This window comes from Mesoplodon densirostris, chromosome 3, assembly GCF_025265405.1.
Source record: "Mesoplodon densirostris isolate mMesDen1 chromosome 3, mMesDen1 primary haplotype, whole genome shotgun sequence".
Taxonomy (NCBI): Eukaryota; Metazoa; Chordata; class Mammalia; order Artiodactyla; family Ziphiidae; genus Mesoplodon; species Mesoplodon densirostris.
The window spans coordinates 147,995,176-148,135,276 of record NC_082663.1 but is presented as its reverse complement, the minus strand read 5'-3'; the positions used below and the strand labels follow the sequence as shown (position 1 = coordinate 148,135,276).

The following is a 140,101-nucleotide window of genomic DNA, read 5'->3' as shown; positions in this document are numbered from 1 at the left end:
CAATAGTGTATGAGAGTTCCAGTTCTTCCACACCCTCAGCGATCCTTGGTATGGTTTGTAACGTTAGTTTTAGTCATTCTTGTAGTGAGTTATTGTATTTTAATTTGTAATTCCCTGATGACTAGTGATATTGAACATCTTTTCATGTGTTCATTTACCATCTGTATATCTTTTTTTGGGACATATCTATCCAATTTTTGGACAGTTTTTTTCACTGAGGTTTTGTCATCTAATTACTGAGTTGTAAGAATTTGTAAAATATATTCTGGGTACAAATCCATCTCTAGATGCATGACATAAAAATACATAAATATTTTCTCCCTCTCTATGATTGAGTTTTCATTTTCTAATTGTGTATTTAGAAGAGCAAACAATTTTAATTGTTGTGAAGTCTGTTATATCACTCTTTTACGGTTCATGTTTTTAGTGTCCTGGTTAAGAAGTCTTTTTTTTTTTTTTGGCCACACCACGCAGCTTGTGGGATCTTAGTTCCCTGAGCAGGGATTGAACCTGGGACCTCAGCAGTGAAAGTGCGGGAGTCCTAACCACTGGACCGCCAGGGAATCCCTGTGGTTAAGAAGTCTTTACTTAATCCCCCTTTGTTTATCTCTTCTCAGGGATCATTGTCCTGTGATGCCTGTTGTTCAATGTCTTAAAATAATCTTTTCATATATTTTGGACAGTGTTTTAGTTGTTTAAGGCAAGAGGGTAAATCGGATCCCTGTTACTCTATCATGGCCAAAAAGTTCCAACTTTTAGCCATCTAAACTAATCAAACTCAGAAATAGAGAGTAGAATGGAAGTTGCCAGGGGCTGAGAGGTGGGGGAAATGAAAAGATGTTGGTCAAACGAAACAAACATCCGGTTATGAGTAAGTGGTGGGGATCTAATGTACAGTGTGGTGACAGCTGTTAACAATGCTATAATTACATACTTGAAAGTTGCTCACTGAGTAAGTCTTAGATATTCTCTCCACACAGACAAAAATTGTAATTATGTGAGGTGATAGATGTGTTAACTAACCTTATTGCAATATATATGTGTATCAAATCATCACCTTGTCCACCTTAAGCTTATGCAGTGTTATATGCCAATTATATCTCAATGAAGTTGGAAAAAGCTTTTATTGAAGCATAACACACATACAGAAAAGTGCATCTATCATAAGTATGCAGATTTGATTAATTTTCACAAACTGAGCACACTTATGACACCAACACCTAGGGCAAGAAGCTGAAGATCATCAGCACCTCAGAAGACTCCTCATAACCCCTTTCCATTGCTTCCAAACCTTGGACAACTCCCATGGATTCACAAATATAATTTCAAGTCAGCTCCGTACTGATCTGTGAACAAGAAGCCACAACTGTATCAAAATTGTCCCTAAATGTGTGGAATCTCACTCTGCCAGAAGTCACAGATACTGCTGAAGATTTGGAAAGTCTTGAGCTGTAAACTGCCATTTAGAAGGGAAAAGGGGGTTACCCTGTGGCGTTGAAGACTAACCAAGGAAAGAACCTGACAGGGAAACAAATAACCTCAGCCATGGTGAATTAGAATACCACTGGCCCAATCTGATGGTGAGACGCATAACCCTCTTCTTTTTTTTCTCTTTTGGTTGCACTGCACGGCTTGTGGGATCTTAGTTGTCCAACCAGGGATTGAACCCGGGCCCTTGGCAGTGAAATCAGGGAATTCCCCATAACCATCTGTATAGTGCTCACTATGATTCATCATTCCTCACCTTGTCTACCTCCTTCAAGAGTCTCCTAAATTGATGGTGACTATAATAGATTGAATTATGTCCCTTTAAAAGATATGTTCAAGTCTTAACTCCTGGTACTTGTGAATATGACTTTACTTGGAAATAGAGTCCTCGTAGATATAATAAAAATGTAAGATAAGGTCATTAGAATGGGCTCTCAATCCAACCAGGATGCTATTCTTATAAGAAGAGAAGAGAAACAGATTGTGATTCATAATAAAAATATATATAATTTGGTTTTCATCCCCGTTCCTGGCGCAAAACTCCTAAAATCCCTTGGAATTTCCTAAGTGAGGTGTGCGATGTAGGTGTCCTTAGTTATTAATGAGGTGACTTTTGGAAAGCACCAAGTGAAGGGGGCTTGTTGCCAGGGAATCCAACTATGTAATTAGAATGTTGGAATTTTCAATCCCACCTCCTGATCTTTGGGAAGGAGAGAGGGACTGGAGGTTGAATCAATCACCAATGGCCAGTGATTTAATCAATCATGCTTATTTATTTATCTGGCTGTGTCGTGTCTCAGTCGTGGCATGAGGGATCTTTATTGCGGCATGTGGGATCTTTTGTTGCAGCACGTGGACTCTGTTGCGGTGCGTGGGCTTCTCTCTAGTTGTGGTGCGCAGGCTCTAGAGCACGCGGGCTCAGTAGTTGCAGTGCGTGGGCTTAGTTGCCCTGCAGCATGTTGGATCTTAGTTCCCCGACCAGGGATAGAACCCATGTCCCTTGCGTCGAAAGGCGGATTCTTAACCACTGGACCACCAGGGAAGTCCCTAGTCAATCATGCTTGGTTAACGCAGCCCCCATAAAACCCAAAAGGCTGGAGTTCAAAGAGCTTCTGGGTTGGTGAACACGTGGAGATTTGGGGAGAGTGGTGTGCATGGAGAGGGCTCCATGCTCTTTCCCCATACCTTGCCCTGTGCATCCCTTCCTTCTGGCTCTTCCTGAGTTATATCACTTTATAATAAACTGATCATCTGGTAAGTAAAATATTCTTCCAAGTTCTGTGAGCCACTCTAGCAAATTAATCAAAACCAAGGAGGAGGCTGTCGGGATGTCTGATCTATAGCCATGCAGTCAGAAGCACAAATGACAACCCGGACTTAAGACTGGCACCTGAAATTGGGGGTGGGGTTCTTGTGGGCTGAGCCCTTAACCTGTGGGGTCTGACCCTATCTCTGGGTAGAGAGTGTCAGAATTGAGTTGAATTGTAGGACAGCCAGCTGGTGTCCGAGAATCTCTTGGTGTGGGGAAAACCCACACATCCGGCATCAGAAATGTCGTTGAGTGTGATAGTAGTGTGAGAGTACAGGAGCAACACAGGAGGAAGGCTGAGTTTTCCCCAAATACACACACACACACACACACACACACACACACACACACACACAGGTAAAGAAAGCCAGAGATTGGAGTGATACAGCTACAAGTGAAAGAATGCCAACGAAGACCACCAGAAGCTAGAACAAACTAGAAAACAATGTCTTCTACAGTCTTTACAGGCCCTGCCAACATGTTGATCTTGGACTTCTAGACCATAGAACTGTGAGAGGACAAATCTCTGCTGTTTTAAGCCACTGAGTTTGTGGTACTTTGTGACAACAGCCCTGGGAAACATTACAGTAACCAACGGTTGCAAAGGCATATTTACAGCCCAGTCAGTATGCAGCTATGATCGTATGAATTTCCATAACCACAGGGTGGGTACAATGACATAATTAGTCTTTCCACGATCAATAAAATTTCATGTTACAAGTCTCAAACTTAAAAGTTTCAAGTCACAGAGGTATCGTTAATATGTTACTCTGGGGGCCTCCCTGGTGGCGCAGTGGTTGAGAGTCCGCCTGCCGATGCAGGGGATACGGGTTCGTGCCCCGGTCTGGGAGGATCCCATATGCCGCGGAGTGGCTGGGCCCGTGAGCCATGGCCGCTGGGCCTGCGCGTCCGGAGCCTGTGCTCCGCAGCGGGAGAGGCCACAGCAGTGAGAGGCCCGCATACCGCAAAAAAAAAAAAAAAAAAAAAAATATGTTACTCTGTTGATATAATATAATTTCACGACCCATCATTGCATCTTCCTTGTCACATACCCCTTGGTTTTTCTGAATGGACACTGAGCCTTCCCTTCTTGCCCCCAAAATGTAAACTTCAATCCTTTTCAAATGTAATAGTCTTTTGAAGTTGACTTGTGAGTATAAGGCTCTCCCCTCCCTGTGGACCCCAAAGCAAATATGAAAAATAATTTTGAGGCGGAATATTGAGCCTCTAGTTTTCGGAATTAAAATACTGAGGTATGGGGTTCCCTCCTTTCTTCCTGTGGCTCTTTTATATTTTTTAAAATTTATTTTATTGAAGTATAATTGATTTATAATGTTGTGTTCCTGTGGCTCTTTTAAATGGCACATTCTGGTTTCAAAGTTTGGAGCCTGTGGTCTTTTTTTCCCCCCATCAGAGCAGCTAGAAAATCTGGACAACATATATCAAAATAATCTGTTTGGAGACATTGGGAAGACTAGCAAGACTGGGAAAATTTGCAGAATCAGGATGTGGCACGAGGTTCAGAGGTCTGCAGCTGCTTTTCACACAGGGGTCAATCGATAAGTTCCGCCAGGGATGACTCAGAGGTGGAGGAAGCAAGCAGAATTTTCAACATTCTTATGAAGCTGGAAGGACGAAAAATGGAGTTGAGGTCCACCGAGGAGAAGGGGGCCTGGGGAACACCCGCGGCATTTGGTAGAATGAGCAAAACCCAGAAATAGACTAGTTCTCACAGAGTTTAACGCCCAGTGTCAGATCATCTCAATCCCAGGGTGAATTAAAGAGATCTGGGGCTTCCCTGGTGGCACAGTGGTTGAGAGTCCGCCTGCCGATGCAGGGGACACGGGTTCGTGCCCCGGTCCGGGAAGATCCGACATGCCACGGAGTGGCTGGGCCCGTGAGCCATGGCTGCTGAGCCTTTGCGTCCGGAGCCTGTGCTCCACAATGGGAGAGGCCACAGCACTGAGAGGCCTGCGTACCGGGGGAAAAAAAAAAAAAAAAAAAAAAAAGAGATCTGGAAGGGCTAGGGGCTCCAGCTTAGCTGCCTAAACAAAGGAGAAGATGGTCCTCTCTGGAGATGGATGATTACATCTCCCACGACCTCACATTTCCTCTAATATTTTATATGTGACCTTTGGCATTCAACCAGTTACAAGAAGGCAAGATGGTGATTGCAAAGCATGAGCCATTCAGCAGTTTAAATGACCTGGAGAGAGCTGAGCTTCTAGGTGTCCAAGTAGGCCATTAAGATGAGTTAAAATGAAAGTAACAGTTAATGCTCTAATCACTGACTGTGATATGAGAAAGAAGCTAAGAAGCAGCAAGTACTGACCTTCCCCTGTTCTACGTTCCCCAGGAATGGCATGCTGGTGGAGAGTCAGCTGGAAGAGCACAGATATGGGGGTCATCTCACAACTACGGGAACCCTAAACAAAAGGTCTGTGCCTTTTATGGACCCAAGGTCTGGGGGAGGGAAAGGGGAAGAGACAGAAGTAGAAAAGTACGATTACTGAACCAGAGTGGAGACGTGTCTTCAAGATTTCCCCTGTCCCCTGATACATGGATGACTATGCTTATATCAGGAACCATTATCAGACCTCTTTACAAGGAAGGTACCTGGGCTAGGAAGGCAGCCATGCAAAAGAGCACGGGCCAGCGATGCATTAGCTGTGCAGCAAGCACGCTGTGAGAAGGGCAACCTCGACCCCGATACTTTTGCTCAGCTTAGGTTTCTCTGAAATCTGTCCACACTGGTGTGGGGAGCTATGATTCCTTCTTTTGCATGCTCTCTAGGTGTAGATTCCTTCATGTTCTTTTTTTTTTTTTCTTTCTTTCTTTTTTTTTTTTGCGGTACGCGGGGCTCTCACTGCTGTGGCCTCTCCCGTTGCGGAGCACAGGCTCAGCAGCCACGACTCACGGGCCCAGCCGCTCCGCGGCATGTGGGATCTTCCGGGACCGGGGCACGAACCCACGTCCCCTGCATCGGCAGGCGGACTCTCAACCACTGCGCCACCAGGGAAGCCCTCCTTCATGTTCTTGATGCTTCAGTTTCCTTCCAAATTTCGTGTAAACCAAAAATAACCGAACCACTGCAGCTTGACTAAGACATGTGACCCCCCCCTGAATAGCTAGTGTGGACTTTAAAAGTATGCACAACCTAAAAGTTGAGAGTTATGTTTTATTCCGCAGGAAGTTTTAGGACTTCAAGCCCAGGAGGCAGCATCTCAAGGAACCCTGGAGAACTGCTCCAAGGAGACGAGGGGGAGAGAGGGGAGAGCCAAGTTATACATAAGTTTTGCAACAAAGGGCAGGTAGTCTGAATGTCAAAAGATTATTGTTAATGAAAAGAAAACCGGATATTTCAAGTTAAGGAGTTTAGCGATTTTCTATGTACGGGAAGATGCAAGAGGGCTCGCTGAAATCATTCCTCTGATACGCACCTCAGCTATCTGGGGCCAGAGTCCCATGTCTCCACACCCTGAGTTTCCCCAGGGCTCAACATAGGGAGTGGCTGCAGTCTGATGGCTGCTAGATGGCAGGTATTCTTTCCTTCCCGAGTTCCCTCAAGGTTCACCAGCTCACTTTAGGCTGTGGCTACAACGCTGATGACTGTGACATCCTTTGCTTACTGATATGGCAGGAAATAGTCCATTTCTCAGATCCCCCTCTTGGTCAGGAATTCAACCCATATTTGGGAGACATTTCATGACTAAATTTTGTCCCATGGCCCTGGGAGGCTCATCCCAGATCAGGTAAAAATTCCTGTGGATATGCCACTCCAGGGGCTAATTTCTGGTTTAGGCCCTGTTGATAATTAAAGATTCTCTGGGTCCTCTGTCTTTCTAGACTATTATGATCCCGGAGATATTTTCCCCTATTGCTTCTTCCTATACCTAGAATTGATCTTGGGTGGCCTCAGTCTTGCAGCAGCTTGAAGCAGGGTTTCAGTTCCCGGCCAGTGATTGAGGTCAGGTCATGGTGGTGAGAGCACCAAATCCTAGCCACTAACCACGGATCAGGGACAAGGCCCTGGCTCTTTGGCTTTGCAGAAAAAGAATTCCCATAGGGCTTCCCTGGTGGCACAGTGGTTGAGAGTCTGCCTGCCGATGCAGGGGACACGGGTTCGTGCCCCGGTCCGGGAAATTCCCACATGCCGCGGAGCGGCTGGGCCCGTGAGCCATGGCCGCTGGGCCTGCACGTCCGGAGCCTGTGCTCTGCAACAGGAGAGACCACAACAGTGAGAGGCCCGCGTACCGCAAAAAAGAATTCCCATAAAGACGAAAAGTAGTGAAACAGGTAAAGTGTTTATTAGGAGGAAAAAAGAGTACAGTATGTGTGGATAGACACGTGGGCGGGCTCAGAGAGAGAGTCGCACCCTCGTAGTAGTTTGAATCACTTTTATGGGGCATTTCTTCCGGGTTTCCTTTGGCTAATCATTTTGATTTTTCTGGTTCAGAGTCCGTAGTTGGTATATCTCAGTATCCTCCCATGTGTGCGTGTGCATCCTTTAGCCAATATGGATTCTAACGAAGAGGGTAGTTGGCATCACTTACTATGGGGTGGTGCCCCCTCCCTTTTTGACCTCCAAGGAGCTTTTCTGTGCATGTATAGTCATGGAGGTGCCCTGACTTTAAGAATGAGAAATATGTGGTCTCTTATCTTCTATCTGGGCAGGGCCCAGCCTCCTCCCTCGATTGTCCTACTATTTTCTTTTCTTTTTTTAATATTTATTTTATATATATATATATATATATATATATATATTTTTTTTTTTTTGCAGTACAAGGGCCTCTCACTGTTGTGGCCTCTCCCGTTGCGGAGCACAGGCTCCGGACGCACAGGCTCAGTGGCCATGGCTCACAGGCCCAGCCGCTCCGCGGCATGTGGGATCTTCCCGGACCGGGGCACAAACCCGTGTCCCCTGCATCGGCAGGCGGACTCTCAACCACTGCGCCGCCAGGGAAGCCCTAATATATATATTTTAATATTCATTTATTTGGCTGCGTCGGGTCTTTTTTGTGGTGCACGGGCTCAGTAGTTGCAGCGCATGGGCTCAGTCACCCCACGGCATGTGGGATCTCAGTTCCCCAACCAGTGATTGAACCCACGTCCCCTGCATTGGAAGGCGTATTGTTAACCACTGGACCACCAGGGAAGTCCCTGTCCTGCTATTTTCATCTTGGAGTATCGGTCCACAGAGAACAAACTCCAACTGTTTGCCCCGGGGACCCATCTATCTCCTGCCTTAAATTCCCCCTGAGAGACGTGAACCCCAAGAAATCTTTATTGGGAAGATGAAGGGCGAAGGTCTGTCTTCTGTAGCTTTTTCAGGCTGGCAAAGGGCTCTACCTAGTTAGGGTCACGAAGCTCTCACCCTGTCTCATAAAGGGGCCCCAGGGTGGCTTCTGTTGTTATTTCAGCAGGATCTGCTGTAGGGAGTGGCTAGAGTTCCTGCCTCACCATTGTCCTGTCATGCCCTAGAGAAAACAAACTAAATAATTCAATTAGAGAAGCAGGGACTAAAGATTAGTAAAAGACTATTAGAATCAGAGATTCAAGCAAGGATAGGAATCTGGTTATACAAGGTTGGCAGACCAGGGATCAAACCCATGTCCCCTGCACTGGCAGGTGGATTCTTAACCACTGTGCCACCAGGGAAGTCCCAAGACTTCTGTAAATTAGTGAGAGAGTTAGCAGTACTGTTAGCTATGGCAGTAAGAGTATGAGACAAGTTTCTAAGGACATGATGGTGGCCAGCTACTCCCCACCATGGTTACAAGGTGTACCTAAAGAAATAGGTGTCTCCGTCTGGGATGCCACCAAGTAAATCTTGAGTTAATTGAGCAAACAGTTTTAATGAACTAGCCCAGTGCTTGAATTCGTTTAAGGAGTGGATCGAGAAAGGAGTAATCAAGATTCCCAGCATACACTGTGTGGGCATGGAGTTACTGCGTAGGCAATTAGTGGCCCATGGTTTCTTATCTACCTGGCATACGAAAATGTATCCTGGTGGGGCACAGTAGACTAGCAGGCTTAAGGTTTTAAGGCCCAGCCATTCAATTCTATTGTTATGAAAATGTTCTCCAACCTTATACCCAACACGTTCCATCCACGTCAGTCCTGATACTTGTTCCTTTAATGTGGATCCTTCTTCCTTTGGGTAGTGAATTAGAGTTTGAGCACAGATAGGTAACTGGAATTCTGGCTTAGGAGGGTCCACTATAAAGCGCTGGGGTGCTTTATGCCAATTCTTCATCCTCCCAGCTTGACTTCATTTTCTCCTTTTGTTGCTAAGGGGAGGGTTAAGCAAGAGACGTTAGAATTTTCTTCAGAGGAAAATGAGCAATTCTGACTTTGTACATTACAGTTCTGAGCCTTGGGTCTCTGGTAGAAGACCATTTTCCATTAGGAACTTGGCTAAAATTCCTTACGGGATGGACAAGGGGGTCGCTCTGGTCCATGATAGACTTAGCTCGGGGTAAAGAAATCCAGCCTTCTGTCAACTGAGAGAAGGAAGCAAGAGTTTGTGCAGTGCAAACCAGAGAGTTGTCTGTCCATCCTGTGGATAAGTAAAAGAGGCATAGAAAAGCTAAAGCAACTAGTCGCTTCATAGGGGCACCAGTCAGGGTTATATTTAAATCACCCAGCACGGGCAGAGAAGTTCAGTGAATTCTGAAAGCAAGGGTGAGGAAGACAATAGTTATGTAAATCTACCAGAGCATATTAATTATGCTGCAAGTGGATTGGAATGCCGGAAGGGAAAAAGGAAGATAGTGACTCTGGGTACTTAGCCTGGGGTCTAAGAAATCTTTTGTCCTTTTTTGAATAAAAGTTTCAGGTCTTTGAATGGCTCACTCATCCACCAGGAATTTTCAGGCTCTCTTGGGTCCTCTGGATCTTGTATAGACTCGGAGGATGGGGTGGATTCACAGGGATGGTTGGAATGTGGATCTTCAGGTTCCTGTAACATATCAGTGGAGACGAGTTTAATCCTGGACAGATGAACCCAGCTGGTGACCCCCTGGAGTTTAACTGACGTAGGAGTGCTCAGCAGGACCCTTCCATTTTGGGAGTAGTTGGTCACCAGGGGACTCATTTTTCCAGGTCTTTAAAAGTACTCAGTCTCGGGCTTCCCTGGTGGCGCAGTGGTTGAGAGTCCGCCTGCCGATGCAGGGGACAGGGGTTCGTGCCTCGGTCCGGGAGGATCCACATGCTGCCGAGCAACTAAGCCCGTGAGCAATGGCCGCTGAGCCTGCGCGTCCGGAGCCTGCGCGTCCCCGGAGCCTGTGCTCCGCAGCAAGAGAGGCCGCGATAGTGAGAGGACCGCGCACCGCGATGAAGAGTGGCCCCCGCCTGCCGCAACTGGAGAAAGCCCTCGCGCGGAAACGTGGACCCAATGCAGCCATAATTAAATTAAAAAAAAAAAAAAAAAGTACCCAGTCTCCAGGGTTTACAACAGGGTGTCTGTGATTGTCATCTGGAAAGGGCTATACTCTGTTACCGTGCTGTTGGGTAGCCTTCTGGACCTGGCCTAGGTTTATAATGTATCTAAGATGAGCCCGGGTTTCTGGGTCAGTTAGCATGTCCAGAGGAAGGAATGGCCTTCGTATGTCATTTCGAAAGGACTTAACTTAGTGGTTGTTTTAGGAGTTGCTCTGACCCGTAAAAGGGCTATTCACAGAGTTTGCCCAAGGTTTTCTTTAGAGTATGATTAGCCTGTTCTACTTTTCCTGAGGACTGAGGTCTTCAGGACGAATGGAGGTGGTATTTACTTCCTAAATCCTGCGAAAGCGGTAGCGTGCCCTTTGCTACCAATGAAGGTCCACTGTCACCCTGAAGGTGACGGAGCAACCCGAATCTAGGAATAATTTCCTTTAGGAGAGGTTTAGCCACTTTGGTTGCCTTCTCTGTTCTAGTAAGGAAGGCCTCTATCCATCCAGTAAAAGTATCTATAAAGACTAAGTAAGTATTGGAAGCCCTGGAAAGAGGGCCTCTGAGTGAAATCTATTTGCCAGTCCTCTCCTGGATAAGTTCCACATTGCTGGACTAATGAGAGGGGGAGGCTTGAGATTGTCCCCTGGATTATGTATGGCGCAAAGGGCACAGGCTCGAGCAACTCTTTTAATTGTCTCCAGGGGCCCTTTCCCTGTAAAAAGTCGGAAAACACTTGTAGACTTTGCATCTCTCCCCAGATGGAGAGAATCATGTAGCCCTTTAATAATTTTCCATTGGTCAGAGAGAGGTATGAGCAATTTCTGATCTATGTGCCACCAGGCACCCGCTCCCTTAGTTCCCCCTCTGTCTCATGCCCAGTTCTCTTCGGAAGCTGAGTACATTAAAAGGGGTAAGGGATGGGATTAATGCCATTTCAGTTATGGGCATCAGGGCTGCTCTCTTTGCTTCCTGATCTGCCCTGTTGCTTCCTTGGGACATTTGAGAAGTTCCCTTTTGGTGCCCACGGCAGTGTATGACTGCTGCCTGTTTTGGTTTTTTTTTTTTTGCGGCACGCAGGCCTCTCACCGCTGTGGCCTCTCCCGTTGCGGAGCACAGGCTCCAGACGCGCAGGCCCAGCGGCCATGGCTCACGGGCCCAGCCGCTCCACGGCACGTGGGATCCTCCCGGACCGGGGCACGAACCCGCGTCCCCTGCATCGGCAGGCGGACTCTCAACCACTGCGCCACCAAGGAAGCCCCTGTTTTGGTTTTTGAACCACTTCTATGAGATGTGAAATCCCAGCCCCATATTTTATAGGGGAATTTCTTGCATTTAGAAGTCCTCTCTCTTTCCAGATAGCTGCATGGGCATGTAAAACAAGGGAGGCATATTTTGTGTCGTTGCATATATTTACAATCTTTCCTTCCCCTAGGGTTAAGGGTTGGGTTAGAGCTATCAGTTCAGCCTTTTGGGCTGAGGTGTTAGGTGGCAAAGGTTTTGCTTCTATGATGCTATGAGCAGTCATGATAGCATATCCTGCCCTCCTGACTCCATCTTTAATGAAACTAACGTTATCAGTAAACGACTCTTCCTCAGAGTTTTCTATGGCCTGGTCTGTCAGGTCAGACCTACAGGCATAGACCTGATCAAGGGTTTTGAGGCAAGAATGTTAGCTCTGGGCTTTTGGTGGGCATTAATGTAGCGGGGTTAAGAGTGTGACAAGTTTTGAGGGCTAGCTCTGGGAAGTTGAGGAACAAAGCCTGGTTCTTAATAAGGCAGCCGCCTCTAGTTAGCCAATGATGGCCTTTTATCTCTAGAATCCCCTGCACTTGATGAGGGGTCTGGACTTCCAGTGGCTGTCCAAAGGTGAGCTGTTAGCTTCTTCTACTAATAAAGCGGTGGCAGTTACTGCCTAGAGACAGCCAGGCCAGCCTCGGGCCACAGAGTCTAGCTGCTTGGAAAAGTAGCCTATAGGCTGAGGAACTTCTCCTAGCTTATGTATAAGGGTCCCCAGTGATGTCCCCTGCTTTTCAGCCATGTACAAATGAATGGGTTTTTCAAACCGTGGAGACCCAGAGCAGGGGCTCTGGTGAGGGTTTGATTGACATCATTACAAGCCTTTTCCTGTTCCAAAATAATGGTTCTGTGTCTGGGTCTTTACTGGCTTCATGTAAGGGCTTAGCCATTAGCCTGAATCCTGGAATCCAAATTCTTCAAAACCCTGCCATGCCCAAAAAGGTATGTTTCTTCATCTTTGGAGGGTTTAGGCCTAATATAGCTTGCTTTCTATCTGGAGATAACTGTCTACTTCTGGGGTTTATAATATATCCCAGATATTTAACTTGTTGCTTTGAGATTTGTGCCTTTGTCTGAGAGACCTGTAACCCAGGGCTCCAAGAAAATTAAGGACTTCAACAATATTTTGATCTGAGGCCTCCATGGTGGGACTGCATATTAAAACATCATCTATGTACTGTAGAATAGCACTTTCTTTTAGATGTATTTCCCTTAGTTCCCTTCCTAGGGCCTGGATGAACAAGTGTGGGCTATCCGAAACCCCTGAGGCAATACCGTCCAGGTATATTGTTGAATTTGGCCTGAGTCGGGGTTAGTCCACTCGAAGGCAAACAGATATTGTGATGAGGAATGAACTGGGATGCAAAAAAAGGCATCATTGAGATCGAATATAGTAAACCATTTGGCGTCCTCAGGGATTAGGGTTAATATAATATAAGGACTGGCCACGAGGGGATGTATGGGGACCACTATGTCAATTACTGCTCTAAGGTCTTGTACCATCCTGTATGCCCCATTTAGCTTAACAACTGGTAGAATAGGAGCATTGCATGGAGACTGGCAGGGCACCAAGAGGCCATGCCTTAAACATTTATCTACGAGGGGTTGTAAGCCCTTCTTCACTTCCAGCTTTATGGGATATTGTCTCTTGTTAGGGTAGGCAGCTTCTGGACTAAGGCTAATTCTTACAGGTTGGGCTTTTATGGCCCTTCCAGAGATTCCTTTGTCCCATACTGAAGGGTCCACTGCCTGTAGAATATGACTAGGAATAGGACCTTGCTCTTCTGGCTGGTCCGTCTTAGTCAGAGTCAAGATAAGGGGCTGCTCGGGGCCTCCTAACTGTAGTATGTCCCCGAGGGAGTTCAGAAGGTCTCTCCCCAGTAGTGGGGTGGGACATTCAGGTACAACTAAAAAGGCATGCGTAATCAACCATTGCTCAAATTGGCAAGTGAGAGGCCCAGTAAAGCAATGGGTGCGAGGCTTTCCATCAACACCAATCACAGTACAGCTTTTGGTGGAAAGAGGTCCAGCGTGAGAAATTAAGACAGAGTAAGTGGCTCCCACATCAATTTAAAAATCGATTTTCTTACCTGCCAAGTCAAGGTCTACCCGGGGCTCCTCAAGGGAGATAGACATCTCATTGTGAGGAGCCGCCAGAATCCCCGGGCTGCCTCAGTTGTCCAGCATGGCCATCTCGGGAGCAGGCATCCCCCATTCCCCTTCGGGACAGAGGGCAGTCTCTCTTCCAATGACCTGTTTGTCTGCAGGCTGGGCATGGCCTGGGAGGCCTTTTCCGGCAGTCTAGGGCCCAGTGGCCAGTTGACTTGCATATGTAGCATTCCCTCTTGTTGGTCTTACCTCCAGATGGAGAGTTCAACTTTCTTGGCCCCTTTGGGTTGTCCTGAGGTCGCAAGGCATGGCTGACAGCAACGGCTATCAGTTTTGTATGAGCCCTGGCCTGTCTTTTCTCATGTTGGGTTCTTTCTTCCTCCTCAGCTTGATCTCGATTATTAAATATTCCAAAGGCCACATCTAGGAGTTGGGGCATGGGGTTTGTGGGCCAAATAGTAATTTTGGGGGTTTCTGACTCATATCAGGGGTGGGCTGGCTGCTGGAGTGCTGTCCCAGCAGAGACTGACCTTCAGAAGTGGAGAGATCTATGTTGGTATACTTTCTAAAATCCTCCACAAGCTGCCCGTGAAAGAGGGCTGGATTTTCTTTTACTTCTTGGGTCACTCCTTTAACCTTTTCATAGTTAACTGACTTTTTGAGACACTTTCTCATCCCTTCTAATACACATTGGATCGTGTGCTTCCTGGCTTCTGTTCCTGCCCGGGAATTATAATTCCAAGGGGGTTCCTGATTCAGGACTGCATCTCCACCCGTAGCAAAATGTTTGGGTTGGTCTCTGGCCAGCTGGTCAGCATGCTCCTGGGCTGCTGTCCAGAATCTCTGTTTTTCCTCAGGGTTACAGCAGGTAGATAGAACTACTTGGACATCCTTCCAAGTTAAATCATAGATCAGAGTTAGGGCATGAAACACTTCAACAAACTTACTAGAGTCTTCAGAAAATCTGCCCAGTTTCTGTCTGCCTTGGGGTAAGTTGGTTAAAGAGAAGGAAGGGCACATGTACTCTGATTGTGCCTTTGCCATTTGCCACTTCCCTAAGAGGGCATAATTTCCCTGATTCTGGGTGATAGGAAGCTCCACTGAGAGGTACCCCAGAGGGACTAGCCTCTCTTTCTTGGGGTAATGGAGGGTACGGAGGGACATAGTGAGGTAGAGTTTGGGATCGGTCGCAGGGACCAGGAGAAGTAAGTGGCTCTGGAGATGTAGTGATACTGGCAGGAATTGGAGGAGCTGGGTTTCCCTGCTGACAGATGGGAGAGCTGAGAAGGGGATCATCTAAAATGTCGGAAGAGTCTTCTGGTTCCCCAAGTTTTCCATTACAAGAGCTGTATAGGGCATGATTTTCGTAAGGGACCATGAAAGCCTGAATATAGGGAACCTCGCTCCGCTTTCCCATCCTGCGGCAATAAAGATCCAATTGCAGAATGGTATTGTAATTTAGAGACCCGTTTTCAGGCCATTTTTCTCCATTCCCCAACTTACACAAAGGCCAGGCATGGCTACAGTAAAACTCGAGTTCTTCCTTCTCTAGCCCTTCTAGTTAAAAAAATGTCCAGTTCTTAAGGATAAACTCCAGAGGTGTCTCTTCTGGCTTGGAGGGGGACCCTCCCGTGTTAAGTAAACTGTAACCGAGGATGAGGGAGCTCTGCTAGAATGGAATCCAGTGTCCCAGAAACATTTACCAGGAGACTTCAACTTGAAGGGGTTCAGGGCGTCCCCCAAATTCCCTTCAAACCTGATGGGGTTTCAAGCGTCCTCTACTCTCCCATTGATTTCTGACCAGAGGCCTTTGGCTTTCCTTGGAAACTTGTGCAAGGTGTCTCCCCCGACACGGCCAGCGGAGGACATTTGAACCAGTGCAGACCAGTTGCCAGGACTTTCCTTAGGAGGGACCACTTGTCTACAGAGCTTATGTCCTTTGATAAGTCTTCCTACGCTGGGGTGTATTCCTCACGACTGAGCACCTACAAAGTTCATAATTCGAGCTTCTGGGTAGCGGCCAGCCTGATAGGCTGTCTGTCGCAGTGCGTAGGCTGCCAAGGCCAGGAGTGAAGGGGGTCCTATAGACGCAAAGACAAATCCTTAGGGGAATTGGAGTTGGGTGCTATGGAAGATGGCATGGGGTTCAAGGCTCAAGGGCTGGGAGGCGGAGAAATTCTCATAGTAAATCTCTGGCCATTGAGTGAGGTGAGAGACTAGACAACAGAAGAACCCCCAATCCTTTGCCCTATCTGTCTCACAGCTAAGAGAGAATTAGGAATCGTCTGATGATTGTCTGAAACAGGCAGCACCGGGTTTGGGAGCGGTGGGGATGCGGTTTAGGAAAGATGTCCAGGAGATCCTTCCCTAAGGTGGGAAAGAAAGGCGTCGTGGAGGGTTCCACGTGGGGCAGTGAGAGACAGAGCGGGAGCAAGAGACCCCCTGGGCTCCTGCACCGTCAGAAATCATTTTTTCACCATGTCACAAAGGACAGCGTCAGCTGTCATCCAAACGTTCTTTGAATATTCACGGCCTGGGGAATTCCCTCTGCCACCCCCAGTGTTGTTGGCAGGAGCCATAACGCTGTGAGCGGACAGAGCTTATGCCCTGTGGGTCCTGAAAAGAAAGCAAAGCAAGAGAAAGAAAGCAAGAGCGAAACTCAGGGGCCTCAAGCTGCAGCTGGGTGAAGCCCGCGGTTTATCTTGGCTTCCCGAATTCCTGGGTTTTGGCACCAAATATGATCTCAGTGGCCTTGGCCTTACAGTGGCTTGAAGCAGGGTTTCAGCTCCCGGCCAGTGATTGAAGTGGGGTCTCGGCGGTGAGAAGAGCAAATCCTAGCCACTAACCACTGGTCAGGGACAAGGCCCTGGCTCTTTGGCTTTGCAGAAAAAGAATTCCCGCAAAGACAGAAAGTAGGAAAACAGGTAAAGTGTTTATTAGGAAGAAAAAAGAGTACAGTACATGTGGATAGACACACGGGCAGGCTCAGAGAGAGAGAGTTGTGCCCTTGTGGCAGTTTAAATCACTTATATGGGGCGTTTCTTCCAGGTTTCCTTTGGCCAATCATTTTGACTAGCCTGGTGCAGAGTCCATGTTTGGTGTATCTCAGGGTCCTCCCATGTGTGAGCATGCATCTCTTAGCCAAGATGGATTCTAATGAAGAGGCCTATGGGTAGTTAGCATAACTTACTATGGGGTGGTGCCCCCTCCCTTTTTGACCTCCAAGGAGCTTTTCTGTGCATGCTCAGTCATGGAGGCTTCCTGACTTCGAGAATGAGAAATATGTGGTCTCTTATCCTCTATCTGGGCAGGGCCCAGCCTCCTCCCTCAACAGTCCTGCTATGTTTGTCTTGGAGTATCGGTCCACAGAGAATGAAATCCATCTGTCTGCCCCAGGGACCCATCTATTTCCTGTCTCAGAATCACACTACTACAGTTACTCTATGGAGTCATAAATGTGATCTATTTTCTCCAGATGTTTAGCCATCAATTTTGTTGTTACACATTGAGTACTCTAAGAGACAAAATCTGATTAAATAGAAGGGATATAAGTAATGTCAGTAGTAATATTGACAAAGTCATAGTGCAGCAGGAAGACACAAATCATAAACCATTTGGAAACAAAGAACAAATTAAAACAATGATTAGCACTTCCCTGGTGGTGCAGAGGTTAACAATCTGCCGGCCAGGGCTTCCCTGGTGGTGTAGAGGTTGAGAGTCCACCTGCCAGTGCAGGGGATGCAGATTTGAGCCCTGGTCCAGGAAAATCCCACATGCCATGGGGCACCTGGGCCCGTGCACCACAACTACTGAACTCGCATGCCACAACTACTGGAGCCCATGCGCCTAGAGCCTGTGCTCCTCAACAAGAGAAGCCATCACAATGAGAAGCCCATGCACGGCACTGAAGAGTAGCCCCCGCTCGCTGCAATTAGAGAAAGCCCACGTGCAGCAATGGAGACCCAAAGTAGCTAAAAATAAATAAACAAACAAACAAACAAATAAATTTATTAAAATAAAAGAATCCACCTGCCAATACAGGGGATCACGGGTTCAATCCCTGGTCCGGAAAGATCCCACATGCTGCGGAGCAACTAAGCCCGTGCGTCACAACTACTGAGCCTGTGCTCTAGAGCCCGAGAGCCACCACTACTGGAGCCTTCACACCTAGAGCCTATGCTCTGCAACAAGATAAGCCACCACACTGAGAAGCCTGTGCACTGTAACGAAGAGTAGCCCCCGCTTACTGCGACTAGAGAAAGCCTGCGTGCAGCAAACAAGACACAATGCAGCCAAAAATAAATAAATAAATTTATAATAAATAAATAAAATGGTGATTAGTATAACTGTCACCGAGTCCAAGCTTGGTCTGCTCACTGAATGACAGGCCAATAAATTGGGAGGCCAGGTGTTGAGGCAAAGAATAGCAACTTTATTCAGAAACCCAGGTGTCCAAGAAGATGGTGGACTAGTGCCCTAGAGTACCATCTTGTTGGGGTCTGGATGCTAATGTCTTTCATAGAACAGAGAAGGAGAAGAGGTGAGGAAGTAAAGTAAAAAGGCCATAAGTCTCGCAAAATATCTCCTGGTTTGGCCAGCCTCAGAGAGGGGATGTGTTAATTTCTTAAAAAAGGCACTTTGGTTTAACATTCAGGCTGGTGGCAGTGTTCCCTGAGGGAGGCCATTATGTATTCTTATAGCTATAGACAGCATCCTTTTAGTGATTATAGTAAAAAAAGAAATGGGAAGCAAAGGTTAAAGTAAAAGAAACAGATCCAACATAGAGTCAGATTTTGATCTTCCCTGTTACATAACTAGTTGTAATCCAGTTGCAATAAACCATAAAGTCTACAGGAGAGCCAGCTGGAAAAGCCAAATTCTAGCAGGATCAGGTAGAGATAAATGCTTCATCTTCATTTACAAAGGTATGCTTTATCAACTTGTTGGAGGTCATAGCATGAGAAAAGGTTGTTTTTGGAAAACAAAGATTAAACCTAGTATATTTCCCAAAGTCATAAAGTTATAAATCATATTCATCAGTTCATTGAGTCCCATGTAATTAATTCCTGTTGATCTGGATGAAGTAATCAGGTTTTCCACTAGAGTTTTGTCATTTATCATTACCCAGTTCAGTAGTATTATCTGAAGGCTATCAGAAATTTATATTTGTTAAAAAAAGTTATTTTTATGAGTCTTTTTGAAAATCTTCATTTTTTAAAAGCATCAGTGTAAGATAATGATTGTTTATAAAAGACAAAACTTAAAATAGCATGGTTAAAGATTCGGGTACAATGCAATTAGCAGGAAACTTGGATATTTCTGTGACATATAACATTTTAGGATAATAACTAGAATTATGACTGATAAGATTATATCAAGACATATCAGATGTTAAGGATTCCATATAAATTTTGGAATATCTATATTAATGACATTCATCCATACACTATAATTTAAAACTCATCTCCAATCACTTGACAATATTTCTGAAGTAATTTAACATACCAAATAAACTTAATTAGTTTAACATTCCTCTCTGAGATGCCTCAGAGATGTTCCTTCAAAGCATCTCAGAGTCAGCTGGAGGCTAAAAGAGCTTTAGTTAGATTTTGATATTTGGGGACTTTGTTAAAAATATCAAAGCTTTAAAACACAACAGGATTATAGGTCATTGTGAAATGATACTTACTCATTTAACCAAAGTCACAAAACGATTAAAGGAAAAAAACAAATACAGATCACTTGAGGGCACAGAAACTCACACAGTCTGTTATCAAAAAGGAGTACTCTAACAGAGAGAGAAATTTCAGTCTTGTATTAGCTTACTTAACAAAATCCATTTACTTAGTTAACTTCAATCTAAATTTAGTTAATCCTGACCATGCATAAAACATTTTTCTCAGGGTTCCTTTCCACAGTCTTTCATCATTTTTTGTATCCAGATCAGCCTGTCCCTTATTTATTCATCCAAGTAAAACCAACCAGCTCTAAGACATACTGTCTTTCTTTTTCCTCAATAAAATGTAATTTCATTCCTCTTACATTCTTTATTGAAAACACATTGTACACTGAGATGCTTACTATTTCTATTAGCTTTAATTACATGTTTAAATTAGAATTCTCAACTCTTAAGAACCTTAATTTCTAGTGAAAACTAAGAAGTAAGCAATTATGAATTGTCTTTGACATCAGCATTCTGTAAATTGATGAACATAAATATCAGTGATAATTTCTAAAAATATTTGTTTTCTTATAGAGAACATCTCAGTGTGGCACCAAACATTTTCATTAATAGTCCTTAATGCCTTTAGTTTCTCTATTTAGTAATTCATGTCTCAGTATCTTTTTTTTTTTGAAATTATCTATCTATTTAATAAGCTTCCATCACTTTAATTAGCACAACTCTAGAACTTTAAGTTACCAAATATCTGGAAAGATCATTTTAAGTAGACATTTCTAAAATATAATTATTTTTAAAGAGTTTACCCAAAAGCTCTTATCTCATTTACATTTAAAGTCTCATCATATCAAGTTATTTTCCTTGTAACAGATATTATAAGGTCTTATTTGACTTCTATTAAACCTAGGTATAATACGGTATTAGACTTAATGTTGATGACTCTAAAGACATGTCCATATTAATTAGATCAACAAACTTTAATACCAGGTATCAACTAAATATTTAATATTTCCCAGTTCATGTGAGCCTGAAAGTCATTTTGGCTGGTTTCTTTTCTATTTAATTTGTAAGTGCTTACTTTTAAACTAAATAGACCTCTTTATAAATTTAACTTTGATAATACTTTCCAGAGGCAGAGATATCTCATATGTATAATGTGTAGACAGACATATAATATAAATGGGCAAAACTAGAGGTCTCATGGCTTCACTCAAAAAAAACTTAGCTATAAATCAGGTATTACAACATGAATTTACTAGTTTACAAAAAAGACTTGGTTATGAATCAGGTATTACAACATGAACTTACTAGTTTACAAAAGCAGTTGGAATACATTAAAGTTGCTCGCTCAGATGACTAAAGCTTTACTATTTGTAAAGTTTTGCTGAAGGAGCATTCCCAGCGGTTGGAATTTTAAAACTGTCACTTTGTCTCTCTTTTTATTTTCTTGGTTTCAGGTCTTGCCTGATTTAGCTAATTAGGCTCAGTCCCAGGTCCTTGTGGCCTATATTTACATTTCTGGTTTGTAGAGATTTGCAAGAGAAAGACAGTTGCCTTTAGTTCCCCAAAGAACACATCTGTCACCTGAAGGATACTAAAAGATTGATTTGTCCAACTATATATCAGTGAGAAGATTTTTAACTAAACTGAAATTTATGAGTCTATGTTCTAGAACTTTAGAGCTTAATTTATCATGACTTCAAAAGCTTGTATAAGGCATTAGCAAAGATCTTCGTTCTGAGTTTACAAGTTAAACCCAGAGCAAAACGACTATTTTTATCTGTATTAGCTCTTGAATGTTAGTTTCCAGTTTTTATTTATTTGTATGGCTCAGGTAACCCTATTGGTTTTCTTTAGTATGTTCAATTAATATTTCCTGAGGCACAGATTTATATGCCATGCAGGGGAAGCATTCCCCAGTGAAACATGCCTACCCCACATTATAATTAAACAAAAGAGATGTAACCATCTGGTATAAAGCCCATTTAAATATACCAATCTTATACACTTTCATCTCAATTCTGTCAACTTTCATACCTTTTAACTTTAGTTTTCATTAGGATCCAATCAAGCTTTGATCTTACAGGAGGAGTTTTAGAAGATTTTCTTTCCTTTTTTTACTCCCTGTCCATTTGTTCTCAGGTGGCCTTGGCCTGCAGCAGCTTGAAGCAGGGTTTCAGTTCCTGGCCAGAGGTTGAAGTCAGGCCGTGGCAGTGAGAGGGCTGAATCCTAGACACTAGACCACCAGGGACCAGTGCCCAGTGACAAGGCCCTGGCCCATCAGCTGTGTAAGAATGAATTTCCACATAGAGATGGAAAGTAGTGAAGCAAGTAAAGTGTTTATTGGGAGGAAAAGAGTACATGTGGATAGACACACAGGTGGGCTCAGAGAGAGAGCTGAGCCCTCGTGGTAGTTTGAATCACTTATGTGAAGCATTTCTTCCAGGTTTCCTTTGGCCAATCCTCTTGCTTTGCCTGGTTCTGAGTCCGAATTTGGTTTATCTCAGGGTCCTCCCATGTGTGTGGGAGCCAAGATGGATTCTACTGAAGAGGCCTATGGGTAGGTTGACATCAACTACTATGGGGTGGCGCCCCCTCCCTTTTTGACCTTCAAGGAGCCTTTCTGTGCATGTGTAGTCAGAGAGGTCTCCTTGACTTTGAGAATGAGGAATATGTGGTCTTTTATCTCTTATCTGGGCAGGGCTCAGCCTCCTCTCTCCTGCTATTTTGGAGTATCTGTCCATAGGGGAGAAATTTTTCAGTCTGGGGCCCATCTATCTCCTACCTCACATTTATCTATTTTTATATAAAAGACTCTGGGGTCCCCAGAGGTGCATTGAGCCAAGGAACTCAGACCCTTTGGCCTAACTCTTGTTCCAAATAATTGCTGGTCAGGTATCTCAGAGTAAATGTTTTTCTAGCTCCTTAGATATACTTTTTTAAACTGGGGTAAATGGAACAGACTTGTTTGGCTTTTAATGCTGGGGACCAGTAGGGGTCCCTTTTGGCCCATTTAACCTAAGGTAGTGTAGTAATATCAAAACCTTGTGTTTTAATCACATAAATGTCCATTTTATTTATCCCATTTTAAATAATCATCTAAAGATTTCTTTATTCATTTGAGATAATTCCTTTAAAAATTTTTACCTTGTTGGAAATAGTATCTAGACTTTCCTTACAGGATTTTTCCTGTTAACATTAATTATTCTACTGCTTTTATTAGCATCTGAAAGACACATTGAGGGGAAGCCAAGACCACAAATGAAGCTTCCCAAGCCAGGTTTTCTTTGTCTTAAACTAAAGAAGTTCTTAGGTTAATCTTTAGATATATTTCTTTCCACCTTTAATTTGATTTTTGTTTTTATAGGTACTAATAAAACAGCTGTTTATAATGAGAGTTCTCTGGAGTCACCAATTTGTTAGTTTCTCCAATTTTAAAACAATCCATCATTTGGCTATTAATAATATATATATATATATATATATATATATATATATATATATATATATATATAAAATAGTAATTCAAACCAATAAGATGCAAGAGGCTTCTCCATAAGAGGGTGGGGGAGGATGTCACCTAGGTAAAACCTGGAGAGTTCAAATATAGCATGGCAGAGGTCAAGTTTTCAAAACATGTACATACACATTTACACACAGATAATGTCCTAGGGAAGATCAGGTAGAACATTTACATCTGAAAGACACAGGAAGAGAAATGTATGTTCCCCCTAGAAGGCCTTTGTTTAAAGTCAGAATTCTGAAAAGATATTTTTACCGAGCCAGATTTTTAAACTTAACTTAACTTAGCTGCATACTCAATAAAAGAGCCCCCTCATTTTTAGGGCAAGATTTCCTTTACTTTCCATTTAAATAAGTACTTTTATGGCTGGGGTATTAGTTGGAGCCTGGCAATCTATTGTTCCTTTTTCTTTTGTTTTCAAAGCTTTATTTCCCATTCCGAGGTCAGTTTGTCAAAATAAAATTGTTAGTGAGGATCATGAGGTGGGCCAATGTGCTACTTGAGAGCTTAACTCCTCTAAGTTTTGCCCCAGAGTTGTTTCGGCCCCTTCTTACGTGTCTTGGGTTCTCCCGGTGGCCCATAAGACTACCACGTGTGCTCAGGTTGAGGAATGGCCAGTTCTTATTCACGTCCCTGCTCTGTGGTGACCTAAATGGGAAGGAAATCCAAAAAAGAGGGGATATATGTATACTTACAGCTGATTCACTTTGCTGTACAGCAGAAACTAACAGAACATTGTAAAGCAACTATACTCCAATAAAAATGAAAAAAAACAAAAACAAAAAACTTAGGGCTATCTGAAAAAAAAATGTTTGGTAGAATTCACCATTGAAACCACCCTGTCCTGGGCTTTTCTTTGTTGGGAGGTTTTTGATTAATGGTCAGATCTCCTTACTACTTATAGGTTTATTCAGATTTTCTATTTCATCTTGAGTCAGTTTTGGTAGATTATGTATTTCTGAGCATCTGTTCATTTCATCTAGGCTACCAAATTTGAGGTCATAGAACTATTCATAGTATTCTCTTATAATCCTTTTTATTTTTGTAAAATCAATAGTAATGTCCCCAAATCATTTCTGATTTTGGTAATTTGAGTCCCCCCACCTCACCTCTCCCCCAACTTTTATCACTGAATCTAGCTAAATGTCAGTTTTGCTGATATTTTTAAATAATCACTTTTGGTTTTATTAATTTTCTCTGTCATTTTTCTCTTCTCTAGTTTATTTATCTCTGCTCTAACCTTTATTATTTCCTTTCTTTTGATAGCTCTGGTTTTAATTTGCCATTCTTTTTCTAGTTCCTTTAGGTGTGCACTTAGGTTATTGATTTGAGATTTGTTTTTAATGGATGCATATATAGCTATAAATTTCCCTCTCAGGACTTCTGTTGCTGCACCCTATAAGTTTTGGTATGTTGTGTTTTCATTTTCATTATTTCGAGGTATTTTCTAAATTCCCTATTTCTTCTTTGACACATTTGTTGTTTAAGATTTTGTTGCTTAATTTCTACATATTTGTGAAATTTCCAATTTTTCTTCTCTTACTGATTTCTAGTTTCATTCCACTGTGATTGAAAAAAATACTCTATAATTTCAATCTTTTAAAATTTATTAAGCTAAATGAAATAAGTCAGACAGAGAAAGACAAATACTGTATGACATCACTTATGTGTGGAATCTTAAAAATACAACAAACTAGTGAATATAACAAGAAAGAAGCAGGATCACAGATACAGAGAAAAACTTGTGTCTACCAGTGGGGGGGGGAGGGACAATATAGGTGTGGGGGAGTGGTAGGTACAAACTATCATGTGTAAGATAGGCTTAAGATAGCCTCCTAGCTCTCCTCTGGTATTGTACAACATGGGAATATAGCCAATATTTTATATTAACTGTAAATGGGAATTAACCTTTTAAAATTGTATAAAACTTTAAAACAATTATTAAGTTTTGTTTCTATCTTAACATATGGTCGATCCTGGATAATGTTTCACATGTACTTGAGAAGAATGTGTATTCTGCTGATGATAAGGTGGAGTGTTCTGTATATGTGTTAGGTCTAATTGGTTTATATTGTTGTTCAAGTCTTCTACTTTCTTATTGATCTTCTATCTGGTTGTTGTATTATTGAAAGTGGTGTGTTAAAAATCTCCAAATATTATTGTAGAACTGTTTATTCTTTTTTCAATTCCATTTTTGCTTCATATATTTGGGAGCTCCTTTGTTAGGTGTGTATGTGTTTATAATTGTTATATCTTCTTGCTGCATTGAAACTTTACCAATATATAATATTCTTCTTTGTGCTTTGTAATTTTTTTAAATTTAAAGTTTATTTTGTCTGACAATAATATAGTCTCCTAGCTCTCCTCTGGTACTATTTAGATGAAATATCTTTTTCCATCCTTTTACTTTCAACCTCTGTGTGTCTTTGTCGCTAAAGTGAGCCTTCTGTGGACAGATGAACCATGTTTTTTATATCCAATATCCCAACCTCTGCCTTCTCGGAAAGTTTAATCCATTTACTTTTAAAGCAATTACAGTAAGTTCCCTACATTTGAATGAGTTCCGAGAGCCTGTTCTTAAGTCCAATTTGTTCATAAGTCCAACAAAGTTAGCCTAGGTACCCAACTAACACAATTGGCTATATAGTACTGTACTGTAATAGGTTTATAATACTTTTTACACAAATAATACATAACAAACAAACAAACACAAAAAATAAGGAAAACATTTTTAATCTTACAGTACAGTACCTTGAAAAGTACAGTAGCACAGTACAATAGCTGGCATACAGGGACTGGCATCAGGTGAACAGGCAAGAAGAGTTACTGGCTGGAGGAGAAAGAGGAGGTGGGAGATGGTAGAGCTGAAGGATCGTCAGCAATAGGAGACGGAGGGCAAGCTGCAGTTTCCACTCATGACTGACGTTGATGGAATACACATTCACATCTTTGAATTTCACAACTTGAAGGTTCTTATGTAGGGGACTTACTGTATTGATATGGAAGGATTTCCTTCTGCAGTTTGGCTATTTGTTTTCTGTATATGTTTTGTTCCTCGTTTCCTCTATTACTGCCTTTTTTTTTTTGGTATTTAATGGACTTTTTGTAGTGTACCATTTTGGTTGCCCTTCTTCTTCCTCTTTCATTTCCCTTCAAAAATTATTCTCTTAGTCGTTGTCTTGGAGATTACAACCCAACCCCTTAGCAACCTTATAACAACTTAGTTTTAATAATACTAACATTTTCAATAGTATACAAACACTTTGCTCCTATACATCCCTGTCACTCCCCCCATTTTTTGTTAATATGGAAAGATGTGTATTATTATTAAGTGAAAGTAATATACAAAATTACATTTTTGTATAAAATATATATATACACCTGTATATATTTTAAAACATATTGGATGCTAATACACCCAAATGGTAAAAGTGGATAGATATCTCTGAGTGATTTTTACCATTTTTTTCTTATTCTAGATTTCCTTTTCTAAATTTTCTACAATGAACCTACATTTCTTTTGTGAAAAATATAGTAATATATCTTATAAGTTTTACATTATTTTATAATGTTATTAAAGTATAATAAATAAAAATTGTAATAAAAGAAAGGGCAATTTTACTGGCTGTCCCTGTCCCTCTTTCCAACCTTATCTCTCGTCTCAATTCTTGATCACTCCCAATAAACATGGGTTCAGCATTGCTACTCTTCATTTCAGTATTTGCTAGTATTTACTAGCTTCAGAGAACCATACTAGGTAAAGCGATGTAAAGATGAACACTTACATTCTCCAGTTTGTTTGCGTGCACACCAGAATTTGAGGTGGGTGGAAACAGGGAGTTCTTTACCTCTCTCTTTCATTTATTTTTTCCTCTTTTAATTCATCCATTCATTCCTAGCTTGGGGTCGTTTTTTTATTTGACCTATGCATGTGCACTCCTGGGGTATTCCAGTCGGCCCCACCTCCTGAAGCCAACCGTCTATCTGCCACCTCCACCAGCTTGCCCCTGATTGGTGGCTGTGGACAGGGCCTCACCGTCCATCAATGTTGGCAGGAAAGTGGCCGCGGGGCAAAAGAATATACTGTGATCATGGATTGGAAGACAATATTGTGAAAACATTAATTCTACGTCAACATCTATTGATCTATAGGTCCAGTGCAATCCCAATCAATACCATAGTAGGGTGTGTGTGTGTGTGTTGGTGGGAATACAGAATGGTGCAGCCCCTATGGAAAACAGTATGGAAGCTCCTCAAATAGAACTACCTTACCATCTAGCAATTCTACTTCTGGATATAAACTCAAAATAGCTGGAGTCAGGATCTCAAAGAGATACCTGCACTTTTATGTTCATTGAAGTGTTATTTACAATAGCAAAGGTATAGAAACAACCTAAGTGATCACCAATGAATAAATGGACAAAGGAAATATGACATATGCATACAATAGAATATTTTTCAGCCTTAAGAAAGAAGGAAATTCTGCCATTTGCTACAACATGGATGAACTTGGATGTCATCAGGGTACTTGAAAAAAGCCAGACACAAAAGGATACTGTATGATTCCATTCATATGAGGGACTTGCAGTCAAACTTATAGAGAAAGGATGTAGAATGGTGGGTGCCAGGGGCTCGAGGAGGGGGAATGGGGAGTTACTGTTTAACAGGTACACAGTTTCAGTTATGGAAGATGAATAAGTCCTAAGACCTACTACACAGCATAATGCATATAGTTAAAAATACTGTATTGTATGCTTCAAAAATTTTGAAGTGGGCAGATCTTATGTTAAATGTTCTTGTCACAAAAAAAATAGAAAAGAAGCTTTTAGAGGTGATGTTTAAGTTTATAGCATTGTTGATGGTGATGGTTTTAAGGGTGTTTATCTTCAAGCTCATAGAGATATGTACATTAAATATGTACAGCTTTTTTGTATGTCAATCATATCTCAATTAAAAAGTAAATGTAAGTTGTTTATATATATATATTTTTTTCTTTTTGCTGTATGCGGGCCTCTCACTGTTGTGGCCTCTCCCGTTGCGGAGCACAGGCTCCGGATGCGCAGGCCCAGCGGCCATGGCTCACGGGCCCAGCCGCTCCGCGGCATATGGGATCCTCCCAGACCGGGGCACGAACCCGTATCCCCTGCATCGGCAGGCGGACTCTTAACCACTGCGCCACCAGGGAGGCCCTGTTTATGTTTTTTTAAACTTTTTATTTTATATTGGAATATAGTTGATTAACAATGTTGTGTTAGTTTCAGGTGTACAGCAAAATGATTCAGTTATACATATATGTGCATCTATTCTTTTTCAAATTCCTTTCTGAATTAGGTTGTTACAGAATACTGAGCAGAGTTCGCTGTGCTATACAGTAGGTCCTTGTTGGTTATCCATTCTAAATATAGCAGTGTGTACATGTCAATCCCAAACTCCCAGTCTATCCCTCCCTCCCACCCTCCCCCTGGTAACCATAAGTTCCTTCTCTAAGTCTGTGAGTCTGTTTCTGTTTTGTAAATAAATTCATTTGTATCACTTTTTTTAAGATTCTGCAAATAAGCGATATCATATGATATTTGTCTTTCTCTGTCTGACTTACTTCACTCAGTATGACAATCTCTAGGTCCATCCATGTTGTTGCAGATGGCATTATTTCATTGTTTTTAATGGCTGAATGATATTCCATTGTATATGTACCACATCTTCTCTATCCATTCTTCTGTTGATGGACATTTGTTTAAATTTTTAACGACTTTTTTAAAAGTTTAAACAACTTTTTAAAAAAGTGAATTTACAATCCTTGGTTACTCTTTGCTTCTCTGTGATACTTGAATTGGATTTTGTTCCTTTTGATTAGAAATTTTCATTTTTTAAATAGAATAAAAATATTTTTTTATCCTAAAATGTTTTTGGTCAAACAGATGTCTTTACGTGAGATGATGTCTGATTTTGCACATTTTACACATTAAAAAAAAAAGTTTACCAAAAATCTCACTTTAACCGCTGTGTGGAGAATGGCCTGTAGGGGGTGAAAGTGGATACAGGCAGACCATCTCGGAGGCTTTAGGAGATGAAAAAGACTGAATAGCGCTAGATTTTGATAGATTACATTTATAAATTAAAGTGTCTGAAGAAGCTAACACAACATTGTAAATCAACTGTACTCCAATAAAAAATTAATTAAAAATAAAAAATAAAAAAAATAAAACTTCTAAGGAAATGTCCAAAATAGAAATAGGATGTGTAATTTCTGAACTGAGTGTAAGAAAAAATTGGAATGAGAAAAATCCCAAACAAGGCAAGGAAGGAGAGAAAAAAAATACAGAAGTGGAGGGACCATCTGAAAGCACGTAATAAATACAGACATATTAGTAATTGCAATTAATGTAGATGGTCTAAGTCAGCACTAGTCCATACAGTGGCCACAAGCCATATATCACAACAGAACATTTGAAATGTAGATGGTCTGAATTGAGGTGTGCTGTTAGTGTGAAATGTACCCCAGAATTTGGAGACCTGGAATTAAAAAAGGTAAAATATTACTAACTTTATATTGATTCCTTTTTGAGGCAATAATATTTTGGTTATGTTGTTAAAATAAAACATATCACTAAAGTGAATTTCATCATTTTGTTCACCTTTTGATTGTGACTGCTAGAAAAATTTCAATTACAGAGATGGCTCACATTACACCACTATTGGACACCATCAGTAGCATACTCGAATTAAAAGACAAATATTGTCAGACTGGATAAGAAAAATTAAAGTCCAGTAACATGTTGTTTGCATTTAAACTTAAAAAGTATAATAAGTTGCCAGTTTAAGGATGTAAACAGCCAGAAAGAAAGTTGATTTAACCCTGTTATTATTGGACAGCATAGACTTTAATGTAGGAAGCCTTACTAGATATAACTAGCTCTCTGTCATGAAAATATAACAATTCTAAATGTGTATGTGCTTAATAACATAGTCTCACAATAAATAAAGCAAGGATCGACAGAACTACTCAAACATGTGGATGATACGAATTGAGATGTGCTATTGATATAAAAATGCTCTGCAGAATTTGAAGACCTGAAATGGGGGTGGGGGAAGGATCTAAATTACATTACATTAGGTAACTACACAACTAAAGAGGGAGATTTTTAAAGCATCTCTCTTAGCAATCCATAGCTCAAGCAGACAAAAAGTAAGGATATACCAGAAAAGGTGAAAACTAATTTGAAAAGACACATGCACCCCAATGTTCATAGCAGCACTATTTACAATAGCCAAGACATGGAAGCACCCTAAATGTCCATCAACAGAGGAATGTATAAAGAAGATGTGGTACATATATACAATGGAATATTACTCAGCCATAAAAAAGAATGAAATTATCCCATTTGCAGCAACATGGATGGACCTAGAGATTATCATACTAAGTGAAAAGTCAGACAAAGACAAATATCACTTGTATGTGGAATCTTAAAAAATGATACAAATGAACTTATTTACAGAACAGAAATAGACTCACAGACATAGAAAACATAGTTACCAAAGGGGAAAGGGGAAGGAGGGATAAATTAGGAGTTTGGGATTAACAGACACACACTACTATATATATAATAGATAAACAGCAAGGACCTACTCTATAGCACAGGGAACTATATTCAATATCTTGCAATAACTTATAATGGAAAAGAATCTGAAAAAGAATATATATATGTATGTATAACTGAATCACTGCTGTACACCTGAAACATTGTAAATAAACTGTACTTCAATTTTTAAAAAGTAGGATATAGATTTGAACAATACACGAACAACCTTTATCTCGTGGCCACATGTATGAAACATGCACAGAGCCCCCGAAAAATACACAACAAATATTTGGGGAGCTGGTTGGAATGTAAAATGGTGCAGCCACAACAGAAAAACAGTATGGTGATTCCTCAAAAAATTAAAAAGGCCAAGATTTAGTTTTTTTGAAAAGAAGAAAAATGATAAACTTCTGGTGACATTGATCAAGGAAAAACAAAGAAAAAGTGAAAATTAGAAATATTATCGGGACTTCCCTGGTGGTCCAGGGGGTGAGACTCCCAGTGCAGGGGGCCCGGGTTCGATCCCTGGTTGGGGAACTAGATCCCACATGCATGCCGCAACTAAGATGTCCACATGCTGCAATTAAAAATCCTGCGTGCTGCAACTAATGTCTGGCACAGCCGAAACAAACAAACAAATAAATAAATAAATAAATTGTTTGAAAAGTTGGGGAAAGTAAGAAACATAATATTTTAAAAAAAGTATTATTGATAAGAAAGGGGACATAATTACAGAGGCTGCAGAGGTTGAAGAAACATTAAAAAGACATGGAGAATGATTTTATTCACCAATATGGCATCTATTCACCCATGATTGGGAAAATGTAGATAAAATATCCACATTTCTAGAAAAATATAACTTAAAGAATTTGGAATCAAGAAAAACCACAAAGTCTAAAGAATTTAAAACTCATTAAAGAAATTGAATAATAACTTTAAAATCTTCCCATACACACACTCACACACAAACCTTCCCCACAAATAAGGCACCTGATCCAGATGTTTTTACATAAGAGTTCGACTAAATATCTGTGTAGCTAATAATGCTAACAGCATACAAACTAGTTCAGAATACACACACACACACACACACACACACACACACACACACACAGAGTTTCTTTTATGAGGCCAGAATTGCCTTAATACCAAACCCTGACAAGGATAATATGAGTCAGAGAAACCACAGACTGTCTCCCTTCTAAACACAAATGCAAAAATCCTCTATAAAATATCAGTCAATTGACTCCAGTAATGTATTAAAAATATATCATGACCGGGTTTCCCTGGTGGCACAGTGGTTGGGGGTCCGCCTGCCGATGCAGGGGACATGGGTTCGTGCCCCGGTTTGGGAGGATCCCACGTGCCGCGGAGCGGCTGGGCCCGTGAGCCATGGCCGCTGAGCCTGCATGTCTGGAGCCTGTGCTCCGCAACAGGAGAGGCCACAACAGTGAGAGGCCCACATACCGCAAAAAAAAAAAATAAAAAAAAAAAAAATATATATATATATATATATATCATGACCAAATTGGATTTATTCCAGGAATAAAAGTTTGGATTAATGTTAGAACACTGATGAACATAATTCACCACATTGTCAGTGTAAAGGGGAAGAATCATGTGATACTTTAAGAGAGGTAGAGAAAACATTTAATAAAATTCAACATTTATTCATGATTTTAAAAATCTCTTATCAAATTAGGAATAGAGGGGACCTTCCTTAATCTGATAAAGGCCACCTAAAAAAACCCTCCAGCAGGGCTTCCATGGTGGCGCAGTGGTTGAGAGTCCGCCTGCCGATGCAGGGGACACGGGTTCGTGCCCCGATCCCGGAAGATCCCACATGCCGCGGAGCGGCTGGGCCCGCGAGCCATGGCCGCGGAGCCTGTGTGTCCGGAGCCTGTGCTCCGCAATGGGAGAGGCCACAGCAGTGAGAGGCCCGCGTACAGCAAAAACAAACAAACAAACAAACAAAAAAAACCCTCCAGCAGATTCATCATTAATGATAAACCATTAAAAGCATTCACTTAAAGATCAGAATCAAGACAAGGATGTCCATTTTAGGAACTGTTTTTTCAGTGTTATTGTGATGACTGCAAACATCTATTACATTGTATATACCAGCAACAAATGTTAGAAAATATCATTTAAAAAAGAGATGACATTTATTACAGCACGAAAAAGTGTAAAGCACCTAGAAATAAACCTAAAAATGGTACAAAATATTTATGGAGAATATTATGAATCATTATTCAGAAACATTAAAGAAGACCTAAATAAAAGGAGAGTTATACTGTGTTCATTGACTGGATGGGTCAGTGTTATAAAGATATCTGTACTCTCCAGTTTGATCTACAGATTCAATGCAGTTCCAATAAAAATCTCAACTGGGTTTTTCATGGAACTTGACAGAGTAAAGGACCATACACAACCAAGATAATCCTGAAGATGTAGAATAAGAAGGGCTTTGTCCTCCCAGATAGCAGGACTTACTGTATTCATCATATTAGTGAAAGCAGTGTTGGTACAGTATTGGTACTAGTCTTGGTACAGACACATCGGCCAATGGAATAGACTTTATCATCTGCCTGGCTTCCTCTTGGGACATAAAAGATGCTGTCAGAGGACTTTCTTGCCATCAGGATGATGTACCCGTGAAACCTATTGCTTCCTCTAAGCTATATATAAATCTGGCATATATATTAGTCCTGTTTTTTTGTGTGTTTTTGTTTTTATTGCCTCTTAGTTACACAGATTTTACTCTAAGATTGGGGTAAATCCTACAATGGATGCCTACATGATATGAATTAGTGGGTTTTTTTTTTTTTTGCCAAAATAGGCTGTTACTAAGGTTAGAGTTTGATTTAGAATATATGTGTGTATCCATTCATTCAACATCCATTTATTCATTCTTTGTACATCCATCCGTCCATCCATCCAATCCACCCACTCATCTATCCACTGCCCATCCACACATCTATCCACCCATCCATCCATCCATCCATTCATCCATCCACACACCCACCCCCCATACTTTCACTCATTTTCCCATTCATTCATCCATCCCCTTACTTATCTATCCACCCATCGAAACACCCATCTATTTATCCATCTATTTGTCTCTCTGTCTGTCTGCCTGCCTATCTATCTGTATGGTTGTAGAAAAGGGCTTGCACAGTCTATTAGTTACCTACTGATGCATAACAAGTCACCCCAAACTTAGTGGTGCAAAACAACAAGTGTTTAATTTGCTCATAATTCTGTGAGTTGGCCCGGCAGGGCTTGGCGGGGATGGTTAGTTTCAGCTCTATGGATTGGGGCAGCTTATCTGGGGCTGGTGGAACTATACGGATTGCCTCTCTCATCATTTCATCCTCCAGGGCTCTCCGTCCACCCATCCTCTCTCACCGGATAGCTGTACTTCTTCACATGGCCACTTGGGGCTCCGAGAAGACAAACGTTGGAAGCTACTTGGCCTCCTGAGGACTAGATTCTAGAATTCCTGGAATGTCATTTCCGTAACACTCTGTTGGTCAAGGTAAGTCATAGTCAGTTTACTCAACCACGATCATTTGAGAACCTATTGTGCTCTGGTTATGAGATGGAAAAAACAAGACACATTCCCTGACCGCAAGGAGCTTGCCTTCTGCTTCCTGCACTTTCTGTAGAGACTCCAAATGCACTCACACGTGAAGCAGGTCTGAGGTCTCCATCCTTTGTGGGTGACTTTTCTCCCTGCCCATAATAGGTAGACTTTTTCTAGACCCCCTTAATCAGAATGGACTACTTTTCCAAGCTTCAGGTTCTGGGCAGGGGCCCCAGTTCCCTTTCCTTGGCATCCTACAGATCTGAGCCACATCGCTGACCCTAAGGGTTACCACATCCCCATTTCTTTGTCCCCTAGAGTCTGCTTTTGGGACCAATCCCCACCCCCACCCTGATCCATTGGCCAACAGCCTCTCCCCCCGCCCCATTGTCACTCTGGCTTTAATTTCTCTCTTCCAAAAGTATCTAGGGATGTTTCTTTCTTCAAGTTCATCTATATGTTGTAATATTTTATTATACTTTATTCAGCATGTCTATGAGTTTGTAGTAGGAGCAGGGTCTGTCTGTGTCAGCTGAGGCCACTCTCAAAAGATTGGGTTTCCGCAAAACAGGCTCTGCAAGGGAGATTTGCATGGTGGAGGTTAATTGCCAAATGCTGTCCGGTTCAGGACATGTGAGGGTGTGAGGGCAGGAGGACCCGGCAGAGGGAAGAGCTGGGCTCTGACAGCAGGGCCTTCAGTGGGTCTCACGGGGAGTTGTGAGGCCAGGGTGGCTCTTCAGAATTATCCCTACGTATCCCTCCCAATTCTGGGCAAACCTTAAACCTCTCCATTACTTTATGCTTTTGGAGATCGATGCCAGGTGGAGATTCATAGGTTATTCCTGCTTTCCACCATCTCTTTTGTGAAGAAATGAACATACAAAGCCAACTTCTGCCCAAATGGGGAAAGGGATGGGAGAAATAAATAATAATAATATCAACAACGATGGCCAATGTTTACTGAGCACCTAGTATGTGCCAGGAACTGCTCAATTAAGCACTTGGCATATCTTAACTATGCCTAGGTAGTGGGGTGGGGCAGGAGGGTGGTTAGGGTGATACATTAGTTCACTGGAGCTGCCATAACAAAGGACCACAGATTGAGTGACTTAAACAACAGAAATTTGTTTTCTCACAATTCTGGAGGCTGGAAATCCAAGATCAAAGGGCTGTAGAGTTGGTTCCTTCGAAAGCCTCTCTCTTTGGTTTGTATAGATGGCCACCTTCTCCCTGTGTCCTCACATGGTCTTCCCTCTGTGTGCATCTGTGTCCTAATCTCTTCTTATAAGGACGCCAGTCATACTGGATTAGGGCCCACTTGAATCACCTTAATTTTCTCTCTTAAGGTGCTATCTCCAAATATAGTCACATTCTGAGACACTGGGTGTTAGAGCTTCAACATATGAATTCTGGAGAAGACACAGTTCAACAGCCATGACAGGGCAGGAAGTTCCTGTGCTCTGCTTTTTGGAAAAAAAAAAAAAACCTTGGAAACATGGAAGATTCCCCCAGAGAAGTTCTAGGGGGACTGAAAACTAGAAGAGGCTTGAGTCCTGCTCCCTATTGCAGAGAGGCTACAGGTCCCCAAAAAGGAAATGACTCAATGGTGTCTCTGGGCAGCTGAAGCCACAGAGAGCCTCACAGAGTTTCCTGTACCTAAACCTGGCTTAAAAATCAGCTTCACGAACAAGCTTCAGGAGTGGCAGAGAATGTACCACTTTTGATAGGTCACAAGGAGGAAAACAGAGGGTAGGTGGATCAGAAGAGACGGGGCACCAGTGTGCATGTGTAGCTAGAGAACTAGACAGATCCCTGCCTCATCCTTAATGCATTGGCGTTTCCTAAGCTCCCTGGAATTTTGGCAGTCTTGGAACAGGAGCACGTGGGGAGGTATGGTTCCCAGCTGACTAATATCAAGGTCTCAGCATGTCAGTGCAAAAGGATCTTTGCATAAATTAAGTTGCGCTATGAATAAAAGGAAGTTGAATTATTTTTCACTCCTTGTGAGGTGAGATTCATGTTTGCTACACACATGTCTTAGTTTGGGCTCCCACAGAGGCAGAGCCTGAGCAAAGGGCTTGGGGACAAATCTTTCCTCCGGAAGGAATGCGGCCCTCTGATACCTTGATTTGAGTCCCATAAGACTCATTTCTGACTTCTGACTTCCAGAACTGAGGATAACAAATTAGTATTGTATTAAGCAGCAATAGGAAACTAATACAACTAGGAACTCTCATTTTTCTTGAAACTTATGGTCATCTAGGCTGTCATATATTTTCCCACCTTTGATGGAGAAATGACTTAACCTCTCTGTGCTTAGATTTCCCCATCCATAAAATGGGTATTATAACAGTACCCCCACCACCACTGAGAATTCAATGAGTTACTGTGAATTAATGCACTTAGCACAGTGCCTGTCATGCAGTGGGTACATTAGAAGTATGACCTATAATTAAAGATCATTATTATTTTAAGAAAAACAATCAGGCAAACATGATGAAGAAAGACAACTGAGGGGCTTCCCTGGTGGCGCAGTGGTTGAGAGTCCGCCTGCCGATGCAGGGGACACAGGTTTGTGCCCCGGTCTGGGAGGATCCCACATGCTGCGGAGCGGCTGGGCCCGTGAGCCATGGCCGCTGAGCCTGCGCGTCCGGAGCCTGTGCTCCGCAATGGGAGAGGCCAAAACAGTGAGAGGCCCGCGTACCGCAAAGAAAAAAAAAAAAAAAGAAAAGAAAAAAGAGAAAGGCAACTGACATTCAGCCTTCAAGTGGGAAACCACAGGGAGGGGTGGAGACTGTTGTGAGCTGGTGAGCTCATGCCCTGTCCAAAGGGGACAATCACTACCCAGCCTGAGTTGTTGTAACCTCCAACTTGCCATGAAATCTGGATTTGTCCACATGTAAAGTTTTGTAATGTTTAAACGTTGGCTATGAATTCCCATTTGAAAAACACACTCAGTGACTAGACGTGGTCTATGGATGTAAGGTCACCTTATGTAATAACTGAAAAGAACCCGAAAGTTAAATATGCATGTGATTACAACTATGCTCACAAACAAATATCTGCTAAGGACTAAAGAGGCCAAGGATGGATCCCGAGATCACCCAGCTGGGAAATGGCAGAGCAGAGATTTAAACCCAGGTGGTCTGGCTCTGGTGTAAGACCCATTCTGTTTCTCTGAGATGATGCATCTCAGTGTTTGTATGCAGTGATATGTAGCAGGGAAGGGCATCGTGTCATCATAGGAAATTAAGAAACAATTTAATCACCATTATTTTGCCTTCTATTACCTCTGGATCCTGGCAAGAGATGGACAGAAGCAGGAGAGTTTCCTGCCCCTGTGCTGGGAAGGAGGCTGAGGATAGCAGACTTTGGGTCTTGAGAGAGTTGGTGGGGCGGGAGGGTGAAATCTGAAAAGACACCAGAGGTGAAAGCGGAAATCAAGTAGATAGACTTCTAAGAAGTTGTAAAGTAGGTCACTGGCTTGGGCTAGGGCCTTGCTGCTCCTGCGCTTTATCTGAAATCAAGGCCCCACCCAGGAATGATCTTCGGAGGCTAAACTTAGAGGTTCCATCCTCAGGCAGACGCTGGTGGCTGCTGATGGCTTTGATAAGTTCCCCACACCTTGGTCTCCTCATTAAAGCCACAGAAACAGGAAGACCATGATGAGAGTAAAGGAAACTCCAGCATGGGTGGGGTCTGGGCATCTGGGGCTGTCTCATCTCCCACCAGCCCAACACAGGCAAAGAGGCACGAAGCTGTGTGCCTTTGGTGCAGGCAGAGTGGGGGATGAATCCCTGCCTCAGTCTCTACATCTGGAACATGGGGGCAACAACAGCTCCTGCCCAGGGATCTAGATAAAGGTGTGACTTGCACGAGATGCCTGGCGTAGGGGACGTGCCTGACAAATGCTCTCCTTAATGTCTGTAAATAACTTACGGCACTCACACACATATGGATCTCTTACTGTGTACCAGGCACCATACCAAATGGCTTTTTCCTCATCAGATTTAATCTTGACAATAAACCTAGGAGGTAAGGACTCTTGTTACCTAAGAGGTGCTGAGAAGTGATGGGATTTGCTCCAGGTCACACTGCCAGGAAGTGGTAGAGTAGACTTGGAACCCAGGACCATCTGATCACAAAGCCCCCTTCACCCCTGTACCAGGCAACAATGTCAACAACAATGTCAACAATAACAAGAATGGTTCATTCACCTCTGAGGTCTGAGTCTTCATCCTAGGATCCAGAGAAGTCTTACTTCCTGGGTCCATGCTCATTTGCATAAACCATTTGATTTGTATGCATATCATTATCTGTCCCACCCCACACTCTTTCATGCCCCCAGTTACTTCAAGCTTCCGACTGGCTGGGGAGACTGCCAATCTGTGCTGGATGTCTGCAGTAAGGGTACTTGGAAGTGTGTGGCCTCTACTTTCTCAGGAATTGTAGATTTGAGGCTAAGGCAGACCTGGGCATCAGGTCTCTGGTTTCCCTGCTAAGCTTCCTGCATGGAGTTGAGCCAGCTGGGTTCATATTTCTCAGCTGTGGGTCATTCCATCTATCCCTGTGCCTTCACAAGCCACCCTTCCCCTAAGAACTAGACAGATCCAGGTGCAAAGTTCACCATTTATTTCCAAGACCAGTGGTCAAGGGGACCAGGGCTACAGACTAAGTCTGGTCCTTACCTCAGGATGTATATGTCTTGGCTAGGAGGAACTTGAGGCTGTGTGTATATTTGTGTGTTTGCCAGTGTGATGCTCTGTGTGTGATGGGTGTGACTGTGAGACAGCATGTGGAAGTCTGATGTGAGAAGCGTTGTATCCTGTGTGTCACACGTGGTGTGACTGTATGGCCTGTGTGGGTGACTGAGGCTCTGCTGATGACTGTGTGTGACTGTGTCCTATGTGGTTGTAATGCAGTGTTTGTGATTGGGGGCTTGTGATGCTATGACTTGTGTGAGGTTGTATGAGAATCTGATGCTTTGTGTGTACGTGTCTGTGGTTGTGAAGGAGTGATTGAACTTGTGGGGCTGTGATTCTCTGTGATGCTGTAGCTGTGATGGTAGCTTCTTTCTTTTCTCCCTTTCTTCCTTTCTTTCTTCCTTTCTTTCTTTCCTCCCTCCCTCCGTCCCTTCCTTCTCTCACTCTCTCTTTCTTTGTGTTTCTTTCTGCAAACATTTTCCAAGTGCCTCTGTACCAGGCTCTGGCTTGGGTGCTGAAACGGTTTTGCTGTCCTGATGGAATGTGAGCTCTTAGCAGTGCTGGGATACAGCCAACTGGTTGATGATATATATGGGAGACAGAGACCAGCCACAGTGGGAATATTTACACCATGGAAATCAACAGACACTAAAAAGCCTCTCCCTTCCCAGAAAACCTGGTTGTCAAACATCTACCATCACATCCCTATGCCTGCATCTCTGAGTGTAACTTCATGGCCAGGCTGTGGTGTGGCCACAAGCCCGTAGGTGGGACTTGGGTAGGTGACTATGACCATGGGCGGGGCTGGGCTGGGCTCTCCGCTGGTGGGTGAGTCCTGATGATAAATCTGCCCTCCCCCACTCTGCCCACACTTGTGAGAGTGGAGAGGGTGATAAGACGTTTCCTGTTCTCAGCCAACTCCCAACTCTCTGGATCCCCAAGTCCCACTTAGTTCTGAGTCAAAAGTATAAATACCCACCCCTCACCCCTTTTTCCTGAATATCAGGCAGATCAGCTTTACCCCTGCTTGGGGGCTCACAGACCCCCAAGTCTCCAGGTCTGTGTCTTCAGTGTTGTCCATGGCAGGGGCTGCAATCTCCTTTGGTTGTTCAGAGGTGCCTGCTGGGTTTTCACCTTGTGGGATAACTGGGTTCTTGGTCCCAGTGGTCCCCACTTAGCTCTCCACCTGTTGAGTTTGGGGTTCTCCTGGGCACACTCCAAAATCTCTGCTTGTTGGTTTTCCTGTCTCCCGAGGCACCCTCTGAGGTCTCTGTCTGTTGGACTCTGTTCAGTCTACCCTGGCTCCTTCCTTCACACCATGAACGCCCCGAAGTAGGAACGCGTACCATCACGGACTCGGACCAGGCTCCCATCAGGCACGCGCACCACCACCTCCTCCCCGGCATCCAGGTGGACCACTCCGCCCAGGAAGCTGCTGTCCCACCAGACCTGGGGGCTGCTTGCTCGCCCGCAGGGTGACCGCCGGCTGACCAGCAGCTCCAGCTCCTCGGGGTAGCGGGCCGTGCGCTTGTAGAGGCCGTGAGTGATGGGCAGGCCGCCGATCAGCCCCTGGGGGCAGCCCACACCGCCCAGCTGCACCTTGGAGTAGATGTAATAGTAGCCGGTCTGGGCGATGACCAGGGCACCATCCTGGTAGGTGAGGCCCCTCAAGAAGGCCAGGCCCAGTTTCGTCTCCCACAGCAGTGGGCCCCCACTGCCTGTCAGGCTGGAGTTGGCCCCTGTGGAGGGAGACAGAGGGGGAGCTGGTAGGCACAGGTCCCACATTTGCTGTGTGACCCCAGGCCAGTCGCTACCCCTCTCTGAGTGCCACCCCCTCTGTGTTAGGCTGTTCCAGAGATTTAGATAGATGAACTCACTTTATCCTCACTTTACAGCTGGGGAAACGGTGGCCCAGGAGGTGGCAAAATAACGTGCTTATCATACATCTTAACTCGTTTCATCCCCTTCTTGCAGGCGGGGAAACTGAGGCACAGAGCAATTGATTTGCCCAAACTGTCAAAAGTTGGAAGTGGCAGAACACATCCTGGCCCAGCAGGCTTATAACCTCTGAGTGCTTCAGTCTCCCTCTCTGTAAAATGGAGCTCTGAATAGCAACGGCTATGGATTTAATGAATTAATAGGGGGAAAGAACGTCACGGTGCGTGCCACAGAGTAAACACTGGTACAAGGGTTTATTCAATAAATAAAATTAGGAAATTCACAGACCTAGGCAGTGCCTGTGCTCTGGGCAACTCTGAATAGTTAATGAATGAAGGAATACGCTGCCATGTTGGGGTGTCTGTCTGGTCTCCCCAGGACACACTGAACCCCTACCCCCTGCCAGGACTTGGGGGCCCCCTCACCTGTGAGGTGTGCTGCCGGGTTGGCCCGCTGGGGCCTCTGATCTGGGGAGAGAGGGTCAGAGTCAGAGGGGTAAGGGCCAGCCTCCAGAGGGGTCATTCAGTCCGCCTCCTGGTGTCAACCCCACCCTTTCCGGAATGACCCAAACTTCTGCTTCTCCAGCTTGGGGGACGGGCGTCTGTGGGGCTTAGGCCAGTTATGCAAATCACATTGGGCAATGGGCTGAAGGGGTGGGGGCAGCGTGGGAACCATTGCATCCCCTCTCCTGGGACCAGGACACGGACTCACCTTGCACCAGCTGATCCCAGGATCCTGCACCTCTGTCCTAAAAGTGCAGAGCAGCCCATGGTGAGGATCTGCGGGTCCCATGCCCTGGCATCACTCAGACTCGTGGCTGAGAGACACATGCAGACCATGGGCACAGACATCACCCTCAGACATATCCAAGGCCACGTGCACACCCCACCTCACACCCCGCCGCCCAGCAGGCTCTTAACCATCCAGTTCCTCAGTTTCCCCCTCTGTAAATGCATACATGAAAAGTGCCTGCTTCGGATTCAGCAAATTCTCATGTGAAAAGCATATTACAGTGCCTGGCAGAGAGCAGGTACTATATAAGGTTTATTAAATAAGTGCTGTCGAAGACACATGGCCACCTGGATGGCTGGACACTTGGACATAAACGCTATCATGTGGATATGGACACATGGGCACAGACCTGGACACTTGTGTGACACACTGACAAGGCACACGTGGATGCAAGTACATGGATTGCATGGTTTATGGAGCCACGTGGGTCTGGGCACACAGAGATGCAGAAACAAAGACACATGATGTCAACACATGGGCGGTAGACAGGTGAGCACATGGCCGTGTGGGTACATGGGTGCAGGACAGCAGCACAGGTCCCGCCATGAGGAGAAAGGACCTGGAAACACAAAAAGGCTGAGACCATATAGGCGTGGCTTGGGACATACAGACCCACAGGTGTGGCAGACAGATCGACGGAGACAACCAAGGCCAATGGGAAATGGATGCAGAGAGAGATTCTCACAGACTCGGACAAAGTGGATTAGTGACAGTCCCCAAAATGGTGATCAGGTTACGGCTGATGATAACTAGCCATGTCAGGGACTTCCCTGGAGGTCCAGTGGTTAAGACTCTGCACTTCCAATGCAGGGTGTGCGGGTTTGATCCCTGGTCTTGGAACTAAGATCCCACATGCTGCACAGCACGGCCAAAAAATTAAAAATAAAAATAAAAGTGGCTAAATGGAAGAGTCAGATAAATATTAAAAAAATAATAATAACGAGCCATGTCAGAATGTCGGTTTCAGGGGTTACAGACAACACAACTGTGTTATAAACGTTAAACTTCTTAAAGGCTTAGATTTTGTTAGTTCCCACCACTAGAAGAAATGATAATTATGTGATACCAGAGAGGCATTAGCTAATGCTACAATGGCAACCCTATTGCAATATTTATGTAACAAATTAATATGTTGTACACTTAAACTTACACAATGTCCTATGTCAATTATATCTCAATTAAAAAAAATGTCAGTTCCCATTGGTTGAATGCTTGCTGTGGGCCAGCTGGGCACCACACACAAAAAATCATATTTTATTCCCTAGGAAGATGCTTATTATCACGCCCATTTTACAGATGAGGAAACTGAGGTTCCAAGAGGTGAATTAACTTGCCTTGGGCTGCTCTTAGTCTGCGCTCCATTCTGCACATACACACACACACAGATGCTCAGTGACACTGGCTTCGAACCCCCTCACCCCCACCCCAGCACCACTTACCTGCAGGGGGGCGGCCATCACCTCCAGGCGCCAGTGTAGCTGCAGCAGGAACCAGCCCTGGACAGCCACTCCAGTCACCAACAGCAGCAGCAGGAGGCCCAGGCCCAGCCGGGCTGCACTGCAGGGCTGTCTCCTGTGGCTGTGCCCCAGCCTTGTGAAAGGGATGTCCGTCTGTCCATCCACCACGAACACCGAGGGCCTCACCACTGTCTCCTCCATGCCTGAGCGGACGAGGCCCCAAGACGCCTGGGGCTGGGCTGGCACGGCTGGGTCCTGCGGGCTGGGAGGAAACCACGATTGCCCAACACTCCTGGGCTTTTCACGCTGCCAACAGGCGCCCGTGGGTCCCAGGGCTGCCTTTAGAGCCGGGGCTCGGCCCCTCCCCCTTCCCCACTCATCCTCCTCTTCTTCCTGTCCCCCCACCCCTGGCCCGGCCCCATCTCACTCTCACTCAGAGTCTCTCCAGAAGCATCTGAAGATGTGACTCAGGTGGGGATGGGAGAGGCAAGGCCCCAGTTTTCCCTTCTGGCTGTGTCATTCACATGGTTGCCAACTACTTACTGAGCACCTCCTGTGTGCCAGGCATTGTTCTAGGTTTGGGGGCACAGCCATGAACAAGAGAGACAAAAGTCCTTGGTCTTATGGAGCTCCTATTCTAGCAGGCTGAGAAAAACTAATAAGAAAGCCCAATAAGAAAATACTATTTAGTGTTCAAGATGGTGATAAGAGTAGTGGAAAATACGAGTGGTTTGTGTGTGTGCACATGTGTGGGTGTGTATATGCGTGTGTGCGAGTGTGTGCATGCGTGTCTGTGTGTATGCATGTGTGTGCTGTGTATGCATGTATGCATGTGTGTTCATGCATGTATGTGCAGGTGCAGCTGTGTGCTTGCATGTCTGCATGCACACGTGTGTGCATGCATGCAAGTTTTAGTTGAAATTCACAGTCAGAGGGTAGAACCACTGTCTACTCAACTAACTAAACTCAAGGGCTGGGAGTCGTCCTGGACCCCTCCTTCCGTCCTGTCACGACATCCTACCCTCAGCAGGCCCTGTTGATTCAACCTCTAAACCAGATCTCAAATGCGGCCACCTGTTTCCATTTCCACTGCTACCACCCTAAGTGCTATGAACTGGATGTTTATGTGCCATCCAAATTGATGTCGATACCCTAACCCCCAATGTGATGGTATTTGGAGGTGGAGCCTTTGGGAGGTGCTAGGGCATGAGGGTGGGGCCCTCCTGAATGGGATTAGTGTGCTTATAAGATACATGCTCTCTTTCCCTCTCTGCCATGTGAGGATACAGAGAGAAGGAGGCCAGATACAAGCCACGAAGAGGGCCAGGAGAAGGGCTCTCACTGGAACTCAACCACTTAGGCACCCTGATCTCAGACTTCCATCCTCTAGAACTGTGAGAAGTAAATATCTGTTGTTTAAGCCACTCAGTCTAGGGTATCTTGTTATAGCAGCCCAGATGGACTAAGACACTCAATTCTTTCGGGTGTATACCTAGGATTGGAACTGCTGGCATCATTTCTTGCTTGGACTCTTGCAGTAACTTCCCAAATGGATGTACTACTTTACCTCTTGCCACTTTATAATTCATTCTCTACCCTGGAGTTGGCGTGGCCTCGCTTATTTATTTAGTTGAGGTAAATTCACACCACATAAAACAAACCATTTTAAAGCAAACAACTCAGTGTCATTTAGTACATTTACAATGTTGTGCAACACTACCTACTTCCAAAGCATTTCAAAAGTAAACCTTATAACCATTAAGCAGTCACTCCCCAACTCTCCCACCCACAGACCCTGGCAACCACTAGTCTGCTTTCCTGCTCTATGGATTTACCTGTGTTGAACATTTCAAAAAAATGGAAATATACACTACGTGGTCTTTTGTGTCTGGCTTCTTTCACTGAGGATAATATTTTCAAGGTTCATCCACATTGTAGCGAGTGTCAGTGCTTCACTCCTTTTTTTTTTTTTGCGGTACGCGGGCCTCTCACTGTTGTGGCCTCTCCCGTTGTGGAGCACAGGCTCCGGACGCGCAGGCTCAGCGGCCATGGCCCACGGGCCCAGCCGCTCTGCGGCATGCGGGATCCTCCTGGACTGGGGCACGAACCCGTGTCCCCTGCATCGGCAGGCGGACTCCCAACCACTGTGCCACCAGGGAAGCCCGCTTCACTCCTTTTTAAGGCTGAGTAATATTCCAGTGTATGATGAACCACATTTTGCTTATCCATTCCCCCGTTAATGGACATTTAAGTTATTTCCACCTTTTGGTTATTTTGAAAAGTGCTGCTACAAGCATGTGTGTGCATGTATTTGTCTGGGTTCCAGCTCTCTATTCTTTTGGGTGTATACCTAGGATCGGAATTGCTGGCATCAACTTTTAAACACGTAAGTCAGGTCTCACCTCTTCCATGTTTAAAATCTTCCGATGACCTTCCATTGAGCTTATGGGGGTTAGCAAATTATGGCTCATGGACTAAATCAGGCCAGGCTCATGTTTCTGTACAGCCACAGGAGCTGTTCTTGGGGGCTGACACTTTAGTGAGTGGGAGGGTCCCAGATGGGGCATCCTCCTCTGGCCCCTCTTCCCCATTTTGCTTCCAGTACCGGCCTCCTTGGCCAGCAGCCAACGCTCACCCCTGTGCACACTTTGTAGCTGGTCACACTGGCTGCCACCTACGTGTTGGCATGTCCTCTGTCATCAACCGCTGGGTGTTGAATGGATGAATCTCATTCTGGGGGTTGGTGACTCAGCATGTTGTCTCAACTCTGGCCAGCTAATCCACATGAGACAGCTGGGATTTGGGGGAGAGAGGTTGGCTGGGATCTGGTTGTCACTGGAGCAGAGAGAAACTGGCCTCAGTGGTCATCCCACACCCTCTCTACCCACCTGGATCTCCAAGCCTTGGGCCCATCATTCTTCATCCAGAGAATGTTTCCAGTAGCAGAGCACAAATCACGTCCTCGACCCCGGGTGGCCCATCCCAAGCAAACGGGGCATATGGCAGGCTGGAAGCTTCCTCTCGTTTTATAAGTACCTTTATAATATCCTCGATTTTATCTCTCGGTCCTGAAAGGCTAAAATATTTACTATACGGCCCTTTATAGAAGAAGGGCTGTTCCCTGAGGTAAGAATAGACATTAAGAGGACTTCCCTGGCATCCCAGTGGTTAGGACTCTGCGCTTTCACTGCCGAGGGCACGGGCTCAATCCCTTGTCTGGGAACTAAGATTCTGCAAGCCAAGTGGTGGGGCAAAAGAAAAATTGTAAGCCAATTCAATAAAATAATTTTAAAAAAGAGAATAGACACTGAGTGGTCTTCATTATCTTGAAGCCCTTGCACCCGGGCATCTGGGGCTTTTTGCACTTGCTGTTCCCTCTGCATGGAGCAGTCTTTTCCAGATCCCCCATGACTGGTTCCTCCTTGTCATCTATGTCCTGACTCAAGAACCCCCTCCTCACAGAAGCCTTCCCTGACCACCCATATCAGGCAGGGTTAGTCAGATAAATAGAACCAATAATGTATCTCTATACCTAATATCTATCATCTATCTATCAATCAAGAGAGAGATTGATTGATTGATTGTAAGGAATTGGTTCATGTGATTTTGTAGCTTGGTAAATCCGAAATCCGTAGGACAAGCCAGCAGACTGGAGATTCAGTTAAGAGTTGACATTGTGGTCTTGAGTCTGAAGGCAAGAATCTCAGGCAGAATCTGCACACTGCCAGCTGGAATTCTTTCCTCCTCAGGAAACCCACTTTTTCTCCTCAGCCCTTCAATTGATTGGAAGAGGCCCACCCACATTATCAAGGGTAATCTGCTTTAATTTAATTAAATTAATTTATTTATTTGGCCACACTGCACTGCACGTGGGATCTTAGTTCCCCAGCCAGGCATCAAACCCATGGCCCTGCAATGGAAGCGCAGGGTCTCCACTGCTGGACTGCCGGGGAAGTCCCATGGGTAATCTGCTTTTAAAGTCAACTGACCATAGGTGTGAATCACATCTTTAAAAATACCTACGGGGGAGAGTTAGCTGCTGGAAGTCCCGTCCACCCCAGAGCCCCTCCTGCCCATAAATAAGGAAAGCTGGCGTCTCCTGCCCCCTGAGAAGAAACTCCAGGAGAAGCAGGATCTTCCTGCTTTGGGTTTCATCACCTGAAATGGATTTAAATCAACGAAGTGGGAATCTCTTAAAAGGACGGGGGCTTCCCTGGTGGCGCAGTGGTTAAGAATCCTTCTGCCAATGCACGGGACACGGGTTTGAGCCCTGGTCTGGGAAGATCCAACATGCCACAGAGCAACTAAGCCTGTGCACCACAACTATTGAGCCTGCGCACCACAACTACTGAGCCCGCGTGCCTAGAGCCGGTGCTCCACAAGAGAAGCCACCGCAATGAGAAGCCCGCGCACCGCAACGAAGAGTAGCCCCCGCTCGCTGCAGCTAGAGAAAGCCTGCACAAAGCAATGAAGACCCAACACAGCCAAAAATAAATAAATAAATAACATTAATTTTAAAAAAAGAAAAGAAAAGACGGACAGCCCATGACGTGAACTATAGAGTTTGTGGACAAATTTATATTGGGTGCTTAGTGGCATAATGTCCGCAGACTCCTGAGAGGGTCCCAAAGCTCTTAGACGACCACTTGGGCTTTTGAATGAGAGAGGTGCAAAGTTCGATAAATAATGGCCCTTGTATGGTCCAGTGGTTAGGATTCCACACTTCCACTGCAGGAGGCACAGGTTCACTCCCTGGTCGGGAACTAAGATCCGGAATGGTGCACACCCCGCGACCAAAAAAAAAAAGAATGGCCCTTGTGGATAAGCACAAAGTCAAGTGACAGCGATTGGACAGAATCTGTGAATGTATCCTCCCCCAGATCATGAAGGGGACCCTTGCACGCCCCCAGCCCCCCGTGGCGCTCCTGCATGGCCGAGACTGCACAGTGGAGATGCCCATCCTGAAGGACCTGGCCACCGTGGCCTTCTGTGATGCACAGTTCCACTCAGGAGATCCAAGAGAAGGTTTTAAACGAGGCTGTCTGTGCCACGATGTACCACACCGTCACCCTCACCAGGGAGGACCTGGAGGCGTTCAAGGCCCTGAGGTGTGATGGTGTGGATAGGCAGCAGCTTCGACCATGTGGACAGCAAGGCTGCGGGTGAGCTCGGGGTCATCTTGTGCTAACATCCCATGGTGGCAGTGGAAGAGACAGACGACTCCACCATCTGCCACATCCTCAGTCTGTCCTGGGGGAACCCATGGCTGAACCAAGCACTGTGGAAAGCCCGTGGGTACAGAGCATCGAGCTGATCCGGGAGGTTGCCTCAGGGGCAGCCTGCATCCGTGGGGAGATGCTGGGCCTCACGCACTTCTGTCGCACGGGGCAGATGGTTTGGATTCAGCATCATATTTTGTGACCCCTACTTGCAGGATGGGATCGAGCCGTCCCTGGGTGTGCAGAGGATCTACCCCCTACAGGACTTACTGTATCAGAGAGACTGCATCTCCTTGCACTGTAGTCTCAACGGATATAACCACCACCTCATCATTGATTTTACTATAAAGCAGATGAGACAAGGGGCATTCCTAGTGAATGCCACCCGCGGAGGACTGGTGGATGAGAAAGTCTTAGCCTAAGCCGTCAAGGAAGGCAGGGTACGAGGGGACGGCCCTCCAGGTGCACCAATCGGAGCCTTTCGGCTTTGCGCAGTGTCCCTTGAAAGATGCACCACATCTCATTTGTACACCTCACACGGCCTGGTATAGTGAGCAGAGACCAGCCAGGCAATCACATGTGGCATGCCAGAGAGCTTAAGAAACTGTGTGAACAAGGAATTCTTGGCCATAACAGCACCCTGGTCCATAATAGATCAGCGAGCAATTCATCCAGAGTTCAACGGTGCCACCTACAGATGCCCGCCAGGCATCATGGGCGTGGCTCCAGGAGGACTTCCTGCAGCCATGGAAGGGATTATCCCCCCGGGGCATCCTGGTGACCCACAACCTCCCCATGGTGGCACACCCTTCCCAAGCTCCCTCTCCCAACCAGCCCACAAAAACATGGGGACAACCCAGAACCCCCCAACAAGCAATAGCAGAGAGTGAGGAAAGGTAATCATTTGGATACACCTGGCACCAAGAGACAGTGAAAAATAGATGAACTAAGAGAAAAGGAATTTGACAGTCTTTTTAACTGATTCTGGACATTTGCATCATGGACAGTGTTAAAAACCACAAAAGAGCTAGTGACAGGGGCAAACCGAAGAAGATGTCATCTGCTTACAGAAGCACGGAAAAAGACTGGACGTGATTTAGTCACGACCAGCTTCTGTTATTGTGTGTTAAGTTTTTCATCTGTGCATCCAATCACAAAGAGTAAATAGATCTTGGGACTTCCCTGGTGGTCCAGTGGTTAAGATTCCGCACTCCCAATGCAGGGGGCCCAGGTTCGATCCCTGGTCAGGGAACTCGGTCCCACATGCCGAAACTAAGAACCGGCACAGCCAAATAAATAAAAAAAATACTTGAAAAAATTACATTGCCAATTTCTTAAAAAAAAAAAAAAGAATAAATAGAACTTTTTCCTTTATCCGTCCCTTGGGCACAGCAGGTCCTGAACCCCTTGCTCTAGAATGTTGCATCAAGAGTTCCAAACTTCTTAACATTGTAAATCAACTATACTTCAATCAAAAACAAACAAACAAAAAATTTTTTAAAAAATTAAAAAAAACAAAAACCGGGCTTCCCTGGTGGCTCAGTGGTTAAGAATCTTGCTGCCAATGCAGGGGACATGGGTTCCCCTGTCGTCCCGCCCCCCCGCCCCCGGGAAGATCCCACATGCCGCGGAGCAACTAAGCCCGTGCGCCAAAACAACTGAGGTCCCTTCGCCTACAGCCTGTGCTCCTCAACAAAGAGAAGCCGCCGCATTGAGCAGCCCACGCACCGCAACAAAGAGTAGCCCCCTCTCGCGGCAACTAGAGAAAGTCTACGCTCAGCAACAAAGACCCAAAGTAGCCAAAAAAAAAAAAAAAAAAAAAAAAAAAAGTTTAAAAATAAAAACAAAACCCAACAACAAAAAAGAGTTCCAAACATCAAAATAAAAAATAGTAAGAGGAAATCACCATCCTGACTCTAGTTCCTTCAGTCTACGGGGGCTGGCTACCGTTTTTGCTAATAGGAAAGTTAAATTACTACAAAATGGGGAGAAAACTGTTTGTGTTAGACAACCACGAGCATAGGATCGAAGACAGTACAGGCTTCTGTACAGAGAAGCCTCACCCATCTGAACTGCATACAGAGCGGGCAAGTTGGTTGTGAGTTCAGTAATACCTTCTGATGATGCAAAAAGCAAAAAAAAGTATTAAGTTTCACAAGCTGTTTGTACTCAAATATATTTTCTCAGTTTCATATCCTCAGCTGTTTTATTGAGTGGAAAGTCTTGAATTGAAAGTGTTCAAGAAGAATAATATTGCATTATGTCTCAGGAAACATTTTATGGTAACTTGTCAGAGTGTCTATGAACAAACACACTTTTTTAGACATTGATAAAGTCTTCTTTTCTTCATGTGATATTTTATATAAGAATACTTCAGGTGTGTTATTAGATGTGACTGATTTTAACAAATTCTATTAGATTTATATCAGCTAGTTACATGTTGTATTAACAGCCTTTTGTGAATCACCGCCTTTTTGGTTAAAAGATGGCCTATTTTGAGCCTTTGGATAGGGACATACCTGTTTTTTTATTTTTTTTCAAGTTAAAAAAAATAAATTTATTTATTTAACTTATTTTTGGCTGTGCTGGGTCTTCCTTGCTGCGCGTGGGCTTTCTCTAAGTTGCGGCAAGCGGGGTCTACCCTGTTGCAGTGCGCAGGCTTCTCATTGCAGTGGCTTCTCTTGTTGTGGAGCATGGGCTCTAGGTGTGTGGGCTTCAGTAGTTGTGGCTCGTGGGCTCTAGAGCGCAGTCTCAGTAGTTGTGGCGCACGGGCTTAGCTGCTCTGCGTGGCATGTGGGATCTTCCTGGACTGGGGCTCGAAACCGTGTCCCCTGCTTTGGCAGGTGGATTCTTAACCACTGCACCACCAGGGAAGTCCTGACCTTCCTGTTTTGTGACCAAAAAACCTTCAAAACTGTCCCAAACAGAAAAATAATGGCTATCAGAAATATGTTTTGTTTTAGTGTGTTACCATTATTGTATTTGTTTATTGTAAAGGTGGACATTTAGTGTTCAGTGCAGTTTTCAATAAAAAGTAAAAAAATTTCAAAAGAAAAAAAAAACCTTCTGAGAAACATTTAGCCTGGTATTTGACCAAACAACTGGTCACCATAGCCTAACAAAATTGACACATAAACTGAACCATCCTTCAATCTAAATGTCTTTGCTGGTTGGCCCCATTGCAGGCAGGCTTCCCAGGTCACCCGGATCTCCTTTCCTTTTTGGATACCCTCACTGTCTGAAATCAACTCCATGCTATCTTTAGAATGTAAGGTCCTGTCTGTGCTGTTCACAGCCTAGAAACATAGATGCTAAAAAAAAAAGTAAAAAACAAAAAACAAAACAAAAACATCCCACACATTAAAGAAATAGAGCAAGAAAAGAAATGAAAAATTGCACATAAAGGAGGGCAGGGGGGCCTGGCAGATGTCAGCTGTGACACCTAGTGAGTAATGAGGATCTCTGTGTCTCCCCTTGACGGGGGTGTCCAGCAACTGGAGGCTGGAGGGAGTGGGGGGGTAGGCTGTGAGTCAATTTCCCCAACATTCCTGAAGTTGGGAGGTGGGGTTTCCAGGACCCAGGGTCTTAGGGAAAGGGGGCTATGCAGGTGTGACTTCTAGGTTCAGGGGTTTTTCCTGTGATGACCTTAGAGTCGGAGCCTGGATTCCACCCTCAACGGTCCTCAAGGGACCACAGGTGGAGTTAGAAGAGGCACTTGGGGCCCCTTGGCAGCCAGCGGCCTCACTCAACTATGGCTGCTGCCCCACCATGTGTTTCTGGTGAGGCTGTGACCACAACAGCCCCTGCACTGCTTTTTCAACCGCTGAGACACCAGTCACATCTCTGGCTTGGTCCCTCAGGGCTCCAGCTGGAAACATCACCTGCCTGACCTCTACCGCCCCCTCCAGGTCCCGCCGACTCCTCACACAATCTTACCAGTCTGTTCCGGCCCACCTACAAAGTGGTGACCTGGAGGGTGGGGTGAGTCTAGAGGATTGCAGATGGGATGTGTGAGACGGGAAATGGAGTGAAAGTGAGCTGCAGATGAGAGCAAATGGGATGAAGATGAGAACAGGTGAGGATGGCAGGTAAGGATGCAGGTGAGCATGAAGGTGAGAAGGCAGAGGAGGACTGGAGAGTTCTGATGCTGGTGAAGACATAGGTGAAGACGCAGGGGAAGGTGCAAGTGAAAAGGCAGGTAAATATGCAGGTGAGGATGTAGATAAGGATGCTGGTAAGAATATAGGAAGAGATCCAGAGAAGAATGTAGGTAAAGATCTGCATCCTCACGCTGATGAAGATGCAGAGAAAATACAGGTGAAGATGCAAGTGGAAAGACAGGTGAGAGTATAGGTAAGCATGTTTGTAAAGATACAGGTAAGTTTACAGATAAAGATGTAGGTGGGGGGGGGGCTTCCCTGGTGGCGCAGTGGTTGAGAGTCTGCCTGCCGATGCAGGGGACACGGGTTCGTGCCCCGGTCCGGGAAGATCCCACATGCCACGGAGTGGCTGGGCCCGTGAGCCATGGCCGCTGAGCCTATGCGTCCAGAGCCTGTGCTCTGCAACGGGAGAGGCCACAGCAGTGAGAGAACCGCGTACCGAAAAAAAAAAAAAAAAAAAAAAAAAAGATGTAGGTGAGGGAAGCAGGTGAAGATGCAGAAAATACAGGCGAGTGTGCAGGTGAGAGAGCAGGTAAAGATTCAGATGAGATCCTGGTAAGAGTTCAGGTGAGGATGCAATAAAGAGGCAGGTAAGGAAGGTGGTGAGAACTCAGGTGAAGGGGCAGTGAGGTGCTGGTGAGGATGCAAATGAAAATTCAGGTATGGATGGAGCTGAGGTGCAGCTGAGATTCAGGGGAAGATGCAGGTGCACTTCCGGCTAGGTGCAGGTGAGGCAGGCACATGCGCTATAGGTGAGGAAGCCTGCGAACTTGCAGGTAAACTACAGGAAGCTCCTGTAGGATGGAGCTGAGCTGCAAGTGAGGCAGCGGGGGATCACAGCTGCCTCTCTCTCCCTCTCAAAGGGCTCCAGACTTTGGGAGACTTTGTGAAATAGAACTGGAGCTTTATTGGGTGGACAATGGTGGTGGGATCAGTTGGGGCAGCCAAAGACAACCATGTTTTCGGTGAAGTTGGCCAGGTCCTGGCACTGTTTCTGGTTCTCCTCGTCTTGGCATTCATCCTCATCAGGCCACAGCTCCACCCAGGTGTCTTTCCCGATGATGTAGCTGATGCTGGGGTAAGAGAGGCAGGTCAGGAGGGGGAGGGGAAGGGCGGGAGGAGGTGGGCACGCGCAGGCGCAGGGCGGGCACTCACTTGGGTTTCTCTCCCCACAGGTCAGAGGAGATGCCCCACACGAGGTAGTGGGCCCCCTCCTTCAGTTTGAGGGCTTCTCTGCACTTGATGTGGCTGATGAACCTACGCTCCTGTTGAACTTGCACCTCATCGGAGCCTGAAGGGGAGGGAGAGGGAAGCTGAGCTGGGGGGAGGGACGGACACGGGGGAGGGGGATGCAGAAAGACAGCAGACACAGGGCTAACCTGATTTGATGATCTGCTCGATGACCATGATGTAATCGTCAAAGTCATCCGACAGCTCCTTCTTGAGAAGTCTGATCTTGTACACTGTGGGCGGGGGAAAGAAGTCAGCGTGGGTCCTGGGCAGGGTTGTCTGTGGGGCGTCGTCACCCGGCTCCTCCCAAGCCGATACGGGCAGGACCACAGCCAGGCAGGCTCAAGCCCCCTGCCCGCCCCCCCACCGCAGTAACATACCCAGCCACACTCACAGCCATGCACACAATCAGCCGTCCACAACGACAGTCACAGACACAATGACAGCTGCTTCTGTCCACTGACAAACACCTCTCTCACACACGCCCACATACCATCCCACTCATGACCACGGTTCCCCGTGCAATCAGAGCCCCTCACAGCACATCACACACACAACCACAGCCACACGTAGCCATGACCACACGCGCCGTCACACCTCCACTCACACACACACAACCACGCATGCGTGCGCCGCCCCCTCCCCCCCCCCCACCAGACTCACCATAGTCCACGCCCGGCTCGCAGGCCCTGTCCAGCCGGTCCTCCAGGGTGACCTCCTCCGTGTGGTGCATGAAGCAGTTCTCTGTGGTGTGAGTGGGTGGGCGGGGGACACGGTCTAAGTCCCGCTTCTCGTTCAGGGCCTAAAACCCACGAGTATGCCCAGCCCTCCTGGGTCACCGCCCCCACCCTGTGGAATCAGGGGTCCAGTGGGCGTGACCACCCCTCCTGACGCCTGCGCACCCACCCTCAGCACAGCGGCATGTATCTTTGTGGCAGAGTTTGTCCAGCATCCCGTCCTCCTTCTCCGGGTGGTAGAACCGGGTGCAAACTTCATCTGTGGGCAGAGGAGATGGGGAGGGCTAGGGCCTCCACCCCAGAGACCACAGCTGGGGGGGCTCAGTTTCCCAACTCCAGTCCATCAGACCTGCTGAGGCCAGATCCCCAACCCTGGGACCCTCAGACCCCTAACTCCCATATCCCCAGGACCACCAGACTCCTAACTCCTGGATTCCCGGGACCCGCCAGACTCCTAGCTCCTAGATCCTTGGGACCCCCCAGACTCCTAGCTCCTGGATTCCCAGGACCCTCCCAGACTCCTAATTCCTAGATCCCTGGGAACCCCAGACTCCTAACCCCTGGATTCCCGGGACCCCCAGACTCTTAACTCCTGCATTCCTGGGACCCCTAGACTCCTAATTCCCAGATCCCTGGGACCCCAGGCCCTAGGACAGCTGCTCACCCAGGTTGTAATAAGAGTACACCTTGACTGCCCCAGGCTGTATAAGCCCCACATTAAAGTACTGGTGAACTTTGAAGGATAGACAGTCCTCCAGGCTGTGTGAGACCTGGAAAGAAGGAGGAGGTTGGTCAAGGGGGTGACATGTGAGGAAGTCCAGCATGGGGTCTGGAGGTTGGAGCAGTGGTGGAGAAACTGAGAGATCAAGGAAGGATATGGGTGGGGAAGATGGGGGGAGCAGGAATCTTTGCCAAAAGATTAATGAGAAGTTCATCAAATCCATTTTTTTTCCTCCACGGCTCATGGCTAGATTACACTTCTCAGCATGTTTTCAGTTCCATGCAGCCATGTGATTGAGTTCTGGCCAAGGATTGCTATCTATATCCTTAAAAACATTCCATGGTTAACAAGACTGCAATAGACATTTGAAAGTTGCAAAAAGATTAGATCTTAAAAGTGCTTAACACACACACACACACACACACACACACACACTATAACTATGTGAGGGGATGGATGTAACTAACGTTATTGTGGTAATTATTTCCCAATATATATACATATCAAATCATTACATTGTACATCTTAAACCTACACAATGTTATATGTCAATTAAAGCTCAATAAAGTTGCAATAAATAAAGAGAAAGGAAGAAAGAAAAAAGAAAGGGAAGAAGGGAGAGATGAAGGAAGGAGACAGATATACATATATATATATACATATACATAGGCATCATGTATATTTGGAGGAAAATGCTAACAATTAGTGAATTTGGGTAAAGGTTATATGGAACTTCTTCATTGTGCTCTGAAATTTGTCTGTAAGGTTGAAATTATATAAAAATTAAAATACAAAAAACCCCATTAAAAAACCCATCTCAAAAACAAACAAACAAACAAACAAACAACCCATCTCATGCACAACCCTGTTTTCTTCTAGAAAGGAAGGATCCAGCAGAGGAGTCCAGAATCCTAGGGGTTACAGAACCACAAGATGGAAGGTACGTGGATCCCTGCGTGACCACATGGAGCAGAAGTCCCCTTCCTTACCTCCCATACCAGCTGGACTTTACACGAGTGGGACATACAAGTCTCTTGTGTTGAGACCCCCATATTCTTAGGTGTTTTATTATAGTAGCTAGTGATGCTTATGCTGACTAACACGGGGTAAGGGTACAGGGAGTTAGCAGGGAAGATATGCGGATATGAGAAGGGGAAGAAATAAGCAGGAAAGAGAAGGAATCATGTTCAAGATAAAGACAGAAAGAGAAGGCTAGATGGAGAGAAAATAAGAGAAGAGAGAAATGCTAGGGGGTGGGAGCAAGGGAAGTCCTTTTTCTCCACCGAGCACTTTTTTTTTAAAACCAAGGTGGTTTTTTTTCAATGGTTGTTCAAGACTCTGATGAGAAGAGGCTGGAGGGAGCAAGTGAAAAATGAGGTTGGAACATGAGTGGTCAGAAGGTGAAACGCAGGCTTCCCTAGTGGCGCAGTGGTTAGGAATCCGCCTGCCAATGCAGAGGACACAGGTTTGATCCCTGGTCTGGGAAGATCTCACATGCCGCTGAGCAACTAAGCCTGTGTGCCACAACTGCTGAGCCCGTGCACCACAACTACTGAAGCCCATGTGCCTAGAGCCTGTGCTCCACAACGAGAGAAGCCACCATCATGAGAAGCTTGCGCACCAAAACGAAAAGTAGCCCCTGCTCATCGCAACGAGAGAAAGCCCGCGTGCAGCAATGAAGACCCAACGCAGTCAAAAATAAATAAATAAGATAAATAAATTAAAAAAAAAAAGGTGAGATGCTTCTAGAAGGTGGGTTGACCTTGTTTTACATGCCCTTTCCTCCCACACCAGCATCCCAGACCCTGTCTCCCCTAGGATGGGGCTGGCCTGACCTGGAGACAAGGCCAATGGAGAAGGAAAGGCCAGCCACATAGGGGTCAAGATCCCAATGGAAGCCTTACCTTGTCCAGGTAGATGATGAGGGTGTTCTTTGTGGAGTCTTTGTTCAGCTCATACTTAGAGATGTATCTGTCGACACCAGTGCTCAGCTGGGGAAGGGTGAGGCTTGTGAAAATCCCTCCTGCCTCCCCTTCCCTCCCTCCAGCTTCTTCCAGACCCTGGGCTCCTTCCCATGGATACCAGCCCCCGAGCCCAAGACCTTCATACCAGTTTGAGGTCATCAATATCAGGAGAGAAGCCCGTCATCATGGATATATCCAGGATTGACATAGTGGCATCCTGGTCTCCCAGGTACCTGGATGGGGCAGGGGGAGAGGGGTTGGGCCCTAAGGTGGGGTCACTGCCTGAACAAGGGGGTCATATCAGGGACTGAGGCCTCTAGTTCCCACATAGCAGCATAGAGTGAGGTTCGATTTTACGAAACATTCCCCCAAGGGGAATACAGGAAATGTAACATAATGATCAAGGTGATTAATTGCTCAGGTTCTGGAGCCCAACTGCCTGTGTTCAAATCCCAGCCCTTTGTAACATTTGATGAGTTACTTAACCTCTCCCTGCCTTAGTTCTAGAGAATGAAGATATAAGAATGTGGGCATGTCTCACTTTGCATGATTCTGTTACCATGGTCTAGTTCAATGGCACCAGTCCCTCAGCACCATGGTTCAGATTTCAGTACCACGGTATATTAATCGTGAGTAATGGCATAAAGTACAAATCTTGTTGCTAGCTCTTCACTCCACCAATCACTTCATAAATAACAGATGCACCTCACAACCAATGACCAATCACATCCCTTCTTTCAGAGTCTGTTAGGTCACTGAGCATCCATTATTCAGTTCACACACAGACAGCAAGGTGTGAGTTGTGTCACTCCTTCCTCTCACAGTGGAAAAAACCTTTGTGACATTTTACAACAATGGATCATTGAAAGAGGGAATTGGCCAATAAAGATGAAAGCACAGCCATGAAATGAAGAGTGATAACACTGGAAGTAAACTTTGAGTAAAACATAAATGGAGTTAGAGACAAAATAGCAGACCATGGGGAGGTTGGCCCTGCTGCCATTTGCAAGACTAGCTATGTGGCCAGAGAAACTCAGTGAGGCAAACTGATCAACATAAATGAGGAAAGTGGTTGTGACAAAAAGGATGTGGATGTCCCAGAGGAAGGGACACCAGCAAAAACCATCACATTAAAGGGTCTCTTGGATATGTGATGACATTGAAAGCTCAAAGAATGAAATGTTGGAAGTTGACCCAAACTTAGAAGAGAACGTGACAATACACTATGGCACGAAAAGATGCTTGCTTTATCTCATAAGTTATACAAAAAGAAAAAAGGAGACACTGTCCCAACCACAGTGCTTTGGATAAGTGTTTTACAAAGGGCGGGGGGAAGAAACCCAACCAATTGTTGTCTCAGTGTTCTAATGTTTTAAATTACAGTGTACTCAACGAATACTCACCTTACTATACTTCCGTTTCTCCAGACCTTTAAAACTGGCAGTGTGAGAGTTTTTGATGTTGTGACCAAAATTTTTAAAGGTCATGGAAAACCATAATTCGAAAAGAGTCATGTACCAAAATGTTCATTGCAGCTCTATCTACAATAGCCAGGACATGGAAGCAACCTAAGTGTCCATCAACAGATGAATGGATAAAGAAGATGTGGCACATATATATAATGGAATATTACTCAGTCATAAAAAGAAGTGAAGTTGAGTTATTTCTAGTGAGGCGGATGGATCTAGAGTCTGTCATACAGAAAGAAGTAAGTCAGAAAGAGAAAAACAAATACCATATGCTAACACATATATATGGAATCTAAAAAAAAAAAAAAAAAGGTCATGAAGAACCTAGGGGCAAGACGGGAATAAAGACACAGACCTACTAGAGAATGGACTTGAGGATACAGGGAGGGGGAAGGGCAGGCTGGGATGAAGTGAGAGAGTGGAATGGACATATCTACACTACCAAACGTAAAATAGATAGCTAGTGGGAAGCGGCCGCATAGCACAGGGAGATCAGCTCGGTGCTTTGTGACCACCTAGAGGGGTGGGATAGGGAGGGTTGCGGGGAGGGAGATGCAAGAGGGAAGAGATATGGGGACATATGTATATGTATAACTGATTCACTTTGCTATAAAGCAGAAACTACAGAAACTAACACACCACTGTAAAGCAATTATACTCCAATAATGATGTTTAAAAAAAATAAAGGTCATGGAACAATTGTAATTTCATGGATGATTAAGATGTCTTTGTACAGACTCAGCTTACATTGTCATTGCTAGTCTCACACTGTCATGCAAAGTGAGGACTGCTTGCTGTCTCCTTGTGGGTATTTAGCACAGGACTATATGCACAATACGCTCTCAGAAAGCATTAAGCATCACAGTTATTATTTGTAAGAAGTCTTGCTAGAGACAGAGGGATGGCTAAGATGAACCCCAGTGACCCATCTCTTACCTCGTACAGATGTCAAGGATCATGGAGCTTTTGGCATCCTGAGGCTTCTTGACTAGAAACACAGAAGACAGAAGGATGGGGGAGGGGGGTTCCTGGGTTCTGATCCAAGAGGGAGGGAGACATTAGAATGGGGGTGGTGGAAGGGTGACAGATAGGGTCTGGACTCCTTTTACCTGGTTCGGGGGCTGGATGTGTGGAAACCCGGAGGTCAAACTTTTTGCAGGTGACTTTGCCTTTGAGTTTGGCGTGGTACACGGTCACCACCTGGCGAGATGGGAGGGGAGACAAGGTGTCAGCCCTCTTGACTTGGGAAGGAGAGGGTGCCTCTGGGGCAGAGGAACCTAGAGAAAGTGGTGGGCCAAGAAGGTGTGGGTTCCCATTCCTTACCGACAAGGTACCCTGTCCTTTCCCTTGAGCTGTTAATGTGAAATCCTCATTTTCCTTGGTCTGTGGGGAGTGGGGAGAGAGAAGAGAGAGCATTGGGAACCAAGCCTTCCCCTGGCTGTGATGGGCGTCTGCCCTCCCTCCTGCCTCCTGGCAAACTCTGAATGACATGGAGGATGAAAGTGATGAGGGTTTGGCCAGGTGGCTATACCTCTTCTGAGCGCAGGAGGCTAGCAGATTCCCAGAGGATACGATGCCTGATCAGAGAGCTGCGGCTGGGTAGTTGGATGGACACATCCAGGTTCAGTTCCTTGTGATCTGGGACATCCTTCTGGTACTGGGCCAAGGCTTGGAACACCATGAAAGTGGCCTGTTGCCCATGACAGAGAAAGAGGGTGAATCTGGGCGACTGAGAAGGTGGTTAGTATCCACTGAAGGATGAAGAGACTCAGATCAGACTTGGGGCACTGAGGCTGTGACCTAGAACCCACCAGAGAGGGTGAGAATACGACTGGGGGTTGCTGGATACTGGGGACATGTCCTAGAACTCTCTGAGTGAGAGAGGTTCAGACCAGAACTTGGAGACACTGGGAACATGTGTAGAACCCACCAGAAAGTATAGACATAAGACTGAAAGTCTAACCACACTGAGAAGGTGGTCTAGACCCATCCAGAGGAGAGAGTCTAAGACAAGAGTTTAGAGGCGCTGAGAATGTGTCTAGAACCCACTCTTGAAAAAAAGAATAAAATTGGAATCTGGGAACACTAAGCATCTGATCTAGAACCCAGAATTGACACTGAGAATGTGATTGAGAGCCCACTAGAAAGAAAAAGGGTTAAACTGGAATCTGAGGTTGCTGGAGCTTGAGGTTACTGAACCCATGGTCTAGAACCCATTAGGGACTAGAATAACTGAGAACCTGGTCTAAAACTCACAGTAAGATGTGGTAACACTGAGAGCTTGATGTGACTGAGAACATGGCCTAGAGCCCACCAGTGGGAGAGAAAGCCTTGGATAATGGCCTAGAATCATTAAGAACCTGGTCTAGAACCCACCAGTGAGACAGGATAAGATGGGAACGTGGTAGAAATGGGAACATGGTCTAGAACCTACTGGGGGAGAGAGAGGCTCACACCTGAACCTGGGCCCTGAGAACATGATCTGGACACCAGGATGGAAAAGGAGGCTCAGAACACAGCTTGGGGCATCCAGAATGTAGTCTAGAATCCATAGATGGGTTTGCAATTAAAAAAAAATATTTCTCAACTTCATCGCAATCATCCTGGCTCATGGGACAGAAGCACTGCCTCTCTTGGTCTCAGTGTCTTCTCCAGAAAGCTAATGGGAGGCCATAGGAGGTTGGGATGCTGGTGCCTGGGGGTGTGGGGCTACTTGCCTGCGTGGAGCCGTAACCACCTCCGTAGTATCTCTGCTCATTGAGCCAGCGCACAACAGGAGGCACAGAGTCAAAGTCTTTGAGCATCAGCAGAGCCAAGAGGGCGTAGGATGTGGCTTCCACGTTGTAGAGCTTCTGGCCACGCTCCTCCCAGCGGTTCCTTTCTGCAGGGAGAACCCCCACCCCATAATGCTCACTGCTCTGTCCAGCCTGTAAATAGCTCAGAGAAAGCTCAGAAAAAAGACTCATACTAGACCTCTTGGTGTTCAGGTGTCCTGGCCCACATTCAAGGTCCTCAATCTGCTGGCTCCTGCCTCATTCTCTTCCCTCATGAACCTTCACTTCTCCATTTGAATTCTGAACTGCAGCCCCACTGCAGGAGATTCCCTAAACTTGCCATGCTCATTCTTACCTCTGAGCCTTTGCATATTCTGTTCCCTTGACTTGGAGCACCTTTTCTCCATCTACTCCTGGTTAGTTCTTACCCACCCTATACAATTCAGCTTCAATGGCACCCCAAGACTGGGTGAGGTCCTTCTTCCTCCTGTCTCTCAAAGCATCCTGTGCTTCTCCCGTTCCAGCACTATGATGCTCTACAGTAATCTATTAACTCATTTCTTTCTTCAACTGGAGTGTGAGGCCATAATGGCAGGAGCTGTGCTGTATTCACTGTGGTGTCCCAAGTGCCTAAGAAAGTAACAATGGCAGAGACTGTCACTAAGAACAATACCCTCCTCTTCCTGGGTACACAGTTGGACTATATCTCCCAGATGCCTTTGCACGTAGGTATGGCCACGTGACTGAGCTCTGGCCAATGGAATGTGCACGGCCATGATGGGGTCCCTTCCATGTCTGGTCCACCTCCCTTGCAGTCTCCCTTGAAGTCTTCCTACTTCCCCTTCAGCTTGAATTGGATGTGTTCTGAGGCCCCAGAGTGGCAGAGCCTGGAAAAGATAGAGGCCTGGATCCCTGCATCACTGTATGGAGGAGAGCTGTTCACCAACAGCAAACTTTTGTTGTGTTAAGCCACTTTACTATAGGTTACATTATGTTACTTGAGATATGTTATTATCAGTGAGTGCAAACATGATACAGTGTCATCACTGTGCTGAATTCCCTATGGCATTATCTTATCGGATCTTAATTACCCTTGAGATAATGATAATATTATTAACAATATTAAAGGCAACGATGCTATCAGTGATAGAGCTCTTATGCTAGACCCTTTTCTACTTGCATTATTCATTTAATCTTTACAACCACCCTATGACATAGGTATCATTTTAAGATGAGGAAACTAAGGTCCAGAGAGGCTAAGCAACTTGTATAAGGTCAGACAGTGAGAAAGTGGCAGAGTGGGATTTCAGTTTAGATCTGTCTGATGTCAGAGCCCATGTTCTTAATGACAGGTCAATGCTGTGTCATAGCAAGCGCTCAACATACAACATTCAACATTGTTGAATGAATTGTGCAATGAACCTTCTTGTGTGGCTTACGTTGAGAACTTTTCACACCATAGAGTCATCCATCCCAGCTCAGCTTGGAGCTGTCCATCCCAGTGCAGCTTAGAGCCATGCATCCCAGCTCGAGAGGGCCACCCTCCCACCCCAGCCATGCATCCCTCTTTACCCCTCCAGGCTGCCCCTCACCTGTGGCTGTGTTCAGAAATTTGTTGAGGAGGGCATTCTCCAGCTTGCCCAACATAGCCAGGGCGTAGCCAGCAATGGCCACAGTATATGGTCTTTGCAACTCTATGTAGTGGTCTTCAAGGAAGTCTCCTGCCTTAGTGATGCTGCGCCCCAGGCTCTATGAGAAAGAGGATTGGGTACTCCGGTCAGGTGGGCGTTGCTGCCACAGAGAACTGGTAAGGATCACATAAGCATCACTTCTTGGGCACCAGGTGGTTTCTGTCCTTGGGACCTATCTGTCTTGGATCTGTCTATTTTCGAGGGTTTCCCATTGTGAGCTGCTTTGTTGCTGAGTACCTACTCTGTGCTGGGGTGGGGGGGCTGGGGAGTCTATATACCCTGTGGTGTGCTAGTAAATGTTTAACAACCAGCTCTCCAGTGGAGGCACGGGATTGGGGTGGGGGTGGAGGGGTTGCTAGTTTATAGATTGCCAATTACAGTGGTGTAACTAAAAGTCAAACAACCCACTCTCAAAACCCCAGGGCAAAGCAGATGGAGTGATTACAGATTCTCAGGAGCCTGTCTTTCTAAGCTTCTCTGCTTCAGAACCAAAACTAGAGGAAAAGGGGATAGCAGTGAGCCAATATTTTTAATGCTTTTCCTTTTGGGGTCATGGACACCTTTAAAAATCTCCTGAAAGATCCCTCAGACTAAGGTAATAATCTTGAGGACTCCGCCCCCACTCCCCTTTTAGCTCTGTGTCCTGAGTTTTCTTTAGGAAAGCAGCAAGGATACAGATGTAGGAGTGTTGTGGAAAGCAAGCTGAAGGGGCTTTTGTTGAAATTGGCTACAACTCTGACAATGGTAAAGCAGGCAGAAAGGACCCGATCTTTGATTTCTCTGTGCCTCAGTTTTCTCTTCTGTAAACTGGGGATAATAAGAGTAGCCTACCTCTTGGGCTGTTACAAGGATTACAGGACTTAAACTCGTTACACTCTTAGATGAGTTATCTTAGATACTCTTATGGCTGCTGTGGTGGTTGTTACCACACTGGGAGGACTGGAAATGGCCTGAAAGCAACACCTCACCTTCCCAGGTGGATGTGTCCTGGGTGGAGGAGAGGAAGAAGGGAGAGAGCGGGGGACACTTACGTTGACCTGTGCCTCGCAAATGTCTTTAGCCTCCTGCAGCGCAATGAGAACAAACGCCGTGAGGGACACGTCTTTCTCCTCGGGATTCTTGAAGCCACCCTAGAGGAGAAGCAGAAAACAAGGATAGGGTCACCAGTGTGTTCCCACATGCCAACCAACCCCGCTGTAGGATAAGCCGGTCAAGGCAGCGCTGGGTCTCTTCCCAGTTTCTCCCCAGGAGGGTCAAGCTCTTTGGTATTATTCATTCATTCATTCTGCAAATGTTGCTGATGCTGTGGTTGAGGTGTTGGATGAAAACCAGACTCCGGCCCCAGCCCTCATGGAACTCCCCATCTGGTAGGGGAGACAGACAGGAACCAACCAGCTCATCAACAAATATATAATTACAGACTGATGAGTGCTGCACAGGAGAAGTGGATGTGGCATTGAGAATGGACATTGGGAGTGTGACTGAGTCATGGAAAAGTGTTCCTGAGGGATGATAGCTGGAACCACAATCTGAACAGTGAGTTGGAGTAAACTCTCAAAGAGGGCAGGGGTCAGCATGCCAGGCAGCAGGAACAGCATGTGCAAAGGCCCTGTGTCTGTACAGAGCAAGGTTCCCAGCAGTACAGATGGAGTGTGGAAAGAAGGAGGTAAGGCTATGAGGCTGGAAGCCTGAAAGGTCAGGCTAAGGCATCAATTCTCCAACTTAAGCACACCTGGTGGGGGTGGTGGGGGGAGGGTGTTAAAACTCAGATTCCTAGGCGTTGCCCCTAAATTTTCTGATTCAGTGCATCTGGAGTCCAACCTGAGAATTTCTGACATTTTGCATTTCTAACAAGTTTGCAGGTAGTGCTGATGCTGCTGGCCTGGGGAGCACACTTTTAGGACCACAGCTCTGAGTTCTGTGTTTAAGAGCAATGGGGAGCCAGGGGAATTTCGTTTTGCACCAGATCCTGCAGGTCTCTGGTTTTTACAAGGGAGGAAGGACACTTTCAGTTCCCTCATTTCCCTGTTCCCACACACAGTGAATTGGGCAGTGGGTGGATGACGGAATCTTCCTCCAGTGCATCCTGTGATGCTCAGGTGCCCCTCTCTCCCAGCCTGCCCCGAATCTCTGCCTCTTACAATCATTTCTTGGTGTATCACTGGCCCATCCTCCTGGAAGACTCCATCAGGCTTCTGCTTCTCTAGGATCAGCCATTTGACGGCCCCACAGAGGACCTGGGAGTCGATGGCGATGAGGTTGGAGGCCAGTGCGAAGACCTTGACCACGAAGGCTGTCAACCTGGTGGGTGGATACAGAACATGAGCCAATTGTCTCTGGGATCCGGAGACTGGCATCCCAGCCAACCAATGAGCAGAGAGAGGCAGGGCCTAGCCTGCTTGGCCCAGGTTCCCTTCCGTTGCGTGCAGGTTACACAGCGGGCTGGTACCTTGACTCTGGGTGGCGACCGGCCTAGACCACCCCAGGCCGGGATCCAGACCCTGCTCAGGGAGGTGCAAGGCTGAGGATGAGCAAGCTAATCATGGAGACTCACCAGGTGCTGGGTGGCCGGCTCAGGAAGGCGGCGTAAGCCGAGTTGGGTTGTCTGTAGGCCAGCTGCTGGGTGTACCCTGCAGGGAGGAGAGAAGTGTCACTAGAGGCTGAGTGGAGGGGGCGGCTGGGGTGGGTAGGCCAGGGAGGGGAGGGGCTTAGAAAGAGGATAAAGATTCTGTGAGGGGCGGGACAGGGGTCCAGAGAGGAAAGGTGGGGCTCTAGGCATGGGGCGGGCGTATGGGAGGGAGGGGAGCTGAAAGCGGAGAGGGACTCAGAGAAGGTGGGAGGATCAGAGAGAAGGGGAAGGAGTTCTCGGAGGAGAGGGGATTCAGAGAAAGGAGGGTTCTCAAAATGGGTTCTCAGGGGCAAGCGGGCCTCAGTGGGGGAGGGAGCTCAGAGAGGGGCTCAGAGAGGGGTGAGGGGGTGCTCTCAGAGGAGGGGCGGGGCCTCGAGATGGGCGGGGTCTCAGGAGTGGAGGGGGCTCAAAGCGGGCAGGGTCCAGGGGTGGAGAGGTTTCATAGGAGCGGGTCTCAGAGAGGCGGGGTCTCAGGGGCAGAGGGGGCTCAGAGGGTCGAGTGGGGCGCACACCCTTCTTGATGAGCTCCAAGGCCTCCTGCCGCTTCTCTGGGCCGAACTTCTCCCACTGCTCTGTGTTGTCCAGGTAGTGCACCGCGATGACCGTGGGCGTCATGCTGATCATGTTCTGCTCCCCACAGCCCGAGGGGGTTTGGATGAGGTGCTTCAGCCGCTCTCCGTTGATGGCATCCTCCGTCATCTGGGCTACTGGGGTCCCTGCAGCCAGGCGTGAGGATGGCACTCAAGTCCGGGGCTGCCCCCAGCATTTCCAGGCTCTGACCAGCCAGGGCCCAAGGGGTCAGGGACAGCTGGGAGCATGTCAGTGATGGAAATGATGCACGGCTGAGTGGCTAGAGGGGGCTCTGCATTTGTGGGCGGTGGGAGTGGGCTTCTGCTTCACAGGGAGACTCCAGGTCCCTGGGTCCTCTGGTTACACCAGTGGTAAAATACTTCCAGGAACAACAACCATGAATACTTTTATCATGCTTAATGCTATTTGCTAGGCTCTGTTCTAACACCATACAGTATCTCATTTAATCCTCCCAACAACCCTTAGATATCGATACTATTATTCGCCCCTACCACAGACGAGGAAACCAAGGGTCTCCTCCCAAAACCTTACAGCTGTCAAGTTGCAAGGTGCCTTTCCAGCTCCGTCCTGTCCCTTCTTGCCCCAGTTCTCCATCCGAGGCAATTAAATCCAGAATTTCTGCTCTTGAACTCGACTGCTTCTTTATCAGCAAAAGCTATTTTCTGAACTAAGTACTGCCTGGGGCCTTCTATAAAGGAGATTAAGGAGGGGTTCTAGCTGAAGAGGAGGGGGGAGACACAGTGGTTAAATACTCCTGAGATTAGATGGAACTGGGCTCCCTTCTTAGGAGTCATGGCCCCCCAACACCGTTCTGGGTCCCCTGGGATTGGGGCCAGGAGCATCTCACCTTGCAGGAGGATCTTGGTCTCTGACTCCGTGTCTGGGACTTGGTCACTGAGATCGGCAGCTTTGATTTCCTCTCGCTGCACCCCCTCTGCCGGGTGAATGGGAGACACCGATGGCACCAGCCCCCTCCCACCCCACCCTGCATCACCACCCAGGCCTCACCCCCTCTGCCCCGCTGACTCACTTTGGCCCAGATGTTCTGGATCCAGTGTGCGAACGGCCACAGTTTTGTTCACTCTCATTCCTTCTGGCTGGACAGTGTTAGGGGTAGGGGGAGTCGTGTGAATAAAAGGGCAGACAGACAGACAGTCAGCAGGGCACTGTTCTTGGGATTCCTGTAGCATAAGGCATGATGGCCTCCACCTGACCTTAGCAGTATGACTGGAAGTCAGTTACTTAACCTGCCTGTGCCTCAGCTTCCTTCCTTATAAGGAGGTGATATAAACATCTATCTCATACCCACTGTTGTGCAAATTAATAATAAAATTATAAATTAATAAAGAAATAACAAGACCTTTAGAAATCTTCCTATGTGCCTAGAAGATTGCTTTCCTGGGGTTAATTCATGTAATCTTCACAACAACCCACTGGAGTGGGTACTGCTATTATCAATGCCATTTTAAAGATGGGGGAACTGGGGTACAGACAGGTGAAGTAACTTGCCCAAGGTCACACAGCGAGTAGAACAGAATTTGGGCTTGAACCTGGTAGTCTGGCTCCAGAGTCTGTTTTTAAACCAAATGCCTCTCAATGGGCTAAATAAAATTAAAATAAAAATCTAAAAATAAAACAAATAATATAAAAGTAAAACAAAAATTTTAAATAAATAAATAAGAATAAATAATAAAGAAAAGAGAAGAAGAAAAAATCAATGAAAGAATGTACATAAGTACTAACACAGTGCCTGACACATAAGTGCTCAGTTAAAATAGGGGCTATCTTAATTAGAATCAAAGGTCCAATGTGAGCTGTCATGTGTCTACAGATAAACATTTTTATTCTATTTATTTATTTATTTGGCTGCACCATGCGGCTTACGAGATCTTAGTTCCCTAACCAGGGATCAAGCCCGGGGCCACAGCAGTGAAAGTGCCGAGTCCCAATCACTGGACTGCCAGGGAGTTCCCACCAAGATTTTTAAAGTCAAAAGAAAACTCCTATGCTGAAATGTGTTACAGAATGTCATATTTGATATTAAAATATATTTTAATGAAAAAAATATTATTGATCTTTGTTTGAGTTTTCGGGTGCCCCCTAAAATTGTGTGCCCAAGGAGAATACCTCACTTGCCTCACCCTAATCCCGGCCCTGCTTCCAAACCTCCAGGACTCCTGAATTTCCTAAGGTTGGCCTGGGTCTCTAACCTGGGTTGACAGCACAGGGAGAACAGGAGCCTTTCCTGAAGGACAAGCAGCAGCAGGTACCCCAAGGACTCACCACGACCTTCAGGGTCTTCTTGACACCATCACTGATGAAGCGGTTGTAGACAGCAGCCTTGACCTCCACCTCATGGAGGCCGACTTTCAGGGGCACAATGACATAAGGCACGGGCACCGAGGACTTGGGTGGGATGATTAGAGTCTGCTGGTGGTGCTTCTTGGCAGTTGCCAGGCTACAGAAGGCTGGATTGTAGAGCAATTCCACCCTCACCTGCCGGGGAGAGAGAGTATCAAGTCAGAGGAATGTGCCACAGACCCTCTTCTCCAAGCCCCCATCATGCTTCCATTGCACCAGGGGCCCACCTTGAGCTCCTCCGCCTCCCGGTAGTTGTAGAGGACAGCTCGGATCTCCACCTGCTCATTGCGCACAACAGAGTAGGGTAGACGCAGGTCAATGAAGAAATCCTGCATCACCGTGACCTCATAGGGGTCAGCCACACAGATCCCTGCCCGGGTGGAAACAGAACATGAAATGTCAGGGGTGGGGCGGGGGGTGGGCAAGGTGGACTGGATGCAAGTTCAGGTCCAAGTTCTTGCCCCTACCAATGTCTCAGTGCTTACCTCTGACCACTGGAGCTGTCCCAAGGTCAGCCTGTCTTTGCAGAAGCCCATAGACGAACCATCATTAATGGTGATAACTTACAGATGGTGGTGGTGGCTGGGAGTTGCCATGATTTAATGGTCCCCATTTTCTTTGTAATTTTACTCATAGATAGATGTGTAGGAGGGAAGAAGGCAAGCATAAATGAAGGGTCTATATGTACGATCTCCAAAATGGTAGCCCCAAGTTGTCACTGGGCACTTGAAATGTGGTTAGCTGAGTGAGAACTGGATTCCTACTTTTATTTCCTTTTAATTAACTTAGATTTAAACTTAAAAACCAATGCTCATTGTGAATGTAATAAAAACCACTGAGTTGTACACTTTCAAATGGTGACTTTCATGTTTTGTGCATTTCATCTCAATTTTAGAAAGGATGCTTGATTCAGTGATTGGAAAACTTTTAAAGTTTTTAGTTTAAGTATGTTTAGAACAACTTGGATAGGCCAATCTACCTTTTCAACTGTAAATTTTATGGATCCCAAAATACAGATCAGAGTATTTTCAATGAAAAGCTAGCATCCTAATTTAGATGCACTGTCAGTATAAAATACATGGCAGATTTCAAAGGCTTAGTACAAACAAAAATAAAATACATGATTATAAATTTTGAGATATTAATAGGTTATTCTTAAATATTAATAGATTTGCTATTGTAACATGATTAGTGTGGTAGTGATTTTGCAAATTTTTACAAAATGTTGAAATAATAATATTTTGGATATATTTGGATTAAATAAAGTGTATTATTAAAATTGATTTAATCTACTCCTTTTTTGTGGGGCTACCAGAAAATTTTAAATGACATACACAGCTTACATTATATTTCTAATGGACAGTGCTGATCTACATTGTAAAAATTAATGAAAGGACACCTCAACTAAGATTGGAGAAGGGAAGGCCTGTAGAGGGAGCTCTGATGCCCTACCACTCACTTCAGTTATCCCAAACAGGAAGATGTTATCCCAAACAGGAAGATGTCAAGAGATCCCAACAGGAAGAAGCTTCAATTACAGACCCCAACTGGAAGAGATGTTTGCACTCCCAAACAGAAAGTGCAATTAACTTACTTCAGCAGGAGGAAGGAAGATTTTCTTCCTGCCCAGCAACAAGCCCAGCCAATGAAAACACTGCAGCTCAGCCAATGAGAAGCTGTCTTACCTGAACTGTTACTTTCCTCCAATGAGGAAATTTTTCTCTTGCTGATGACTTGTTTGCCCTACGCTTCATTCTATAAAAACCTTTCATTTTGTACAACTCCTCTGAGTATCTCTCTGCTTGCCAGATAAGATGCTGCCCAGCTCATGAATTGTTTAACAAACCCAGTTAGATCTTCAAATTTACTCAGTTGAATTTTGTTAACAACATTGAGCAAAACGATGCTTAAAAACAGTGGTTACTTGTGATACAACAGTTACCAGATTAAATGTAAGCAAAGTGTTGATGCAAGTGAAATTTGTGAAAACATTATCACATTAATAATAATGTTACACCAAGAAATCTATTAAGATTGGAGGGAATTCCCTGGCGGTCCAGTGGTTAGGACTCCCTGTTCTCACTGCTGAGGGCCAATCCCTGATTGGACTAGGGTTCAATCGCTGGTTGGAACTAAGATTCCATAAGCCACGCAGCACCTCCAAAAAAGAAAAAAAAAAAAAAAGATCTGATAATTTTTCTTATTCTTCAATGCCAGAAAAAATAATAATCAGAGGCTTGAACAAAATCCTTATTTCCCAATCTACAGTCATTTACTCATCACCTTCAGGGGGGTCTGCTACAGTCACTGGTTTAATTTACCATTTCTTACGTACTATTTACATTTTTAAACTCAAATTTAATTTACTACGGTGCATGAGATCCCAGGTTCTTGTGCTATAAACAGGAGGTTACCTCAAGGAAAACTGAATGATTTTGTTAAATACTAGTTAGCTTGTGTTGCCCACAGAAAGCTAGACCACTCTCTCTTTGTTTTAAAAAAGGAGTTAAACAAGAATTAGAGACAAGGTAAAGACATCCTTGCACTAGACTTAGCTTTTCTCCTTGAATGAGATGGAAGGAAGAATGGAAAGAGAACCAAGAAAGGAATGACTTCTGATACACAATTCCTGTCACTTCAAGGCAGTGAAACAATTATTCTGTGTGATACTGTGACAGTGGCTACAAGTCATGATGTATTTATCCAAACCCATAGAATGTACAACACCAAGAGTGAATCCTAATGCCAACTATGGACTTCAGTTCATAATAATGTATCGGTATTGGCCCATCCATTATAACAAACGTACCACACTAATGCAAGATGTTAACAATAGGGGAATCTGGGGGAGAGAGGGGTACATGGCACCTCTCTATGCTTTTTGCTCAACTGTTTCTGAAAACCTAGTACATTTTAAAAAATCTCTTAGTTAAAAAGAAATGAGGGACTTCGCTGGTGGTCCAGTGGTTAAGAATCCGCCTTCCAATGCAGGGGGCGTGAGTTCAATCCCTGGTCTGGGAACTAAGATCCCACGTGCCACAGGGCAACTAAGCCCATGACCCACAACTACTGAGCATGCAAGCCACAACTAGAGAGCCCACGTGCTCTGGAGCCAGTACATCGCAACTAGAGAGAAGCCCTCACACCAAAACGAAGAGCCCACGCTGCAACTAAGACCCCACGCAGCCAAAAAGTAAATAAATAAATAAATATTAAAAAGAAAAGACATGACTACACCAGAAGCTAACACAACACTGTAAATCAACTATACTTCAATTAAAAAAAAGAAAGAAATGACTTCTGATGCCTGCTTTGTGTCATTTAAGGGAGCGTCTATGCATCTCCGAAAGACATTTACCCTTTGCTCCCTAAAGTATGTTCGACTCCAATAATAAAAATAATAGCTCACACTCATTGAACATTTACAATGTGTCAGGTACTATTATCACCATTATAAAATCCCAACACTTTGAATAGGTACTATTTCTATTGTGCCCATTTTATGGATGAGCACAGAGAGGGTGGGTAACTTGACGAAGGCCACACAGCTGCCCAGAGGAGGACCTGGGATTTGGACACAGGCATTTGGGCTTGGGAAGCTCCCTGCTTTTAACCTTACTGACTCTTTAATTCCTAATAGCTCACAAATCTAAAACTTTCAAGTTCTATTGGTTATCATGCTACAGTCTTCATTCTGAAGTTTGGATTCCTGAAAGTTTCATTCACTTGTGATCCTGGGCAAGTCACCTTCTTTCCCTGGCTTCAGTGTTCTCATTTGTAGGAGAATCATAGTACCAACCTTATAGGGTAGTTGTGAGCATTAAATGAGATAATATATAGAGAGTTAATGATGTTGAAAAGATATCACAGGCAAGATCTAAAAACCACAGGGATTCTGCCCCCCCAGGGACATTTAGTAATATCTGGGGACATTTTGGATGTCACTACTAGGGAGATGGGATGCTACTGGAATCTAGCAGGTAGAAGCCATGAAGATACCCAACATCTTATATTGCACAGTCCCCTGCCACAAAGAATGACCCAGCCCAGAATGACATCAGTGATGAGACTGAGAAATGCTGGGGCAGGGAAGAACTCTTCCAACATTCATGTCCATACAAATCTCCTGGGGATCATGTAATAAAATGCACATTCTGACTGAGCAGGTCAGGAGTGACTAAGATTCTGAATGTCTAACAAACTCCCTGGTAAACCTGCTTTACCAGATTGCAACTGGTCCAGGGAATAGGCTTTGAGGGGCAAGGATCTAACTGTGGTTTTCAACTTTTTTTTTTTTCGAGCTGCAGGAACCTTTTTTTAGGTAAAGGGAACCTCACACAGAATCTCGATATATGGAAATGTACAACAGGCAAATATGAAGATGCTCTGATTTGAAACAGGGATGGGGGCCCCAAACTAGAACGGTGCTGAGTGGCTTTGGAGTCTCAGGCAGAAGGAAAACTATGTGCTCTGTGTATATGATTTCATCTGCCATCATCATTTGTTCAAGAGAAATTAGCAGAAAATTGCAATTCCTTCCATTAGAAGAAAGATAGGCAAAGAAGTAGATTTTGAAAATCTTGAAGCCAGGAAAGTAAAATGATAATAAAGTATAACTTATGATGAATTACAACTAAACAAACTTATACTAGAGTATATTAAATTCTGAGTTTGGTATAAATAAAATACACTTAATGTTGTGAGTTTTAATACACCTATTTTAAAAATGTTTTAGTGTTTTCAATAGTTTTTCAACTACTTTAAGGCTCTGGAAAAAAATTAACCTTTAAAATATACATAAAACATGCATATGGGACACATCTTTCCTTTTATCTCAAACTCCATTATGGCTCGGCACAGTGCTGGTTTATAGTTAAAATTTGGATATTTTGTACAACATGGTTTTTTTTGCATTCATTTTGATTTTTTTCCAAGAAAACTATTGCATGAAAATATGGTTTATCTTGATGACTGAGTTTTTTGGCACCCACTTAATTTTGCATTCAAAGTCAGTGCCTCACTCTTCTTGCCCCATTCTCAGACCTGCTATAAGTCATCCATATTTGGCTAGGGTGTGTCAGGGTCTCACACCCAGCCCTTGGTGGTGGTGGGTCGGTAGGGCAGGGGGGGTACACATACACCTTTTTGGTCGTGTTTCACAATCTAACCACCAATGTTTCACTCACTCATTTCATCCCGCTTCCTCTTTTATTTTTTCTTTGTCGACTTTTTTTTTTTTTTTTTGCGGTACGCGGGCCTCTCACTGTTGTGGCCTCTTCCATTGTGGAGCACAGACTCCAGACGCGCAGGCTCAACGGCCATGGCTCACGGGCCCGGCCGCTGCGTGGCATGTGGGATCTTCCCGGACCGGGACATGAACCTGCGTTCCCTGCATCGGCAGGCGGACTCTCAACCACTGCGTCGCTAGGGAAGCCCTATTTTTTCTTAATTGCTTTACCCAATATCATGGCAACATCATCCCTGCAAAGTTTTTGTTGCTGTAAATCATTCTGTATGATACTATGATGGTGGATACATGTCATTATACATTTGTCCAAACCCATAGAACGTACAACACCAAGAGTGAACCCTGACCTCCGCTAAGAACTTGCAGTGATCATGATGTACCCACGCATCCTTCGATTGTTACAAATGCACCATGCTGGTGGGGGATGTTGATGGTGAGGGAGACTGTGTCTGTGGTGGGGAAAGGGGTATATGGGAAATCTCTGCACCATCCTCTCAATTTTGCTCTGAACTAAAACTGCACTAAAACTAAAATCTATTTACAAAAAGCACAATGTCGGGCTTCCCTGGTGGCGCAGTGGTTGAGAGTCCGCCTGCCGATGCAGGGGACACGGGTTCGTGCCCCGATCCCGGAAGATCCCACATGCCGCGGAGCGGCTGGGCCCGCGAGCCATGGCCGCGGAGCCTGTGTGTCCGCAGCCTGTGCTCCGCAACGGGAGAGGCCACAGCAGTGAGAGGCCCGCGTACAGCAAAAAAAAAAAAAAAAAAAAAAAGCACAATGTCACTCACATTCTACACTCTAATGCCTCTCCAGGAGCCAGGGGAAAGTGTCAGCCACCAGGAAACAAAGGATCTGTCAGGATTGAATGAGAAAATGCCCGGGGGGTCTGGGGTCCTGGCCTCCTGAGGACCAGGCCACCATCCTCTCTCACCTTTCTTGTCTGACAAGCTCACAGCCAGAATCTCCCAAGTGGTGATGGAGTCTTTCAAAAACACGTTCATGAGCTTCGTGGAGATCCTGAATCGGGGAGGGGAGCCATTAGAAGATACCTAGCAGGGTGGAGGGGGAGAGCTGGTAGGGAGGGGCCCCAAGGGACAGGGTTGGAGGGGGGCTGGCGGGTGGGCATGTGTAGGTAGCCCCAACTCTTCTAGGCTAGGTTGTGTGATTCCACAATGATTCCAGAAAAGAGGGGGCATTGAGGTGCATACAAACTCAGTGTCCAGTCTGGGGTGATGATAGGGGCTGGGGTGGGTTGAAGTGGGAGCATCCCAGCCTTACCCATTTTTGTCTGCGACTTTAAGGTCCTCAACAATGGTCCACAGCCAGCTCTCTGGGAACTGGCTTCGGGAAATGATGTCCTCCTCTGGGATTATTTCATCATCCAGGTCACCTGCGGGGGGTGGGAGTTAAAACAGACTCACTTTCCCCACTGTCCCCTTTTAGATATTTATCTCTATAATACCCTGGAGGGGTTCCTAGCAGTGACACACCCAGGGTCACGTGATCACTTCCGGGGACCCTAGGCACATTTGTCTCTGGGGGCTCCTTTCTCCATAAAAAAAATTAAAAATCATATTTTACAATTCTGTTGGTAGAAAGGTGAAAATAAGCCAGACTGAACTGGATTGATTTTTTTTTCCCGTCTTTGATTTTCAAAGGAATGAAAACATTTGCATGAATGAGCCTCTAAAAGCATCATTGGCCCCCAAGCACCATGCCTGCTGTGTCTGATGGTTAAGTCCATCCTGAAAGCAATGGGGTGAGTTGAGAGATTCCCCAGACTTGATGGAGATTGCTGAAGAGATGGTGGCCTTTAAAAGCCAACTTGACCCCGTCTGCACATAAACGAAGCTGGGCTGGAATAGAGTTCAACCCTGGCTGGGCTTTCCTCAAAAAATGATGAGGAGATTTTAATTTGGCTCTGGGTCTGCCTAACGACAAAGTAGGTGGAATTCCATAGATGCCCAAATCCACCCATACTCTGGAATAATGCATCAAAGTGCCCTTGGGGTACTAACTTTTAATCAACCCTCTGTCTCACCCCAATTGGCTAAAGAAATGAAACAATGCTGGAAAAAAAAAAAAAAAACACCCGTGTGTGTAAATTATACCCCAGTAAATCAGAAGTTTTGTCCAAATTTCCTCTTTGCAAAAGAAAAGTCTTGGGTCACTGGAGCAGAGAGCACCATGTCTAGTTATTGCAATTTGCAAAGAGACTGAAGGTAGAAGTCTTCGTTCATGTGTGTTGGGAATCTTTGTGTCTTTGGGGGGGGGGAGGGTTGGAGGAGTTGATAGCTTTCCAGATAAAGGAATTTAGACCTATTTGACCACTTTGGCAATGGCGGCCATTGAGAGGTGCCTGCAAATATTCAGTTTTGACAAAGCCCATCCTGGCAGAAAAGTCCTTCTCTTAATTAAGACATATTAAAAGATGTTTAAAAAAAGGAGGGATCAGTTCACACCGGGGCCCTCTGCCTCTCAGCAGATGGCAGTGGGGACTCTTGTTAGTTCTGTAAATGCCACTTTGTGGTGGAGACCATTCTGGTTTTGCTTGAAATGGGCTTCTAAGATAATTTTCTCTTGGCTTTGCTTAAGACTGACTTGGCCTGAGATATAAAGTTTCAAGTGTGTACATCCAGAGCTGAATGAATGAATGAATGAACATTGATTAGGCATAAGTTAGGCACCTCTCTTTGTAAGGCAACATGAATTAGTTTTCTTTGGTAAAGGCAAGGCTAGAACCCATCTTAGTCTTCCCATTGGCAACTAGTGTGACCAGCCCTCTCATCTAGAACGTGCCCTCAGACCATGGATGTCTTGGGCACTGCTAAGGTCAAATTTCAGAGTGACAGGGCCAGGGCCAGGATGATCCTCCCAGGCAAGGGAAGAAGGACCTAGTCCCCCACTGGACTGGGTCCTTCTTCCCTCAGACCTGAATCACCTAGCTCCTCATCTGAAGGCTTCTTTCTTCCTCAGACAGGCGCCTCCTCTCTCCTCGGACAAGCACCTCCCACCTTGGACAGGCACTTCCCCCCTTCGACAGGCACCTCCTCCTCCCTTGGACAGGCACCTCCTCCCCCCTTGAACAGGCACCATCCCCCTTGGACAGGCACCTCCCGCCTTGGACAGGCACCTCCCCTCCCTTGGACAGGGGCCTCCTCCCTGCCACCGGACTCACTCCGGGCCAGCTCCAGGGTCCCATCGCGGCTGTGCTGCAGCCGCAACTGGGCGATGTATTCGCAGCAGTCCAGGAAGGCCTTCACGCACGCGTCGCCTTGCAGGATGAACTGGGCCCGGCGCTGGCACGGGAACTTCATGGGGTTGTCCCGCATGCCGTCCTCACAGCACTTGCGCAGCTCCTTGCTGTACTGTCCGGCTGTGGGAGCACAGATCCCCCGCCCCGCGCGCCCTCAGCCTGGGCCTCGAAGCAGGAGGCACTCAGGACAGACCCCAGGGAGAACTTCCTCACGGCTAGGCCCCCTCCCTCTCCGTCTGGGATCCCGTAGGGGCTGGATCTCGGGTGGGAAGCGGTGGGCGAGCGCTGACGGAAGGCTCCCACCTTTATCCATCCTCTTTTCCATGAGCTGCACCGAGCGGCGTCGGCGGGCGGCTGGTTTTGGGCACTGAGGATCTAAAGGCAGGTGGACCGGGAACCAGAGGGATTAGGCATCTACCGTGTGTCCTTGGTTTCCTCCCCACAGTAGTCCCCCTTGAGGTCGGGGTGTTATTGCTCCCATTTGACAAATGTAGAAACTGAGGCTCCGAAAGAAGTAATATGCTAGATGGTGGTGGAGGCGGGACTTCAATACCCCCACCCCCATCCCAGAGAGCTGCCCTTAACCTGTTCTCAGTATCTGGGAGGTGGAGGCCCTGCCCCTCCCTAGCCCTGCTGCTGGCTGCATCCTCACCTGCCCTCTGGGTGGTCTGTGGGCTTTTGCTGGTCTTGAGGGCCAGCCCTGCATCCGTGAAGACGCCGGCATAGTCACTTCCACTGCCTGGGGTGCAGCCAATGTCTGCCTTCTCCACTATGTCCCAGATCTGCAGTGGGGAGTGGAGGCCGAGAGTGTGGCGAGATCGGGTCAGCCGTGCCTCCACCGATTGGCCAACACGTCCATCCAACCCCACACCATCCATCCTCATCCTGGTCCCCAGGCTGGCCAGCCATGGTGGACCATCTGGAGTTAGACCTGGAGCTGTGTCCATCCCCGGGATCATCCCCAGCTTGGACCCTTGTCCATCCACATTCTCATCGTCAACTTGACTTCAACCCATCCCTGTATCTGCGTCCATTCGGACCTCTACACTTAACCCACACTCAAACCCATTTGTTCCCCTCAGCACCATTCCCGCCTCAACCCAACGCCATCTCTAAACCAACCTCAGTGACGCAGGGGTATACCTTACTCTGGGTCAATTTGTTCTTCTTATTCAGCACAAACACGCCCTTGTCCACAGCCACCAGCCCCACTCGGGACCCCTGGTCAGCCTCGATCTTCAGGGTTATCTGTTGCCCAGGCCGATGGTGCTTCTCTTCCTTCCCGCCATTTTTCACCACCAGCTATGGTCAGGGGTGGGGTAGAGGGGGATGATTGGAGGGGAGGGAGGGAGAAGTCAGCCCTGCAAGGCCCTGGTCTCTGGAAGCCAAAGACAAAGGAGGTCCTGGGCTGGACTGAAAGGAGAGAGCGAGGAAGGGAGGCAGGCAGACCGGCATCAGGTAGAAAGTCAAGAAAAGAGAGAAAACCAGGAGCAAGAGAGATACTGAGGGCTTCCCTGGTGGCGCAGTGGTTAAGAGTCTGCCTGCCGATGCAGGGGACACGGGTTCGAGCCCTGGTCTGGGAAGATCCCACATGCTGCAGAGCAACTAAGCCCGTGTGCCACAACTTCTGAGCCCATGTGCCACAACTACTGAAGCCCACGCGCCTAAAGCCCATGCTCTGCAACAAGAGAAGCCACCACAATGAGAAGCCCGTGCACCACAGTGAAGAGTAGCCCCTGCTCGCAAGTAGAGAAAAGCCCGAGCGCAGCAACGAAGACCCAACACAGCCAAAATAAATAAATAATAAAATAAATAAATAATAAAATAAATTTTAAAAATTTAAAAAGGAGTTGGAGAGAGACAGAGTCAGAGGGCCCAAGATGGGGAAAGTGACAGCCAGGTGGAGAGTCCCCAGATGGGCACAAAGAGATGCCACAAAGCTTACCGTGCCCACACATGAGTCCTTGACATCCACCCACACGGAGTCGGCCACCACCTCCCTCTGGTTGTTGCTGGTGATCAGCGTGTAATAGGCCACCAGGCGGAAGGAAGGGATGAAGTCCGCTGTGATGGTTATGGGCAACACCACCAGGTCCTGGCCGGGCTCTCGCACCTGCCGCCCCACCTTCAACAGCTTCCCCTTGTTCATGACCTGGGGAGAACAGGTTGGTATAAGTATCGGAAAGGTAAGAGGGAGGATGGCGGGGGGGACCCAGGATGGCGGAGGGCTCCCGGGGCTGCTGGGTGTTCTAGGAAGCCACAGACCAAGTAAGTGTAGTAGCGGATCTTGGCTTGGTGGCTGGGGTCCGTGCGCAGGTGGAAGTTGACATTGAGAGTCTCCCCAGGCTTGAGCTCCACTCGGGGCACAGAGAGGTGCAGGTAGTTGTTGGAGTTGCCCTGGGTGTTGTAGGGTAGGGCCTGCATGGTCCTTGTTGCCTGTCGCGCCTCTGGGATATTCTCCTTCTGTGTGCGTACCTGGGCAAGGAAAGATGGATGCATGCTGGCCCCCAGAGATGTCCACACCCATATCCCTGGGACCAGGGAATATGGTATTTTATGTGGCAAGAGAGACTTTGCAGATGAGATTAGGTTAAGGATCTTGAGGAAATGGGGAAGAGATGGGATTATCCAGGTGGGTGCAATGCCATTGCAAGGGTCCTTATAAGACGTCTAGGCAGAAGGTAGGACCCTGCTGTGCAGATGAGAACTCATCTATGCATGAAAACTACCATATATATATAGGATGGATAAACACCAAGGTCCTACTGTATAGCACAGGGAACTATATACAATATCCTGTGATAAACCATAATGGAAAAGAATATGAAAAAGAAGGTATATACATATATATAGTTATATATATATATATATTCAGTCATATATATGTATAACTGAATCACTTTGCTGTACAGCAGAAATTAACACAACATTGTAAATCAACTATGCTTCAATAAAATAAAGTAAAAGAAGAGCCCTTCTATGTAAATGAAAACATCTCTCTGTGGATGGCACATCCCTTTATGCAAATGAAAGGACCCCCCTGTATGCCCAGGACAGGATCCCTTTGTGCAAATGTCAGGACCCCGCTCTACAAAATCAAGCCCCCTGTCTCCTGGTGTGGGGTCGCCAGTCTGGCCTGGACTCACAGTGATGGTCAGGGGCTGCCTGTTGTTGAGTGTGTTGATGGTCAGCTTGGCCACACCATCGTCCTGGGTCAAGGACTGCACGTTGGTGCCCTGGGTCACCACCGGGATGTGGCGGGCAGGGGAGCCGTCGGGGTTCGTCACGAACACCTGTGGGTGCAGGCCAGGTGGAGGGGGTTCAGGCAGACCTAGAGGCATGGTCATGCTCAGGAGCAGTGGAGGCGGGTTGCAGCCCCGCCCTGCGTCTCACCATGAGGTCGAAGGGCATGGCGGGTTTGAAGAACTTGGGGGTCTTGGTGAAGTGGATCTGGTAGGGGGAGGTCACGATGGGGATCCCGGTACGCTCTGCCTCCACCATGTCGCTGCCTGAGGGGGACCAATCGTGAGGGTGGGCTCCTGGGCCACCCCTCAGGACCAGGCCTCCCCCCTCAGATTGGACTCTGCCTTCATACTGGGCCTCTTTCCTCGGACTGCATCTCCCCATAAACCGGATCCCACCTTCATTCTGAACATCCACCCTCAGACCGAGCCTCCGCTCTCAGATTGGGTCTTGTGCCGCAGACTGGGTCATCCCTATCAGACTGGACTCCGCCTTCCTTCTGGGCCTCCCGTCTCAGACTGGACCGTACGGTGGTGCTGGGCCCCTGCCCTCAGCCTGGCCTCACCTGAGTGCAGGATGACGGTGACGGACACATATAAGGACTTGCCCACTAGGGCATCGGCTTGGGAGGGCTGTACTCCGTTCAGCAAGACCTGTCGTTGCAGTGTGGCCTCCCCAGTACCGTCAGTGATCTGGGGGAGACAGTGAAGGCTCAGCGGAGGCGGGGGGTGGAGGGGGGCTCAGGTGCGGGAGGGGCGCTGATGGGGACAGGAAGGATGCTCAGAGTGCAGGAGACTTAGAGGGGGCCTCTGTTAGGTACCGGAACACGGGTGAGGGAGTGGGCCAATGAAATCCTCCGGTCATCGTCCTGGACTCCAAAGATGACGAAAGCTGTTCCATCCACATTCTCCCCGTACAAGAACCTGTGAGGCAGGGAGAGTCTCAGATTCTCCCCTCCTTAAAAAGATGAGTCTTCCTCCAAACTTCTGTTGGCTGTGGCTGAGCCCCTCCCCCTAGCTGGTCCCTCCCCTGTCCCTCACCTGGCAATGATGTTGACCTTCAGGCCATTTGGGTCATCGATGTAGTAGAATTTCTCTTCAGGCTCCACTTGGACCTCAAAACTGGGCAGCACTGGGGGAACAGATCGTGGTGGGGAGTGAACCAGCATTGGGCCCAGAATTATGTGCTCCCCCATCCTTCCCCACGCTCCCACCCACGGCTCTCTGCTCCCCTTACCGTATTCTTTCACCTCAAACTCAGCAGAGAAGACCTGCTGCGGAGAATCTTCATAGTGGGCTTTGATCTTCCACTGCCCCATGCTGTGGCAAAAGCAGGCTAGTGATCTGACCAGACCTAGCAGACCCCCACTCCCTCTCCTGGGGTAGGGGAGCCCTGAACCCCCTCCTGGAGGGCCTGACATACTTGACCAGCTCTGGGATGTTCCAAGACAAGGCCAAGATGCCAAACTGGTTGTGAGAAGACAGGGAGTCCCGCTTGATGGGAATGCCATCGGGGGTCTGTGGGGAGACAGGGAGAGAAATGGCTCTTCAGAGACCAGGCTTAGCCCTTTGGCTCTCCCCTCCTTCTCTCTGTCTGGACACTCTGTGTCATGTCTACAGGGGCAGTGGTTAAGAACATGCACCTGAGCCAGTCAGCCTGGGTTCAAATCCCCACTGTGCCACTTACAAGCTGTGTGACGTGGGCAAGTTACTTAACCTCTCTGTGCTCAGTGTGCACATCTAGAAAACGGAGATAATTATAGCTCCTATGTCACTGGTTTGGGACATGTTAATATAAGCAAGAGCTCATGGTGATCAGTGTCTCTCTGAAGACTAATAAAAAGTAGCATTTATCACCTACTTTTGTGCAGGACCCTGCACTAAGCACTTGATTTGTATAAATCACACATAATTGCCCACATTCGCCTTTTTTGACCTAAAGCATAGCAATGTCGCGTGGCTTGACCTAATACACATATGATTTCATTCGTTGCCGACAGTTAAACAACAAGAGACATCACATAGAAATCTGGTATTTTGGCTTCTCTTGGAAATTGGGGTAATTGTGGATAACGTGTTCCTTTTGGCACAAGGTGACATTTCATGGGAGCCGGGCAGCTCTGTGCCTTTAGAGGAGATGTGTGTTGTGTTCTCCGTTCCCCGCAGATCCCACAATCCCTAAAGCCAGCTCACAGCCTTCAGAAGCTGGTCCCTGTTAGGTTTGTGTGATCTCAGTACAAACTCACGAAGATCCCGTAAGGAGCACATGCTCCATTTCTTCCCTTCCTTCTCTCTCCCTTCCTCCTACACTTGTTTTTCCCTGCCCATCGCTCCCTTCTTCTTTATCCCCTCTCCTTCCCTCTCTCCCTTCTTCCAGTAAGTTTTTATTTACCCTACTACATGCCAAGCAGTGGTGACAACAGATAATCCCTTTCCGTTTGGAATTTAGGTTCAATGGATGTTGGGGGAGGTGCAATTAACAAATGAATAAATCCAATTTAGAAGATGCTAAAGGGAGATGGCCCGGAAGGAAAATAAGAGTGGAGGAAGGGAAAATGAGAGTGGAGTGCATGTGTGTGTGTGTGGGGGGGGGTGGGGGGGTTGGGGGGCGGTGGAGAGAGGGGGTGTTGCAATTTTATGGGGCGCTCAGAGAGGTCTCACTGTAAAACTGGGACACTGGTGATATTTGAGCAAAGACTTGAAGGAGGTGATGGAGCAAGCTGTGTGGAAATTTGGAGGAAGAGGGATTTTTGGGTAGGGGGCATAGCCTGTGCAAAGGTCCTAGGGCAGACTGTGCCTGGGTTGTTGGAGGAACAGTGAGGAGGCCGGTGTGGCTGGAGCGGAGTGAGCGAGGGGGAGACAGGGAGGAGGTGAGGGCAGGGAGGGGACGGGGTAGGTAGGGCCAGGCCTAGTGGGCAACGGGGAGGACTTGGGCTTTTACCCCGAGGGAGGTGGGAGCCCTGGAGCTCTGCGGGCAGAGGCGGGGTGCTCACAAGCGCCCTCTGGCTGCACTAGCTGGAACAGACTACATAGAATTAGCGTCTGTCATTATCCCAATCTTCAGATGAGGAAACGGAGACTTGGAAAGGTAAAGTGACCTGCCCAGAGTCAAACAGTAACCAGCGGTTTATCGGGACCCAGAATCCACGGGCGCAAGCATCTCTCCACGTAGTCTCCCTGGGTCCCCGCCCCCTCTCCCCATCTGTGTGCCTCTACATATTTCTTTGCCTTTAGGTCTCTGCTGCTGGGCCTTTGCCTGTGTCTTCTTTCTCTGCCTCTATCTCTTTGTCTCTCCCCGAGTCTCTGCCCCGGGTAGGTCTGGGGCCCCGGTTGGCTGGTACCTCAATGCTGACGATAACTGTCTGGCCCACGGGCAGCAGCTTGTGGTCAACGGTAAAGATCCGATAGAGGACTGAGACGAGGCGGGAGAGAAAGGGAGAGCTGGGTGAGGCCCTGCCCCTCCCCCCAGCCCTGCCCCCGGCCCTCTCCAGCCACCCCCAGACCCTTACCCGTGGAGCCTGGGGTGTAGATGGTCTTGTCCGTCTGGATGAAGAGGTACCCGCTCTGAAGGCTGATCAGCACCACCTGCTCCACCATCTCGTTCCCGAAGGCCGCCTGGACAGTCACGAATTTGTGCCCCGTTTCTGATTTTAACTCCTTGCTGGCCGGGATCTGGGCATGAACCAGGGGGTTATTAGGCGTCTGCTCTAGGGCCCCTTGCCTTTGGCTGGATCCACACCTGCCCCTCTTCACAACAGAGCCTGCCCATCACTCCTGGTCTCCCTTGTTTGCCCAGGTTTGGGGAAAAAAAGGGTACTTGGAGAGAGGGCAAGGGCAAGAGAGGGGGTGGGAGTCAGAGGGAAGGATGGGAAGGGGGAATCAGACAGTGGGCTCAGAGGAGGGAGAGCTCAGAACGGGAAGGGGACTCCGAAAGAAGAGGAGACCCAGAGAGGGGAGGGGCTCTGAAGGGAGAGAGGGCTTAGAGGGGGAGGGGCTTGGAGGGGAGGGGCTCAGAAATGGGGGTGGGGGGCTCAGAGATGGTCCGGCTTGGAAGGGGGTGGAGTTGAGAGAGATAAGGGGGCTATGTATAGCACAGGGAACTCTGCTCAATATTATGTAACAACCTAAATGGGAAAAGAATTTGAAAAAGAATATATACATGTATATGTATAATTGAATCACTTCGCTGTACACCTGAAATTATCACAACATTGTTAATCAACTATATTCCAATATAAAAAGTTAAAAAAAAAAAGGTAGTGGCATCTCAGAGAAAGCACTGGAAGAAGCAGTGGGAGGGACTCGGCAAAGGGAGGGGCTCAAAAGGGGCGGAGATTCAGAGAGGGGAAGGGTTCAGAATGGAGCGGAGACTCAGACAGAAGGGGCCCGGCTCAGACAGAGTGGGTGGGGCTCAGAGAGGGAGGAGGGGCTCAGCAGCGGGAGCACTCAAAGAGGGGGTGGTGTGTCAGCGGGGCTGGGCTCCCGTGCGTGCCCACCTTTATGGTGACGGTGCTCAGGTAGCCATTGGCACTGTTCAGCTCGGTGTTTTCGCTGGACAGCACTTGTCTCTTGAACGGGAAGTCGTGGACGGTGACTGCAACTGGTATATTCCCTTGCCCTTCGTGGGCCTCCAGCACCACCATCTCCTCGCTCTCCAGACGCAAGACGTTGGGGGTGATCATGGAATACCTGCCGGAGGGGAGCACAGGGCATGGAGCTGTCATGCCTGGAGCCCGAGATACCAGCCCTATCCGGGTCAGCGCTCTGCCCCAGCCCCGGGTCCCACAGGGGATCTGGTGACCGGCAGACAGCTCAGGGGCTTCAAATCCCATCAACTCCTGAACCTCCAAATAAAAACCACCAACTCTGGGAGCCCTAACCCCTAAATCTTTAAACACCCCAAGTCTCTAAACACCCAACCCTGGAACACCCTAAACTTCTCCCTAAACCTCTAGCACCCCAGACCTATAAATACAACCAACTCCACCTTCTCATTCACATACACCCATACGAAATCTCTAAACCCTTAAATCCTGAAACTACAAACTCCCAGATCCTATGAAGTCCAAACTGCCCGTCCACAGAATCACCCAACACCGCGCATGCGCCCTAAACTTGCAGGGACCTGTACCCACAAATGCCCACTCCCATCTCAGAAGCAGCCTTGTTTGGGGTCGGGCTGTGACTACTCACATGGGGTCCCCCAGGGCTAGGGGGAGACTGGCCAGCAGCAGCAGCAGACTGGGGCCCGAAGTAGGATGCATGGTGCCAGGACAGTGAAGGGACAGAGGGACGGAGGGACAGAGAGACAGAGGGGGGGGAGGGAGGAGTGAGCAGAACTTGCTGGAGGCTGCCTTTTATTTAGCTCCCGCCTTTCTCCCTCCTCAGCCCAGCCCTCCACTCCCCATGGGCTCCCCCCTCCCTGGTACTGCCCCAGATTACTCAATACTATTTCCTAAGTTTTTCAGTCTGCGGGGCAGCATGAGCTTGGGGTAAGTAACCCGAGGGCATGCCCTCCTGCAACAGGAACACAACAGCCTCCTGCCTTAGGCTCCCTCAGGGTCAAGGCCAGCTGGTGAACAGGGATCTTTCCCTGTCACACCCACTTGGTAGTAGAGGAAAATTGAGGACAGAGGGCCCGCCCCCACTCCAGATATGTGGGCCTGATCCTCAGTCCACTTTTGGCTGTGCATTTATTCACCAAACCCTCCCTGTGAGTCCATCTCTATGCTGGCAGCTGGAGTCCCACTTCTAGAATCTTCCATGCTGGGGTGGGGGTGGGGGACAGAGTCCAGCACCAAAGCTCCTAGCCCCATGGAGTGCCTTCCCCAGTGGAGAAGAACTCAGCTTCTTGGGGGGTCAGGGAAGGCTTCTTGGAGGAGGGGACATTTCAGCTGGGCTTTGAAGTATGTGTAGGAGCTCACCATCCAGGTGAGAATGTTTTCTAGGGCAAGGAGAGCCTGGAGCTCCCTTCACCTCCTCTCATCAAGAAGCCTGAGTAGTGGGACTTCCCTGGCGGTCCAGTGGGTAAGACCCTGCACTTCCACTGCAAGGGTCACAGGTTGGTTCTAGCCCTGGTCGGGGAACTGAGATTCCCCCATGCCTCAAGCTGTGGCCAAAAAAAAAAAAAGAGGCCTGAGTGGCTATGATGGTTTATAAAAGTCATAATTGAGGAAAGTCCCATGGCTAGCTTTTGTGTTACATCAGCAACCTCTTAGCATATTATTATTATTATTATTATTTTATTTATTTATTTATTTTTGCGGTACGCGGGCCTCTCACTGTTGTGGCCTCTCCCGTTGCGGAGCACAGGCTCCAGACGCGCAGGCTCAGCGGCCATGGCTCATGGGCCCAGCCGCTCTGCGGCACGTGGGATCTTCCCAGTCCGGGGCACGAACCCGTGTCCCCTGCATCGGCAGGCGGACTCTCAACCACTGCGCCACCAGGGAAGCCCCTATTATTATTATTAAAAAATGTATTTAACTTTTTGCATACTCATATGGTTCAGCGTCTAAAAATAACTTTCCTCCTGCTCCTATCGCTAGCCATCAGGGTCTCAGACATGACCATGTAACCAAATCTTGTGTTTCTTTCCAGAGGTATCTTACGTGCTTACAAATGTTCACAGGTTTTAAAAACAAATATCAGCAAGCTCTACACACTCTACCTTCTGGTCTCCCTGGGTTACACCTCGATTTTTCATAAACAATATACCTTAGAGATTGTTTAATATCAGTGCTCAGAGAGCTTCCTTGTTCTTACAGGCACCTGCCTAGTATTACATTGTGTGGAAGTAACCAGACTGATGGACAGACAGACTTTCTATTGTTACAAAACCATGCTCCCTCCAGGGAGTAATCTTGAGCTTGCATTATTTCCCAGCTCTCACGATTATTAAGTGGTAAACTTTGGGCAACTTACTGATAACCACCTGAGCCTCAGTTTCCTCCTGTAAAGTAGGGTTATAGCAGCAGCAACTTCAAAGGGTTCTTACCACAATGAGAAGAGATAATTCTGGATCAAAGCCTGTGTGCAACGGTAATCTTGCGAGATATCGCTAAATTCCCCTCCATAATTATATTGATTTGCATACTTACCGGCCCTGCACAAAATCGCCAATTTCCTCATGGCCTCCTCTTGAGGGCATATTGGCAAAACTTTGTATTTTTGCCTCAGTGTCATTTTAATTTGATTTTAAGTTGAGCATCTGGCGGAAGGGGGGATGTGAAGCCTGGTGTAGGAGGGGGATGGTGTGTTGATGGGGGATCCAGACCCTTGGAAGGCTGTTTTCCAAAGCTTCCTTGAAGGGGTTAACAGGGACCTCACTCTGATTTCCTGTAAACCATTCCATTTTCCTGGTCACGCCCCCCTGCCCCAAGTAGGGGGTGGCGTGGAGCAATAGAACAAACCTGGCTTCTGTCTGCTTTGATTGCGACACCCTTTCTTTGGAAGAGGAGGAGCGTGAGGCAAACACCTGCTTACTCTCCAGATATGGGGTTCCACTTCTGAAACTGGGAAGGGGGCCACCTGCTAGGATCCCCCAAACCCCAATATTTACCTTCCTCACCTTTCCCCCTACCAAAATATCCACCCCCCCCCAAAAAATATCCACCCAGTCTCCTGGTTTCATTATATCTTTAAGCATTCAGGGTTGTGATTTTACAACCTTGAGAAAGAATTCCTGCTGGCCTTGGTCTCCCTGCAAGGCTGGCTGCTCCTACCCCAGAGCCTCTGTTAGTACATCTGAGCAATGGGACTGATGGTAGTTCCTGCTGTTTTGACAATTAAGGGAACACAGATGGCTTGGAGCCCTGCGCTTGGAGGGAAGGCTCATGGCCATGGTGGTGGAGGTCTGGGAAGGGTCCAGCCCATGACCTCCAAGAACTGACCAGAGGGATGGAGGTGGAAATGGACCAAGGTCTCCTGGAAGGGAAGGAAACCAGAGGAATTCTTCCAGGCTTTTTCCTGGGGAATGGACATTTGCGCCCAGAAGTTTGGGAGGGGGATGGCGGGCAAGATAAGCCAGCAGGGGAGAAAGAGAAGGACGCATTCCTGGTGTGGACCGAAGAAGAGTGAGGCTGCTGAGCAGGTTCTAAGTGGGGTATCTAGGAGACTCTTTTATTTTTGGCTGTGCCACTCTGCTTGCAGGATCTTAGTTCCCTGACCAGGGATCAAACCCAGGCCCCCTGCCCTGGAAACGCAGAGTTCTAACCACCGGACTGCCAGGGAATTCCCTCTGGAAACTCATACCAACAAAGTATTTGTTATTTACCTGAATTTCAAATTTAACTGGGCATCCTGTATTTTGTCTGGCAACCCTAGCTGGGGTGCAAAGAGAGAATAAAGGGGGAAATGGGCATGATTTCTAGGTGGGGGGAGCCCAGGTGCCCCCTTCCCCTCTCCTGCACCTGTCTCAGTGCCGTTATCTCCAGGATGCACCCCATCCCCACCCTTTCCCCATACAGGCGCCGCCATGCCAGGGAGCAGCAGAGATGCCCCCTCTCCCCCTCCCCCCGACCAGGATGGGTGGTTCCAGGATGGGTGCTATACTGCTTTCTGGGAATTTTCCTCCAGGACCCAGAGCCAGGCCCTGCTTCCAACTACCCGCCCCCCCAGCTCCCCGCCCCACCAGCAGCCTGGACTTACCCTTCTCTCCCAACTTATTACTCATTAACTTGTGGTTAACCTTGACCTGATTAAACCCATCCACTTGCCCTCTGGCTCCTACCCTCCACCCCCTCACGCAGCATAGCAGAGGCCTGGGCACCAGGGACCCTTTATTTTTTTGGGCTGCGCAGCAGGGCTTGTGGGATCTTAGTTCCCTGACCAGGGATTGAACCCAGGACACCGCAGTGAGAATGCAGAGTCCTAGCCACTGGACCACCAGGGAATTCCAGGCCAGAGGTTTTGACTGCAGCTCTGCCTTCTCCCAGCCTCAATTCCTCATCTGTAAATTAGACATTCACAAACATGGAACCTCCCTCTGAGTCTTGGGGTGACAGCATGTGGTGTCAGGCAAGCTGAGTCCAGTGCCCAGCACATGGCCAGCGCACAATGTACTTGAATTTTATTTTTACTAACACCTGCTCCTCCTCTCTCTTGTCTTATTTCGGTGACAGTCCCTCCGGGCCTCCAAGCCAGAGTCCCTCCCTTCCCCCCTCTACCTCATCCATCCCCTGTGAGCAGCCTTATCACCCCTAGGCTGTCTCTCCCAACCCATCCTTTCTCTCCACCCCTAAGGCCCCAGCCTCCTTGCTGTAAACTCACCTCTTCCAGGTCATCTAGTCCACAGCAACTGGGAATTTTTTTTTCTAAAGCACACCTTTGCATTCTTCCTATAAAATTATGATGCATGATACAGGAATATGCACTAATGACTGTGAACATCTCAGCTACAGCATCTTAACGATTTTATGCATCTAACTTGTTTATTCCAAATGCCTTAGGTGCTATTACTATCCCCATCTTACAGATAAAGAAACTGAGGGCTTTGGCCACTTGCCCAAGATCCTCTAGCTGGTAAGAACTGAGATTTGAACCTGGCAGCTGGGCTCCAGAGTTTGTGCTCCTAAACTGTGAGTTTCTGACTGCTGCTGTAACAAATGACCACAACCCTGGTGGCTTAAAACAATACATTTATTATACTGCAGTTCTGCAGGGCAGAAGTCTGAAACTGAGGTGTCAGTAGGGCTGTGTTCCTTCTGGAGGCTCTAGGGGAGAATCCGTTCCTGGATTTTTCCAGCTTCTGGGGGCTGCCTGCATTCCTTGGCTAGTGGCCCCTTCTTCCATCTTCAAAGCGCATCACGCTAGCCTCTTGACAGCATCACATCTCATTCTCTGATCCTGACCCTCCCGCCTCCCTCTTAAAAGGACCCTTGTAATGACAACGCACCCACTCAAATAATCCAGAATCATCCCTTATTCTAAGATCCCTAATTGAATCACACCTGCCAAGTGCCTCTTGTCATGTAAGGGAACATAGTCACAGGCTCTGGGGATTAGGATGGGGACCACTTGGGACAGCCACGACTCTGCCCACCCCAGCATGCACGTGGTGGAAAACACCATCCCTGTAGTACCACGTCCCGCCCTGCTTTAAACTCTTCCTTGGCTCCCGTGGGCCCCAGAATCAAGTCCAAGTGTGTCTGCCTGCTTTTAGGCTTCTGCCAGCTGCTCTTGCCCTCCCACTGGCCAAGCCAGACCTGCAATGGAGCTTGCAAGCTATTCTGGGCATTGCCTTGCTGCATAATTTCCTCAGTCTGCAAAGCCTTCCCACTTCCTTTTTTGTCTGGCTGGGCTGTATATTCATCTGGGCCCTAGTTAGACACATTTCCGCTTGCAGGAAGCCTTGACCCCAGCCTGATTCCCTCCCCCGGCCCATGCCTGTGGTCCCCACCAAGGAGTATTTTTCAGAGCTCCAAAATAGGTTCAGAGTGCTCTAGTTAAAGAGTGAAGTGGGGCGGGGGAAGAAATGCATCATGGCGGTCTGCCCACAGGTGTGTGTGCAGGTGTGTGTACAGGTTTATCTCTAATCTGAACTCCTCAAGGTTCAGAAAAATCCATGAAAGGTCAGGCTGTGTTGCAGGGCACTGTGCTGAGCCAGACTCCCATTATCATATGTGATACTCAACTCTATGGGGTCCCCATTTTACAAGCAAGGAAACAGAGGTTAAACCACTTAACAGTCATACAGCAAATGGGGGCAAGGTCAAGAGGCTTGGTGGCAGGGAGTCTAGGTGCAGAGGGGCAGTGCACGCAGTGGGAATGGGCAGCTCTGGAACCAGACTGCTGGTGTTTTTGAGTCCTGAGCCTTCTAACAACTTGTTTGCTGTGTTACCTTGGGCAAGTTACACAGCCTTTCTGTGCCTCATAAGCTTTTCAAGAGTTAAAGGCCCTGGAAGCCTTAGAATAGGGTGTGGCATACAGCACTCAGCCTGAGTCACTTGTGAGTCACCCAATCACCATTTTTTCCTCCCCTTCAGCCTTTGCACATGCTGTCCCCTCATCTGGGCCTGTGTCTTTCCCCACTCTCTCTGCTCACCTCTGATTCCCCAGGCTGGGTCAGGGCCCTGTGATGGAACCATCTGGTGACACCTTGAGTGTTGGGACCGGATGGGTCCTCGTCACTGCTCTGTCCTCAGGACCCGGCACAGGGCCCGGCACGCAGTGGTCGCTCAATTAACATTTACTGAATGTGCAAAGCAATGGATACTGCAACCTCTCCCCGCCCCATGCCCCCCACGATCTCTCAGTTTCAAACATAACCCCTGCATTAGCTCTCAACCCCCAGAAAGGCAAGAAACTGGGGTAGCAAAACAGATTGGTCATTGTTGTACAGTTGCAAGTGGGGACAGGGTGCTCAACATCTGTGAGGGAGGGGGGCTGTCTGTCTTCTTCTGAACGGGCTCCAGGAACTCAGGTCCCAGGGAGCTGGGTGCCTTGTGAGCACCGGCCCCCTCCTCCCCACAAGCTCTTTGGGAGAAGCTGGAGCAGGGAATGTGTGAAGAGACGAGGATGAAGAGGGATGAAGGAGTGTCCGAGGCGGGGACATGATCACAACAGCTGTCGCCCGCTGCTCGTTTTGTTGACTTTGGACAGGCCTTCCCGGAACCCAGAATCGGTCATTCTGCAGGCAGACAGACACTAAGGAGATAGTCCGTGAGCCGAGGGGAGCCAGGCCCCGCCCACTCAGCCCACCACACCTACCCCAGAGCCTCTTGGCCCCACCCCAGGCTCCACCCACCTGTACCCACAGCCCCGCCCGCCCAGCCCCTTGCTGCCCAAGCCCCACCCACCCCAGCCCCAGGGCTCACACATGCTTCATCTGCACATCCTCCTCGTCCTCCTGGGGCAGCTGCAGGTACGGGTTATCCCTTGTGGGCTGGAACTTGTAGCCCGTGAGCACGAAGAAGGCGAGAGTGGAGCCCTCCACCAAGAGCTGGGGGCCGAGGGGGCAGAGTGGGAGTGTCAGGCACACGCCCCCACCTCCACCTCCTCTGTCTGGGCCACCCTCCGCCCCACCTGGGGCCTCAGTGCTCACCTGGTACAGCCACTGCCACTGGAAAGGCACGGCCACCCGCAGCAGGATGGCGATGATCCGTGTGAAGTAGATGTAGCAGATGACCTGCAGGGACACGGGTGGGCACAGGGCTGAGGGACCACTGGTGATGCCTGGGGAGGGGGGCCGGGGATTACGGGCAGAGGGCAGGGGGGCGGGGCTCCGAGGGACTGCAGATGGAGGGGTTAGGGTGGGTGTGCCAGTGGGCTGGTTGTTCCCCCTCCCAAGCTTCCCGAGTGAGCACAGGGCTCCTACCATGACATAGTAATGCCGGAACAGCTTCAGCTTGGCCAGGTTCACTGCCACTGAGGGGTAGGCACAGAGAGTGGGGGTCAAGGGAAGGAGGCAGGGGGCAGGACGAAGGGGACAGGGGTGGAGAAGGGCTGGGGACAGGAGGACATTTGGGTGAGTGTCTCAGGGGCATAGTGTGGAGGGGAATGTCCCAGGATGGTGAGGGGGTGGAGAGGCAGGAAGAGGCAGTCAGAGGAGATGGAAGGGGCATCCAGGGGTCAGCAAGAGGGACCAGGAGCAGGCCGAGGGCCGAGGGCACAGCTCACCCTTCCCATCAGTGCCAGACGTGTCCTGGAGATGCCGGATGGACCTGGGAAGGAGTGCGTGATGTGGGGGGCAGTCAGCACTGCCTCCACCCGTGCCTGCAGGGGAGGGGGTCGGGTGGGGGTCCTCACCAGACCACGGGGAAGAGGATGGCTCCGCAGCAGATGAGGTCCACCAGAAAGAGGATCTCCTTCCAGATGCCATAGTCGCTGGTGCCCTCCTCACGGGACTCGATGACGATGTAGGCCACGTTGGCCAGGACCTGCGGGGCGGGGGTGGGTGGGTGGGATGGGTGGGCCCAGCCTGCACTCACGTCCATCTGCCCACCCTGGGGCCTCCATGCGCACCTGCAGCGAGATCACGATCCCGAAGACCTTCTTCTCCTTGTCGGACAGGATGTACTTGACGAAGGCCCAGCCAGAGCCAATTAAGGCGATGGTGATGAAGAGGAGGGCGCCCTTCAGCCTGGCGGAGGGGGGCAGGGGGTGTGGTGAGCCTCGGGGGCCCAGCCCTGCCCTGCCTGCCTCCCGCCCCCGGCAGAGAAGGGCGCTCACAGATGCGTGATGTAGTGTAGGACAGCGAGGCCTTCGATGGGGTGGCCCTGGCTGTTGATGAAGTAGTAGTTGATCTGGAGATGGATGGACGGACAGACAGTCAGACAGATGGATGGGGGGGATGGAGATGGTGGTGGTTTGGGAACACGGACAGTCACTGTCAGATGGGTGGCCAGGGAGTGGACTGAACAGAAGGTCATGATCAGGATGGTGAGTGGACTGAGAAAGGGACAGCCAGAACGGTGGCTGGACAGTCACAGCCATGACAATGGAGGGAAGGTCCTAGTCGGGTGGATGGACAGTTAGACAATCAGCCCGGTGGACACTCACAGCTGGACCCACAGACAGTCAGACTGAAAGGTGGGCGGTCACAGCTGGACACGACTGGATGCACAGCTGGCCACGGTGATAAAATGGATGGACATATGTATGGACAAATGGAACTCCCAAGCCTAGGGTCTGCAGAGATTTGAGGAGTGGCTTGTAGGGGCTTTTTCCTGGCCCCTGAGACCCCAGCCCACCCCATCCTGCTCCCGGCCCAAGGCTCTCACGCTGTGGAAGAGGAGAGAGACGCTCTTGGTGAAAGCCAGGGCTGCCATGAGCCAGTGGATCTTGAAGACGTTGTACCTGGCAGCGGGGTCGGGGACAGAAGAGAGTGGGAGGGCATCGGTCAGGGGTAGGAGTGGGAAGGTGTGATGAGGGGAGGTGGGGAACCCCCAGGGGCAAAGGCATTACGTGTTCTTGCAGAGGATGGACACCCAGAAGATGCCGGAGGCCAGGAAGCAGGCGGACATGACCAGGTACAGCTTGAAGAGGGGGATTTCCGCCGCCGACAGGAAGCCCTCGGGGTTCTTCTCCCGGATCATTACCTGGGGAGGGGACAGAGGTGGGCAGGGGAATTGCGCACTAGCTCCAGACTTGCGGGGCCCTGAGTGTGAGTCTCCGGCTCTCCCGCTGGCCGACTCCCTGTTTCTGAGCCTCAATCTTCCCGTCTCCCAAATGGGCACGGAGTACCTGGCCTGCAGTGAGCACTCCGCGAACCTGCTGCCCGCCCTCCTCACCCCTGCTCACCGTGATGTCAAATGGCTGCTCCCGGCCCGGCACCGAGTTGTAGCAGTTGTGGAAGTTGAGGTTGTACTGGCCTTCCTCGGCCCTCGAGCCGATCACCACGTGGAACTGGGAGGTGGGGCAGACAGAGGGGAGAGGAGGCCTGAGCGTGGGGGGTCCCCGCTCTGTGGAGGGGAGGGGCTGTGGGCACCCCTGGACACTCACACTGAAATTGTAGGAGTTGTTGAGATGGCCCAGGCCCAACACCAGGTCCCGGTCCTTCCCACCGATGCCCTGAGGGGACAGAGGACCTCCATGGAGCATCAGCCGGCCCCCCCCTGGGGGCGGGGCTTCCTCCCTCCTGCCCTGGCTTCCCCATACCTGCTGGTCTCCTTGTGATCCTGTGGGTTTCAACTTGGCCTTGTCGGGTGCAGTGGTGGTCCCTGCCAGGGGCAAGCAGGTGACTTTAGAGATAGACAGACAGCAGAATGATGGGCGGGACGCGTGGAGCGGCCCTGCCCACCCGCCCCTCCATGCCCTCATGGCCACCCTGACTCACCGCCATCCACCTTGGGGTTGACCCTGTGTTCTGACTTCGGGAGCTCTGGTTCAGAGGGCGCTTCGGGGAGGAGCCCGGGAGAGATGAACAGCTTCTTCTGTTCCCCGTACTTTCGTACCTGGACCCTGTGGGATGAGGCTGGGAGGCTGAAGGCTGGGGTCAGGCACACCTGCTCTGCTGAGGGACTCAATGGCCCCTCGGGCCCTCTGGGGCTCAGCGTCGGGCTCCATCAGTGGTCACCAGGTTGTAGCATTTGGCCACCACCCATCGAGATGGCTGCTGCATCCCTGAGCTGCCTGCACCGAGGATTAGTTGTCACTTCCTGTGACATTAAGTCACTCATTCTACTGAAGTACACACTATTTAAAAAGAAAATGCTGTATATACAGAGAGGCAACAAGAGTATCTTTGGACCCTGGGTTCAAATCCCAGTTTTCAGCCTCGGTTTTTTTCATCTTTAGAATGGGGATAATAACAGTCTAAGCAGTCAATGAGTTAACACCTGTAAAGATCCCAGGACGCTGCCTGGCGCACAGGGTGCATCCTACAAGCACAAATGACTTGTATTAATTCTCACAACACCCCTCTGTGTTGGGTCTTCTGCCTTGAGACCCTAATACTCCCTGGGCACTCCTCCCCTCTCTCCCTCCCATAATCAGAAGGCTTGAAGGCAAAATTAAGAAGCGAGTGGCGGGAATTCCCTGGTTGTCCAGTGGTTATGATTTGGTGCTTTCACTGCCAAGGGCCCGGGTTCAATCCCTGGTCTGGGAACTAAGATCCCACAAGCCGCGTGGTGCAGCCAAAAAAAAAAAAAAAGCGAGTGGCTTTCTCCAAAGGAGTCAAGGTTCTTTCTGGATGGTTCTGATTCCACCTGATCAGCTCATGTGGGTAGCACAACCCGGGAAACCCCAATGATGGATCTTAAGGGGAGCCACCAGCCCTCCAACTCACTGCAGATCCTTGGTGTTGATGAGGAAGAGAACCAGGAGGTTGCTACTGTTTTTCTGGAGAGGACAGTCGTGAGGGTCCCGGCTCTGGAGAGTGGGCAGCAGGGAGCCTTGGTCACCCCCTCCCACTGGTCCAGCCTCACTCTGCCTTCCTCCCCATCCACCCGGGCAAGGGAGGGTCTCTCCCTGCTCCCCTCTCTGGGAAAGGACAGGGACCTTTGGGTTCCAGATGCTGACAGACCATCCTCCCCTTCCACCACCCCTGCCCCTCCTCACTCCCCCCCTCCCCCCCTCCAGCTCTGCCCCCTCCACTCACTGAATAGGAAGGAACACTGCCATATCGAACCCGGGTCAGACTGAACCCCACCTGGCAAGAAAAAGAGATGATGTGAGGGACACCAGCAGGGACCTCCAAGCCACCTCTATCAGTGGCAATAGTAACGTAACCTCAAATTTCCTGAAAGCCTACTAAGCGTGAGATTCCATGTTCACTCACTTCACTGACTTTTCCCATCTGCCCCCAGCCCCCCAACCCTCTTCCTTTAACTCCTAACCATCCTTGCCCCTTGACTGGGATGTCACTTCCTCAGGGAGACCTTCGCTGGTCCTCGACCTAGCCCACCCTGTTTCCCCCCATTTAAAATGTTGATGTAAAAAATAAATTAAATCGAATGTTTATGGCTCCCTGCCTTGGGCTCTGGAAGCCAACACACTTGGATCTACATCCAGGCTCTTGGACTCTGAGTAAGCCACATGCCTCTGAGTCTGTGTAAACACCTGTAAAATTGGGTTTACAGGTGTAGTATTTTCACAGCATTCCTGAGAGGTGGCTATGACAGAAGACTCATGGAAATAGATTTGCATGGTAGCTGGTATCCAGCGGGCGTTCAATAAACACTAACTTCTCATTTCGACTGCAGGAACTGGGGCTGTCTTGTTCACTGGTAGGCTCCCCTCTCCCAGCTCAGTGCCTAGCACGCACTGCATGAGAAATTATTATTCCCAAGTTACAGATGAGGAAACAGAGGCTCAGAGAGATCAAGGGACTTGCCCAAGATCACATGGGTGAGAGGCAGAACTAGGATGTGAATCCAGAATTGGGGGGGGGGGGGAGCTCAGAAACTTGTGCACCTCTCCCTCCTCCAGCAAACTCCTCAAAGCCCCTCACCAATGGGGCTTTCTCATCTGTCTCCTGGAGGTCCAGCCGCAGGAGGCTCAGGTCCACCTCCAGAGTGCCGTTGGTGTAGAAGCCAAAGCTGTTCAGCTGGATATCTGCTCGCTTCTCCCCCTGCCAGAGACCAAGGAGGCAGAGGCAGCTCAGACTTCCCACCAGCCCAGCCCCAGGGCTCTAGCATGAAGTTCCCCCAAGGGCTTCGGGCCCCTCTGGGTATCTCTATATTTAGGACAGGTCCAAAGGGTGACGGGAGAGGTTGAGAGGGCCAGCTCTGGAGGCCATAACCTTAGACCAATCCCAGGCAGGGACAGGATGGCTCCGGATCCTCTGGCCACTGTTCGGAGAGTCCGGGATTCGAAAGTCTGGGATACCTGGAAGTCTCCCTATTGGGTGAGCATCACCCGGAGAGCAGAGTTACGCATCTTGGGGTGCTTGGCCCTCACCTCCCAGAAAATTTTTAGATTCCAACTGAGCCCCCAAGATCCCAATGAGTACCCAGAGGACCCTATTCTAGAACCTCCAGGGACTTCCCTGGGTGGCGTCAAGGGTCCCTAGCGTCCCCAAAGCAATCCCAAGAATTTAGAGGACTCAGAGTCCGCCGTCTCCGGAGATGAACCCCCCAACCCCGGTGGGCGGGGCAAGACTACAGCGTGGCTAGCCAGGCAACTCCAACAGGAGGACCGAGGGGGCTCCTCGGACGAGACCACTCCGGACCTGGAAGAGGGGGGCGCCGGACCGCTCCATCCGGACGAAACCACTCCAAGCCAGGGGCTTTTCCGGGCCAAAGCTGCGACCCACACCCCAGACCGCTGCGCGGCGGGACTCACCGTCAGCGTCAGCCGGTGGATGCGCCCAGAGCAACCGCCTAACAGCAGCAGCAGAAGTAGCCGCTGCCCCCACTCCACGGGGCTCCCGCGAGCTAGCCCCCTCCTCTCGCTCACTGCCATTTCTGAAGCCAACACCTCCCCCGACACCGCCTCTGACGCCCTCAGGCCCGCCAATCGCCGCATGGTGGGGGCCGACCCTTCAGCTTTTTTTCAGCCCGCTCAACCAATCAGTAATCGTCTCCTCTCGAGCCCGCACCCTGTACGACACCAAATGGACAGCCCGGGCCCCGAATGGGAGTGCTGATGTCGCTTAACCCCGCCTCCACACTCACCAATCACTAGAAAGATTGTCCCCGGATGTACTCTGATAAACAGTTCATCCAACCAATTGTGATGGACCTGATATCCGGCCCCTAAAGGGGAATTCCTCCATCCACTCTTAACTGACAGACCGGTTCAGAACTACATTACCCAGAACGCAGGGGGAGCAAACAGCTCAAGGGGGCGTTCAATAAACTACACTTCCCAGTATCCCTAAGGACGGACGTCCCCTTTCTTACCCCGGGGAGGTGGCTCCCAGCCAAAGCTCTGGCTATTGGTAAACACATGCATTTGCTAAAGCCTGTCCTGTTCTCCTAATCTTCCTGATCCACCGAGAGGCCAAAACCTGGCCCCAAGCTAAATCTTGACCCTACGATGACCCATGATCCCAGGCTGAGTCACCAGCCTTAGGTGGACCCTTCTGTCCTGGAGTGAGGCAACTGGAGGCCCATCCCCAGATCCCAGGCTGGTCTTGAGTCAGGCTGAATCCCGGCCCCAGCCTGAGCCCCCTACCTGCAGCTGAGCCCTGACCTCCGCCGAAACCTAGACTCCCCGACCCCCTACTACCCTCAGCCTATACTGAGTCTTAATCTCTGGCTGAGCTTCCACCTGGACTGACGTCAGATTAGGACTGACCCCTGACGTCAGATTAGGACTGACCTGTGGACCTTAGTTTGAGTCCCAGGCCTTCGACTGGGTGGCTGAGCCCTCTGCTAAGCCTCCTATCCCAGTCAGACTCCATCCCAACTGTGGTGCCGACCTGGGATGAATCCCAACTTCATTTAGAGGCTGAGACTCTGCTCCCAGGCTGAGCCACCGAGTTCCAGACCCCAGGCTGAATTCCTGATTCGATCTGATCCTCTAACCTCCGGAGCACAAGTCTACTTTGTAATTTGAAGTTTTCTACCTCAGAAGCCACCAGCAGGTGGGGCCAGGTCCTCGCAGAGCCATCTGTCCCAGTGTGGGCTCCCGGAGCGATCCTCCTGGGCTCCTCGGTTTGTGTACTGGGAGCCTGCGGGCTCAGAGCCTAACTTGTCCCCGGGGTCCTGGAGCCCCCAGCCCCAGCAGGGCGACTGTCACCTCTGTAGCCAAAGAGAAAGCACCAAAAGAGGGAGAGAATGAAGGAGGTTGCTGCTAGGATCTCTCCCCTTTCATCCCAGTGCCTCAAAGGGATTAACAACGTGTGAACAGACTTTTATGACAGGGACGACAGACTTCCAAGCCCCAGGGTTCTAGGGGCGGCGGGGGTGGAGTCGGAATCCCAGGGTCGGTGCAGACAGTTAAAACTGATTGTGCCTTAATGGATGTAACTGGAAAATGGGCAGGTGCAGGCTCGAACTGGACGGAAGCCGGGGAAAGGCCTGGGCCCGGCGCCCCAAGGACAGCTTGTCCTTGGTTTCCAGGTGCAGATTTGGGGAGGGAGGCAGGATGCGGTGGGGGCGCTAATGGACCAGGCCTTGGTGGAGACGCGTCCTGGACAGGATCGAAGTCCTCCCATCCGCCCTGTGGCCGGAGGGACCAGACCATTAGTGGGACGAACGTAGACGTCTGGAGCCGGGCCGGCCCGCAAGAGCGAGGTGACCTCAGGTTCTCCCAGCGATGGGGTGGGGGAAGAACCTCTTGGGTTGGGGTTTTAGTGTCTTGGCCCTTTAATGAATGGTTGAAAGGAAAAAGGAAAGGAAAAACAATCCAGGGCGGGGCAGGCGTGGGAGGACAAGAGGGTCCTAAGGGATTTGGAAAATGGGTGGGGGTCCTTTAAGGAGTCTGTCCAGTGGCTTCGGGTGGCAACTTTCCTTTAAGGGGGGCGGGGCGTCTGTTGGGCCCCGCCTCCTGGGGGTGTGCCTCACCTTTAGGGGGCTGAGCCGGAGCTCCGCGCGGGCGGGGGCGTGGCAGAGCCTATGGGGCGTGGCAGAGTCTGGAGTGGGCGGGGCATTAACGGGGCGGGGCCGGGCTCAGCGCCCTGGGCTGAGTCTCCCGGCGGCGGGCGGTGGGGACCGGGTGCGGCGGCGGCGTTGGCATCGGCGGGAGCAGCATGGATTGGGGCACCGAACTGTGGGTGAGTCCGATCCGCCGGGCTCCAAGTTCCTCCCTTCCTGGGGTCCAGACCCCCGCTTTGCCCCTGCAGTACCCTAGAGGGGTCTCTGCGCTTTCCCTTCCACCAACCCCTGGAATCCCCGCTTTCCGCCCTCATTCGGAGTTTCCTAGGGCGTTTCAGGACGCCCGGGAGCGGAGGGCGACCTTGCAGGAGCGGCGTAGGGAAACTGAGGTACGGGGTTCAGAGTGAGGAGGGCAAAAGAAGTCCTGGGACCAGGCCGGGGCGACCGGGAGAGGTCACCTATTTTGAGCGCCCTGACTGGGCCGGCGGCTTATCTTACGGCCCCTGGGCCCCTGCCCGCCCTCCGCCTGTCCGACTGGGGCGGGGGAGGGGACCCTCTGGCCACTATCAACCCCACGTGGGACCTGGAAGTACAGACCGCCCTCACGTTGGCTATAATCAACAACTAGGGGCTTGGGACGCTGTAGGGGGAAGGGGGCTGCGAGGCTCGGCCTCAGCCCCCTCCCCCAGCCCGCCCTAGGCACTGGGAGGGGCCGCCACCTGACCGCCTCGAACCTGTGCCCTGGAAGCCCCAGAAATTTTCCCCTTTCCTAGCCGGGACCTCTGACCCCTCCTCTTTCTGGGGACGGTGGCACTCCTCGGTTCCTGGGTGTCCCGGGGTAACTAGACCGCCCCACACACCAATGCTGGGATTTCTTTTGGAGGCGCAGTGGAATCAGTGAGGGAAACTGAGTCACCCTTCGGGGCACCCGGGGAAGCATGGCAACCGGGGGAACCTGGTGCCCACCCTCTGGCCATTCAGAGGCCCCCCAAGCTGTGGGGAACCCTGCGCCTCTGGCCCTGACTCACGCCGGGCCGGCCGGATTTTCTGGAATCTGGGGGGGATTAGGGGAGCCGGGGCAGGGGGAGTGGCCTTGTCCCATTCCACACCTCTCTTGGACGTCGGGAGAGGGGACCCTGTAGTCCAGCTGGGGCCCCGCCCCTGTTCCCTGGCCCATCCCGGGAAGGGGAGGGGGTTCCCGCCGGTTTCCTGCCTCCCCCCTCGCCGCTCCGGGGCGGGGCCGGGAAGCCACGCCTTCTTGGAACTCGGAGCCTGGAGGCTCCCCTGCCGCTTGGTCGGAGGCTGTGGGGTCCCAAGGTCTTGACCCCAGTCCTCCCAATCCCCCGCTAGGATCAGTTTGAGGTGCTCGAGCGGCACACGCAGTGGGGTCTGGACCTGTTGGACAGATACGTGAAGTTCGTGAAGGAGCGGACGGAGGTGGAGCAGGCTTATGCAAAGCAGCTGCGGTGAGACCCTAGGGTGGCCTCGCCCTGGGGTTAGGGGGAGCGGTTGGAGGGCTGGGGGCTCAGCCTTCCTGCCTCTCTCCGTAGGAGCCTGGTGAAAAAATATATGCCCAAAAGACCTGGCAAAGATGACCCAGAATCCAAGTAAGAATGAAGAGGGGATTGATGTAGGGCTAGATTTGGGAGGGCAGGGGGTATGGGACCCACTTCTTCTCCCTCAAGCTGGGCCACCCAAGCAGATCCCTCACTTCTCACCCCAGTTCCACCTAGAGGTATGAGCTTGGATGCAGAAACCGTATTACCTGTGTTGGAATTCTAAACCCACTACTTTCCAGCCAAACTGCTTCCGCCAGTTGACTCAAGTTCTCTGCCTCTATTTTCCTCACCTGTTAAATGGGAGAGGCTCCAACAGTTACTAAATGAATGACTCTGGGCAAGTGACTTTAAGTTTTGTGCCTCTGTTTTCCTCTCCTGTGAATTGGGGATGATGATGATGTCCTTGTAGGGGCTCATGTGAAGATTAAGATAACGTGTTAAAACAATGCCCAGACCATTTCACTTTATTCCAGGTCCCCAGGTCCAGAATCCAAAAAGCTCTAGAAATCAAAAGTTCTTTTGGTCACTTGTTTGGAGGCAACCTCCGACCTGAACTGACTTGATGTTTATTACGTTCATTACAGTCTTGGTTTTTATCCCATTTAGCGTGGATATTAATATTTCTCCTTGCAAAAACATTTATAGTATTTGGTTACAGGATGCTGCCGCTGACACCACTAGGGTGATGCAAAAAGGTGGTGTAAGCATCATATCCCCTTTCTAAAACCCCCCAAATTCTGAGAATGCTGAGTTCTTTGTCCCCTCCAAGGGTTGGGGATGCACACCAGAATTTATCATTGTTTCTGGGGTGAATGTCTTGGGGCTCACATTTTCTCATACAGAGGTGGGTCCTGGGGCATGTGGCTCCTGGGGACCCTGACCCTCAGCCCCTGTCCCCCTCCACCGCATCCCAGGTTCAGCCAGCAACAGTCATTTGTACAGATTCTCCAGGAGGTGAATGATTTTGCGGGCCAGCGGGAGCTGGTGGCCGAGAACCTCAGTGTCCACGTGTGTCTCGAGCTGGCCAAGTACTCACAGGAGATGAAACAGGAGAGAAAGATGGTGGGTGATCCCCTCTCTGGGATTTCCCAAGGGCCCCTGAAACCAGGGTGAGCCTTATCACCCCCGTCTTTCCATAGCACTTCCAAGAAGGCCGTCGGGCCCAGCAGCAGCTGGAAAGTGGCTTCAAGCAGCTAGAGAATGTGAGTTTGTGGGTGTGGAGAAGCATGGCTCTGGCCCCGAGCAGCTGGGTGAGGGTTGCCAATCCACAGAGGTATCCTCTTTGGTCAGGACCCCACCTCTGCTGTGGGTTTTCAGCCCTGACCCCCATTTGCTGGGTGACTTCCCACCAGTCCATGAAACTTTGGTTGGTGGCTCCTTCATTCTTGTTCTGTCCCCAACACAGAGTAAGCGTAAGTTTGAGCGCGACTGCCGGGAGGCTGAGAAGGCAGCTCAGACGGCCGAGCGGCTGGACCAGGATATCAATGCCACCAAGGCTGATGTGGAGAAGGTGCCTGCGGGGTCTGAGACACGCTTGGGGGTCAGGGTTGGGCAAGGCTGGAACTGGGCCATGACCCCCACCTCGATATTCCTCAGGCCAAGCAACAAGCCCACCTTCGGAGTCACATGGCAGAAGAAAGCAAAAATGAGTATGCAGCCCAATTACAGCGCTTCAACCGAGACCAGGCTCACTTCTATTTTTCCCAGATGCCCCAGATATTTAATGTGAGTGCTCCACACCACCAGCCCCACCTGCCCCCTGAAACCACAGAGTTAACCAACTCCTACACATTTGTCAAAACCCTGGCTGTAATGCCCTAATCTCTAAATTGAGAAGGAATTAGAAACAAATAGTCAAAGTGTGCTCCGCTTTTACTCAAGCTGTTCTTTCTGCCAGATTTGTCTTTCTTTCCTTTTGCAACTCCTACTTATTCTTCCAAGCCCCAACTCTAACAACACCTCTGAAAGATCTCGAATTTTCCCTCTTCTGTTTCAGCCTTGTACTCTTACTCTCTGTCCCAGCCCTGGAACTGGCAGTATTGGTGCTGGGTCTGCTTTTTCTTGAAATCCCTGGCTTCACCTCCTTTGAGAAGCCTTTCCTGACTCCCTAGGCAAGGGGAGGGGAGGTCCTCAAATTCTCCTCTGAAATCTCCCTGGCCTCCTGTTTCTTCCCTGACCACACTGAGCTGGAAGTCTCTGTGTTCGATTCTGTGTTTCCCTGCCAGACTGGGCTTGGGGCTGGGGCCAGTGTGGGTCTCCATCATGCTCGTGTAGTGAATCACTCTGCCACCAGCCCTTCCATCAGCACCCCTGAGACCCCACACCCCTGTCCCTGCAGAAGCTGCAGGACATGGACGAGCGGCGGGCCACCCACCTGGGGGCTGGGTACAGGCTCCTGTCAGAGGCTGAGCTGCAGGTGGTACCCATCATCGCCAAGTGTTTGGAGGGCATGAAGGTGGCTGCGGATGCTGTGGATGCCAAGAACGTGGGTGCCTGGTCCCAGTGGACCACGGCGGGGTGGGTGGGGGTGGGAGAGGGCAGGAGGAGAAGCCCAAAGGCTAGGCACCCAGTCTTTCCCCTGACTGCCCCTCACCATCCCCTCCCCCAGGACTCCCAGGTCCTAATCGAGCTGCACAAGTCAGGATTTGCCCGCCCGGGCGATGTGGAATTTGAAGACTTCAGCCAGCCCATGAACCGCGTGCCCTCGGACAGCAGCCTGGGCACCCCCTCAGATGGACGGCCCGAGCTCCGCGGCCCTGGTCGCAGCCGGGCTAAGCGCTGGCCCTTCAGCAAGAAGAACAAGGTGGGGGCCGGGGCCCTTGGGGTGGAGGGGATGGGTGTGAGTGGAGACAGCAGGGGCCCCCACTGAGTCAGCCCCAGCCGCCGGAACGCTGAGTCCTGGGCAGGAATTTTTCTCTTGGCTGCTGGCCCGGGCTGGAGGGAAGGAAGGCGGCCGGGCAATTGGCCTGGGAGTCCCCTGAGGCTGGGGAGTGGGGGGCAAGGAGGGGGGCCTGTGGCGTCTGTCTGCTGCTTCTCAGGATGCTGGGAGAAGAGCTGCTTTGGGTATTCAGGGCTGGGTGAGGGATTGGGACACCAGCCCTAGGGACTCCCCCCTGAGTCTCTCCAATCCTCCGGTGCGTCTCTGGGTGCCCCACACTCAGGCTGGTTTTTCTCGGGATTTTTAGCTTTCAGTGTCAGGCACATACCTGGACACCCTTGGCTTCTTACACCTTTGACAATCCCCTCGTCCCTAGTTTATACCTTTGACTCCTGTTTCACACTTTGGATCCCTCTCGGTGTATACTTTGATACCCTTCTTCAGTTTATACGTACCGTCCCCCAGCTTAAACCCCAGCTGTAACCCTTTTGGTATTTCATGCCTTTGACCCTTCTCTCAGTTTGCCCTTGACATCTATGGCCCCATATTTGTCTGAGACCTTGATTCCTGCATGCTTCTCCCTCCACCTTCTAGACTGTGAGCCCAGAAAGCTGGGGAGGGGGACAAGAAACATGGGCCTCCCTGTACCCCCAGTCTCCATTCTAGAAACTGGACATAGGATGCAAGGGAGATGGAGGGTGGGGGAGGGGTCTGGCCTTCTGGCTCACAATCTAATTAGTGCCCTCCTGCCACCTCCCAGATTTGTGTGTTGCTCTCTGCATGCATTTTCTGTGTGTGTGATTGTGCATCTTGAGTTGTGGTTTTCTTACCTTTTTTTTTTCTTTTCTTTTCTCCATTTGGTTTTTTTCCCCTTTTTCTTTATTGTATCCATTGTCCTTCCGTTCATCCGTCCTTGTTCTCTACGTCCTCCTGCCCCTCCTGACCCATGTCCTCCCTGGCCCCTGCCGGTAGCCGCGCCCTCCACCCCTCTCCCCCCTGGGGGGCCCCCTGCCCTCGGCATTACCTAACGGACCCCCGTCCCCCCGCTCCGGCCTCGACCCCTTGGCCATACTGAGTGAGATCAGTAAGTCAGTCAAACCGCGGCTAGCATCCTTCCGCAGCCTTCGAGGCAGCCGTGGGGTAAGTGAGGCCTCCGGGGGAGGAGGAGGGGGCGGCCCCAGCCTGCCCAGCGGCCGGGTGGCGGGACCCTGGGCTCGCTTCCTGCCGCCGGCTGGGCCCCCTCCTTCCATGGCCCCACCTGGACCTGCTTTGCTCTGTGCATGGCCTTGCCCCCCAAGAACCTTGGGTGGGGAGGAAGGTGGACTTGGTGTGTCTTAGGCATGTCTTAGACCCTGGAAGCTCAGACTCTGTGTTCCCGGGCTCAGTCTTCTTCCACCTTGCAGACAGTGGTGACCGAGGATTTCAGCCACTTGCCCCCAGAGCAGCAGAGAAAGCGTCTTCAGCAGCAGCTGGAAGAACGGAACCGTGAACTACAGAAGGAGATCGACCAGAGGTAAGGTGAGGGGGTGGGCAGGTAAGGAACAAGGTGAAATAATAAATGAATTACATTGAAATGGTACTCGAAGATCTCCTCCCCAACAAACTCCAGGCCCTGATGGGTTTCTAGGTGATTCCTACCACACTTAAAAGAAACGGTGACTTCTCATCTTATATAAGTCATTCCAACAAACAGAAGAAGAGCGAAAGCTGCCAGCTCATTTAGGAGGCTGGTGGAATCTCAGTCCCAAAATTGGGTTAGCAAGAATTCAAGAAGATAAAATTATGGACTTATTTAATTAACTTACGATCTTAGATTGCAAAATCCTAGCCAAGCAAGTCCAATGGTGTATTAAAAAAAAAAATCATGTGGTGGTGGTGATTGCCCAGCTACATGAATGAATTTAATGCCACTGAACCATACACTTAAAAATAGCTCAAATGGGAAATTTTATATTATGTACATTTTACCGCAGTTAAAAAAAAAAAAGACCACAAAAAAAATCATGATCATTCGGGTGTTATCCCAGTAATGCAAAGATGGTTCAATATCAAAACATCTATCAGTCTCACTTACTACATTAATTGGCTAAAAGAAAAAGAAGCATATGGTTATTCATTTAATAACTCAAAACACTTAACGTATTAATGATAAAGAAACCTGCCAGATTAAAAAAAGAAAATCTTTACTCACTCTTTCCAAGCAACAAGATTCTCTTCCCAGTCCTCTTACATAATAAGAATGATGTTTGCCACTTGCGGACAGACAGCCAAATGATGTTTTGCCGTTTGCACAGAACTTCTTGTACAAGACAGCTTTTATTGGTGTAAAGTTCCTTTTGAGAACTCTATCATTCCTGAGTTTTTATAATGGGGGGGTTATGGGTGCATGCTCTGGAGTCCAGACGGACTGGCCTTGAATTCTAGTTGTTTCCAGTTTCCTCATCTGTAATGTGCATCAGGTACTAGGCCTGGAAAGAAGTTGAACCCAGGTTTGACATAGTCCAGAGGACCATGCTTGTAACCATTACATGGAGGAAGTAGGGACAGGGGACTAATGATAGTAATACTTAGCGTTTATAGTGTTACTGTATGCCAGGCACTATTCTAAAGCCCTTATGTGGATCATTAGAATTCCCGTTTTCCTGAGAGATTGTGAGTAGAGGTAGGACCCTGACTGTCCTGTTTAGTGCTATATTTCTAATGCCTAGAACAGGTTCCTGGTATGTAGTATGCACTCAGTATATATCTGAATACATAAAGGCACTGTTCTCATCTTCACAGCAACTCACAGGAGATATATAGACATAGCTATATAGATCCCATTATTCTCTTTTTCAGACAAGCATACTGAGACACAGTGTCAGTAACTTAACCCAAACTCACATAACTAAGAAATGCCCACCCTGGGATTTGAACCCAAGCTATGAAGCACTGGCTGAGCTCCCTGAAGCAAAGCCCACATTTTTTGTTTGTTAAATCACATGGGATTCTTTCTCCTCCGTCTGTCTCACCCTAGGGAGGCCTTGAAGAAAATGAAGGATGTATATGAGAAGACACCCCAGATGGGGGACCCGGCCAGCTTGGAACCCCAGATCACAGAAACCCTGAACAACATCGAACGGCTGAAATTGGAAGTACAGAAGTATGAGGTCAGGGAAGACCCTGGGGAGGGGCGGGGCCGGCAGGCCTGGCTGAGTCACTTCTTGGGGGAGGGAGGGGGACAGGGAGGTATTGGGGGGGTATGCTTCAGCTGTTTCTCATCACTGCCTTGGATGTGCATGGGTGATCTCAGGAAACCTCCAAGCCAGAGCAGGCTGATCCCAGAGCCTGGCCCTGGAGCTGACTGTGCGGTCTCCTCCTCTCAGGCTTGGCTGGCAGAAGCCGAGAGCAGGGTCCTAAGCAACCGGGGGGACACCCTGGGCCGGCACACTCGGCCTCCAGACCCCCCAGCCAGCGCCCCACCAGACAGCAGCAGCAACAGCAACAACGGATCACAGGATAATAAGGAGAGGTGAGCAGGGAGGCCGGTGTGGGTCTGTCCCTGGACCCCGGGGGGACCTGTCTTCACCTGCTTTGCCTTCTCCAACCAGCTCTGAAGAGCCCCCCTCCGAGGAGGGTCAGGATGCTCCCATCTACACGGAGTTCGATGAGGATTTTGAGGAGGAGCCTGCATCCCCCATAGGTCACTGTGTGGCCATCTACCATTTTGAAGGTAAGGACAGCCTGGGTGGCGCATCAGTGGCTTTGGGGGCAGTGTTTGGGGCTGGGTTCTGTTGAGATCTGCCTCCAGCAGACCTGAGCCCACCGCTGCCCCCATGACAGGGTCCAGCGAGGGCACCATCTCCATGGCCGAGGGCGAGGACCTCAGTCTCATGGAAGAAGATAAAGGCGACGGCTGGACCCGGGTCAGGCGGAAACAGGGAGGTGAGGGCTATGTGCCCACCTCCTACCTCCGTGTCACACTCAACTGAACCCTGCCAGAGGCGGGAAGAGGGGGGCTGTTGGCTGCTGCTTCTGGGCCACGGGGGGTGCCCCAGGACCTACGCACTTTATCTCTTCCCCCGTGGCTTCAGCTGAGACCTGTGTAACCTGCTGCCCCCAGCCCCACCCCCCCACTCCTCACTCCACATGGACCCGCTGTGCCTTCTACCATCGATGTACATACTCATGTTTCGAATCTTTTCTTCCTGCCGCTCGGCTGGGGCCGTTTTGTTTTATATAAAAAAATGATGGAAAGCTCATGTAGTCTGTGTCTTATTAGGAGATTTGGATACCGGGGTTGGATATTCAAATACCACCCTCCTTAAGGGCCACACAGGGAACGAGGAAGGGGAAGCGAACTTGTGGACACCATAGACAAACCTTGCCCCTTCTTAGGAGTTGGGTGCTTGTCTCTGACTCTAGTAGGGAGGAGGGTGCCAGACATCACCCCTTTGGTGTTCACTGCAGCTCACCAAGGACAGGTAGCACCTGTTGAGAACCTACTGTGTGCCAGGCATTCTCCACCTATGAACTCATTCAAACGTTGAGCTTTCATCCCCACCACAACCCCTAGAAAGTACACAGCCCCACTTATATGTTGAAGGCCAGCACAGAGAAGTCAAGTGATCCAGTAGAAGTCACACAGCTTTTAAAACGTATTTGAACTCAGGCCTCTTACAGATCTGCAAGTTCTCTTTAACATTAAAAGCCACACGTTCACCCTTTGTGGGATATGTGAGGGGGCAGGTGGGAGAGGGCGTCCAGAGCCTCCAGACACCTGGGTCTTCTAGCGTGGGGAGGAGGCTGCCCTCCGCCAGGATCAGTGTGCCTTTTTAGGGCACAGGGTGGGTTCTTGCAAACCAGGTCCCCTCCTGTGAGGCAGGGTGCAGGTCCCCACTGCATTTGGCTGTGTGAGGAAGCTTGGGCCGGCTTCCTTGGTCTCCATGGAAGCCTTGGTATCCCAGCGTGAAGAGGGGGGGGGGTCTGTGCTCTCAATGGTCAGGCTCCAGGTGCTGCGACAGGACGCTGAGGACGCGCTGGAACTTCTCAAGACGTGTGGCCCACGGCGCCCCAGCTCCTCGGCTCCCCCAGAGCAGCCTCCTCAAGAAACCAGTGGTCAGGGCCTCTCTCAGCTCCGGGTGGGGCCGGAATCCTGGGGACGGGGCCAGGCGGGGCTGGGGGCGGGGCCCAGGCAACTGCCTTGCCCCTCCCACACCTGCCTTGTTCCCTCAGGGACTCTGACCCCGGAGGGACTCAGCCTGAGATTACCTGGACAACTGGGTAGGGTTAGCCGGGAGGGGGCTCCTGAGTCTGCAGCAGTGGGGGTGGGGTGGCTGAGGTGCTCGGAGGGTGCAGTCTGTTCCTGGGGCCAGATCCTGGGGGACCCACCTTAGGGGTTGTGCCTGGAGGTGGAGCCACGCCCGAGGGTGGGATTTGGGGTCCGGGCCGTCCTGAGTGACAAACTTGGGGGGGGGAGGAGGTTGGGCGATGTTGGAGGGACAGGGGGGCTAAGGTCACCAGTGAAGGCAGGGACGACCCAGGTGGGGGATCCTGGAGGCTGGGCTGCCCCAGGGCAGGAGAGGGGTGTGGCTCTGAGCTCAGCGGGGGCGCTGTTCTATTCTACCAGGTTGAAGGTCTGAGTCATTTTGGAGGGAGCTGGGCATTCTTGGTGGCGGATCGAGATCCTCTAGGGGCAGGGCCTTCCCAGTTGGGAGAGTGGGAGTGGGGCCCTGTGGGCGTGGCTCTGGGGGGCTGGGCCGCCCTTTGGGGGCAGAGGGCACTGTTTCCGTCAACACTGCAGGTTGCGGCGTGTGTTAGGGTGAGAACCCTGTGGGGCCGGGCCGTCCCAGTTTGGGTGGGGCTCTGGGAGGCGTGGTGGGAGGCTCTAGTCCCTGGCCCGGTGCGTTTGGGGGCACCGAGTTGGAGCATGAGGGGTGTTCCGGGATCCTCTGGCAACCCGGCGCAGAGGAGGCGCTCACCTCGCAGGCGCCGAGCCGCCGCCTCGCGGAATCTGGGCGCGTCCCGGGCCAGCAGACGCGCCCGGTGCAGGATGCGCAGCAGCCGCTCGCAGCTCTCGTCCAAGGGCCCGGGGAGTTCCTCGCCCTCCAGCAGGCGCACCGCGGGCGCCACGTACGGCAGCGCCACCTCCGCCGGGTCGCAGGGTCCTGTTGGGGGAAGGGTCTGGGCTGGGCTAGGGGCAGAGGGCGGGTCCTAGGGTGAAGAGGGTGCGACATACATTGGGCCGAGGCACCCTAGGACAAAGCAATGGTTGGGGTCTGGGTCAGAAACAGAGGCTTGAGCCTGGCCCAGAGCAGGACCGGGGAGTGGCCTAGGGCAGGGGCGGAGCCTGGGACAGAGTGGGGGCGGGGCCTAGGGATTAGTTCCCGACCGAGACTCGCACAGAGGGCGTGGGCTAGGGCAAGGAGGGCGGAGCCTTGCTTAAGGGGCGGAGCCTAGGACCGAAACAGCGGGCGGAATGTAAGGCCAAGGTGGAGCCTAGGACAGAAGGAAGGGGAGGGGTTTGGCACGAGACTCAGAGGCCAGAGCCTAGCCTGGATGTGAATCGGGGGCCGGGCCTAGGGCAGGGGGCGTGGCTTAGGAGAGAAGCAGGGGCGGGGACCTAAGACCCGGGCGGGGCTTAGGCCCGGATTGGGATTCCGCTTAGTTACCACTCATCGAAAGATGCCACTCACCGGCGCCCTCATCCAGCGCCCGCATCAGTGGCTTCAGCTCCTGCTCGAAGGCCAGCGCAGCCTCGGTGTGGCTCCTTCGCAGCTGGCGCCACGTGCGTTCCAACCGCGACACCTGGAGGAAGAAAGCTGAGCCCGCCTCCTCTCCACTTTTCCCCATCACTTGCTCTCTGGCTTTCTCCCCATCCCCGCTTCCCACGCACCTGGGGCATGAGCAAGGCGCCCATGACCGCGGCCAGTCCGGGCAGGTCTCCCGCCGCCCCTGGCCGCAGCGCCAGGGCCAGCTCCACCAGGCCCCTCAGGGCGGCCGCGCGCTCCTCCAGCGGCCCCGCGCAGCCCAGCACCGCCAGCGCCCCCGCCAGTGCCAGCGTCTCGAGCCTGTGGAGGCGGAAGGCAAGGGTCTGGGGGCAGTGGGGAGGTTTGCAATGCGGGGGTGAGGAGGGACAGTTGGTGGCATTGCCCATCCCCCACCTCTCTAGGGGACCGTGAATGGGGAGATTTGGAGACCCTAGGGATTCCAGGTGGCTGGCTCACCTCTCCAGCAGTTCCAACCTCAAGCGATGCCCATGGGGAAGTGTGAGCAGCTCCAGACCAGAGGCGACCCCCATGGCGCCCCGCTGAGCCTTGGTCACTCCCAGGAGACCAGTCGCCTGGCAATAGGGGGCCAGGGTAAGAGTAGAGAAGTCAAGGGAGCAGAGTGAGTATATAGATGTGAGGTGGGGTTGGGCCTTGTCCTGGCTTCAGCCCCTGCCTGGGGAGGAAAAACCTCTGTAGGTGACCCACCTGGCAATCCACCAATAGCAGGTGGAGAGCGGTGCTCCCAGGATGGTGCTCCAGGAACAGGCCATGGAGAGTATGCAGGACTTCGGTTTCCAGAGGCCGATTCTGGGAGCCCAGCAGGCAGAAGGGGTTGTCAGGTGGGCAGAAAGAGACCTCTGCCTGCGGTCTTGCAAAACATCTGTCTTCCTCCTCCTCAGCCTCCCACCATGGTGCCTCTGGCTCTGGGCAGCTGTGGCCAGCAGGTGTTCCCTGGACCCTGGGCACTCGGGGCACCAGCTCACAGTACGTTGGGGGGCGTCCAGAGGCATCAGGCAGCATCAGTAAGGATGTTCGAGGTGGCTTGGTTGGTGCTTTGGCATGAAGCTGCCCATCAGAGGCCCTGAGGCTGTCAGCAATGGACCCCAGGGGAACGGGCACCTTTAGTAACATGGAGTCACTACCTGTCCGAGGCAGGGCAGATTCAGGCATAGTGGAAGCTCCTGGGGGTCATACAAGAGGGGGTGAAAGAGGTGCACAGAGAAGATAGCTGGGAGGGGTCAGTGGCTTCATGGGCTACTAACCTCCTGGTTCATCCCCTCATTCAGCCAATAACCAGGTATCTCAGCCTATCTTGGTGCGGCTTTGAAATTGAACAACTTCACCAACATCAATGCTACACACTTACCAATGGCTTGAAAATGAACTTTCTCTGACACGTATGTAGTTTTGCAATTTTTGAATACTACATTTCAAGTTTGAATTCTTTGTTTTTGCCCCTCTGATTGAAGATGGTAAGCCCTGACTGTATGAAATTAAAATGAAGAATGTCATTCAAAATTCACAAAGCTACATAAGCATCAAAGAAACTGAATTTATCAAAATTTCAAATGATGTCTTTCGTTAAGTTTGTGGCATATTTACTTCTGAGGTTATTGGAACTTAAAACTGCACCCAGACTTTTGGGAGACTCTGTATTTACTAAGCATTTAAGTCGACCCTGTTATAGGGGCTTAAAACCTCCCCACAGTTCCCAGCTCGCTCTGAATAAGGGCCAAAGTCCTCATATTAGTCCAAGAAGCCCTCACAGTTTGAGCCCAATCTCTCGTGACTTCCCCCTCACTCCCAGTGTTTCTGCTACACTCACCTCCTTTTGGTTCAATGAACAGTTCAAACTCTTGTTCTGGCCCCAGGACATTTGCACTGGCTGTTCCCTCTGCCTGGGTCATTCTCATCCAATTATCCACATCGTTCCCTCCTTCATCTCCTTCAAATCTTTCTCCATGGGACCTTTCCTAACTACTACTTAAAATTGTAATACTCACTACCATTCCCATACTCCTTACTGTGTCCTGCTTTTAATTTTTAACCCAAAGCATACGTAATTGACTCATTTTTGTTGTTCATGGTCCTTCTTCCTCTAACAGGATGTTGGCTCCACTTGAGCAGGGATCTTTGTGTTTCTTGTTCATTGACATATCTCAGCACTTAGTAGAGTGTCTGGCACACAATGAGGGCTCATGTTGAATTGGGGGGGGGGCGGTGGACAGAGCAGTCAGGGTATAAGGGGGACTCCTCCTTTATGTAGGATGGTCAGGGTCAGCTGCTTTGAAGAACTCACATTAGATGAGAAGGAATCAACCAAGTAAAGATTAGGGAATGGGCTCTCCAATGGTGAGAACAGCAAATGCAAAGGCCCTGAGGCAGGAACAAAGTTGGAAGGTTCCAGCAACTGAAAGGAAGACGATGTGCCCAGAGTGACTACAGGATGTGAGAGGAATTACTAGAGAGGTCAGCCATGGTTAGAGAACAGAGGGCTTCTTGGAATCATTGTAAACCCATATTTTTAAGCACCTACAAAGTTCCTTAGTCCTGTGTTTTTTCGTCACCATGACAACATTGAGAGCATCACCATCTCTTTTTTCTAGGAGGTTAAGTCACCTGCCAAAGTTCACTTGGGTAGTGAATGGCAGAGCAATCTCTGAGCTATGCATTGTCCTGGAAGACCCTTACCTGAACCAGGGCGGTCTTCTGTTGGCTGCCCCATATGCTCCAAGCCTGCAGGCTGACTGTCACTCCGCTTCCTAGCCCTGGGGACAGAGATGGGAGAGATGTGTTGTCCTACTCTGCGCAGAGCAGCCCCCATCAACACCCAGAAAACCTTACATCCCATCATTCGGAACCAGCGGATCCCAACCAGGGTGACTGATACCCCCAGGGGACACGTGGCAATGTCAGGAGACATTTTCGGTTGTCACAACTAGGGGGATGGCGTACAGAGTATTCTACTGGCATCTAGTAGATAGAGACCAGGGATGCTGCTGAACATCCTACAATGCACAGAACGGCCCCCCACAGCCAAGAATAATCTGGCCGCAAATGTCACTAGTGGACAGTGCCAAGGTGGAGAACCCTGGGTGGTGTTGGGTGTCGTCAGGGAGGTTGGGAGGCTGTGGTACCTGAGTGGCTCTGTCCAAGCCGGGCCGTCTGGAAGGGTGTCTTCACTAAAGCTGCGTCGAATAGGTCCTTGCCGCGTCACTGGCCTGGATGCCACAGCTCCCGTGGCCTGGGACAGTGTACGCTGGCCGGTCACATAGCTGTGAACCAGGGCAGGCAGGCTTGGGAAACGCTCATCCTCCAGCTGAAAGAGGGCTGTGGGCCGGCCTGGCCGGGGGCGCAGGGCCACACGGAACACCTCGAAGTGTAGGACTGAGCCCCGCCAACGGCAGGAGATCACAGGGTGGCCCCCACGGGACTTAGATGCACGAACTAAGAAGTCACCATCTTGCTGGAGGAGGGCCTCAGCCTTCTGGGGATGGAGGACAGGGGCAAGGGGTTTAGGCATAAGCCTGTATCAGTAGTTAATGATGACTCCCCACCCCCCTCCACCCACTCAAAAAAACCCAGAGACTGGGTACCTTTGTGTCAGACCATTTCTTCTTTTTTCATAGGCATACCTCTGGACTACATTTCCCAGGCCCCCTTGCAATTAGCTGCCATGTGACAAGATCTGGCCAATGGTATGAGGGCAGAAGGGCTGTGGGGAATGTCCTGACCTGACCAATAAAATTCTCCTGTACAATCCTACAGGTTCTGTCCTCTGTCAGTTGATGTCCCCAAAGCCCTGGGGGATGGCGAAGACACAGGACGGAAAGGGCTTGGGTCTAACTCATTTTGGAGCTCTGCATCCCCTCAGACTGTGACATGAACTAGCCCTTAATTTTTTTTTTCTAATATTTATTTATTTAGGCTGCACCACGTCTTAGTTGCGGCATGCGGGATCTTTAGCTGTGGTATGCAACTCTTAGTTGCGGCATGTGGACTCTTAGTTGCAGCATGCATGTGGGATCTAGTTCCTCGACCAGGGGATCAAACCTGGGTCCCCTGCATTGGGAGTGTGGAGTCTTACCCACTGGGAGTGCAGAGTCTTCCCTGGGCCACCAGGGAAGTCACACCCTTAAATGTTGATCGAGTCTGGCTGGTGACACCTTGGGAATGATTTTAAAGCCACTAGCCAACACTGACTTATGCAACTTCCAACCCAAGGACATGCACTGAGCTTGCTATGCAAATGTGGCTTCCAGAAAAGCCATTCACTGGGTCCTTCCAAACAGACTGTGGCCTTTAAATCAACCTTTAAAAAAATGGTCAAGTAGTCTTATGCCAGCCATGGTGGCTGATGTGAAAACAGGGCTGAGGGCCACAACATCACAGAGGGGCAAAGTGGAGCTGGTGATGGGGGCTGGGGACTGGACAGTATGCGCAATGGACACATGTATAGCCCTTGTTATTTGCCAGGCACTGTTTTAGGTGTAAAATGTATGAACTCACTTAATCCTTTACCAAGGTTAAGAGGTAGGTGCTATTATGCCCATTTTACAGATGGGGAAACTGAGGCCCAGAGATATCAAATACCTTGCCCTAGTTCACACGCAATGTGAGTTGTAGGGATGGGATTTGAACCCAGGCCGTCTGGTGCTAAAGTGTGGTGTTTTAACCACTAAGCTATCCTGCCTCTCATGATTTGATTGGATACCCCCGGTCCTGGGACTCCTGAAGGTGACCCCTAAGTTGGAGATGAGGGTGAGGAACTTTGGATTGAGAGGGAGATGGGCCCCTGGCGGCCACGGGTGGCCTGGGATCCAGAGAGAGAGAGAGAAGCAGAGCCAAGGGGTGGTTTGAGGGGTCATTAGGACCCTCTTCAATCCCCAACACCATCCTCAACACCATCCCAAAGGAAGTGATAATTTAAATATAAGAAGTGACATGCCACACCAACCAAGCTTCAAGACAGTCCCCAGCCCTTGAGCCACTCTTTCCAATAGACCTTGACCCTAAGCCCCTCATCTGGGATCCAGGAGTCCCCAGTAAGTCAAAGGTCAAAGGGGCGAGACTCCCCATCAGATGGTCCCCATCAGATGGTCCAATCAGGAGGCAGCGGTACCTGGCGGGACAGTGGGCCGTGGTACCAGGGTTGGCCAGCAAAGTCCTCTCCATCCTGTGGCACCTGCATGGAGTTCTCAGGGGCAGAGTGTGCAGGGGCTGTGCTTTGTACTTCCAACAGGCCCCAGTCTTCCTCATCTGTAAAATGGGAATAATTACTCTTGAATCCTGAGCGTCCGGCTCAGCCCTTCCATGTTCCTCATGGTTTTGAAGACAGCAGCCCATATCTTACTGAACCTTAAAATGCAACTCTCTCTGTATATGCATATATAAACATATATATTATATTTTAATATATAGTATATCTTTACATAAATTATATATAATATATTAAAATATTTTAATGTATACTATATAATATTTTAATATAGATTATTTATATATTTATATTTAAAATATATAAATATAATTATATATAAATATTTATATTTAAAATATATAAACATTTTTGTATAACTATTTATATATTTATACTTTAAGTTAAAGACGTTACCCTTAGTCCGATTATATATCTTAATTATAAATTATATCTGAATTATATTTGATATATATATATATCAGATTAAAATCAAGCTATGAGTAACTTTAATTTAGAATAGCCTGTGATTTCATGGAAAGAGTCATGCATTCACTGGGATTCTTGCAAAGGGAAAAGACCTCTGCATTGCTTTCAAACGTAATGCAGTTTTTTTATGCAGATGACGTACTGCTACGTTTTGGAGAAATTTAATTAACAAATTCACTCAAACCAATATTCATGGGGCACCCACTGTGTGCCAGATGCCCCTTCTCGGCACTAGACACCTAGCAGTGAACAACACAGACCAGAATTCCTGTCCTTAGGACAGGAATTCTAGTAGGGAATTCTAGTAGGGATGTTCTAGTAGGGAAGACAGTGATTGGAAAAATAAGTAACTAGATGAGGAAGTATAGGATAGATCCGAGAGACCTAAACAAGAAACTGAAACCAGGGATGGGGTATGAAGATTCAAGGGGTGGAGTTAAGATTTTTCCATAGGGTGGCCCGGGAAGGTCTCTGTTGGTGAACACTGGGAGGATTTTGAGGGAGCAAGCCAGGTGGTTCTTGGGGTGAAAGAAGTTGCAGGTTGGGGAGAATTTAATTTACTAAAGTCCATAGCATCTCAGCCACCTATATGCATACTCAAGGATTCTTAGATTGTACAAAAATCTAACCCATAGGTGCCTTTCCAATGTAAGGCCTTTTTTTTTTTTTTTTTCCCGGTACGTGGGCCTCTCACTGTTGTGGCCTCTCCCGTTGCGGAGCACGGATTCCGGACGCACAGTCTCAGCGGCCATGGCTCACGGTCCCAGCCGCTCTGCGGCATGTGGGATCTTCCCGGACCTGGGTATGAACCCATGTCCCCTACATCGGCAGGCGGACTCTCAACCACTGCACCACCAGGGAAGCCCAGTCATATACATTTTTGACGTCCTCTTCTATTAGCCCAGTATGATTGATGTAGGTGTAACAGACCCAGTTAGAAGTAGTTGGAGGAGTGACAACCTGACGTTAATAGCCAAAATAGATAGCCCCATGTAAAGCCATTTTTAAGGACATTAAAAGGTCATATTTTTGTAGACTTGTCAGCAAATAAGCATTTGCAGATTTTCATATTTTGGAGCGGATCCATTTCCTTATTACTGCAGTCAAATTTAGGTCTCAGATGCTTTAGGACATGTGAATCATGGCGCAGGCCTCAGGCCCCTGTGTGTCTCAAGTGTCTGGTGGAAAAAACTGCCCTGGATGGGAGGGAAGCAAGGGGTTTGCTTTTTGCTTTCCCTGCCCCCAAGATCTTCTGGGCCTGGTGGGGTCTGCAGGGAAATAGCACCCGGATTCTTACGACCTGAGTCAGCTGGGCTGAGGGACTGAAAGGGTCAGGAAGTTCCCAGACTGGCCCTAGGTGGCTTAAGGGGCGGGGGAACTGAGCAGAGCGCTGTCTCTAGGTGCCGCATACCTGAAAGCCAGGTGTGTCTCCTGGATGCCTGAGCACTTCCTGTTTGTCACCTGGGCCAGGCCCGGCCTTGGTCTTAAGAGTCCCCGGACTCCAGCTTCCTCTGTCTTACGTGCCCCTTAGTGGGTGTGGTGGTGCGTCGCTGACAAGGCTGTGATTAGTTCAGGGGGATCTCAGAGTGGGCACAGGTCAGCCACAGGCCAATTAAGTCATCCACCCGCCCTGCGTCCTTTGGAATAATTTCCGGATATCTGGGCAGAAGAGAGAGGAACAGGGCAGAGTCAGGAGAGGGGGTGGGTGAGAGGCAAGCTTGGGGTAAGGAGGAAGGAGATTATTCATGCTCTGTTGGCCACATACATGTACACACATGCGCAGGAGGGCAGCCACCTGCACAGAGACACAGGGACACAGGTGGACGCGGAGCCCCAAACTTGAGCAAACACTGACTGGTTGAATGCTTACTGCGTGCCAGGCTCTGTTCTAGACCCTGGAGAAACAGTGATGAATGAGACCAAGGCCCCTCCGGTGGGCAAGACACAAAACAAATAAGCGCAGGATGAATGAAGAAGGTAATGTCTAAGGGTGAACAATGAAGGGATAAAACAGGGAAATGTCAAGAAGGCTGGCTGGGAGCTGAGACCTCAGTAGAGGGGAGACAGTGATGCAAAGATGTGGAGAAAGAGCAGTCCAGGCGGGGATACGGCAAGTGCAAAGGCCTGGAGCTTGCTTTTTACATCTTACGTCATCAGTGAGGCTGGTGGGGCTGCATGCTGTGAGCCAGGAGTGAAGTGGAGAGCAGTGAGATAGGCAGAGACGATGCAGGAACTGGTGGACCTCGAATTTTCATCTCCTTGGGATGGAAGGGGAGCTACGGGAAGGGTTTGAAGTGAGGGAGGGGCACGATCTGGTTTGTGGTTTAAAAAGATCTTTCAGGCAAAAGTGGAAGCAGGGAGGCTTTCCGTGTTGCACAGAAAACACGCTTGGAGGAGGACGCCCAGGTACACGGACACGCGTGATACATAGCGCCCCAGTCAGGCGACCCTTTTTACGTTCGCGGACGCGCGTGGACAGACACCCAGATCCTCCCTGCGTGCTGGTGGCCCCACCTGGAAAAAAGAACTCCCTGCCCCAGTAATCTCCCGGTCCTGGATCTGCCTGGGGCCCCTCACTCACCTGGGCCGGGACCCGCGGAGCTCCCAAGAACCTGGGGCCGGGCGGAAGCCTGAGGCTCTGCGGCTCCAGACCCCTCCCTCCCCGCCCCAGCCAGGTCCAGCCTTCACCCACCGCGCCCGAGGGGAACCGAGCCCCAACACCTGGCCCCGCTCATTTAAACCCCGCCCTCCAGGCCCCGCCCCCTCTCCAACTGTAACCTCCGGGCTCTCACCCCGCCCCCTTGTTCTCGCCCCGCCCCCTTAGAAACTTTCTTTTCGCTAACCACACCCTCTTCAGATAAAACCTTCTTCCCGTAGACCACGCCCCCTCGGGAACTCCGTTCCTACTAGTGGACCCCGCCCCCTTAAATTTGCCCCGCCCTTCTCGGGCTGACCACGCCCATTCATCTCCTCACTCCTCTTTTAGTCCCGCCCCTTAGAGCCAGGCCCCGGCTGGCTTAGGGCCTTCGGCTGGTCCTAAGCATCCCTGGCCCCTTGGGACGGGGCAAGGCGTGTCTCCTAGCCCCTCAGTGTTCAGGGCAGGGGCGGGGCGGTCCCTACGGGCTCTCTCGCCTGGCAGGGAGTGGTGGCAGCTGTGACGTGACCGCGTGAGCTTCCTCCAGACCACCCCCCTGGGTTTCCGGGAAGGAACCCCATTGGGTGTCGGGTTTTGTGGAGAGAGATGCGGGAAAACACGACAGCCTCTCCCAGTAACACAACGTTGGAGCTGATCTAGACTCTGGCAGGACTGGGGGGTAAACTTTCAGGTGGTTTCCTACGTGGAGGGAAGGAGGGGAGGGGGGCTTCCATCCTGTCAGCCGGAGACAAGCGTGAGAAAGGTGGGGGAGGGAGGAATCTGGAACTAGAAAGAGGACGCTCTGGCCAAGTTTATTGAGGGCGCATAATAATAACAACAGAATTGAAAGCAGTAGCTGCAGCTAACATTCATTAAGCGCTTACTGTATGCCACGACCGTTCTCTTTGCTTGCCCTGCTTCAACACATTTTTACGTAGACCTCTCAATGAGATGGGTACTGTTTTCATCACCCCATTTTCTAGATGCAGAAACTGAGGCATGGGACAGCTCAGCCCAAGTTTGCCCAAGTTTGACACGGCTTGTGATTGGTCAAGGTGGGATTCAAGCGCGGAGCCCTGGAGCGCTATCCTGTCTTCCTCTGATCTTTGCAGCCCCACCATCTCTGACCCCTACCGTAATTCTAAACGGTGAAGGTTACTGTCACTCATTTTACATATGAGAAAATTGACGCATAGAGAAACACGGATGGTTGGGGAAGAAAGTTTTGGTGCCTGTAGGATCGTAAATCTGGGAATTACCAGGCTGGGTTTCCCCATCTGCCAATGTGGAAGAGACTCCAGTCTCAGGACAGGCTGAGGGGTATCCCTTCCTTGACCCACTCCCCGCCTGGTTTTGATACAGTCAGAGGGTAGGGGGTATGTCCAGTGAAAGGAGTCTAGCGCCCCTTAGTGGTTACAATAATTAAAAAGGAAAATCTGGGGGGTGGCTCGGGTGGCGGGTGGGGTGGGTGGGTGCTTGTGAGACGGAGGGGGGAGACTCCTCACAATCTAGTGGGCTGGAGGTGGGTAGAGAGACCTCGTAGAGCACATGATTTCAGGTAATGATAAGGGCTACAAAGACAGTAAATATTTGCTAAACCAATGAACGACACTATCGAAGTTCAAAAAAGATGATGGCCAGGGCCATGGGAATAAATGAACGGATTTGGGATAAATGTCAGAGGTAGAGCCATAGAGCTTTCAATTATTCATTCATTCATTCATTCAACAAATATTTATGGAGCATGTATATGTGCCAGGTGCTGGGGGGAGTGGTTCCAACTCCAGACACAAATTTCTCAATACACAATAAAGAAATAAGTATAATAAAATAACACAGGTGGGGAAGTGGGATAGGGTGTGATGGGGTGGGAAGAAAGGCTCTGATCTGAAATGGAGAGGTTTGGGAAAACTTCATGAGAAGATGATCTAGAGCTAAGATTTGCAGGAAGTGAGGGAACTGGCCGTGAAATTGCCTAAGGCAGAGGGCTAGCATGTGCAAAGGCCTTGTGGCAGGATTCTAGGGCAAGCTTCTGGGGCTACGTGGTGTGTTGAAAGAACACTAAGGAGGCCCATTTGGCTGGAACAGCGCAAAGTTGGGGAGAGTGGGAGAAGTAGGGCAGGGAGGTGATGAGTGCTCATGCAGGCCCTTGTGGGCTGCAGGGATGACTTTTATCCCAGACGAGGGGGGCTGTGGGGCATCCCGACTTGACTTAGGTGTTCATAGGTGCCCTCTGATGTGGGGAGTACAGATCGTGTGTAGGGGGGATGAGGACGGGAGCCCGGCCGTGGGGCGGAGGTCCAGGCTGCCAAGGTTGGGGGCTGGATGAGGGTGGAGGTGGAGGAGGGAGGGGTGAGAACAGGGCGGATTTTGAGTATGTTTCCGAGGTTGTACCGCTCTTGGGTTGGATACAGAGGAAGGAGGCAGGCCTCCGCCTTGTTACCCTGAACCCATTCCCAGATGCCCCAGTACTAGATGGTGGGGGAAGGAGAGGCCAGGTCCTGCTTGAAAGGGGCTGGGCTGGAGCTGGGCTGCAGGTGCTCCCCGCCCCCCGCCCCACAGCTCCCCCTCCGCCCCGTCTCAGGGCGACAGTTACAGGCAAAGAAGAGGAAGTGGTAGCTAGCTAGCGGAGGCAAGCGGGCGGGCGGCGAAGGAGGCCGCGAGGGTGCACGGGCCGGCCCGGGGAAGCCAGCAACCATGGAGCTGTGGCGCCAGTGCACCCACTGGCTGATCCAGTGCCGGGTACTGCCACCCAGCCACCGCGTGACCTGGGATGGGGCCCAGGTGTGCGAACTGGCGCAGGCCCTCCGGGATGGTGTCCTTCTGTGCCAGTTGCTCAACAACCTGCTGCCCCATGCCATCAACCTGCGGGAGGTCAACCTGCGTCCCCAGATGTCCCAGGTGAGACGGCCACTGACGGGCCTGCCCCAGGGTGGGTGGTGGGAGGCATCCCAGGCTGGTACCCAGGGGGTTGATGCTCTGCACCTCTGGGCCAGCCGTGTAGAGGGGAGGATGTCCCCCCGCCGCAGGGTCTGGCACAGGGTACGGGGGATATGGGGGTTGTAACACTCGGGGATACAGGGGTGGCCCACCCAAGGTTAACGGGAATGGGCTCATAGGCTCAGTTAACCCACATCTAGGCTGAGAACTGGCAAACTTGGGGTTAAAGCTCCCAAAGCCCCAGGCTGGCTCCAGTGGGGATCAAGCCCCAAAAAGGGACTCTGTGGGCGTCTTGAGGGGGGCTAGGAACCCCCTGGGTGGCCAACAGGGTGCCTGAGGTTTTCAACTCCTTTGACCCCCCCCCACCCCTCAAGATTCTGGCTATGGGGGAGGGGCCTCCTCCGATTCCTTCCCCCACATGTGTCTCCTCCTCCCAGGCCCTGGGCCCCTTCCTTCCCCTCACATCTTCCCCTTGGCTTCCTGCCTGGGCCTGGGGCAGCATGGGGTGGGTGGGGTGCTATGGGCCTGGGGGTCTGGTCTTCCTAACTCCATCCATCCCAGGGGGCACGTTGAGGCAGGACCTGGTCCAGAACCCCGAAAGTGGGTCCTGGGGTTTTGGGAACCTAGAAATAGCTGCTTTTTTTCTGTAGGGATTTCTGCAAGGGCCCCCGGGTCCAGGGGGAGGAGGATTTGACTGTGACCGCCCCCAGCTCAGGAAATCTATTCAAATCCCTATTTGAATGCGGTGGGGTGGGGGAGGTAACTGGACTGGATTCTCTTTCTGTTCTACCTTCTCTGGTTCCCTCTGGCCTCCTGAGTTCTGGGTGGAAAGTGATGGCTGACGGTTGGGGATGCCCTGCCTACCCTGCGGGTCTGACACTTGCCACCCAGCCCTCAGGCCCTACCCTGGGAGGAAAGGCTTATCTGGACGCGCTGTGGGCTAGAGGGGGACCTCTCTGGGGACGGATGGTGGGCAGGCTCGGGCATTGCCTCCTCTCTGGCCTGAGATGCCATGTGCGGATGTGGGGAGGGGCAGTCAGTGACCAGGGAGTGGGCCTATGGGGGTCCCTGGGGGTGTTTCCTGGGGATAGGGCCACACGTGGAAGAGGCCCACCCTCCCCTAGCCCAGGCAGGCTTCCTGAAAGAATGGCAGCGGGGGAACCCCAGAGATTCCCCTGCCACTCCCAGCCACCAGCTGCTCTGGCCACAGGCTATCCCAAATCTTCCTCCATTTGCTTGCCTCCTGGCTTCCACACAGAAGGAAGTAGCTGTCGGACCAGTCAGGCCCCAGACTTCTGAGTAATCGAGATCCAGTGAGGCTTCAACAGCAGCTAATAGGAAAGTGGTTAGACTTAAGGATGAACTTCTATCCTTCCCTGCATCTTCCCTACAGCTGGTTTTCTGATAAAAGGCAAGGGGTTGTGGCATTATTCTCTAGGAGGGCAGCTTCAGGGACTAATGTGTCCTGATTTTCTGTGCTGGGCAACACCCAGGACCCAGGCCTGGGTCTGGCCCTCAAGGTGCTCCCAGACTGGGGGAGAGAGACATCCCCCAGCCTTGTGTTGTCAGGACCAGGGCAGAGGAAGAAACCTCTGGGCTGGGGGCCCTGGAACAAAGGCAAGACATTGCCTGGGAGAGTTGGGCTTTATGCAAGAGGGGACATTTGTGCTGGGTTTTGGAGGGTGAGTAGGAGTTTTCTAATTGCTCTGGGTTCTGGTGCCTAGCTGTGTCAGGCCCTGCACTGGGCAGGGGTGTTCCTTGATCCTCCCCATCTGGGAGCTCTGTGCCATCCTGCCCTGCGCATTTTGTCTCCCTTTGAAGCTCAGCCCTGCGCCCCATTCACAGTGGGGCCATGAGCAGGAAGCTAAAAGGTGGTCACATTAAGTTGGAGGGAGGTATCACAAGAACAGCCTCTCTAAGTTTTCAAGTCTCTGTCCATCAACAGATTTAAGCCTGGGACATGAACTGCCAGTGGGATATGGAAGGGCAGAGAGAGAAAAGGGAGGGCTCCTGATGGGGGTGGGATGGGGTGGGGGACACACAATGGCATGAAGGTGTGGAGCCTGGAATTAGGATGCTTCCTAGTTTCTCTCATTTCCTCCTCAGAGTTCCTCGGCTTTCGCTCCACTGTTCCCTGGGTAGAAAGTGGGAAGAGCATATTAATTAATTAATCCATTCATTCATTCGTTCATTCATCAACAATTATGATGTACGCTGAGCCTCTTCTTGGTGCTGAGACAGTGGGAAAAAGACACACACAAACTCCTATTGTCGAAGAGCCCACATTCTAGTGGGAGGCACTGACAGTGGGCAAATAAGGAAACATATACATTGTCAGAGGTGGTACATGGCCTGGAGAAGGGGGCTTGGGAATGTGGGGTTGCACTTTTGCATAGGAGGTCTGGGAGGCCTCACTGAGGAGGCAACATTTGAGCAGAGACCTGGGCAAAGTGAGGGAATGAGTCATGTGATTCTGAAGAAACGGCACTCCTGGCAGGAGGCACTGCCAGTGCAAAGGCTCTGAGGTGGAAGCAGGTCAGTTCCCACGTAGTCGTGCTGCAGGGCAGTGAGTGGGCTGGCTGGTGGGCATGATTCATGGGTGAGGTCAGATTGAAGCGAGTCTCCAAGCTGAGATCTGAGACCCAGAAAGACGATGACACCATCATAGGCGGCCACAGTGATGACCAGACACTCTCACTCTCTCTGGGAGCCCAAATTCCGGGTGGCAGAGATGAAACTTTAAAGCTGAGGAAGTGGAGAGGAAGAGACGAATGTGACAGTCATTGTGGGAAAGATCCACCAGGACGGGGGAGCTGATTCGACTCAGGATGGGAGCGGTCACTGGAGCCAAGATGATGAATCTTTTTTCAGTTCCTCCACTGTGGCATCTTGGGCGTGTTACTTAACCTCTCTGTGCTTTGGTCCCCAGCCTGTAAATGCTGGTGCCGTTGGCAGAGGCAGGGAAGGGAGAGGGTAGGAGAGTTAGAATACGAGGTGTGGGCTGGGTGTGGGGGGGTGTTGACGGTGGTGGCTTGGAGGAGCCAGACCTGGGAGCCAATCCTGACAGCATCACTTGCTGGCTTTGCCTCCCTGAGCCTCAGTTTCCCCATCTGTGAACTGTGGCTAAAAACGGCACCTTTTTTGGGGAAGACTGTTGTAGTATTTCAATACTGCTCAGCACTGTGTTGACACCTGATAAACCCTCTATAAAAAGTCTTTTTAGGGAAAATGAGGGATATAGGGAAGGCTGGCAGCATAGCACAGCCTGGAGGAGTTTGGGTCAGGGCAGTGGTTCTCAACTGGGGTGGTTTCGCCCCCAGGGGATCCCTGGCTATGTCCTGGGACAGTTGGGGTTGTCACGTCTGGGAGCTGATACTGGCATCTAGTGGATAGAGCCCGGGGATTCTGCTCAACAATGTCACACACGACAGAGAATTATCCGGCCCCAATATCAACAGTGCTGAGGCTGCGACACCCTGTGCTGGGGGACAGACAGCCTGGTAGAATCTTTAAAATATTTGACTCTTTGGTTAAATAATACACGTGTATCATTCAAAGATCAAAACACATAAAAAGGTGCACAGGGAAAAAGTGTAACCTCTAGCCATCTTCTTCAGATACCCAGGTGCTACCTTCCCCCATAAGTGACTCCTTTTTTCTTTAAGTTGACTATATAGCCTTCTCGAATTTCCTTATGCAAACAGGAATGCAGGTTTTTATTAACTACCCTCCTCTCTTACTACAAAAGATGGCACATACCACCCACTGCTTTATACCCTGCTTTTCTCACTTTAATCATCGTCTTGGGACTCTTTCCAAATCAATGCATAGAGATTGTTCTCATTCTTCTTAAAAAATGACTGCATGATATTCTAGATTGTCCATTTACTTAACAAACCACTTATACTGGGCTAACTGTGTGCCAGGCGTTCATCTAAACTGGGGATTGGCAAACTACAATGGGAGGGCCGAATGTGAACCACAAGCATGTTTTATAAATAAAGTTTTATTGGCATACAGCCACGTCCATTTGTTTACGTATTATCTATGGCTGATTTCCAGTTACAACTCTACAGTTGAGTAATTGACGAAGAGAGTGTCTGGCCTGTTCAGGTGAAGATATTTACTATCCAGATGTTTGTAGAAAAAGTTTGCTGATCCCTGGTCGAAACACTTTCTATACACTGACTTGTTTAATCTCCATAACAATTTACGAGGTAGATATTACCATTATCCTCATATTGCGTATGGGAAAACTGAGGCACAGAGAAGTTAAGTCACTTGCCTCAGGGCACCCAGCTTGAAAGTGACAGTCAGAAATTCAAACCCAGGCAGCCTGGTACCAGGATCCCTACTCTGTTTTTTTTTTTTTTTTTTTTGGCTACACTGCAGGCATGTGGCCAGGGACTGTTTCTCTAAACTGTATTCCATTGCACGGCTTGGGGATCACTTAATTTACCATCACCCCTATTAATGGGCACTTGGATTGCACCAGGCTTTTGTTCTGACAAACTAACTGTGATGAATAACCTTGTCCATGAACTGTTTTTTGGCTCCTCTACTGTGTGACCTTGGGCATGTTACTTAACCTCTCTGTGCTTCCGTTTCCTCATCTGTAAAATGGAGATAATAAATCCCCATCTGGAAGCATTGTTCTGAAGGATAAATGAGTTACTATCAAGAACTTAGAAAAGTATCTAGCTACATATAAATGTTATTATTGCAGCCAGATACATGAGCATGTATATCCATGGGATAAATTCTCAGAAGGTTTTGCTGGCTCAAAGTGGGTGAGTCTGTGTTTTCAGTAGATCCTGCCAAATTGTTCTCTGTATGGGATTGTTCCCATATGCATTGTTCCAATTACATTACCTCTAGCAATGAGAATGCTGGTTTCTCCACTGCCTTGCCAACAGTTGTTAAGCTTTTGGAGTTTTGCCAACTTGGGTGATAAATGAAGCTCATTATGACTCAATGTACATTTCTCTTATTCTGAGTGAGATAGAGCCTCTTTTCGTATGTTTAAGAACTCTTTATATTTTCTCTCTACAAAATAATATTTGTTCATTTCATTTGCCCATTATTTTTTTCCTTCTAGGACTGCTGGCATTCTTTTCTTATTGACTTTTAGGAACTCTTTATATATTGGGCTGCTTTGAATTTCAAGTCAGGTACTTACTAGGCTTGTGATCTTGGAGAAACAAAATTACCTAACCTATTTCTGCCCAGGTTGTCTTATCTACAGAATGGGGGTGTGGACAGCACCTTTATCTCAGGGTTATGTGAGGGTTCAACATGATAAGGTAAGTTAAATTCCTATCATGGTGATTGACGTACGATTAATATATAGCAAGTGCTAAATTAATGGGAGTCATTCTTTTTTGCTAATTTGATTTCAGTGGATCTGAGCTTGCCTGTAGGATGTGGTATAGGTCTGGGTGCAAAATGTTAGTTGCTGTAATAAACTGCATTGCTTCAGTGAATTTAAAGAGTTTACTTCTAGCTTATATCACAGTCCAGTTTGGGTCAACTGGGGGATTAAGAGGATAGCCCTTCTTTACAAAGTTCCTACAGGACTTGGGCTCTTTCCATCTCATGGCCCCATCCTCCCTGGAGCCCTTGGAGTTCTCTATTCAGCCAGAGGACAAGGAGGGAGTTATGAGGAGGGAAACCCTGAGAGGTTTTCATGGGGCCAGGCCCAGAAGTGGCACCATCACCTCCATTCTTGTTCCACTGGTCACGTGGTCCCATCCAGCTGCAAGACAGGAATGGGAATGTAGCTTAGCTGGGTGCCAGGGAGGACAACGAAATGGGTTGGGTGGATATAGAGAAGACAGTGCCAGAGGACCTCAGGGTGATGCCTAGCTGGCTTCAGAGTTGCAGGTCTGGAGGGGGCTAGTTTAGAGGAAACCTCTGTGGGATGAGGAATGAGGAGGACCTGGACCAGAGCCATGGGGGAAGGATGCAGCTGGGGACTTGAGGTGGGGCTTGGTGCAAGCAAATCTCAGCCAAGTGGGTTGGGTTGGGTTGGGTGGAAGATCGCATCTAAACATGTCCACTGGGGCTGACCGGGACAGAAGCCTGGGTGGCGGGTGTCAACATTTGCGCTGTGCCTTCTTTCCCATTCCATTCTGCTTTGTTCACTGACTTCCTCTCTGGGTCCAATACTGGGAAATGTCACCTTTCAGGACTCACAGCGGATGCTGGAAACCCCTGTCCCTCCCCTTGCTCCCAGCCCTCCCACGCATGGCTCCCCTTGGAGTAAAAGTGAAAGTCCTCATCATGACCCAGAAGAACCTATGCATGTGGCCTCTGCCCACCTTGCAGAACCTCATCTCCTCCCTCTCGCCCCCTCCCTCACTCGACTCCAGCCATGTGGGCCTGCCCTCACTGTCCCTAGAACCCACCAGGTGCAATTCAGCTCCAGGGCCTTTGCACATGCTGTTCTTTCTCTACAAATCCCTCTTCCCCCAGATATACACCCTGGTTGTTCTCTTATCTCCTGAAGGTTTCTTATCAGAGAGATTTCCTCTGGTTTCCATATGTAAAAATCACACCCCCTGCCCCTGCCTACCCCTCTCCCCACCATTCTCTTCCTTCTTTTATTTTCCTCCACGGTATTTATTTATTTATTTGTTTGTTTGTTTGTTTGTGTTTGGCTGCACTGGGTCTTCATTGCTGTGCGTGGGCTTTCTATAGTTGCGGCGAGCAGGAGCTACTCTTCGTTGCGGTTGCACGGGCTTCTCGATGCAGTGGCTTCTCTTGGTGCGGAGCATGAGCTCTAGGCACGTGGGCTTCAGTAGCTGTGGCTCGAAGGCTCTAGAGCTCAGGCTCAGTAGTTGTGGAGCACGGGTTTAGTTGCTGCATGGGGCATGTGAGATCTTCCCGGACCAGGGCTCGAACCCGTGTCCCCTGCATCGGCAGGTGGATTCTTTTTTTTTTTTTTTTTTGCTGTACGCGGGCCTCTCACTGTTGTGGCCTCCCCCATTGCGGAGCACAGGCTCCAGACGCACAGGCCCAGCGGCCATGGCTCACGGGCTCAGCCTCTCCGCGGCATGTGGGATCCTCCCAGACCAGGGCACGAACCCGTATCCCCTGCATCGGCAGGCGGACTCTCAACCACTGCGCCACCAGGGAAGCCCAAGCAGGTGGATTCTTAACCACTGCGCCATGAGGGAAGCCCTCCTCCACAGTACTTAGCCCTCTCTGACTTACCATAATTTTAAACTTATTTGCTTATTATCTGCTTCCCACACTGGAGTGTCAGGGCAAAACTTTTTGTCTGTTTGGTTCACAACTGTGTCCCCAGTTCCTAGAACAGCACTTGGCATATAGTAGGTGCTCAATAAATGTTGATCAAATATTCACTTCATTTTTTCAGTCATTTAATACAGGGGTCAGCACACTATAACCCATGGGCTGTCTGCCTCTTTTTGTAAACAAAGTTTAATTGATACAAGGTCTTGCCTACTTGTTGACACATTGTTTGTGGCTGCTTTCTCTCTGCAAAGCCAAAAAAAAAAAATTACTGTCTGCCTCTTTACAGAGTTTGCTGATCCCTCCCTGATTTAGGAGGTATTTGTTGAGTGCTTACTTACTACTGGTTAGTGGTAGTTGGTTAGCGATGATTGAGGATGGATTGCCTGAGATTATCCTGCCTTTACTAGTTCCGAGTTATGTGGCTTCTCACCTTTTGTTTTCTTATCTGTAAAATGAGGCAAATGAAGATGGTGATGACAGCAATAATAACAACAATAGTAATGATGATACTACCACCCACCTCAGAGACATTTCTGAGACATTCTGATGGAGAATCCCACAATGAATGAGACACAGACCATCATGAAAATCATGGAAACAGACGAGGAAATAGGCAGTTACAACACAGATTAACACACTCAGTGATGGGTGAGTGAAGCCCAGGGTATTGTGAGAGCAGAGAGAAGAGAACACCCAGAAACAATCAAGGTAGGCTTCCTGGAGGAGGTGACACACCAATTTGCGTGTGGGAGGTTGGGGAATATTTGAGGGACCGAAAGACAAAGTTCTGTTTGTTTCCTTTGCTAACATTAATGGTGCCAGGAAGTGGGCAGGACCAGAGGGTGTGTTGGGTGGGCATAGCTGGGCTTTTAAAGATCTCACTACATTGTAAAGATGGACTGTCCCCTTTGATCTCAGGGATGGTGTTCTGAGACCTGGGCTTTAAGAGGAACATGAGAGTCGGGTCCCTTGGGGAATAGTGGAAGAAATAAGGGATGTTCAGTTGGAGAAGTTTAAGGTTTGAGGAAATTCTGAACTTAGTCTGCAGAAGTTTCAAGCAAGGGTCTTAGATCTTGTGACAGAAAACCCAACTGAAACTGGCTTAGTCAAAAATAATATTTATTACCTCATATAACTGAAAAGCTTGGGAGGAAATGCCTTCAGGTCTGGCTGGATCCAGGGGTTCAGGAGATATCTCAGGAACCCTCTCCTCTCTCCCCGTTGCACCCCATCTCTTAACTCTGGAGGTGTTTCCCTCCATTTTCAGTCATCCTTTCCCCTCATGGAGGCAAACAAGAGTGCCCAGATATACCAAATTTTTATTCCCACAATTGTGTGTCCAGTGGAAAATGGGAGGGTCGATTTAATGGCCTCTAAACCCCAGATCTCTCTTTCATTGCACATGAATGTTTGGGGGGGCGGGTAACATGTCCAATTCTGAACCAATTGCTGTGCCTGGGAGAATGTATGGTCTGATTGGTCAGGCCAGGTCATGTGCCCATTTCTGGAGCTGGGGGCAGGGTCGACTCTACCCAAAGGAGCTAGGCTCGGGGAGGGGCTGTTTCACCTGGGAAACTGAGGGACTGTTACCAGAAGAGCGGGGAAGAGAAGTCAGGAGGCAATAGATCAATCGATCAATCGATGTTTATATTGGCATCAAGTACTATCAATAAATTGAGTCCAGAGTTTCTCTGCATCAGCAGTGCTGAAATTGGGGCTTCATTCTCTGTCTTGGGGGCTGCCCTGTGCATTGTAAGAAGTTGGGCAGCATCCCTGACCTTCACCCACTCTCCCCCCGCCTCAGTAGTGACCACAAAATGTCCCCAGGCATGGCCAAATGTCCCCTGAGGGGCAGAATTGCCCCTGAGAGAACCACTGTTTTGGAGGGAGTGAGTTTCCTGTGTCCGGGGAGGTGGGGGATGGGTAGGGGGGTGGGGAGGTGGGTGGGCGGGGTTGGGGGGATGGAGCGGAATCCAAAGAGAAGTGAACAATTACTGGCTGGGGTGAAGGTGAGATTGAGAGCTTCTTCAAGTTAGACATTCATTTATTTTATCATCGGCAACAGGCGCTGTGCAGATGGCTGGGGTGATGGGAAACACCACAGATTTCCTCTTTGCTCTCCTGAGTTCATGGCCTTGTGGGAGAGAAGGCTGCCTGTGTTCTGTTTCCTGTGGCCGCTGTAACAAAGTCTGAAAAACTGGGTGGCTTGAAACAACAGCTATATTGTCTCACTGTTCTGGAGGGCAGAGGTTTGAAAACAAGGTGTCGGCAGCATCTTGCTCCATCTCCAGGCTATAGGAGAGAATCCGATCTTTGCTGCTTCCAGCTTCTGCTGGCTCCAGGCGTTCTTTGGCTTGTGGCTGCGTTATTCCAGCTTCTGCCTCCATCTTCACGTGGCTGTTTCCTCTGTGTCTATCTGTCTGTGTGTCTCATAATCCAGAAAGATCTCCACACCTTGACATCCTTAATGAAGTCTTGCAAAGTCCTTTTTTTTTTCTCTTCAAATAACATCACACTCACCAAGGTGCCAGGGATCAGATGTGGATGTATCTATTTGGGGGCTGCCATTTAACCCGCTACAGACAGTAAACAGGCAAATCAATAAAACACGGTAGTAAGTGCTGCAGACAGAATAAGCCAGGGGTCAGGATGGAGAAGAACAAAGGCGGCAGGCTTCTGGAGGATGGTCAAGGAAAGCTGAGAGCTGAAGGATGAGGAACCAGCTCTGAGAAGCATGGGAGCAGGGAGGGCAAAGGCTGTGCAAAGGCCCTGTGGCAGGAGGATGAGAATGAAGGATCTGCTGGCAGAAGGTGAGCAAGAGAAGGGAGAGCAGAAGGAAGTGATGTTTGGGAGGAAGGCACTTCACTGGAGGTGGCTGTGGGGATGTGTGTGGAATTTAAATATGATGGGAAGTCTTGGAGTGTTTTAAGCTGCTCCGTGGGGACTGGACTCTAAGGACAATAGAGGTGACAGTAAGGGGACCTGGGAGGAGGAGGTTGATGAAGGTATCCCAGGGAGGAGTGATGGTGGCTTGGACGAGGAGCTGGGGACAATGGATCTGGCTCCCATTTTGGGGGTTGAGCTGATCAGACTTGCTAACAGATTGGATGGAGGGGGGCTGGGAGTGAATGAAAGGAGGTCAGATGATGTTGAAGTTTGTAGCTTAGGGACCCGCATGAGTGGGGGTATCATTTGCTGAGATGGGAAGCCTGGGGGAGGAACAGGTTTTGGGGAGTTCTGATTGGGCCATGTGACCCTGGCGATAGAAAGCAGCCCAGAGTGGTGGTTACTGCAGCAACTTTTTTTTTTTCCTGAACGTGTGGCACGGCTTGTGGGAACTCAGTTCCCTGACCAGAGATTGAACCCGGGCCACAGCACAGTGGTTCTTAACTGGGGTTGGGGCAAGCAGCTCTGTCCTCCAAGGGGACATTTGGTAGTGCCTGGGGATGTTTTTGGTTGTCACTACTGGATGGAGTGGTGTGGTCCTGGCATCGAGTGGGTAGAGACCGGGGATGCTGCTACATGTCCTCTTATGCCCAGGACAGCCGCCCAATTATCAATGGTGCTGAGACTGAGAAACCCTGTTTGAGGGCCGTGGACTCTGGTTGCCTGGGGGTCCGGGTGCTGACCCTGACTTTGGGATCTTGGGTGAGTTGCTGAACCTCTCCGTGACTTGGTTTCCCCCTCTTTGAAAAGGGGGTAAGGATAGTCCCTACCTTATAGGGCTGTAGTGTCAAGTGGCCAGAAGGGCATAGTGTCAAGGGACCCAAAGAGCAAAGCGTATCCACATCCAGGTCTTGGTACTTTGAAAAGAATCGTTTTTTAAAAAATTATTTATTTATTTTAATTTTTATTGGGGTATAGTTGATTTACAATGTTGTGTTAGTTTCAGGTGTACAGCAAAGTGAATCTATTATACATATACATATATCCACTCTTTTTTTTTTTTTTTTTTTTTTTGCAGTACGCGGGCCCCTCACTGCTGCGGCCTCTCCCGTTGCGGAGCACAGGCTCCGGACGTACAGGCTCAGCGGCCATGGCGCACGGGCTTAGTTGCTCCGCGGCATGTGGGATCTTCCCGGACCGGGGCATGAACCCGTGTCCCCTGCATCGGCAGGCAGACTCTCAACCACTGCGCCACCAGGGAAGCCCCACTCTTTTTTTTTTAAGTTGAAAAGAACAGTTTTAATGAAATGGATGGGAATAGGTTCAGAAAGTATAATGAATAACAATAGAAACAGTTCCCATTTACTGAGCACTTACTACGTGCAAGTGTTGTTCTACGTACTTACAACTTATGCACTCACTTGATTTTCACAGCAAGCTCATGGAGAAGGTACCTCTGTGTTTCAGTTATCTGTAACTGTGAAACAAACCAACCCAAACTAAGTGATGTATGTCAATAACTATGTTATCCTTCTCACAGATTCAGTGAGTCCGGAATTCAGATGGGGCATGGTGATGATGGTTTGTCAGCTCTGTGATGAGAAACCTTGAATGTCTGGGGGCTGGAATCATCTGGAGGATTCTTCACTCCCCTGTTGAGTGCCTGGGCTGGGATGACTTGAAGCTCTGCTCAGCTGGGGCTGTTGCCTGGAAACCTGGTCTCTCCATGTGGCTTGGGCTTCCTCACAACATGGTGATTGGGGTTTTGAGGAGCGTGGAGAGAGAGCAAGTGTTTCTCAAGGAAACAAGGCGGAAGCTGGAGGGTTTCTTCTAACCTACTTGGGAATCATACAGTGCACTTGGCTGCATTCTCAGTGACAAGCAAGTCGCTAAGACCAGCCTAGACTCAACGGGAGGTGAATCAAACTCCACCTCTTGAGGAGGGTGTGACAAGTCACACTGCAGAAGAGCACGCTGGATGGGTGATATTTCTGTGGCCATCTTTGGAAAGCACAATCAGCTACCTGTTATTGTCATAATTTCACAGATGAGGAAGCAGAAACATGGAAAGTTTAAGTAAGTTGCTCAGGTGAATAAGTAGCTATGCTTGGATTTGAATGCAAGTGGCCAGGCCGCCAAACCTGTGACCACAAGCACTATAAGAATACTGCCTCTTTTGTGGGGAGCATATGAGCCTTTCAAGTGGTTACGGAGATAGTCTTAGATTCAGATTTCTGGTTCTCCTGGTCAGGATTCAGCCAGGAAAGCAGAAGTCTTCTCAGGTCTTTCAAACAGAGACGATTTAATTCAGGGAATTGGCTAATGGTGATGGGATTGCTGAGGAGAGACGGGTGATACTAAGGTAACCCAGAGAGTAGCCACTAGGCTGGAGAAAAAATAGAAGGAGGTGGTGTGACCAGGGGCCAGGGGCCAGAACCATTTAACAAGAGCTAGAACTTTGGGCAAGAGCTGTCTTCAGGGAGCTGAGACCGTGGAGGTGTGTATTTGCTGCTGGAGAGGCAGAATAAGAGAGGGAGAGATACCCTGGCTTCTCTCTTCGTCCCACCTTGTGGTCTCCTGCCTGGGCCTCCCATTGGCTGAAACTACCTGGAAGCCAGGGTGCAAAGGAACCTGGGAAATGTAGTTCCCTTCGATACAGAGCAAAGCAAAGGAAGGGCAGGTAGGATCTGAGAGCAAGCAGGCCTTGAGGAAGTGACTGCCTCTTTGAGCTCAGTGTATTATCTCAGTTAAAGAAAGTTGCTGTTCCTACTATTTGCCTGAGAATCAATGATAAGCAATGGTTTTATTTCCTGTGGCAGAGTCCTCCTAAGCTTTAATGGCTCTGCTTGTTCTGGAGTTTAGCTAACTCTTAGATCAAACCCAGATCTCCTTTCTTAGGACTCTCCTGTCACAGGCCCCAAGCACACAGCTAATTGCCTTTCCTCCAGACAGCCCATCAGAGACCTGCCTCCCAGGAGTCCATCCTCAGCTTCTCCCAAGTTCCCTCTGGTCCAGGAAGAACACCACAGTGACTTCATGACTCCTCAAAGGACAGGGTTTCCAGAACTTCACCTTGGGGTGGCTGTCTTGTGCTTGTTTGCCTGGGGGACCCAGAATGACCCCAAGATGGGTGCAGCATCTGAGCACCCCAAGAAATGTGGGGCTGTTGCCTTCAGTCTGATCTGTGATTGAGTCGGGGAGTTGAAGAAAAAGCTTCAAAAGGCATCAATCATTTGTGCTTCCCTCTCTGGGACTCTGGGAGATATGGCAGGATGGTGGGATGCTCCAGTGACAACCCTTGCCCCATTTTGATCACATGGCCCTGGTTTTGGTAAATCAGCATCTGATACCAATTTTGGTTCACTCCCTCCCACTCCCCCTTTCTCACTCTGCTCCAGCCACACTGGTCTCTAACCTCTTCCTCCAAAGCACCAGGCAGGGTCCAGTCTCAGTGCCTTTGCATTGGCTGTTCCCTCTGCCTGGAATGCTTTTCCTCCAGACACCTACCCAGATCATTCCCTCCCTCAAGTCTTTACTCAAATGTCACTCTCTCCATGAGCCTTCCCTGGCCCTCTCATTTAGAATCGCACCCCTTCCTGGCATGCCCCATCCCCTTATCTTATTTTTCTCGCTTAATATTTACCACCTTCTAACAAGATATATATATATATATATATATATATATATATATATATATATATATTCATGTAACACACTTGTTGTTTGTCTCCTGCCAGAATGTCAGCCTCATGAGGGCAGGGATGTGAATCTCTTTTGTTTACAGCTGCATTCCCAGCACTTAAACCAGTACCTGGAGTATAATAGATGCTCAATAAATATTTGCCAAATCAATGAAGGGGTGGTTAAATGAGCAGATACCCCTTGCATGCCATTCTCTTCGCCTGGAACGCTTTTTCCCCACCTCACACTCTAAAGAAAGATTTATTTGGACAGAAAAAGCATATATTTGTGTCTCACTTATTTTGTTTTATCAAGGGTAGGGACAAAAAATGGGACAGGGGAGTGTGTTTTGCATTATTGACCAATGGTGGCTTACAGTATTCCTTCTTCCCATCCTCTCATCCCTGAAAAGCTCCTCTAAAGCTCCTAGTTTTAGGGAAACACACAGCAGGAATCTGGTCTCCTGCTGGTTTTTTAAAAACAGCCATATTAACATACAATCAGTGACATATTTAAAATACACAAGTTGATAAATGGTGACATACTGGACCTGTGAAACCAGACCCACAATCAAGAGACTGAACATATCTGTCACCTCAAAAGTTTCCTCCTGCCCTTTTGTAATCCCTCCTATCTAACCCCCACCTGCCATTCCCAAGCAATCCCACATCTGCTTTTGGTCACTATAGAGTAGTTTGTATCTGTTACCGAGTCCAAACTCGATGGCCACATGACAGGCCAATAAATCAAGAGATGGGTTGTTTGGGCAAGGAATAGCGGCTTTATTCAGAAAGCCAGCAGACTGAGAAGATGGACGTGTGTCCCAAAGAACCATCTTCCCTGAGCTAGAATTTAGGCTTCTTTTATACTAAAAGGGGAGAGGGTGTGGTTGGTTGCTGCAAACTTCTTGGTGCCAGAATCCTTTGTTTTTGCAGCTGTCCATGTAGGTTAGGTCACAATGTTCCTATAAACCTCCAACAGGATTAACATTATTCTCTGAACAACTTTTATCTCCATATGAATGGAAAAGTGTAATACCTTTAAAGGTCAGAGCCTTGAGAATGGGCTATCTTGTATATTTCAGGCTACAGACTACATTCTTAACTTGTAGCAAAGGCAATTATACAAGGGCTAGAGTAAAAGAGACAGATCCAATATGTAGTTAGCTTTGTTCTTCCCTATTACACACCTTCTAGAGTTTTATATAAAGGGGAGCATACGATATGTACTCTTTGAGGCTGATTCTTTCACTCAGCATAATTCTTTTGCAATTCACTGAACTGTTGCGTGTCTTAGGTCTTTATTCCTTATTGGCTGAGTAGTATTCCATTGCATGGACTTACTAAGTTTGCTTATCTGTTCTCCCGTCCATGGGCGTTTGGGTTGCCTCCACTTTTTGGCAAATAAAACTTCTCTGAACATTTGTATAAACACTTGCTTTCATTTCTCTCGGGTAAACGCCTGGGGATGGAATAGGTCATATAGGAGGTGCACGCTTAGCTTGTTAAGAAACTGCCAAACCACTTTTACAAAGTGGTCGCACCATTTGACATTTCCCCACTGGCTGTGCGCAAGGCTTTCCTGGACTGCTTCTTCTCTTTGCTTCGTCTCTGAGTTTTGGCTTTACCAGACTCATCTCCCCCTTAACCAGATCCCACAGGGCTCCGTGCTTACCACAGTGGTGATCAACCAGTGATTCATGTGCCTCTCTGCTCGGTGTCTGCCTTGCCACTAGACTGTAAGCTCTGTGGGGACAGGGCTCTGTCTGGCTGCCGACAGGTCCCAGGGCTTGGTATTCAGTAGACACTCGATACATGCTTGCTGAATGAATGTATGACCCTGACTGGTGGGCCGGGGGCTAGAGTGGAGATTCAGTGAATATTTTATTCCCATGATGATGATGAGGAAACAGGCACCAGGAAGTACAGTGACCCATCCAAGGTCCCTCAGCTTGCAGTGGCTGGGCTCGGAGTCAACTCTGTCCATCTGACCCCCTGGACTGGCAGTGAGATGTTGAGCGTGTGCTGGGGTGGGAGGGGAGGGGAGAGGAGAGAGACGGCGGGAGCAGGGTGGGTTTTGAAGGCCAGGAAGAGGCATTTATACTCTGCACCTCTGATTGCAGGCTTCGAAAAGGGTGCACAGCACACCCACCCTCTCTGGTCTGCAGAATGAAGTTTTGCAACCTCGAGATTAAGGGGCTGCAAGGGCTGAACACAGAGGGCCCCCCTTTCTCAACTCCCCCGAGCAAACCCTGGTAACAGGCATTTCCTGTTTCCGGTAGGCTCCCTGGGGCTGGGGTGGGTGTGGGGAAGCTGGCTCCTGCACTCATGGGCTCAGTTCTGGGTTCCCTCTCCTGCTCCATGCCCCCCATCTCCTGTCCCCCCATCTCCACCACCCAAAGGGGCCTCTGTCCCTGCACGCTGGTTCCCTGAAAGAGGGTGGTGAACTGGCCAAACTTTCCAGCTCTTTCTTTGTCTGGGGCAGGGGTTGTGATGTTGGGGGAACTGCAGGCAAAGGGGAAGTGTCTGGGTGCTGATTTGCATATGGGCAAGATGCCAGTCTGACTCTGAGGTTCTGGTGGAAAGAGGAGGGGAACTGAGGGGGTTGCCCCCCTCTCCCAACAGGGAGGAAATAGTCTCCCATGCCGCTCCTACCTTTGTCCTTTGCCACCTTCACCCACACTTCAGGCTACCAGGAAAGTCCTTCTAGTGGTCTAACCTCTGTCATTCCTGATGTCGGAGGGAGCCCCTTGCTTTAGCTGGCCCTACTTCAGCCAGGGGGCTGATGAGTCATACCCCCTTTCCCCCTTTGAGGTGTCACATGACTGGGGGGAAGCAGTCTGAAGTCTCAGCTGATCTTCCTGAGGTCAGCAGGGAACTTCCTCCCTAGGCCATCTGTTCTGTTGTCCCTGGTGAACCTGGAGTCAGCCCATGACCTTGCAAAGGCTGCTGGGCTGGAGAGTGGTACATATGGTTCCTGTTATGTGCTGAACCCCCCCAAATGCCACCTGCAACGTGGCACCATGAGGCAGCCTTGCGTGGTTTGAAGAGGTCAGGTGAGGAACGTGACCTCTGGACCCAGAGAGCTGGTATCTGGCTCCCCATTTCTACCTGTGCATCCTCGGGAAGGGGATATCTCCTTTCTGAGCCTCAGTTGTCCCATCTGTCAAATGGGGTTCCATTCCTTCACCAACTTTTTTTGAGCACCTACTGTGTGCCAGGCATTGTACTAGGTGTTGAGGCTACAGCAGTGAACCAGCTACACAGAGAATCCTGCCCTCATGGAGCTGATGTCCTAGTGTGTGTGGGAGGGTTGGGGTGGGGGGATACAGACAGACAATAACAAAATAAATAAGTGAAATGCACGTGTGTTACAATTTTATTTTATTTTATTTTTTTGGCTGCTCCACATGGCTTGCAAGATCTTAGATCCCAGACCAGGGATTGAACCTGGGCCCACAGCAGTGAAAGCACTAAGTTCTAACCACTGGACCACCAGGGAATTCCCTACAATTTTAAATAGAGTGGTTGGGAAGTTCTCCCTGAGAAGTGACATTTCATCAAAAGCCCAAAAAGAGCCAAGGAAGGGCGGCACCAGGTTAACGGGGGGATGGACATTCTAAGAAGAAGAGAATAGTCCATGCAAAGGTCCTGGGGCTGAATCGTGTGTGACATGTTCTAGGAATAGTGATGATAGGGAGGAGGTGAAGGCAGGGAGGTGA

At 49.0% G+C, this 140,101-nt stretch overlaps 6 protein-coding genes and 1 pseudogene across 12 annotated transcripts in view; 3 read left to right on the top strand and 4 right to left on the bottom strand.

Moving 5' to 3' along the window:
- Positions 1-40,019: 40,019 nt before the first annotated feature.
- Positions 40,020-43,096, bottom strand: TNFSF14 (TNF superfamily member 14). 2 transcript variants are annotated; one of them, XM_060092332.1, is made up of 4 exons: positions 42,878-43,096; positions 41,358-41,394; positions 41,072-41,113; positions 40,020-40,447 (listed from the first exon to the last, which is right to left on the bottom strand). In XM_060092332.1, the coding sequence occupies exons 1-4, from the start codon at positions 43,094-43,096 to the stop codon at positions 40,020-40,022; spliced, it is 726 nt and encodes a 241-aa protein (XP_059948315.1). The 2 variants fall into 2 exon arrangements, with proteins under 2 accessions (XP_059948315.1, XP_059948316.1); XM_060092333.1 differs by having other exon boundaries at positions 41,358-41,387; positions 42,982-43,096.
- A 4,607-nt stretch (positions 43,097-47,703) lies between these two features.
- On the top strand, positions 47,704-48,994 carry LOC132485742 (C-terminal-binding protein 2-like; annotated as a pseudogene).
- Positions 48,995-53,178: 4,184 nt separating this feature from the next.
- On the bottom strand, positions 53,179-85,495 carry C3 (complement C3). Its single transcript, XM_060092331.1, has 41 exons — positions 85,381-85,495; positions 84,684-84,876; positions 83,697-83,859; positions 83,529-83,599; positions 81,611-81,705; positions 81,425-81,507; positions 81,229-81,319; positions 81,009-81,111; positions 80,754-80,880; positions 80,339-80,454; positions 80,092-80,238; positions 79,211-79,420; positions 78,891-79,097; positions 78,089-78,247; positions 77,598-77,727; positions 77,249-77,320; positions 76,868-77,065; positions 74,968-75,079; positions 74,621-74,706; positions 68,669-68,811; positions 68,364-68,576; positions 67,111-67,177; positions 66,928-67,014; positions 66,002-66,205; positions 65,415-65,490; positions 65,002-65,161; positions 63,892-63,990; positions 62,762-62,918; positions 61,113-61,276; positions 59,927-60,085; positions 59,719-59,778; positions 59,505-59,595; positions 59,332-59,383; positions 57,072-57,159; positions 56,867-56,953; positions 54,906-55,011; positions 54,411-54,500; positions 54,168-54,248; positions 53,654-53,737; positions 53,430-53,565; positions 53,179-53,347 (listed from the first exon to the last, which is right to left on the bottom strand). The coding sequence occupies exons 1-41, from the start codon at positions 85,449-85,451 to the stop codon at positions 53,206-53,208; spliced, it is 4,980 nt and encodes a 1,659-aa protein (XP_059948314.1). The 5' UTR covers positions 85,452-85,495; the 3' UTR covers positions 53,179-53,205.
- A 5,995-nt stretch (positions 85,496-91,490) lies between these two features.
- Positions 91,491-98,063, bottom strand: GPR108 (G protein-coupled receptor 108). 2 transcript variants are annotated; one of them, XM_060094290.1, is made up of 18 exons: positions 97,909-98,063; positions 97,076-97,195; positions 96,224-96,274; positions 95,912-95,994; positions 94,961-95,085; positions 94,783-94,844; positions 94,627-94,695; positions 94,426-94,530; positions 94,090-94,223; positions 93,906-93,981; positions 93,355-93,428; positions 93,148-93,265; positions 92,932-93,062; positions 92,803-92,846; positions 92,501-92,550; positions 92,228-92,311; positions 92,003-92,125; positions 91,491-91,813 (listed from the first exon to the last, which is right to left on the bottom strand). In XM_060094290.1, exons 1-18 carry the CDS (start codon positions 98,026-98,028, stop codon positions 91,547-91,549), a joined length of 1,836 nt encoding a protein of 611 aa, XP_059950273.1. In that variant the 5' UTR covers positions 98,029-98,063; the 3' UTR covers positions 91,491-91,546. The 2 variants fall into 2 exon arrangements, with proteins under 2 accessions (XP_059950273.1, XP_059950274.1); XM_060094291.1 differs by having other exon boundaries at positions 91,743-91,830; positions 92,001-92,125.
- A 2,121-nt stretch (positions 98,064-100,184) lies between these two features.
- Positions 100,185-108,610, top strand: TRIP10 (thyroid hormone receptor interactor 10). 2 transcript variants are annotated; one of them, XM_060094289.1, is made up of 15 exons: positions 100,185-100,285; positions 101,457-101,572; positions 101,657-101,713; positions 102,580-102,727; positions 102,805-102,867; positions 103,071-103,175; positions 103,262-103,390; positions 104,004-104,150; positions 104,274-104,468; positions 105,516-105,683; positions 105,947-106,056; positions 107,560-107,692; positions 107,909-108,054; positions 108,134-108,255; positions 108,366-108,610. In XM_060094289.1, the coding sequence occupies exons 1-15, from the start codon at positions 100,262-100,264 to the stop codon at positions 108,512-108,514; spliced, it is 1,812 nt and encodes a 603-aa protein (XP_059950272.1). In that variant the 5' UTR covers positions 100,185-100,261; the 3' UTR covers positions 108,515-108,610. The 2 variants fall into 2 exon arrangements, with proteins under 2 accessions (XP_059950272.1, XP_059950271.1); XM_060094288.1 differs by lacking the exon at positions 105,516-105,683.
- Positions 108,611-109,356: 746 nt separating this feature from the next.
- Positions 109,357-116,542, bottom strand: SH2D3A (SH2 domain containing 3A). Of its 2 annotated transcripts, none has more exons than XM_060092329.1 (9): positions 116,415-116,542; positions 114,430-114,779; positions 113,984-114,060; positions 111,998-112,473; positions 111,749-111,864; positions 111,418-111,592; positions 111,218-111,329; positions 110,504-110,689; positions 109,357-109,677 (listed from the first exon to the last, which is right to left on the bottom strand). In XM_060092329.1, exons 1-9 carry the CDS (start codon positions 116,481-116,483, stop codon positions 109,517-109,519), a joined length of 1,722 nt encoding a protein of 573 aa, XP_059948312.1. In that variant the 5' UTR covers positions 116,484-116,542; the 3' UTR covers positions 109,357-109,516. The 2 variants fall into 2 exon arrangements, with proteins under 2 accessions (XP_059948312.1, XP_059948313.1); XM_060092330.1 differs by having other exon boundaries at positions 111,418-111,615; positions 111,998-112,099.
- A 5,768-nt stretch (positions 116,543-122,310) lies between these two features.
- Positions 122,311-140,101, top strand: part of VAV1 (vav guanine nucleotide exchange factor 1) — a 62,791-nt gene continuing 45,000 nt past the window's right edge. For all 3 annotated transcript variants that reach the window (XM_060092328.1, XM_060092327.1, XM_060092326.1), the window contains exon 1: positions 122,311-122,514. In XM_060092328.1, coding sequence (XP_059948311.1) covers positions 122,311-122,514 — 204 coding nt within the window. The remainder of the gene's footprint in view (positions 122,515-140,101) is intronic.

Excerpts from the sequence above, each read along its gene's own strand:
- GPR108 (XM_060094290.1), bottom strand. The coding sequence starts at position 98,028 with ATGGCAGTGAGCGAGAGGAGGGGGCTAGCTCGCGGGAGCCCCGTGGAG. Across the intron at positions 95,086-95,911 it reads ATCAACACCAAGGATCTGCA|GGTCCAGGTACGAAAGTACG; the intron begins GTGAGTTGGAGG and ends CTCATCCCACAG. Across the intron at positions 94,224-94,425 it reads AGCAGCCATTTGACATCACG|GTAATGATCCGGGAGAAGAA; the intron begins GTGAGCAGGGGT and ends TCCCCTCCCCAG.
- SH2D3A (XM_060092329.1), bottom strand. The coding sequence starts at position 116,483 with ATGCAGGTGCCACAGGATGGAGAGGACTTTGCTGGCCAACCCTGGTAC. Across the intron at positions 112,474-113,983 it reads AGAAGACCGCCCTGGTTCAG|GAGCTTCCACTATGCCTGAA; the intron begins GTAAGGGTCTTC and ends TATGACCCCCAG. Across the intron at positions 110,690-111,217 it reads GGCGCTGGATGAGGGCGCCG|GACCCTGCGACCCGGCGGAG; the intron begins GTGAGTGGCATC and ends TTCCCCCAACAG.
- TNFSF14 (XM_060092332.1), bottom strand. The coding sequence starts at position 43,096 with ATGGAGGAGACAGTGGTGAGGCCCTCGGTGTTCGTGGTGGATGGACAG. Across the intron at positions 41,395-42,877 it reads TGATGGCCGCCCCCCTGCAG|GACAGAGGTGCAGGATCCTG; the intron begins GTAAGTGGTGCT and ends CTGCACTTTTAG. Across the intron at positions 40,448-41,071 it reads CCCGGCAGCACACCTCACAG|GGGCCAACTCCAGCCTGACA; the intron begins GTGAGGGGGCCC and ends CTCCCTCCACAG.
- TRIP10 (XM_060094289.1), top strand. The coding sequence starts at position 100,262 with ATGGATTGGGGCACCGAACTGTGG. Across the intron at positions 102,728-102,804 it reads TGAAACAGGAGAGAAAGATG|CACTTCCAAGAAGGCCGTCG; the intron begins GTGGGTGATCCC and ends GTCTTTCCATAG. Across the intron at positions 105,684-105,946 it reads GCCTTCGAGGCAGCCGTGGG|ACAGTGGTGACCGAGGATTT; the intron begins GTAAGTGAGGCC and ends TCCACCTTGCAG.
- C3 (XM_060092331.1), bottom strand. The coding sequence starts at position 85,451 with ATGCATCCTACTTCGGGCCCCAGTCTGCTGCTGCTGCTGGCCAGTCTC. Across the intron at positions 66,206-66,927 it reads GACCAAGATCCTCCTGCAAG|GGACCCCAGTAGCCCAGATG; the intron begins GTGAGATGCTCC and ends GCCTGGCTGCAG. Across the intron at positions 65,491-66,001 it reads CTTGGAGCTCATCAAGAAGG|GGTACACCCAGCAGCTGGCC; the intron begins GTGTGCGCCCCA and ends TCCTCCCTGCAG.